This window comes from Gobius niger (genome assembly GCF_951799975.1).
Source record: "Gobius niger genome assembly, chromosome: 6".
NCBI classification, from domain to species: domain Eukaryota; kingdom Metazoa; phylum Chordata; class Actinopteri; order Gobiiformes; family Gobiidae; genus Gobius; species Gobius niger.
This window is the reverse complement of record NC_136857.1, coordinates 33,020,796-33,147,824: the sequence shown is the minus strand read 5'-3', so window position 1 is coordinate 33,147,824 and position 127,029 is coordinate 33,020,796. Positions and strand designations below refer to the sequence as shown.

Genomic DNA, 127,029 nt, shown 5'->3' with positions numbered 1-127,029 from the left:
TATTACCCACACGTCGACTCGTCTGCCAGTAGTAGCACAGCAGGTGCAATGAAAATGCATAGAAAGATGATAAACCACAAAGCAATAAATGTTGCTTCAGTAAACACTGGGTAGTTTAAGTAAAGTCGGATTAGGCTGATGAACAGGTCCCAAACTGTTCTTAGTTGTTGTTAAGTTAATGTTACATATGTTTGAACCGTCATATATCATACTTAGTGATGACACTGGCAACATATTCTTATATATTGTTAATGCAATGTTTCGATAAAATAATGTATAATGTATATTAATATAATAAGTACTAAAATTCCCAACAGTTTATCACAAACGTCCGTAGTCTCTAAAGTTAGTGAAATTTGTTAGTTGCATCAAGGCCTGATTTTAACCCTACCCCCTTTTGAAATCCCCTAAAACTCATAAATTAAAAAAGATATGCAGCTCAAATTGTATTCACAGAATATTTAGTATATCAACATCAACTGTGCCAAGTTTGAAGCAAATCCAAAAAGGTGAAGTTGAACTGTTGTCCTAAAAGCTGTAACTTCACCATGGAATGTTCCCACAGGCATATATGGACAAATGCATGAGAATTCCACAGCTCTGAGAGGGAACATGGAACACATGGAGGTACTGAGCTCATCTTGGGCTTAATGTGAAGCTAATGAGTTGGGGCAGTTTACTATTTACATTTGAAAAGGTAAAGATAAACACAAAAGACAATAATGCACTCATTTGTGAAGTGCTTTTCTTATCTATATGACATTTATTTAGCATTTCTGTAGATATATTGTTTAATATATGGAAAAAGAAAAAGCTAAAGCCCAAAACTGTCATATTCCTTTGTTCCTCATCATGTCAGCTTTCTTTGTTCTAAATTTCATTCATCTGTGACTCTGTATGTGACCACAGCACTACTTTGGAGAGAATCACAAAGTTCCGTCTGAAGCCTGTCCCGTTAAAGTGGTTTTTGGGGTCCCACAGCCGAACGGGGCCAAGTTGCAATGGGGGTCCCCACTGGTAATGACCCAAGATATACTCTATTGAAAGATATTAGTTTGGAAAAGATAGCAAAAATGTGCCTGAGGAGGGGGTCTGGCTCCCGGTCTATATGGCTTACAGTCCATTTTTAAAATATTCTAATTTTCTGAGATTTTTAATTTGGGGTTTTCAAAGGCTGAGCCATAAGAATCAAAATGATAACAAATAAAGTCTATACATGTGTCACTTTGCATGTAATGAGTCGATATCTTATATTAGTTTCACAGTTTAAGTTGAATAACAGAAGTAAATGCACATGATATTCTACTTGTATGACGAGCACCTGTATACATACAGTGCCTCTCGAAAGTATTCATACACCTTGAACTTTTGCACATCTTGTCATGTTTACAACCCTAAACATAAAGATTGTATTTCGATTTTTTTACTGAACGTTCACACGCAAGTAACAGACAACTGTGAAGTGAAAGCAAAATGATACATGATTCTGTTATTTTTCAAAAAATAGAAAAGTGAAAAGTGGGGCGTGCATAAGTATTCATACAGCATGAGTGAATACTTTGTGGAACCCCCTTTTACTGCAATAACAGCACAAGTCTTTTGGGGTTTAACTCTACAAGATTTGCACATGTAGAGACTGACATTTTAGCCCATCCATCTTTAAAAAACAACTCAAGCTCTGTCACATTAGAAGGAGAGCGTTTGTGAACAGCAGTTTTCACATTATTCCACAGATTTTCAATAGGATTTTGGTCAGGACTTTGACTGGGCCATTCTAACACATTAATATGTTTTTATTGAACCATTCCATTGTAGATTTAGCTTTGTGTTTAGGGTCATTGTCCTGCTGGAAGGTGAATCTCCGCCCCAGCCTCAGTTCTCTTGCTGACTCCAGCAGGTTTTCCTCCAAAATGTCCCTGTATTTGGCTCCATCCATCTTCACAACTATTCTTACAGTCTCCCCAGTCCCCGCTGAGGAAAAGCAGCCCCACAGCATGATCCTCCCCCCCCCCATATTTGACACTGGGGATGGTGCACACAGGACGATGAGCAGTGTCAGGTTTGCTCCATACATAACGTTTTGCATCTGGGCCAAAACGTTACATTTTTCTCTCATCTGACCAAAGCTCCTTCTTCCACATGGAGCTGTGTCCTCCATATGACTTCTAGCAAACTTCAAACGGGATTTCTTATGGCCTCCTTTCAATAATGGCTTTCTTCTTCCACTCGTCCATGAAGGCCAGATTTGTGTAGAGTAAGACTCATAGTTGTCCCATGTACAGATTCCCCCAGCTCAGCGGCAGGACTTCACAGCTCCTCCAGAGTTATCTTGGGGCACTTGGTTGTATTTCTCACCAGTGTCTCCTTGTTCAGTCTGTTAGTTTACGTGAACAGCCGTGTCTTGGTAAGTTGGCAGTGGTGCTATACTCTTTCCATTTCCAAACGATGGATTGAACAGTGCTCCGGGAGATGTTTAAATCTTGGGAAATCTTTGTATAACTTAATGCTGCTTTAAACTTCTCCACAGCTTTATCCCTGACCTCTCTGGTGCTCCTTGACCTTCATGATGTTGTTTAGTGACCAATACAGCTCTGAGGGCCTAAAAGAACAGCTGAAATTATACTGAGAGTAGATTACACACAGGTGGCCTCTATTTAACCGTTAGGCCAAGGAGTGAACATTCTGGAGTCATTAGTAATGTCTTAAAGGCAATTTAATGCACTCAGAAAATGCTGTATGAATACTTATGCAAACCCCACTTTTCACTTTTCTATTTTTTGAAAAATAACAGAATCATGTATCATTTAGCTTTCACTTCACAGTTGTCTGTTACTTGTGTGTGAACGTTCAGTAAAAAAATCTAAATAAAATCTTTATGTTTAGGGTTGTAAACATGACAAAATGTGCAAAAGCTCAAGGTGTATGAATACTTACGAGAGGCACAGTATATATATTATTATTTAATGACTACATTTAATTGTCCTTTGTATTGCATTAATTGATTTCCTCATTATGATTTGATAATTTTCTAAATGATGGAAAACTATAAACACATTTCACTTTTTGAGGATCTGTCTGGAGATGCACCTGACCTGTAGATTATAATGCTCCGTGCTGAGAGACGGAAACATGTGCTCACAAGCATGGCCGTATCTACCATTGAGGTCACCGAGGTCCGGACACCGGACAGCTTTACCCATTCACACCCACAGCCTTGTTTTCATTACATTTTCATTTCATATTTTAGTGTTTATTTAGGACAAGACATTCTTATTGCCTCTCACTCAGGCGAGCAAACATGTGTGGAAAACCTGCTTCTCAGTAATAATGGATGAAATAGATATTAAATAGATATTTTATTTTGTGATATTCATCATGTCAAAGTAGGGGGTACGTGACTCGCGCACGGCTGCACCCACTGCCCTTGGGCAGATTGATGGAAGCGAGGCCAGTCTGCACCACCTGCATGTCCGAACACCATCCACTCACTCACTACATTCACTCAGGCCTCCTGGCTTAAGGATGAGACAAAAGTGTTTTTGATCACTTAAAATACAGGAAATTACATCTGAATCTTTAAAAAATTCCTGGGGGAGGAGCCCCAGACCCCCGGTTTAAAGAATTATCAAGACCTCACTGTTTTGTACATCCTGGCTACGGCCCTGTTCACAAGGAAAAGTGAAAGTAACGAAATATTTCAAACGCTTCCCGAACGACTCAGTATGAAATAAACACGATAGACAGTCACCTAAACTGACATTTGTACTTTCGTTAATAAAAGTAATACAGGATCTACTCCTGACTTGTCTTACCTCCATCATTGCCCTGTTGGTAACATTGACACGTCCTGTTTAATGTCCCATCAACGATCCACGCGGTTAGGATGTGAGACAACGTCTGAAGACGTTTACTTTACTTTCCTGACTTCCAGAAATGACTGACACGACGGCAACCTGCAAAACCTTCTGCCAGCGTCTCCCGTCCGACCGAAGGCACGTCCGCACGCGCCCGTCTCCCGTCCGACCGGAGCAGCAGCATATTTATGACCGCAGAATTAAAGGAAGTGAAACTGTAGATACGTCACAAAAATAGCCGAACTACAGAAAGCTAACATCTTAAGCAAAATCTTAAATATATGTTTTTTGGATGCACATCCTGTACGACAACAGTATGACAGAGCCAGTCAATTTGATCAACTAATAAAAAAAAGTGACTTCCCTAAATGTTAAGGCAGATATACTTCTACTCTGCTCATTTTCTTTTAACTCGATTAAGTTAAAAAAGAAAGTCAGTCATGATAGAGTTATGATAGTCATGATAGAGTTATGATTGTCTTTATAGAGTTATGATAGAGTTATGATATATATGATAGAGTTATGATAGAGTTATGATAGAGTTATGATAGAGTCATGATAGAGTCATGATAGAGTTATGATTGTCTTTATAGAGTTCTGATAGAGTTATGATATATATGATAGAGTTATGATAGAGTTATGATAGAGTTATGATAGAGTCATGATAGAGTCATGATAGAGTCATGATAGAGTTATGATTGTCTTTATAGAGTTCTGATAGAGTTATGATATATATGATAGAGTTATGATAGAGTTATGATAGAGTTATGATAGAGTCATGATAGAGTCATGATAGAGTTATGATAGTCATGATAGAGTTATGATTGTCTTTATAGAGTTCTGATAGAGTTATGATATATATGATAGAGTTATGATAGAGTTATGATAGAGTTATGATAGAGTTATGATAGAGTTATGATAGAGTCATGATAGAGTCATGATAGAGTTATGATAGTCATGATAGAGTTATGATTGTCTTAATAGAGTTCTGATAGAGTTATGATATATATGATAGAGTTATGATAGAGTTATGATAGAGTCATGATCGACATATGATAGAGTTATGATAGTTATGATAAAGTTATGATAGAGTGATGATAGAGTCATGATGGAGTCATGATAGAGTCATGATAGAGTTATGATAGTCATGATAGAGTTATGATTGTCTTTATAGAGTTCTGATAGAGTTATGATATATATGATAGAGTTATGATAGAGTTATGATAGAGTCATGATCGACATATGATAGAGTTATGATAGTTATGATAAAGTTATGATAGAGTGATGATAGAGTCATGATGGAGTCATGATAGAGTCATGAAAGAGTTATGATAGTCTTTATAGAGTTATGATAGAGTTATGATAGAGTCATGATAGAGTCATGATAGAGTTATGATAGAGTTATGATAGTCTTTATAGAGTTATGATAGTCATGATAGAGTTATGATAGAGTCATGATAGAGTTATGATAGAGTTATGATAGTCTTTATAGAGTTATGATAGAGTTATGATAGAGCTATGATAGAGTCATGATAGAGTTATGATAGAGTTATGATTGTCTTTATAGAGTTATGATAGATATGATAGAGTTATGATAGTCTTTATAGAGTTATGATAGAGTTCTGATAGAGTCATGATAGAGTTATGACAGAGTTATGATAGTCTTTATAGAATTATGACAGTCATGATAGAGTTATGATAGAGTTATGATAGTCTTTATAGTTATGATAGAGTTATGATAGAGCTAAGATAGAGTCATGATAGAGTTATGATAGATATGATAGAGTTATGATAGAGCTATGATAGTCATGATAGAGTTATGATAGTCTTTATAGTTATGATAGAGTTATGATAGATATGATAGAGTTATGATAGAGCTATGATAGTCATGATAGAGTCATGATAGAGTCATGATAGAGTTATGATAGTCATGATAGAGTTATGATAGAGTTATGATAGACTTATGATAGACTTATGATAGAGTTATGATAGAGTCATGATAGAGTGATGATAGACTCATGATGGAGTCATGATAGAGTCATGAAAGAGTTATGATAGTCTTTATAGAGTTATGATAGAGTTATGATAGAGTCATGATAGAGTCATGATAGAGTTATGATAGAGTTATGATAGTCTTTATAGAGTTATGATAGAGTTATGATAGAGTTATGATAGAGCTATGATAGAGTCATGATAGAGTTATGATAGAGCTATGATAGAGTCATGATAGAGTTATGATAGAGTTATGATTGTCTTTATAGAGTTATGATAGATATGATAGAGTTATGATAGTCTTTATAGAGCTATGATAGAGTTCTGATAGAGTCATGATAGAGTCATGATAGAGTTATGATAGAGTTATGATAGTCTTTATAGAGTTATGATAGAGTTCTGATAGAGTCATGATAGAGTTATGACAGAGTTATGATAGTCTTTATAGAATTATGATAGTCATGATAGAGTTATGATAGAGTTATGATAGTCTTTATAGTTATGATAGAGTTATGATAGAGCTATGATAGAGTCATGATAGAGTTATGATGGATATGATAGAGTTATGATAGAGCTATGATAGTCATGATAGAGTTATGATAGTCATGATAGTTATGATAGTCTTTATAGAGTTCTGATAGAGTTTTGATAGTCATGATAGAGTTATGATAGAGTTATGTTAGAGTCATGATAGACTTATGATAGAGTTATGATAGTTATGATAAAGTTAGGATAGAGTGTTGATAGAGTTATGATAGAGTTATGATAGAGTCATGATAGAGTTATGATAGTCATGATAGAGTCATGAAAAAGTACTTTTACTTTTCACATATCCAATACATTTGAAAGTGGATACTTTTATACTTTTATTTAAAGCGCATATGACACTTTAGACACAATTTTGCTAATATGATTTTTGCACAATTATATTTACGATTTTGATAAAGATTGTCCCCAGCTTTCTTTAGTTTGACCATTTTTATGATGTTTATACTTCAATTACCGTATCGGACACCGACAGGAAGTGACATAGAGGCAAATCATTTTAAACAGTAGCCCTGCTGGCCATGTTCAGTCAGTGGGAAATGAGTCAAGCTCAATGGCCGTTGGCGGCTCCTCTTCTGACCATGACTGGGGCCGCCATTGCTGCTAGTCTTCCATTGGAAAGCATTGCACTTTAGACACGTTAAAATAACTTTAAAGCCTGGTTTCTAATTTTCCTAAACTTTCTACAGCTATTATTAGATGTACCATAATAGCTGTAGTTATTATGGTAAACGGGGAGCAGTGAGGAGGAGTTGTCTATTCTTTTTCACAACAGTCAAACTGTTTTGGAACTTTGCCTCTATCTATGTCACTTCCCATGTCAGCAGCATGAAAATAAAAATAACTGTTCTGCTCAATATTTCTTCATTAAAATCACTGCTTCACTGAAATAAAATGATAATATGCACTGATGTTATCCTTTTAAAAAAGTCATATTGTCAAAAGCACTAAGACCTGTCACTTTAAAGTCTGTACGTTTGCAACGTGAGGAGAGTGAAATTTTAAAGTAAACAATCAAATTCCTCTCCTCTTTAACCAAAAGCCCTTCTATGTTTTCAAAATGAGGAGAGCAGGAACAGAAAGTAATTGATCAAGCTCCTCCCCCTCCCTCCTGATTGGACCTGACAGGCTGGTTCACAGGAAAAGCTCGTCTCATTGGTCAACGCGACAGGATACTAGACTCTGCTTAGTTGCTGAGATCTGGGAAGGAGGGACTTCACTTACTTTACATCAAAATCAAGACCAGATTTAGCCCATTTTCTAAAATGTATAATACATTAAGACTTCCAGAATATCACTTTAAGTCGAATTTTAATCTGATACTTTTACTTTATCTTGCCTTACCTTTACCTGGTAAATGGTCTCAACTTCTAAAGCGCTTTTACAGCAGGGAACCAGTCACCCATTGGAAGGAGGGTGAAGCGTCTTGCCCAAGGACACAACAACAGTGTGCACCTTCAGGAAGCAGGATTCGAACCCCTGACCTTCAGATCATGAGACGACTAGAAACAATGAGGGGAAGTGAGAAAATGAAATGATTGTTTCCAAACTGGTGCTGTCAATCGATTCATTTTTGTCTTTGGATAATCTCACTTTTGAAATTCAATTTATCGTGGCTCATTTTTCTTCAATAATTATATTCATTATTAAAACTTGGCTGATATAAAACACTCACATGTAAAGCATCTGCTACACTTCTTCAAATATTCACAGTTTCATCATTCTACTGGAAACGCCCAACAGCTGATAACGGGGATCTCAAAGCCTTGGGCGAGTGAGAGCTGCTTTAACATTTCTACACACTTGATAATCACATTTTAGATACATTTTCTTTGGCGCTGAACATTTTCAACAGAATCTGCAAACTTTTGGGTTCATAAAGTTGGAGTTTAAGGACAACATTGAGATAGCATAATGCAACAAACCTCTTTGATGCATAAGTAGCTCTCTGTCACTTTTGTTACATAAAAGTGTGTCATCATGTAAACAGGCTGGAGACCCCAGGCTGGAGACCCCAGGCTTACAACATGTAGTGAGTTGTTTTGCAGGTCATGTGTGTGCTCAGATACAGCAGTGTGTTTGCAGTAGCAAGAGATACAAGGAGCCCCAAGAACGTCGGTAGGAGGAACTCACTTCCTTCCAGTCCAAGGCTTTGGTCCTGCCTTGGTCCAAAAAGAGCTGCTAATGGAAGCCGCGTCAGAGCTAAAGGAAGTGACGTCACAAAATATAAAAGGAAGTTATGTTTTATCCCGGGGGGGGGTCTGCTGAGGACAGGGGTTTCTGAAGGCTGGTGGAGTGAAAGTAATTCGAGATTGGGTGAGGAGCTCAGTTACCCGGGAGGAGCTCGGAGTAGAGTCGCTGCTCCTTCATGGCGAAAGGAGCCAGCTGAGGTGGCTCGGGCATCTGTTCCGGATGCCTCCTGGTCGCCCCACCGCGGGAGGTGTTCCAGGCATGTCCTAGTGGGACAAGGCCTCGTGGAAGACCCAGGACACGCTGGTGGGACAATGTCTCCGAGCTGGCCTGGTGTCGCCTCGGGGTCCCCCCAGAACAGCTGGAGGAGGTGTGTGTGGATCGGGAAGTTCGGGTATCTCTGCTGAGACTGCTGCCCCCGCGACCCGGCCCCGGATAAAGCGGAAGAAAATGGATGGATGGATGGATGGATATTTTTACCAACTACAAATAAATAATTAAAAGCAATCAGATGATGAAGCCTATCTGAAAATACAAAATAAAACTCAAACTCCCCCAGGAGATTTTTAATTAGATGTGTTTTCCTGCATTCTGCTTCATTTTAGGCAATGAATAAAAACTATTTTTGACTATTATGCTGCTATAATTTCTGGTTAATATACAGCTTTTTTAGTACAAACTAATGTATTAGTGGGAAACCCTGATGCTTTTTAATTGAACATGCTTAAAGTCATAAAAAAAAAAAAACAGCCTTCATCACCTCTTTCTATTAATGGATTTTCATATCTTTCATATATATTCAATTAAAGCAAAATAATAATAATAATAATAATAATTCAATTCAATTCAATTTTTTTTTAATTATATTTTTAGAATCTGCTGCGGGCCAATTAAAAGTGGGCCTGTAGTTGGACACCCCTGCTTTAAAGGCATGTGGCCTGAAACTTTTGATCAGCTGCAAAAAGAGACCACCATAATTGTTCATTTCAATAAAAGCTTTACTCCATTTTTCTCTTGTTTTCTTCTTCATATTGATGTTCTTCTTGGAACCTTGTTAAGATCCAACCATGCAAAATGTGAATTTTATTTGGCCATTTTTCAACTGGTGTTAAACTCTTGATCTAACTGTATTTCCCTCAGACCTGGAGGCACAGACATTTCAAACAAACCCTACCTTTAATAAGAATGAGACAAATGAGACAAGCACTGATACAAACATCAACATGTTTATTTCAGCATGAAATAACACATTGTTTTCACGTCGGATTGATCAAATTGTCATTGAACCCACAGACACTGGGCGCCGCCGTGGCTGATCCCCACGGGTCAGCTGGAGGCTCCACAGCGCACGCCTCCCTGATCACAGCTGATTGGTACATAAGTGGAATTACCTTTACCTGCCACATGTCTTTACTTAAGAACGACATCAGAGTTCAGCTCAGTGTCCCCTCACACGGAGGGGGAGTCCTCACTCAGTCCAGACTCCAGCGAGGGTGGAGTCGTCCTGCAGCATTCAACTAACCCCCCCCCCCCAACACCCAGGGCTACAGAGGGACAGGGGCTGCTGCCAACGGTCCCAAAGGGAGAGGCTAATGTCCGCCCAGGCTCCGGCCCTCTCCACCGCTCGTCCAGTCGATGCCGATGAAGGTCAGGCTCATGGTCATGAAGATGAAGCCCAGGGCAGCGAAGCAGGCGGCCTGGAACACAGTGAGCACACGCATGTGAAGAGGCACATAGATGGGACTTCAGCAGAGCCCCGCCCCCTCAGGGTGAGAACAGCTCTGTATTCTATTACAGCGCAGAAGTCTGACCTTTTCTCATTCTGGGATAAATATTTGAGCAATTTTATTTGGAATGGATAAAAATAAGAGCAACTTTATGATTATACCATCAGTCAAAGGTCATTATTGGGGGAACAGCTCCCTCTGGTGGCCCTTTGTTAATATTTAGCCTGATTAAACACACTCAGCATTTGGCCTAATTCATGATTCTCTTGGTCTTAAAACTAGGGAAGCAAAGGGGCGGAAAATTCACAATATATTTATGGAACTTTTCTGGGAACTTTCAATGGGAATATACGCTCTGAAATTCAGGGAATTTTCAAAAATCTTTTCTTTTTTTCTTTGTTGAAAAAACAATTAGTGAACTACTATTTATTATTTACTGATTCATTTTGATTTTGAGCTGAAAAAGAAAAAAGGCCGCACAACTAGGTAGCTCCCAGAAAAGTAATTTAATGATGACTTACACCGTGTAACGTTTCGGGCCTGAGCCCTTCCTCAGACATGAAGGTTTTGAACAAAATGCACACAGAATTTATACTTGGGTGCGTTTGATTACATCAGTCACGTGAGTGATCACATGGCGGGTCACATGTCTGAACAAGATAAATCTATATAAAAGCTCAAAAGGATATATATATATATATACAGAGAGGATCGTAAAAAAAAATAAAAAAAAATAAAAAAAATAAAAATTAACATTTGTTTTACTTATGTTGATCTTTGGGTACCCGTGATCTTTGAATAGACATTTTTTCTTAGTGTGCAAAGGGTGTCCTAAGTCAGTTCTAAGTGGGTGTAAGAAATGTTAGACGACCAACATGATATATGGAAGTAGATATAAAATAAAATAAAGGAACAACACTGCAGCGATGGTGTACAACAATAGAGAAACCACAGCACTTTGGTCCTGCACACTATTCAGACTGGATGTGCGTGTTTTTTCTTCTTTAACGTCATTTTGATTTTGAACCATAAAACATCCAGTCATGTGACACCCCAGAGTCATACAAGAGCGTGAGGACCATATCGCCGGGTCAAAACATCATTCTCTTAAAGGAATAGTTCACAGTTTTTCCATACCGAGATATGTTCTTACCTGAGCTTAGACGAGTTGATGTGTAACTGTCTGGTCTTTGTGCGTGCGCTCAGTCAAGCAAATGTTGTAATATTAGGAGCACTTCCACTTTACTGCGCGGACGTCAAAAAATCAATCATGACGCTTCATAGCACCTAAGGTGCTTAGAAAATGGACATGTTTAATTTTGTAACTAGACTTGGATCGTGTTACTCTTCACCTAACTGTATTTAAAGAGGGAAAACGTGGAACAGCTCGGTCACTTGTAACTTCACCCGTTTGGCACTATACCTATGCTGGGAGAGGCTAAATGACAACATTTGCGTGACTGAGTGCACGCACAAAAACCAGACAGGTACGCATCAACTCGTCTAAAATCTCAGTATGGAAAAACGGTGGCCTTTTCCTTTAAGAACACACTTAAACTTTTCATCTCTCCGTGATAGACATTTCAGTGCATCAGATTCTTTTGCTGCAGTTTATATCCGTCTGTAAAGAAGCAACCTTTAGTTGTTATTCCCGTTAATTCCCATAGAAAATTTCCAATGTTAAAGATTCCCGGAATTTTGCAACCCTACTTAAAGCGCAAATGGTTAGATACTAATATTTCGGTATTATCGGTATCGTAAACCAAGCATCGTTAAACTACTGATATTGAAAACATGTTAACAGTACCCAGCCCTAAACCGTTAGTCTTTAATATAACTTACCCTTTTAAAATGTAAATAAATGAACATTAGAGTTAATACCTAGTCCATGTCTCTGTCATTTCAAAGGAAAAAGACGTCTGAGCGGGCCGGGGCTACGTGTGAGAGAATGGCGTCTCACACAGGGACTCGGGATGTTTCTCACCTGGATCTTGGGTCTGGAGCAGAGCGGCTCCTGGTCAGTGGGGACGATGCGGATGTAGAAGAGCCCGGGCAGGATGAAGATCAGACTGGGGGCCGTGGTGGCTCCTGCACATTCACATTCACACATACATGATTACTAATATTTGGAGTCTCTGAGCAAACGTGTGTCATAGTTTCTGTCAGGGTTCAAAGAAATAATGTGAATTTAGTCCACAAATCTCTCCTACATTACTCAGTCCCTTACTCGGGACTGAACAGAGAGAGAGTCAATTCAAATGGTTTCAAAGTGATCTTGAACCTTCATTAATCATTGGATTTTAGTCATTGTTGAAAATATCTATAGGTTTCATCTGCAATAACAGCTTTTTATTTTGTTATTTTTAAAGGTGCACTATGCAGCTTTTGAAGTGAAAAAAACAATCTTCATATTTGTGTATATTTGACCCTGTAGTGACTCAGTGGCGTTATGGGTGCAGCGTGGAACCTTTGCTCTCCCTCACAGTGGCCTTTATGACACTCCAGGATCAGTTGTTTTTATGGGTTCGTACCAGAAACTGTCCAGAAACCCCAAACCACTTAACTCTGGAGCATCATAGAGGCCACTGTGAGGGAAAGCAAAGGTTCCACGCTGCACCCATAACGCCACTGAGTCACTACAAGGTCAAATAATATATTAAGATTTTTTTTCACTTCAAAAGTTGCATAGTGCCCCTTTAAGGTTTTCACTGCAGGCAAAACACACTTTTTTCAATGGTCAGGTTTTGGGCCAATTTGATCTCTTAACATATAAACCTTCACCTCAAAAGAAAAAAAACCTAATCTTCACAGTAACATGTTTAATAATTCACCGACTCAATGTTTCACAATAGATTTATTTGGGAAATTGTAATTTAAAGGCAACTTTACTGTGCATTTCGTACACAAGGCAACTCAATGCGCCTAAAACTAAGCAAGGCCCATTTGCTCCATTATTCAAATTTTGTCGAAAATCTGGGATATTTTGGGCATTTTATTATTTACAATTCATCATATTTATTATTTATTTTATATGAAAATATCAAATGACAGAAAACTTGCAATGTATTATTTTCTCATATCTATCTCACTAATCTACTGCAGAAGTTTCAAATTGATATCTGTACATTAAAAAAGTTTCCCTATCCACTTGCAGCGAGTCTGGCCTTAAGTTTGGTCATAAAAAACGATGGCAACTGCAGAGAGAAAGGTGAAGGAGGATGTGCATGTACCGGTGATGCCGAAGATGTCTCTGATGTTGGGCACGAAGATGACCAGCAGGTTGACGGCGGCCAGCAGACAGGCCGCGATGGCGATGTGCCGGAACCAGTGGAACGGCTTCTCAGGAAACAGCAGCTGAAGGAGCGCGCGGCGGATCTGAGGGACAACCCTTTGAGTCAGTCAGCCTTGATCAATGTTAATACACCTGTCCATGATGGTTGTCTTACGGGGAAGAGCACCACAGGCACAGTGAGGGTGACCGCCACCAGCACAGCCAGTCTCACACAGAGGATGAGCGTGTCCAGAGGGTCCACCAGGCTGTAGGTGTGCAGCAGCTCCGGCTCCGTGTTCCCTGGAAAACAAACACGCTGCTCAAAACACTTTCCACATTCAACAGGCCCGATGATGTGGATGAGGCAGAAATCACACTTTTTATATCGTCTATGGCAGTACACTACTTTAGAAAGTCATCTCTCGGAAAACAGATAAAAAAGAGGGAAAAAGCCTGCAGGCTCACAGTCAGGGGGCACCTATAGCAGAAGTCAGACACACGGCGGGCTCACCGTAGTACGTCAGGTATCCGAATATGGCCGTGAAGAAGTACATGGTGAACATGCCCAGGATGGACACGTTGCCGATGTTCTGCATCCTCCTCTTGGTTGGACTGAATGAACAAACATGAGCGAGACAAAGAAACACATTATTAAATACACTTTGGAAACTTACAGGTGCTCGTCATGTAATTAGATATCATGAAAAAGTTGATTTAAATGCAGTAATTCCATTCAAAAAGTGAAACTTGTATTTTATATCCATTCATTACACACAGACTGATGGTCTGTGGCCCTGCTCAGGTGTTATGACAGTGGCCTTCAGCTCTTCTGTATTGTTGTGTCTGGCGTATCACATCTTCTTCTTCACAATACACCATAGATTTACTATGGGGTCAAGAACAGGGATGGTCCTAATGCGACAGCTCATACGTCTGTGCGTGGTGGTCGTCTTTTAGACAGTCAAGTCAGCAGTCTTCCCACGATCATGTTCCTACAGAATTACTGAGAGACCATTTAAAGGCCTCTGCCAGTGTTTTGAGTCAATGATCAATGAAGAGAAGACTTTGGACTTTGTGACAGTTTTTGTTTCATGTGATTTGACCCTGAGATTATAGAGAAATTAGCAACAAACTAAGTCTAGAAATCTACATAAAGACTTTTACCATAGCTACAAGTATGTAATTAATATATACATATATATATATATACATATATATATTGGTAAAAACTGTATCATTTAAATGATAGAAATGGTTTATGGAGTGAAAGTGTCTCTTGTAAAGTGCTCTGTGACAATGTTGGTGAAAGGCTTTTGAGTCTGAAGTGAAAACCACAACTTCATGTTGTGTTGACAAGTCAGAGGTGGGTCTACATAAGCTCTCTGAACTTCAACCTACTCCTTTTCCTGCTGCAAATATTTGTTGTTTTAATGCTACTCAAATAAACTAAACTAAACTAAACTAAACTTGGTTATTCAAAAATAAACTGGACAATGAACAACTTTAGAGCTGACAGAAAACAGACAGAAGTCGTAGAGTCTTGTGTTTGCCTCTCACTTTCGGAGCTCAGTGTAGATGGGCAGCACCTCAGGGTGACACACAAACGCAAACGCCAGGATTGGGACTGTGTACGCCGTCTGAAACACAAAGATAGGTCCTCTGAGTAAAGGGCTCATTCCGGATCACTGGCTTTGGCACCTTCAGAAAAATCAGGTTAGAAATCTGGGACTAATGCGGACTCAGACCTGCATTTGAACAGCCAAAGCAAATGGATGTCATCAGCAGCTTTTGACTATTTAAAAACAAAGCCAGGATGAAAAGAAATTGTGTCGAAACCAGACTTAAAGAACATAATTCCAAAAGAGTTCCCAAACAAATGACCTTATCATCTGATTTCCATGTGCCTCTTACCGGGCAAAAAACACCTCATTTGAACATTTTTAAACTCCGTCTAGTCCCTTTAATCATATTCTATCTGCATCCTGAGTTGCTGAGGCACACTGGGTTACTGTTGTGTAAGAAAAGTGTCATATAGTTATTGAATCACAGGTTATAGACGAGCTGAATGTTGTTTAAAATCCTAATCCCACAGAGCTCCTTTCAAACCGTGCAGGAGCATTAACAGAATATATGAAAGAATCCCAAAGTCAAATTTAATACCTTTTAAACACTTTTTAAGACATCGCGGATGCCCTGATTAAAGCTGAAACATGAAGAACAGTAAACTGATGCAACAGCCCTCCTCCACCATGTGATTCAGATGGATTCTCCTGCCGCTGAGGACGGACTGACCTGCTGGTTGATGGTGAACAGTTTGGGAGTGCAGGCGTCCTCTGGGGCTACAGCGGTGGCAGAGTGGTTCCCAAACACCTCCAGGGGGCACGGGATGTTGAACTTTTTGTAGATCACCTGTGTTTCAGTGACACACGTTCACACACTGTTTATATATATATGAAATAAAATGAGAGGAAAACCACTGACCGCCGAGAGGAAGAAGACCATACAGGAGAGAGAGAAGCCGCTGGTGTAGCCCAGGTATCCTGCACACACAACCAGCACATCAAACATCATCAAAAGTCGTCTCTTGAAAAATGTACTTTTTGGTTGAAATGGTTACAGATTTCAATACATCAGACAAATATTGCTGGGGAATTGGTGGCACTTATGCGGAGCTGTTGGGGCTTCCAAGATACAGTTTCCCACTAGTGAAACGCGGAATCATGTGAAATGGGGTGACCGCAGTGTGGGACTCACCGAGGTGCTTCATCAGGGCCAGGGGCAGGATGATGCTCACGGTGACGATGATGATGAGGTAGTTCCCGTTCATGAACCAGTCACTGTAACACACAAGCACAGGCTGTCAACACTGCATGTACTACAGATGGGTTTCTTTGGACGCATTTGCCCTGGTATTTATGGTAGTAAGACATATACCTAAACTGCAATACATTATTATACTTAAGTTACAATTACTTTAACCATACTTGGCTACGAAACCCATACCTGAACAACACTGTTTTCCAATACATTATTTGTCACATGTAACCATAAAACAGATTCAGGTGCATTGAAGGAACAGAGTGAGGAGAGTGAAGGTGCAGGGTGAGGTGAGTGAAGGCGCAGAGTGAGGAGAGTGAAGGCGCAGAGCGAGGAGAGTGAAGGCGCAGAGTGAGGAGAGTGAAGGTGCAGAGTGAGGAGAGTGAAGGTGCAGGGTGAGGAGAGTGAAGGCGCAGATGAGGAGAGTGAAGGCGCAGAGTGAGGAGAGTGAAGGTGCAGAGTGAGGAGAGTGAAAGTGTAGAATGAGGAGAGTGAAGGAGGAGAATGAGGAGAGTGAAGGCGCAGAGTGAGGAGAGTGAAGGCGCAGACTGAGGAGAGTGAAGGCACAGACTGAGGAGAGTGAAGGTACAGAGTGAGGAGAGTGAAGGTGCAGAGTGAGGAGAGTGAAAGTGTAGAATGAGGAGAGTGAAGGCGCAGAGTGAGGAGAGTGAAGGCGCAGAGTGAGGAGAGTGAAGGCGCAGAGTGAGGAGAGTGAAGGCGCAGAGTGAGGAGAGTGAAAGTGTAGAATGTGGAGAGTGAAGGAGGAGAATGAGGAGAGTGAAGATGCAGAGTGAGGAGAGTGAAGGCGCAAAGTAAGGAGAGTGAAGGCGCAGAGTGAGGAGAGTGAAGGTGTAGAGTGAGGAGAGTGAAGGCGCAAAGCAAGGAGAGTGAAGGCGCAAAGTAAGGAGAGTGAAGGTGCAGAGTGAGGAGAGTGAAGGTGCAGAGTGAGGAGAGTGAAGGCGCAGAGTGAGGAGAGTGAAGGTACAGAGTGAGGAGAGTGAAGGTACAGAGTGAGGAGAGTGAAGGAGGAAAGTGAGGAGAGTGAAGGTGCAGAGTGAGGAGAGTGAAGGTGCAGAGTGAGGAGAGTGAAGGAGGAAAGTGAGGAGAGTGAAGGTGTAGAGTGAGGAGAGTGAAGGTGCAGAGTGAGGAGAGTGAAAGTGTAGAATGAGGAGAGTGAAGGAGGAGATTGAGGAGAGTGAAGGCGCAGAGTGAGGAGAGTGAAGGCGCAGACTGAGGAGAGTGAAGGCACAGACTGAGGAGAGTGAAGGTACAGAGTGAGGAGAGTGAAGGTGCAGAGTGAGGAGAGTGAAAGTGTAGAATGAGGAGAGTGAAGGCGCAGAGTGAGGAGAGTGAAGGCGCAGAGTGAGGAGAGTGAAAGTGTAGAATGTGGAGAGTGAAGGAGGAGAATGAGGAGAGTGAAGATGCAGAGTGAGGAGAGTGAAGGCGCAAAGTAAGGAGAGTGAAGGCGCAGAGTGAGGAGAGTGAAGGTACAGAGTGAGGAGAGTGAAGGTGTAGAGTGAGGAGAGTGAAGGCGCAAAGCAAGGAGAGTGAAGGCGCAAAGTAAGGAGAGTGAAGGTGCAGAGTGAGGAGAGTGAAGGTACAGAGTGAGGAGAGTGAAGGTGTAGAGTGAGGAGAGTGAAGGAGGAAAGTGAGGAGAGTGAAGGTGCAGAGTGAGGAGAGTGAAGGTGTAGAGTGAGGAGAGTGAAGGCGCAAAGCAAGGAGAGTGAAGGAGCAGAGCGAGGAGAGTGAAGGTGCAGAGTGAGGAGAGTGAAGGTGCAGAGTGAGGAGAGTGAAGGTGCAGAGTGAGGAGAGTGAAGGCGCAGAGTGAGGAGAGTGAAGGAGGAAAGTGAGGAGAGTGAAGAAGGAAAGTGAGGAGAGTGAAGGTGTAGAGTGAGGAGAGTGAAGGCACAGAGTGAGGAGAATGAAGGTGTAGAGTGAGGAGAGTGAAGACGCAGAGTGAGGAGAGTGAAGGTACAGAGTGAGGAGAGTGAAGGCACAGAGTGAGGAGAGTGAAGGTACAGAGTGAGGAGAGTGAAGGCGCAGAGTGAGGAGAGTGAAGGTACAGAGTGAGGAGAGTGAAGGCGCAGAGTGAGGAGAGTGAAGGTACAGAGTGAGGAGAGTGAAGGTACAGAGTGAGGAGAGTGAAGGCGCAAAGCAAGGAGAGTGAAGGCGCAGAGTGAGGAGAGTGAAGGTGTAGAGTGAGGAGAGTGAAGGTGTAGAGTGAGGAGAGTGAAGGCGCAGAGTGAGGAGAGTGAAGGTACAGAGTGAGGAGAGTGAAGGCGCAAAGCAAGGAGAGTGAAGGCGCAGAGTGAGGAGAGTGAAGGTGCAGAGTGAGGAGAGTGAAGGTGCAGGGTGAGGAGAGTGAAGGCGCAAAGCAAGGAGAGTGAAGGTGCAGAGTGAGGAGAGTGAAGGCGCAGAGTGAGGAGAGTGAAGGCGCAGAGTGAGGAGAGTGAAGAAGAAAAGTGAGGAGAGTGAAGGTGTAGAGTGAGGAGAGTGAAGGAGGAGAGCGAAGGTGCAGAGTGAGGAGAATGAAGGTGCAGATTGAGGAGAGTGAAGGAGGAGAGCGAAGGTGCAGAGTGAGGAGAATGAAGGTGCAGATTGAGGAGAGTGAAGGAGGAGAGTGAAGGTGCAGGGTGAGGAGAGTGAAGACGCAGAGGGAGGAGAGTGAATGTACAGAGTGAGGAGAGTGAAGGTGTAGAGTGACGAGAGTTAAGATGCAGAGTGAGGAGAGTGAAGATGCAGAGTGAGGAGATGACCTGAGTGCAGTGAAGCAGGGGCAGAGCAGAGGTTGGGAGGTACAAAACCCAGTGTCCCATTTACAGAGTTAAAATATAATGAGTTTTGTAGATTGCAACATCAATGCAAAGAGCTAGAACAATACATCTAACATGCAACAGAATGCTGGAAGTGGCATGTGATTAGTTTCAATGTTCCTGGAGGCCCCCAATTGGTATCTTAAAAAAAACATAACTTTTAATAAATATTATGAATGTATTTGTATTTTTACATATCAACAATAATATAATCTTTGTTTGTTGGGTTGTTTGAATGTTAAAACTTTTGCGGCTCTTTGAGACTTTCATTTGGTGTGAAATGGTCCCAAATGGCTCTTTGGATTTTGAAGGTTGCAGACCCCTGCTCTAGCCCATTCTTGTGCAGAGTTATGAATTTATAAAGAAATAACCAGAATGCTCATTCCAGCCACTAGGGGGCAACTTAAATAAAACATTTTTTTTAAAATTCCACACGTGTCCACCAGAGAGCACTGACATAAGAAGAGTACAGGAACAAATAATGACTACAGTGTAGCAGAAACTACAGGCTTGTAAAGTGCAATACAAGTGTAAGCTGTTTTTATAAGGTTACAGTCCTGTCAGGCTCATTATTATTCATTCATTGAAAAAAGTTTCCACAATAGCATTTTCCCAATTAAAACATTTTATTGGAGCTTTGGTTTATGGACCCCGGCAATACAGTCGTGATATATTTTGTCCCCCTGGGAAATGTGCTTAGACCTCTGACCTAGACTAGTATGGTTTAAAGGTACCAGTCCTAGTTATTAGTTCACTCCATCTCCCCTGTTAACCAGTGTTCGAAATGCTTTTCCCATATACATCTTTAACACAACAATGTTTATAGAAGGCTGTGATGAAGTGCAGTACTCACTCTGAGCCCGTGGTCTGCCCCAAAAAGGCCTGGATGACCAGAGGGAGCTCATACTTGACAATGAACAGATAACTGGACATGGCTGCACACACAAATACAACAGGTCAGGGATCCGTGGTCATAGAACAGTGCTTCTCAACTGGTGTGTGGGACGCGGAATCGTCTTTCCCACAAAACATTTCTTTTATTATCCATTTGCAATTAGCGTCTGGATTATATGGATTGTAAAGATGTAAAGGTGATTGTTGAATCTGGTCACCTCCGATGTTGTGGAGCGTTATAATGACGGCCGCCATGATCTTCCCCGGTTGTCCAAACGCTCGGAGGCCCAGCTGCTCGTACGCGCGGATCCCTGAACACACCGGGATTTAATCTCACACAGACACCCCCAATGGTCAACATACACATGATGCAGGACTCACGTACCCACGACCCCGGCGCTCCGCAGCAGCAGGTGCACGGAGTAACAGGACAGAAGGGCGATGCACGTGAGCAGGATTCTGGAGCACAGCACGAAACCGCCATTATTTTAGGGACAAACACTGTTCAGACGAGCCTTGTAGCATCCGAATGCTTTCATGTGAACAATAATAAGCCACATTTTTCTGAGCTGGGTGCTGACTTTCACCTAGACTCAATGCGTTCACGGTGAGTACTCACAGAAACAGGACGATCCCGGTGTTGGACATGGCGTAGGACAGGCCTAAGATTCCACTGCCCATGATGGCATTGCTCAGGTTAAACACGGACATCCCGAAGGAGGTCTTCCCCTCAAACTGCAACACACGGCACTTAGTTTACAGCAGAGGCGCCATTAACCGGAAATGATACTTTTAGCTTTGGTGGCTCTCTCTAAAGCGCAGCGGGGTTTCACTTTGCATTTCTCACGGAAACTAAATAGCCTTTTCCTGCTGCGATGGGTCCGACACACCGGAGCTGAGAGCGCTTTGACCTGGATAAATATGAACAACAGAGAGAGGAGCTAACTTATTTCAAACGTTCCTAACATATTTGTAGCATCCCAATTTTTCACAGGGCTGAGATAAAGAGTGCATTTCACAACTTATGGGGTCACTTTCACAGAAACGCTAAAAAACTCACCTGCAAGTTCATAAAATAGAAACAAATGCTTTGGAATTGCAGGCCACGGGCGGACTGGCCATATGTCCAGTCTGGAAGAGCACAGAAGGGCCACTGGCTCTAGGGCCACTGGTCTGGCCTCTCAATTATCTCCTCAACCTCTTACCCCCCCGCCTTAACCGAGCTTTACCCAAATCTAAAAGCTTAAAAGAAATGCATCAAAAAACAAGGATGCAAACGGAAGAAAAATGTGCCAGAAAAACAAACAAAAGCGCAATGAAAGCAATGAAAGCAATGAAAACACAACAAAAAAAGTTCACTTTTGTAGGTCTTAACTTTCAAATGAGGATTATGCTAGAACCATTCACCAGTCAGAACGCCCTGACCAAGACCCTGCCCCTGTGAGGCTTTAGACCCACATCAGTCATATAGTAACTTCAGCATGATAAAAGGATGAGTTTGAACTCTTACATCTGTGAACTGAGGTCTCTTAGAGCCGTCACTCTTGTGTGGCAGGAACTTCTCCTCCTCCGGCAGCATTCTGAAATAACAAATATAAATACATCAACAAAAAGATCGAAGGCACTGTTTGATGCACATAAGCACATCGACTCCCAAAGCATAAAGGTAAAAAAAGACTTCTCTGGCGTATGATTGTTGCTCAGTGTGTGTAAAACACGCATAAATATGAAATAAAAGGTGTTAATATTTGATCAGAGCTCATGCAGGAAGCAGGAAATCAAAACGAGTGCTTTTTTTATACTATTTGAATGCTCAGTTACTCAAACGCAAAACAAATCTACATGTACATCTGTTTACCACAACAGCTCCTGAACCTTGTTTGAAGCGAGCGTTAACACAGATGAATGGAGGCAGGCCCTATGTTAAAGTACGGTGAAGTGTGACATATCTGTTGATGACATTTACTCCATTTCTGTGGTTTCTTTATCATTAACAGATAAATGGAGCCAGTCCACTGGATGTCTATCTGACGCCTCATTTCCATATCCAACCAAGTTCAGCCAACATAGCCACGCCCCCATGAATTCTCATTGGATGACACTCCAAATGCAGCTTATTTTAGTTGGCTTTATAAAGCTAGTATTGTAGTTTTAGAAATGTTTAGGGTGAGGGAATAAGGTTCGGATAAAGGGTTAGGGACAGGGATATGGGTTAGGGTTGGGAAAAAGAGATTTGTTTAGGGTTAGAAGATTGTGGTGGGCGGGATCATGGCGATCTGGGTTGGAAGGAGGAAAGACATCACAAAACACATAAACTTAACTGAATCTGAGTTAGCATTCAGCTCAGAGCGCACTTTCATACGCCAATGTGTATCTAAAGTCAAATCTTCAGAGGTCTGTGCACTCATTAATCCTTTCTAACTCGACTTGGACCACACCTTTATGTGGTCGATGGTGGACAACAGCTGAAAACATCTGGATCGTTTATAATGTATGATGATGGATGGCTAATGCTAACGGCTATAGGAAAAATGCATTGAGCAGGTGAACGGACTCTGACTAGCCAGCTTGCTAACTGTCCGCATATCAAACAAAGCTTCTCCTTTTCCATTTCTACAGCTTCGAGCGCTAATCTCCTTCGCCCAGACACACCTCCGGTTACCCATAAGCCCCATACATACCAGCCCAGCCCCTTTGATGCTGTTTGAGTGGCGATTATTCTCATTGTCTAATCAAATATTGGTCACATTTTGCTTTGTGGCATGGTCCTTGCAAGTGAAATGATTTTTCTTTAAATATGAAATGGACATGGATGCAGAGAGACTGAAAAGAACAATCATTAAAAACACAGTTTAATAAAGCTAACCCCTAATACGATGAGCTCAATAAGAAACACGTTTAAAAAGTCGTGTGGAAGGCTGGACATACCCTCCTTCGGAGTCGTGGGGCTGGGTGCCGTTGGACAACTTCTGCATTTCCATCTTTATCCAGGATCGTGTTCCTTTTTACAAATGTATGACAGGGATGAGACCGCAATCTGCAAAAAAACAAAGAAAAAAAAACAAGCGTCAACAAGTAGCTAGTGTGCCTTCATTCGCAGTAAGAACAACTATAGCAACGAAACCATCTCTCATTATTGGTGCAATAGCAGTTGTTGACTCTAGTTTTTGTTTTTTTTATGTTTAATTCCGCTGTTATCTTCTCCTACCAGGCGCGTAATTATTTGGCTGATATTTTCGCCCCCCCTCCTTCTGCCATAATCAGCCAAAATGACTGTGGCAGTGGAGGTCAGTGGGCGGCCAAAAGTCCTACCCTGGAGAGTGAAAGTAAACATTACGAGGCTTTGACAAGTATTGTGATTCGTAGAAGGACAGCGGACGTTTGAGTTTGGGCACAGAGCGGACCAGAGACACAGGTGGGTTAAGACAGTATTCGTATCTCCCTATTCTTTACTGCTTTACTACTGTGTTATATGAATTCAAAATATAGAGACAGGTAAACATCGACTGCGGGATGATGTTGAAACTGGTGTTTGGAAGATAAGCCAATATCGAGTTTATCTTCAGTGTCAAGGAACGGCTGATATTGAATTAGGGAAACCTTAGGACAGCAGAGCAGGGCGATACGGGCTAAAATCTATATCATGATATAAAAAAGAAATATCCCGATAACAATATATTTGATGGTATAATTAATAACGGACAAAATCCCAGCCTTACGCCTATTGGGAAGATGAATTCAAAGATATTTTATTCTTTTTCAGCACCATGCCAGGTTCCTCACATATATGATCTACTCAAGCATCCTTCATGTGCCTTTACCCCTGTGTCCTGCACTGTCAGAGATTCTGCTGCTCTGTTGGAGCTGAGCCGAACATTAGCAGCAATCTCCGCCTCATCGTGATTTCACTTCAAATCAGCTGGAGCGCACATGCAAATGACAGTATATACAATAATATATAAAAAAATGACTACCATATCAGAATATTATAACAATATGTGATACAATATGACCCACCACTAGAAGACAGTGTTTTCCTTTCAAGTCAATTATCTTTTTCAGCGATGCCACAATGTACATGCATGTTTGCCAGCACATACAATAACAAGTAAATAAAACCCTTCTGACTGTCATTCTCTGTGGACAAGGGACTCGAGCTAAAAACAATATTTGCCAGGTGTCAGCAAAACACATGAGCAGGTGGGAGGCCAGTATTTGACGCTCTTTGAAGAAAACGGACTGAAAATGCTCAAACATTTACAACACGAGTCCGAGTTGGCATATTTGAGCTGAATGCACAGATTTTCACTGACAGGAAAAGGAGTGGGATCGGTCTGACCCGCCCGCTCTGATGCTGGACTTTCAGGAGAAAACTGCGGACAACAGTGATAAGAGCAGAGTAAACAGACAGGTGGATCAGTCACATGTTCACAGCACATGTGTGCAGACACCACCACACTATGCACATCCCTCATTTTGTCTAAATCATTCTTGCACTCTTAAATTACTCCATAAATTATATAAACTTTATTTCACTTCTCAAACACTGTGTTTGTCTCCTATAGGATATATTTAACAGAAATTTCTTATCCAGACAACCAATGATGGAATCATGGAACTTTTGCATACCACTGTATATATATACAGTATATATATATATATACTGTATCTGCTATGAGCCATGCCAGCCCTGTACACAATAAGGCCCCAGAGTATTTGGCCGAATTTCACTGAAATATGCAGTTTTCAATCAAAAACACATCAAATTCAATGTCACAAATGTAAAAAATATCCTCTAAAAATCATCCTGCGACCCCCACTTTGGGAACCGCTGCATTAGAGGATAAAAGAACAAATCAGCTGATTTCTGCAATCAGGTAGAAGTCGGGAAGACCAGGTGCAGCGTCTTTAAAAGTAGAGAACTGTATATAGGACGACTATAGGAACAGGACGTGCAGTATAGAGCCACAAGTTTGAGCGTGCAGAGAATAACAGACACCTGTGACGCCCACAGAGAGAAAAGCTGTGACGCACAGAGCGCACCAGAGACATTTGATGGTATGAGACACATTCAAAACACAACCGTAATTGGCTACGTTTTGTAACGCGTGGTGGTGATGGCGGAGGTATCCATGGACGCGTGCCCCTGGACAGCGAAAGGAGCAACAACTTGATTTATTTAGAATGTACAACAGGTTTGACAGCATTACCACTGGTTAAAGAAAAGCACAGCGGTCTGTGTACACGGCCGAGTCCATGACACGAGTATAAGAGAAGTACGAGGAGGAGGAGTGACCTACTGACCTGGGCAGATTACAGAGGCGCCACCTTGTGGTGTTTTAACACATTTAATCTCATGTCTTAGTCGACATCTGAGGAGAAGTGCTGCTCACAGCCATTTTATAGGTATTCAGTTAAATGTTCTGCAGTGTGGCTTTAAAAAGAATCAGTATTTTAATACGATGACGTACCACTTTTTAAAGATAACGGTATTTAATATATGTGGGAGGAACATTTACGGTGGTGTGCATAAGTATGGGCCCCCTTTAACTTTACATTTTGCCACATTATGGACCATAAACATGACTATATTTAATTGAAATTTTACGTGAAAGGCACACACTAAGGGACACACAATCAAGAAGTGAAATGAAATGTATACATGATTTAGATTTTTTTTATGAATAAAAAATGAAAAGTGATGATTTCTGAATGATCACATGTTGACCTAGTGACTAAATAATTACAAAAATAAGAATACAAATAAAAATAAAAATAATAATAATGCATTGCTACATAGCGCTTTTCTGGACACTCAAAGATGCTTTACATTCCACTATTCGTTCACTCCATACTCAGTGGTGGTAAGCTACTATTGTAGCCACAGCTGCCCTGGGGTAGACTGACGGACGCGAGGCAACCAGTCTGCGCCATCGGCCCCTCCAATCACTCACTACATTCGCTAGGCTTCCTGGTGTTCCCAAACGGTCTCCCGTCTAGGCCTGCCAGGCCCTTCCCTGCTGAGCTTCTCAGGTCTGACGAGATTGGGCATAGCAAAGGCCACATAGAGTCTACTTGTGTGCAATCTAATTGTTGTTGTTGTATTGTTGATCCTGTTATGTTTAGGACCCCCTTGTAAACGAGATGCAACATCTCAAGGGGCTTTTCCTACTAATAAATACAGTGCCTCTCGGAAGTATTCATACACCTTGAACTTTTGCACATTTTGTCATGTTTACAACCCTAAACATAAAGATTTTATTTTGAAAATTTTTACTGAACGTTCACACACAAGTAACAGACAACTGTGAAGTGAAAGCAAAATGATACATGATTCTGTTATTTTTCAAAAAATAGAAAAGTGAAAAGTGGGGCGTGCATAAGTATTCATACAGCATTTTCTGAGTGCATTAAAGGGGCTGGAAGCAAGTTCGTCATTTTATACTCACTACTGCCACCTCAGGCCATATGTGTAACTGCACCTTCTATGTTAAGCTCGTGCATGACGGCAATTCGGGCCGAAGTGACACACTTTTGAGTGATCGTACAGGATTTTAGAGGCAGTTGTGGTGAACAGGTCTGAGCTCATTCTACACATTAGGACATGGCTGGAACATGTGGGGGGAGGAAAATACTTAATTTTAACATTTTTAAACTCCTTATAGTCCCTTTAAATTGCCTTTAAAACATTCCTAATGACTCCAGAATGTTCACACCTTGGCCTAACGGTTAAATAGAAGCCACCTGTGTGTAATCTACTCTCAGTTTAATTTCAGCTGTTCTTTTAGGCCCTCAGAGCTGTGGTCGGAGTGTATTGGTCACTAAACAACATCATGAAGGCCAAGGAGCACCAGAGAGGTCAGGGATAACGTTCTGTAGAAGTGTAAAGTAGCATTAAGTTATACAAAGATTTCCTAAGATTTAAACATCTCCCAGAGCTCTGTTCAATCCATCATTCAGAAATGGAAAGAGTAAAGCACCACTGCAAACTTACCAAGACACGGTCGCCCACCTAAAATATTAGATCAAACAAGGAGAGCACTGGTAAAAAATACAACCAAGTGTCCCAAGATAACTCTGGAGGAGCTGTGAAGTCCTGCCGCTGAGCTGGGGCAATCTGTACATGGGACAACTATAAGTCGTACTCTAACAAATCTGGCCTTCATGGACGAGTGGAAGAAGAAAGCCATTATTGAAAGGAGGCCATAAGAAATCCCGTTTGAAGTTTGCTAGAAGTCATATGGAGGACACAGCTCCATGTGGAAGAAGGAGCTTTGGTCAGATGAGACAAAAATTGAACTTTTTGGCCCAGATGCAAAACGTTATGTATGGAGCAAACCTCACTGCTCATCGTCCTGAGTGCACCATCCCCAGTGTCAAATATACGGGGTGGGGGAGCATCATGCTGTGGGGCTGCTTTTCCTCAGCAGGGACTGGGGAGATTGTAAGAATAGTTGGGAAAATGGATGGAGCCAAATACAGAGACATTTTGGAGGAAAACCTGCTGGAGTCAGCAAGAGAACTGAGGCTGGGGCGGAGATTCACCTTCCAGCAGGACAATGACCCTAAATACAAAGATAAATCTACAATGGAATGGTTCAATAAAAACATATTAATGTGTTAGAATGGCCCAGTCAAAGTCCTGACCTAAATCCTATTGAAAATCTGTGGAATAATGTGAAAACTGCTGTTCACAAACGCTCTCTAATCTGACTGTTTTGTAAAGAGGAATGGGCTAAAATGTCAGTCTCTACATGTGCAAATCTTGTAGAGTCAAACCCAAAAAGACTTGCTGCTGTTATTGTAGCAAGAGGGGTCCCACAAAGTATTCATTCATGCTGTATGAATACTTATGCACGCCCCACTTTTCGGTTTTCTATTTTTTGAAAAATAACAGAATCATGTATCATTTTGCTTTCACTTCACAGTTGTCTGTTACTTGTGTGTGAACGTTCAGTAAAAAAAAAAAAAAAACATCTTTATGTTTAGGGTTGTAAACATGACAAAATGTGCAAAAGTTCAAGGTGTATGAATACTTTCGAGAGGCACTGTAAATACAAATACAAAAATAATGTCAGTTCAAGTACAGCTGCTCTGTGATGGTCTCAGAGGTCTGTTAGAGACTATTGTGGAGCAGAAGCATCATGAAGTCCAAGAACACACCAGACAGGTCCAGGATAAGGTTATTGAGAAAGCTGGGTTAGGTTATAAGAACATTTACAAAGCTTTGAACATCTCTCAAAGTACAGTTAAATACACCATCCAGGAAGGGAAAGAGTCTGACATCACTGCAAGCCTACCAAGACCCGGCCGTCCTCCTAAACTTACTGACCGAACAAGGACAGCACTGACCACAGCTGTTACCGAGAAGCCTATGATGACCCTGGATGAACTGCAGAGAGCTACAGCTCAGGTGGGCATTATTAAAACCATAAGAAATCCTGTTTGCCGTTTTGAAAATGAGACTTTTGATTTTGTTCTAGCCACTCTGCCACTGAGAAGGTTAACGCCCCCTGTGGGTGAAGCTCTCATCCATTGAAATCAGTCAACTAAAATATTTATTCTAGTCAAAGTAATTTTTTTGCAGACTAAAATCAGAGTTAAACTAAACTAAAAGTTGTTAATGAGGCTAAAACTGACTAAAATGTACAGATATTATAATAAAAATGAAAAGAAGAGACAAAAGTCATCCAAACTTCCACTGACAGTTTGAAAGAGCCTCAGCTCATTTAAATCCTCAGGAACAGCCCTGAGCTTTGTTCATGTGGGATAAACATGAAGCAGAGGTTCTTTATTACATCTGATTCTAAAAAACATTATCAATGCAAAGTTGACTAAAGGAAGTTTAGATTTAGTCAACCAAATTTCTTTCACTGACCCAACGGCTGTATAGGTGGTTAGCTTGGAGCCTTTACTTACCATCACTGGACCCATGATGGTCCTGGAGCGTCCTAGAGTCCTTTGGGATGGAACGTAAAGGCACTAAGCTAACGAGCTATGCAGCCGCTGGGTCACGGAAAGGTCAAATACTAAGACACTAAAAAAAACACTAAGATGAACTTTTCTTTTGCATCAAAGTTCTGTAATTCACCTTTAAAATGTTACCATGAGCTACCATTCTCCACTGGGGGGCGCCATCGCTGTCTTCATCTGCATCTGAACTTAGACCACTCTGATCCCCTCTGAGTTTACATGTTGGAATTACCACTTTGAGCGGTTCCAAATCATTTTTCCAAGTCGGAAGTGGGACATTACCAAATAAATACATTTATTCTGGCCCTTTTTCCCCAAAAAGATTTGCCCCAGTTTTTTTCCCCCAATTGTTTTTTTTTTTTTTCACATTTTTTCCTAATTTATTTTGCCACAATTTCTCCCCGAATTATTCCCACATTTCTTGACATTGGAGATGAACCCGACAATGTCAATTTTGCAGATCTCACACATTATTGTTCTGTTTTCTGGCCCTCGACCACAAATATTTTATATAGGTATCGCAAAAAAGTATCGTTCAGGCATCGGTATCGTAAACCAAGTATGGTTAAAGTATCGGTATAAAAAAAAAAGAGTTAAAGAGTTATACTATACAACTAGAACTGAGCCAAGCACATCGTCTCCAGCTTTAACCAAATCTAAAAGATTAAATGACGAGGCGAAAACGAGGGTGAAAAACATGATGAAAACATGGCAAAAAAGCAATGAAAAAGTGACAAAAATGTATTCAAAAAGGGACAAAAGAGCAACAAAAACGTGGCAAAAACGTGTCAAAAATGTGACCAAAACATGACAGCGTGACAAATAATTTACGCTCACTTTTGTAGATCTTAGATTTCAAATGAGGCATTACATTCCAGTCGAGACGCTTTTAGATTTGGGTAAAGCCCAACTGGAGAACATGCGCTCGGTTCAGGTGGGGGTTAATAATTGTATACAGCGCAAATTATGCCTGTTTATTCATTTTTACACAAATAGCTCAAATAAAGGAAAGAAATGAACTTCACCAGCATTAGGGTTAGTCCATCATCACGTCGTGAACTGGAACTAGACTAGGACGACACCACGGAGGCCATTGGACTGTGAGTGTGGGCAGCTGCGGCAGTCACACACACACGCACACGCACACGCACACACGCACACACACACACGCACACACACACACAGATAAGACACTCAAACACATGGCACCGTACACTGGTCACATGGACGCTGTTGGTAAACTCGGGGCCCCGCGCTGAGCAAACTGACCCCATCTAAGAACTCCCGCATGTCCACACTGCCATGACACACATACTGTACTTTCAGCCTATAGGTATAATCGTACCGACTGTGCCGGGCGGGCCGACAGAGGGGGATACGGGGTGTGCAGGAGGTTTGCCCCGGTGGCACGGCCCTGACCAGATAACAGTAGCCGTGCAAGCAGGTGATTCCACCCATCAGGGAGCTCCAATCACCTTGCAGAGCTCACCGCCCCCATGTGACGACGGGACAGCTGTCTAGGAAGCTCGCCCCTGTCTGCTTTGCACTGGAATAAATCAACTACACGCTTCGGGAACATGGGACAGACACGTGGACACCCGCACAGTACATACACGCACTTTTAGACACTCGGAATGGAAAGTTATTAGTACTTTCCATTCCATTTTTACACTTGGCATTATGCACAGGCTTGGAGGGATAATAGTAGTTTTGGTCCAACAGTTTCTGTAAAAGAATACCAGGGTTTCAGGATTTCTTCGCACTATATAATGTGAAATCGAAGACTTTTTTATACCCTTTTAAGACCTGGAATTACTAAACTTAGGACGAAGGGCCCCTAAAGGTGACACATCTCATATGTACATTCTAGACGCATTTATATTTGATGTTTAGGAGTGTTACACAAATAAAGTTGTTATTCGAGAGTAAATATGTGTTAATTATTGATTTCTACTGAGATTTGTCATATGGTGCCGCACATAACTTTCTCATTATTGACAATAAATAGAAATGAATCATTAATATTAAAGTTTCAGTGGGGCCTGAGTGCAAACGATGAGCACTGGTTTCAATAACGAGCTTTGGTGTGGATATTTTGACTTCACATTAATCAGAAGTGGTCGTTTGTGTGACATATTTATTATTATTTTTGGTACAAACCAATAAAACAGGGAGCAGCAAGTCGAATGTAATGCTTTTAAAAAAGTCAAATACTATATTTTTAAAGCCACAAATGCAAAAAAATAAAACAAATCCGTGCATATTCCATGTCGTAAGATTTCCCATCCCATGAAACCTAAGTAGAGCCAAATGTGATATCCAAAAGTAAAAAGGAAAACTAATATCATGGTCAACATTTAAGCCCCCCCCAAAAAAGGTTTAAAATTTCAGCCAAAACAGAGGTTGACTGCGTTCTGTATTTTGACAAACTCGTGCAGCTATCATTATTTCCAAGACATTTAGAATGAACTTGCTTTTTAATGATATTTAAGGCCTCAACTCTGCCTCTCAGCGAGAAAATGATAAAGCATTTTTATCTACACTGAAATAGGCGGTAAGTTGCTGTTGTTTACATTAGCGTGAATGGGGTTATCATATAATATAAACTCATCCTGTGAGGAACTGGAAAACAAACAAAAATCTGTCATAGGGCCTTTTAAAAGGGCTCCTGAAATGAGTGAATTTGTTTTTGTTTTGAGCAACTGATTTCAAGAAATCTGTAGGATTTTACACTTGATTCCGAAAAAACAATCTCATTTCAAGTAAATTAACATTTCGACTGCGATGAGATCTTTTTTCTTCATTTAAGTGTAAAAAAAAAGTTGCTTCACAAAACGACTTGTTTCTGGATGACTTTTTGCCGTGTAAATTGCCTCCACAGTTAAATGTCCCCGTGTCTCCATGGTGTCTTTATGCAGAAACCTGCAAATCCTTTTACTTTCAGAGCTCTCCAAACTCTCCAAATGAGTGACTCTTGTATTTGTTCAGTTCAGTTTGGGTTTGAAACATTGCAGAGTGAGATTTTGCCAAAGGGTTAAGTCTTCGTCCATGTGAATGTTGTGCTGCACATATGGAAAGTGCGCTCAGAGAACATATGCAGGGAGTTTAGGCCCTGCCCTCGTTTCTTGGAATGTGTAGGTTTGGAACTTATGTAATAACCAGGCGTGCTTATTTTCGGCTGCATCCTCTTACTGAAAACCAGGCTTCTCAGAAAAGTGCCTCTGCAAAACACATCCACACTCGTCCTATTCGTGTGTTTCGGAAAACAGAATCCCACGTTTACACATGGAAGTCCAGCATCCTGAACTAGCTCCAAACTTAAAGTGACCAGAATATGAGCTCAAAAAGCAGCATAAAGTGTACGTACCTGCAGGACTCGGCCAGGGCACAGCGGTGCGACGTGAACCCACAGGGGGTAAGACTGTGCAGGGTACAGCACGTGCAGGAGGTCCCGGACTGACTGGAGAGGGTCTGGGGCAGCAGAGCAGGAGGGGAGGGAGTAGAGAGAAGCGGATCCCACTGACGGCTTCAAATTTCTCTGATGTCACCACCAAAGCACTCCTCTTCCCTTCCAAAACAGAGGCGCGTTTCCTCCGCGGGCTAACGGCACCTACGGGATGCACGGAGGCCCCCTCGTCTGCAACAGCAATCAGTGCGTTACACAATGGAGAACTCTTAAATCAACGTGTGGGTGTGGTTTGTGAATACCTTTCCCACGACGGTTTAAAAAGCTCCAGCAAAGTGAAACCACATGTGGTCAAAGCTTTCAGAGTAGATATGGTGGCAGAGTGGTTAGTAGCTCTGCCTGTATGGAGTTTGCATGTGTTCTCAGTGTCTGGCTTCCTTTACCTCTAACATGTACAGTAAGGTTCCCTCCGGGGCAGTGGGACTTTCCTGCTTACACACAAATACAGTATGACATATGTACATCATATAAGGCTAGTTTTCTTTGTAGCATAGTCGGGCGTATGCGGTTAAAAGAAGAATTCCAACATGACAGGGTGATGTTTTATTAGAATTTTATTGATCCTTTTACAGAAATTGAAGTGAGAAATGTCACCATAAAAATGCAGTAGAGCTAAGAACATGACGGCCTCCACTCGCTCAGTGCAGGCTGATTATTGTTGCTCTGGGAGTCGCTTTGAGCGTGAACACAACAGTGAACAGAAGTCCAGACTGAGGTATGCATCTATGATGCCAACACTGAACACAACAAAGGAATGTAACAGAGTACTCAAAGTAAAAAACAGTACAAAATTTCAATTGCATGTTTGGCAGCTGCACAAACCGTACTGCCACATCCACCAACACCTAAAGACTAGACACCCTGCACAAAGGCACAGGGAGGGAGTGTTGGTCCGACGCCTCCGACAACACCGAGGCCGCTGTAGCACCCGTAAGTCTGACAGACGAGTCATCTGCACCAATACTGCACCAGAAACAAGGACAAACTGAAGCCTGTAGAGAGCATGAACAGGGCTGAGGAAGACTACAGTGGAGTGTGGGGTGTGAGACAGAGGCCGACCACAGGGGGGCAGCGTCAGCCTGACACCACTACACTGTCCGGGGGTTGTACTCTGGAAGCTTCTTCAGTTTGTCCTGCTCCTGCTCTGTGTCTTGTCTCGCTATCACCAGAGAATGGGAGTAGCCCATGGCCACCTGCAAACACACACAGTTAGTTATTAGTGTATATGTCCATCCATCCATCCATTTTCTTCCACTTGTCCGTTGCCGGGTCATGGAGGCCTCATGGTTCTAACAGGGCCTGTTGATCTCTCATAAGGGGCTTCTGAACCGCTCTTTGTCTGACCCGTTATCTAGGACCTGTTTGCCCTGGGAGACCCTACCAGGGACACGAAGCCCCCGACAACAGAGCTCCAGGATCATTCGGGCTCAAACCCTCCACCACGTTAAGGTGGCGGTTCCTGGAAGGGTAGTGTATATGTAGTAATCCCTATTGCTCCATCAAACATTTATGAGTGACAAAGTTGAGTCAATATGGCAGCGGGTCGATTAAGTCACGCGACTGGGCAAGTGTCCAAGAGTGTCAAAGAGTGCGCGCGTATGTCCTCTACCTGGAGTCATGGAGTCTTACCTGCTCCGCATAGACGCCGTCCAAGGTCTTGACCTCCTGAGCGCTGGTGGACGACTTGGCTTTGTTGTCTCCATAGCCCTGAAGAGACACACACATGCACAGTCAGGAGCAGAATTCACTGTTGGAGATAAGCTCCATGTGACAAAACTAAAGGTAACTAACGATACATCCCTGGTACGAGAGTGGCATCATTTCAGTTGGAGCAGGAGCCACAACTCAACAGGAGAGTTTGGAAAGGAATGTCCAAATGTTTCCCCTGATCATTAGTCGAAAGTGATTGGATTCACAAACCTGCCATTAATCTTAAAGGTACACTGCGTAGCATTTGGGACTAGATTTTGCCATCAGTACAAAACATGCCAGTTCGACACAAAAAATGCAATTGCTGCAGTGGATAATCAAAGAATGGATTTGGATGAGGGCCTAACCTTTTTAAATCTCAAATTCTGCTGACTTTACTTAACATCTCCATGGAGACGAGCTGGAGATGCACCCACTCCTGGTAAAGTTACAGTCATGTCTTAGTTGAGCTGAGCTGCTCACACAAAAGCTCATGTTTGTTTGGACATTTATGAGGTATTTAATAAATTAAATTAAAATCATAAAATAAATGCTTGGATTTCAATTAGATTTTTTGGGGAAAATTCGACGCGGTGTGCCTTTAATCATTCTGACGATTGTCTTCACTTTTGGACACCTTTACAAGACATGTGACCTTAGTTCATATGTGCTACTGTTCTGTGTTAAAGAAGATTAAACCATTACACCAGCCTTTGGGCGGGTCTGGCCTTGACCTTGGGACCTGGTACAAGAGAAGTTCAGGCAGTGAGTGGAAGTGTCACCTCACAGTCTTGGTCAACACTAAGATCCTTCACTCACACAGATGTGCCAAAGTGAACACTTTATTAGAACACTTTCAAAACAATGGTTGCTAATGCATAGCCTACGTAGTACATCAGAAACCAGGATACTGTGTTTACATGGAACTGAATGGTGGAAACTGTAGGAATGTCCCGGTCTCTCCTAACCTGGATATTGGCTTATCCAAGAAACACAAATCAGGAGACTGTGTTTACATAGACATAACTAGGATACTTCATATCTCGGTCAATGACCCGGATACCTCGAGGATAGGTTGCTTGCCAAGGATATGGTAGCCTACTGCCTAGTTTCACTCTTCGTCAATACTAACCGTTGAAAACACAATTGCGATAACACAATTACTTTCTCCCTCCCAAAAAACGTGCTTGGTCAATGTTGAGTCGAGTGGCGCATGTGTAAACAAGAGTGAGAGACAACTACAAAAACCTGAAGTATTTCCCAGCAGTATTATAACCCTCACACAGTGACAGACACATGCTATTTAAGTCCTATAGGCGTATAAAGCCCTGCCCAGCTCTGCTGGATTCATTTGAAAGGCTGAGTCACACCGGAGCACATGGCTACTTAATATGCAAAAAACAACTAAAAGGACTTAGTTCAGAGCTCCCAATTACAGCTGTTCTGATTATGATTCTGCTCTGAAGGCGACATGGAATAAGAGGTCTTTAACAATATTGATTATTTTAGCTGCGCAGAGCATCCACAATGAGAGGACTTACTAGACGCTGTGGACATTAGCACTAGCCGCGTTATTTCTTTATTATGAAATCAAGATCATTACTGTACTACAGAGATGGTATGGCCTTACAGCATGACTCAATATGATAAATTAAGATGGTGATTCCCCTGTCATGTCAAAAACATATTTCTACAGTTCTAGCTCATTTACAATGATGTTTGACAGATGTCTGTCCCGACCTCACATGTTTGAGGCGAGCTACGCATGCATAAGTGTCCTCCCATGTATAAGCCAAATGCCCATCTCGACTGCGTATGCGTGGGTCAATCAGGCTCTTAATTTCGGCCCAAACAAACCACTCAGCCATTGAAATGTGTGGGCGAGTCCAGGCAGCGGAGCCTGAACACTGAAGTACATTGAGCCATAACCGTGACCCATAAGGTACTGTAAGTCTCAACTGACATTTCTTGCAAATATTTATGTTGTCAATATCTTGAAAGCGAGGGAAAAGTCAGGACGGCGGCTCCGTAGGCAGGAGCGGACCATAGTGGACCACAGCGGACCATAGTGGACCACAGCGGACCATAGTGGACCATAGCGGACCATAGTGGACCACAGCGGACCATAGTGGACCATAGTGGACCACAGCGGACCATAGCGGACCATAGCGGACCATAGTGGACCACAGCGGACCATAGTGGACCACAGCGGACCATAGTGGACCATAGTGGACCACAGCGGACCATAGTGGACCATAGCGGACCACAGCGGACCATAGTGGACCATAGTGGACCACAGCGGACCATAGTGGACCACAACGGACCATAGTGGACCATAGTGGACCATAGTGGACCATAGTGGACCATAGTGGACCATAGTGGACCATAGTGGACCACAGCGGACCATAGTGGACCATAGCGGACCACAGCGGACCATAGTGGACCATAGTGGACCATAGTGGACCATAGTGGACCATAGTGGACCACAGCGGACCATAGTGGACCATAGCGGACCACAGCGGACCATAGTGGACCATAGTGGACCACAGCGGACCATAGTGGACCATAGTGGACCACAGCGGACCATAGTGGACCACAACGGACCATAGTGGACCATAGCGGACCACAACGGACCATAGTGGACCATAGTGGACCATAGTGGACCATAGTGGACCATAGTGGACCACAGCGGACCATAGTGGACCACAACGGACCATAGTGGACCATAGTGGACCATAGTGGACCATAGTGGACCATAGTCGACCACAGTGGACCATAGTGGACCATAGTGGACCACAGCGGACAGGGGGACGACAGGACCTGGGATCAGCCTGACACAGACATCGCCACTTTTGAAATCATTTAAATTCGTCTTGAAATCGCAGGAAAGGTTTCTAAACGGTGTTGATGTTAAATATAGTGGGTACATTTCCGTCTGTCACATTAGTGATCGATCAGCCATGTTGTTCCATCAGATCACTCGCAAAAAATACAAATAAAGTCATTTAGATGGCCTAGCCTATATGTGTACTTGGATCTCTCTGGTCACAATAATAATAATAAAAAAAAGATTTATTTTACTGTCCAACTCCTTATTGACAAAAAAAAGAACTCTACGTGTTTATTTCTCACTCCAGTTTAAATGTTCTAAATATCGGAGACTTGAGGCCACAGTTTCAGACCCTGGACTTCGTCCAACAGTCGCCTTCAAGGATCACAAATGTTGGGCGACCCGAGATGGGCATTCGGCTTATTACGGAAATGAGGAATTCCAAATAGAGAATTGACTATCTCATTTGATGATCTTTAACTTAAAGGGGCTAGATGCAAGTTAGCCATTTTATGCTCACTACTGCCACCTCAGGTTATATGTGTAACTGCACCTTCTATATTAGGCTTGTGCATGACGGCACTTCAGACCCAAATTAACACTATTTTGAGTGACAGAGCAGGATTTTAGAGGCAGATGTGGTTAATAAGTCTGGGCTCATTCTACACCTTAGGACATTGCTGGAACATGTAGGGGGAGGAAAATACATAATTTTGACATTTTTAAACTCCGTATAGTCTCTTTAAGTTAAGGTACGTCATCAGATACGATGATACGATTGGCTATGGCTACGTGCAGACACATATGACAGACATTCAGCCCAATAAACGGCTCTGGACGATTGTAAACCACACCTCTCCTACGAGAGAATGAATTGGTGGTCCCCAGACTAAATATAACTTGTGATATGAACTATTGCACAAAACTCTAATTTTTAGAGTTTCACCTGTACTACAACTAGATCATTATATCCTTGCTTGTTGTAAAGGCAGACAAATTGAGGGCTGTCCCATTTCTTAGGGAAGTCCTTCCCGCTCTAGCCCTCAGTTTTATGGCAAAGGGGAAAGGCTAAAGGGAAGCGGTAAAAAGAGACTAGGGATTATCCAACACATGTACATACAAAACTAGTAGGACTAAAATAGCACCACAGCACTGGTCCAGGACGTGCCTAGTTTCCTGGTCCTGTGTGAGGTCTTACCAGCTCTCCAAAAGTGGGCGAGGGCCCCCAGCTGATTGTGCTCTCGTCTGCGGCGATGATGATGCTGCTCTTCCTGGTCACACACACACAACAAACACAAGAGATTCAGCTACAAGTCATGAGCAAGACGAGACACTCGTCTATGAACGAGAAACAATTTCTTCTTCGAGATGAGCCCCAAGTTTGAACGTGTGAAAATGATGTCCAAATGAGTCAAGTTTGGATTTGGCATTGGCATGTAGCGGCCTCTCCAGTAAGCAGAAAAACTGAAAGTAAAATGGTTGAATTTGTAGCTAACAGCATGCTAACACTGAGTGGTGCAGTGATACACATGCTCTTTATGCACGCAGTTTACAACGTTTATAAAGACTTGTACTGTACTGAATTATACTAAATATTTTCATTAGAATCGATCCATCCTCATCTCAGTTTCATCATTCTTTTGACCATCATCGATCCCGCTTAGTTAGGCCACACATGCTGGATATGCACAGGAATGAAGATGGGAGTAACTAAAAACTAAAAAATGACTGATAAATATATTACACATACTTCTGTCACTAACTGTTTAAAAGATTTGGAACTGTTCAACAGCTTTTGCTTAGACACAGGAATGAAAGCAAATTTGGATAAATGCATCGAAAGTGGAAACATATTTTGAGAAAAAAATAGCTGAAAGTTCAAATTAAAGCCACATTTTATTTCATGAAACATAATTGCAATCGTAAAGTAGCCTGGCTAATGGCAGACTAAAACCACAAGTGATATTTAGTCTGGGGACACCAATTCATTTTCTCGTAGGAGAGGTGTGGTTTACGATCGTCCATAGTCGTTTATTGGACGCTACGAAGGTCTATCATCCGTCTGCACGAGGCCACAGCCAATCGTATCATCGTATCCGATGACGTATGACATACCCACTGTAAACTTTCGAGCTAAACTCTTTAGAACACGGCCTGAAGCTTGATCGAATAATAGCGTCGCGTCTGCTGCTTCATGTTTGATCCGTAAATTTAGCTTTTTTTTTTAAATCCGTAAATAAACTACAAGTTTCCGTATATCGAATAGCTCGTCATCTTTATCTTTATCGACTTGCCGTCCCTCCTCGTTCTGTGATTGGTCCCAAATCCATGCAAAAATTTCGGCCATGGTCCCCAGGCTGCTGTGCAGTTCCAAATGATTTGAGCGCTTTAATTTCATTAAAGATTTGTCTTTGAAAGGCGCTGTTCTGTTCCTCTTTGCTAACTACCATGTCCTATGGAGCTTTGACAATACACCCTAGGGCAGGGGTCACCAACCTTATTTCAGCTGAGGGCTACTTTAAGAGCATTAAGTTGTTCGAGGGCTACCAGTTAAAAACTAATCCTAAAGACTTAAACGTACACTGTTCACTTATAGGACATTGACCCCATATTATATTAAAATAGCTTTATTTTAAACTCATACCAAGTCACAAGAACCGAAATAACTGTAATTTTAAGAATTAGATTCAAGAAAATGAAGTGTTTTACACTTTAGAAAAAGTCCCAAGGGCTACTGGACATGCCCCAAAGGGCCCCTGGGTGCCCGCGGGCACCACGTTGGTGACCCCTGCCCTAGGGTCTCATCAGTATTTAAGCTGAAATCCAGCCCAAACGCTGGAACAGAGGGTGATTATTTGTGCCGTAGAGCTCAGCTTGTCACCAAAGGCTAGGCTAGCATTCTACGATCAGCTAGGGCCCATTGCTGATGAGAAGTGTGCAGTAAACTAATAATTCAACAAGTGCAGCTCAGTGTGTGATTACGTTAAAGGCTGCTTTATGTAAATGCTGGTTTTATTGACTTAATTAGCACTCCTTTCTAGTTTCCACATGATTGATCAGTGCTAGTAGCTGTAGCTTTTTCCAAAGGGAATCCTCTGCGCATCATCATTATTTCCCCACAAAAACCCTTTCTCTACAGTCTTTGTACTAGGTAAATATCTGTGACCCAGGCTCATGATTCTCCCCGGCAAAAGCAGCGTAACAAACTTCTCTGCTGAGGAGGACAAACACTCCACTCACCCACAGGCCAGACTGCGGACCTTCCAGCCGCACAGGTCCTGCACTATTTTGGGATACATGGTGCACTCTCTGCTGGTGTTGGTGACTCCCCAGAAGTACAGTCCTCCTGTGACACATACACTCATAAGACATGTTTTCTTAACACTGTTGGATTATTGAAATCAGTGCACGTGCTGCCCCCTCACCCATCTCGTTGACGGCAAAGGAGCACTGGTAACCGCTGAAGATGAGGGAAGCCCCACGGCCGGGGAAGTCAAAGAGCTTCACCAAACGTGGAACCATCTCGTCCTTCTGCTCTGTGTGTCCCAGGCGGCCATAACCGCCGAAGCCCCAGCTGAACACACGCTTCTGAGAGTCTAAAACAAGCTGCAAAAGCCCACACAATAAGCATTGTATTATTTCACTGGAGCAGCTTTCCTCAGAGCATTTGTGGAGCAACTTCGAACTCCAAAGGGTATTTTCTTACACTGATTTCTCTAGTCTTGAACTATATCTTTTTAATAAACTTTATCATTTTAAGAACAGCCTATTTTCCACTAAGACCAAGATGCTCGGTATTAAATCGTTCCCACAAGAGGTTCTCATGATGTTTAGAAGAATGCACTGACTGTGTGGTTGGCTCCACAGGCCACGTCCCGCACCACCACGTTAGGAACAGGCATGATCTGGCCGTCTTTAGACTTCTCGATGAAGAGGGCCACTCTCCGGGCGATGAGCTCACAGTCAAACTCGATTCTGTTCGACCGGGCGATGTACTTGCCATCGCTGTTGTGACCTACAAGAAAGATCAATGGATTCATGTACTGTTTAATTACAGTCTTCCATCCCAACTGACTCTTCTGACTTTAAGGTTCACAGGATTTTTGTCTGCGAACATACCCAGTTGTCCATAATCTGGACAGCCAAACGAGTAGAGGTTTCCTTTACAGTCGACCACCATGCTGAACTCTGCCCCACACGCCACTTTCACCAAAGGCTGCCCATTGTAGGAAATCTGAAAGAGACATCAATGGAAACGCAGCTTTAATAAAAGGTTCAAAACAATAGCTGCTAAACACTAGACCTGCTTTGTGGTTCTAGGTTTGTTTGTCATTAAAGGGGGGGGTTCTTGTGTAAAATCAGCTTGTTACCTTGTTACAATGTTGTTCTCATCAACAACAGATATAAAGCTGTTTTTACACAAAGTACAACACTCTTTTTAATCTAATCTGCCTGTGTGGATGAGGGAAAAGACTCACTGTAGCAGGGCTCAGGACGGCGTCCGTCTGGCTGCCTTGACCCAGCTGTCCCAGTTTGTTCTCTCCAAAGGAGTAGGCCGTGCCGTCCTCTGTGCAGACATAGCTTTATCAATGACTGTACAGACAGCTTGGTAACATTGGCGCATGTGACGGGAGCACTCACCGGTCAGAGCTAGAGTGTGGTTCCGTCCACAGGCTGCAGACACGACCACCTGATCAGCTAGAGCCTCAATGAGCTTTGGAGCGTCCAGGCGTTTGGTGTCCCCATGACCCAGCTGGCCTTTGTCATTCCGACCTAAAACCACACACATTTGTACAATATATGTCCACTATACTATAACCCAAATATTTCAGTCAGTGGGATATTTATGCAGAAACTAAAGCTAAACAAGAACTTGGAGTTTGAGAAACAAAAAACAACAATAAACAATTTAACCAAGTCAGTTAAATATTCATATTAGTCAATATATATGTCAAAGTAGAAAGTATGGAGAAGTTTGCGAGACACTGAAATGAGTTAGGGCTGCCTCAGTTAACAGTTAAAACTCCACAAACTTCTTCAGTCGCTGCTGAGGCACAGATGAAATCAGGAAGATGTGTTTCAAAGTAGTAATGATAGTAGTAGTCATCTGGACTGGGTTTGTCAGATCAAGGATGAAATTAAGCGTTTGAGCTGAGATTGGTCATTAAACTAGCCTGGTGCACTCTTTTTTTTGAAAACTTCTGCCTCAAACCACATAACTTAACATCCTTTGGATAATAGCTGAAAGGTCTTCGAAAGAATATTATTCATACAATTAAATAACACTTTTGAGTGGATAATCTTGTCTTCTAAATTCACAAACATTTACATAAATCTGACAAAAATACAAATTATACCTTAAAGGAAAAAGCCACCATTTATAAAATTAAAACATGTTGATTTTCTAAGCGGATAGAAAGGGGACCTATATTGCAAGGAGTAGTAACATCTTTACTGCACAGACGTCTGGTGTTATTACGCCTTCCAATATAGCTACCCCCTTTTATCTGCTTAGAAAATCAACATGTTTATTTTTGTGTGACTAGACTTGTGACTAGGCTTGTGTAAAGGCTCATGTAACCATATTTAAAAACATGGAAGAGCTTGGTCGATTCTAACTTCACTGAGGCTAAACTAACTAACTGCTCTATTTGCGTGACTGAGCACACGCACAAAGACCAGACAGGTACACATCAACTTGTCTAAGCTCTGGTAAGAACATATCTCAGTATTTGAAAATGGTGGCCTGTTCCTTTAAGTAATCTTGACTATTTTCGTCTGACTATGACTAAAACAAAATGACAGTTGATAAGACACAAAATGTCATTGACTGCTCCAAACTGATTAGACTCCAATCTCAAAAGCACCACTCAAAACAAAGGTTTCAAAACCTTACTCTGTCAGACACACGATTCAACGAGAACCCATCTTTATTTGCCAAATTAGCTTCACGTAAAACCCATTGAAAAACTTCTATTGCAGTGTGTAATATCCACTCTGTGCGCGCAGACAACAAAGTTCACATTTTAACAACAAAGCACTCTTTTAACCAAACAGCTCAGAACTTTATGAACACGGTCACGTCATGAGTGCGGCGGCACCGTGGGACTCACCCCAGCTCCACAGCTTGCCCTCGGTGGTGATGAGGAGGCTGAACGCGGCACAGGGGCCGGACACCACGCTGCTGACCTGCACGTCGCTCAGGCAGCCGTAACGGTGAGGGCCCCACAGGTTCTGACCCAGGTTTCTGAAGGCCGCTGGCGAACAGAGAGGTGGACACAACGTCAACCTTGGCTACATATGATTATTCTCTAAATAAGATGATGGATCAGTAGTAGGGAAAAGCAGGGGAAGCTACCCCTGTGGCACTGCCAAAGAAAACGACATACAGAGCTGAAATACACCAGCCCTTAAAAGTTACCAGTGGTTATAGGGGAAACAGGGCACTAGAACCGCACGTACCTTGCTGTTTGGGGACCTCTTTCCTGCTGATCAAGTCCCAGTTGGTTGCTCCAAAGATCAGCAACTGTCCTTTCACCTTGGGGCATTCCAGTTTCTATTTCAGGTGCAGAGAGAGAAGCGGAGTGGTTAAGTTGATGCTTATTCCCCCACGTAAAATAAAACGTAATAGTTTTGAAAGACTGCTGTATTGATTTTAAAAGCAACATACAAATTCAGCTTGGCAGTTGTTAAGCCAGTAGAAGGGTGATTTGTGTGTATGTCACTGGAGCGGACAGCGTGCTTTATATCCAGGGACTACAACCATTATCCTCACGGTCGGACAGCCGGTTATTTTGACACTCATTCACCCGGGACTGCGAAGGTGTGGGGGCAAAAGTCAGGCACAAATAAAAGCTTGGGCACGACTGCTGTAGACGCAATAATACTAAACCTCCGGGATAGTAACCAAACCGCGGTGTGTTGGAAAGTAAAATGAGGACACCAGCGCCTACACGGAGCTGTACTTGTAGGTTACTATCGACACAACACTTCTAACTACGCTAATCTTTAACAACAGCTACTAACAGCCACTAACTAATGCACTAAATTAACCTGAACATGAACTCTCGGGTTGACCTCATTGTTGCCGCTTTAGAAAAGAAAATGAACAGCTTTAGCCTCATGTTACAGAGCCAAAAGATGTCAAAAGACTTGAATAAGGGCATGTTTGTTAATTCATTCAATCAGTTTGGACTGGCAGTGGTCGGTGGTGGTTTGGTCTGCGGTTGTGTGTATTTTGAAGATATCTGCGTCGATTATTTCTGAGATGTTGATGACTGGAGCGAGACTGGTGCTGCTAAGAGAACTGCGTCACTTTACTTTAACTTCACTCCTATTTTTTTTTTTTAATTAATAAAGTTTGCTTAACCTCTAAGCCCCTGCCTTACCAAGCTTCATGACTGGAGAGTTCAGAGCCTACAAGTGGAACGCTTCATTTAAAAGCTAGCAAGATTGATATAAACCAAATCTTTATCCTCGCTTTGTTGATGTATTATTTGTTGCATTTTCACCACTTTGTCACTTTTTTGTTGCTTTTTCATCACATTTTTGTCGGTCTATTGTTGCATTTTTGTCACCTTTTCATCATTTTCTTGGTTGGGTTTCTGCACATGATAGTATCGTTTTGGTCTCTGGTTTAAAGGAACAGGCCACCGTTTTCCCATACTGAGATATGTTCGTACCTGAGCTTAGACGAGTTGATGTGTACCTGTCTGGTCTGTGTGCTCGTGGAAGAGCTTGGTCACTTCTAACTTCACCCCCGTTTGGAGCCATAGGAATATGCTGGGAGAGGCTCAATGCTAACAACATCCTTGGTCATTTTGCGTGACTGAGCGCATGCACAAAGACCAGACAGGTACGTATCAACTCGTCCAAGCTCAGGTAAGAATATTTCTCAGTATGGAAAAACGGTGGCCTGTTCCTTTAACGCAGGGGTAGGCAACGTCAGGCCCGCGGGCAAAATTCGGCCCTACAGCATAAAACCTTTGGCCCCGAAAAGAATTTTGAAGACACATTTATTCATAAATCAGAGACCAAATACATGAAAAGGACTCTAAAATGTGGATAATACTGTCAATATTTTCACAATTCCCAGCAAAAGACCCCATTAGGTCATATACCGAGAATATATTATAGCAAATCTTATATTTGCAGAGAAAAAGTGCTTTACTTTGGGCTAAAATTGTGAGTTTCGGCCCTTGGTGTTTTGGCAATGAAGAAAATCGGCCCTCCATGACACAAACTTGCCCACCCCTGCTTTAACGGTTTTTTCAAGAAGCTTTTAGATTTGGGCAAAGCCAAACTGGAGAAAATATGGTTTGGTTTAGGTAGAGGTTAAGAGGCTATAATGTGTCTTCAGGGGTTAGACACCGTCCTCAATGGTTGTGGAAGAGGCTGTGACTGATTTGCCTAACGGAAGCAGGCGAGTGTGTGTAAAGGACTTGGCTCGGAGTCCCGTCCACTGAGAGATACGTGCCATATCACCAAAACTATTCAAACTACTCCAAAGTGCTTTCAGTGAAACACTTGCTATCCCTGACGTACAATTTTCTCTTTGAGGTCGTCGGCCACGGTGACCGGCTGCAGCCCGGACTTGGCAGCTGGTCTCCCCGGCTTCTTATTGTTCTCCTGCTCAAAATCGAAGTCGTCGTCGCTGCTGAAGTCCCGCTCCTTCCTTTTACCGCTGGGCTTCTTCTTTTTCATCCCGCCGTTCCCAGTCACTTCTGTCACCTTCTTACGAGGCATCTTTCACAATGTCTGTCCTGTAAAAAAAACAAAAACAAAGAGTTCAACTATGCAAAGGAGTATAAAAGTACAGCGACACCGTTTACACACTTAATACAACTGTCTGTAACGATGGCTAACTCGCTTTTAATCATTACTAGCAAATAAAAAAGAAGAAGAAAAGAATTGTGTTTGTATTAGCAGTTGGAAATAAACCGTTGTAGCTTTAAGTGTGCCCATTCAAAGGCAGCAGACAAAGCCTAAGTGGCTGGAGTGCGTTTAGCATCGCGGCTAACATTAGCGTCATTAGGCTAAGCAGCTAAGTCGCTCTTTGTTCACTAAACGCATATTGGACTAGCTGGCACGCTAACAAACATGAAACTGTGGCACGGCTCTGCAAACGACGTGACCACGTTGTGCCGAAGCCCTTCACAAAGCCACGTAAATGCCTGGTCGGCTCGCTACATCATATTGTTTTAAATGCGCTAACGCGTTCTTTCGTCGTAAAGCTAACAGCGGTCTAAACACGGAACCCAAACAACAAAACGCTGCTAGTATACAAACTTTTTAGATGCTACATAGTTGTGTGGCGTTTTGTGGCAGCTACCGCGCTAGCCCCTGACTGGGATTTGTGATTTAGTGTCTAAAAAAGATCTGTCAAAACTAGGAATATTTCATGTACCAGTAATTTCCTGATTCAGCAGCTCTCAGTCCGTCTTCGTTTTGATTGATTTGAACAAAAGAAGCTGCAGTCTGCTTTTACACCACGTGGTTTGCGTTTACTATTCATACAGGAAACCGAGCCCTCCTCCCATCGCGGCTGCTCGCTGTGTCCACATCATGCCCAGCTGCAGCCACTGGAGGAGGAGGAGGAGCGCGATGCGGGGTCTGTCCTCCTGGACCGGGACAGCCCCGCGCATCACGACCGCACCTGCAAAAGTCCAGTCAGGAGCCAGGCCGCTTCTTCCACCCTGCTAATTATTAGAGCCATTATTATACATCAGTCTGACTGTGTTCAGTCATCAAACATAAACACAATGTAGTAGGAAAAGTGGATAAAGTTTCACATTTTGGCTCTACTCAAATCTAAAAGCTTCTCGATGCCTATGTCACGTTTTCATCACCTTTTAAGTCGTTCTTTTGTGGGTTTCATGTTGCTTTTTCATCACTTTATTCGTGTTTTTGTTGCTTTTTGGTTGCGTTTTGATCCTCATTTTCGTTGCTGTCTTGACGCTTTTTCCAAGAAGCTTTTAGATTTGGGTAACGCTGAACTGAAGAAAATGTGCTCGGTTCAGGTGGGGTTAAAGGAATAGTTCACCGTTTTTTCATACTGAGGTATGTTCTTACCTGAGCTTAGACGAGTTGATGCGTACCTGTCTGGTCTTTGTGCATACCCTCAGTCACGCAAAACGACCAAAGATGTTGTTAGCATTTGGCCTCTCCCAATGTTTTCCTATAGCTCCAAACGGGGCAGAAGTTGGAAGCTACCACGCTCCTCCTCGCACAAACACAAAGATCAGACAGGTACGTATCAACTCATCTAAGCTCAGGTAAGAATATATCTCAGTATGGAAAAACGGCAAACTATTCCTTTAAGAGGTTGAAGTGCAATTACCATTATGCGCGATACGTGCCCCATTTTCAACGTATTATGGGATTTTGTGACCCAAATTAAGAAATAATAATTTTAGCTTACTAATAAAATATTGAGCAGTTTGTCCTCTGTAATACATTGCTTTTTGTTGGCTGACAATCAGAGCAATGTATCAACTGCAAAGGCCCACGACCCACTTTTGAGTCCCGACCCAGCAGTTGAGAACCACTGCAATATATAGTCTACGCTCTGCATAACTTAATTCATGTGCAATATCTGCCAGGAGTAAACACACATCACAGTTCTGCTTATACATTTGTAAGCATGCCTGCGTCTCTCTGCTCAACTTCACTCTTGTACATTGTGCAATAACCTTCAAGAGACTATGTGCAATATCTAAGGATGTCACTTATTATTATAAAAAAATATTTAAAAATATTGCTGCTTCCACCAGAGTTTGAAATATGTACAGTTTGGTCTGGGTCTCGGTCGCTGATGTATTTGTGTGCAATAACCATTATGTGCAATATAGGGCAAGAATGTCACTTTTTAGCGCCACCACAATTGTAAATATGTAGCCTTTATAGTTTTCTTCTCTGCACAATTTTACTCATTTACTCACCGAAGATTATGTGCAACAAAATAATAATAGAAAACGCTTTAGTCTGGTTCTTTGCACAATGTATTTGTGTGCAATAACCAGGGCTGCACAATATTTAACAACAAACTTGGTGTGCAATATTACATGCATCTGCATTTGTTTTAGGCTGAGTTGGCAAAAAGTGTGTCAATCTCTGTCATATTGAAGAATTTAGTTAATGTGCAATATTGTGGCTTCTTGTGATACAATACAATGATAATTTTGGCAATATATTGTGCAGCCCTAATGTGCAATAACCTGTATGTGCATTGTAATACCCGCTGTAACACTTCTGATTCTGCACAGAGTCCTAGGAGGAGGAGTCTGAACCAGGGCAAACCTGGCTGTGAGTGTATTGGTGCTACTTCCATACTTTCAGTGTGCAATCAAACCCTGCCAGGCTGTCTACATGTCTAAGTGTTGCATCACATCTTTAATCTATAATCTATAATCAAATAAAATAAATTCAGTGTCCTTTTTCAACAGCCGTAGATGCCATGCGGGGCCTACTATTTGAAAGTCAAGAAAAAAACTTGGTCAAAATAATTGTATTAATTTAATCGCTCAAAATGTATGTGACAAATAAAACTTATTTTTGGGGTATTTTGTAGTTTCAGAAATTGGGGCTAGATTCTTTTAAACAGACACACATTTACAAAGTAATAACGAAAATAGAGGCTATATGAAACCACTTATAGGAATATAAGTGGTATTTATAGGAAGCCACCAAATTTTAATCCAAGCCTTAAAGAGGAAATGAAATACGCACCTCGGGGCCACTGTGAGAAAAGATACAAGTTGTGTCGACAGCCATCTAGTGGACACCTGCAGTAACTGCAGCCTGACGTAAACAAAGTTATGAAAAGATTCCGTCATTTCAATTTCCGGATTTATACAGACTTAGAAGTACTTTTCATTTTAGTTTCAGTTAGAGTCACCCACATATTTCATATTTAATATATTTTATTAATCTCTTTGACAAACAGTCTGTGGCTGCTTAAGAGCCTCTGTCCATGGTGCTGATCTTTTAACATGAGCCCAAAAAAATCATTATTGTCTATTCAGCCAAGACGATGCACATAACCTGTTAGTATTAAAATATGTTTATTTATTTAATTAAGGCACTCACAAACTAAATTGATGACTCTCAACACTGATGAGAGTCCTCCCCCTAAAGGTCACGGAGCAGCACAGTGCAGGCCACTGAATCACCTGCTGATTTTATTATAACAATCACTTACAACATGTAAGGACATCAGCTACTTCTGTAGATCCGAGGCAGGTAACTGATCCAATCAGTGTTGTCACATTAAGGCTGATTTAAATAATAGGATTGATTTGTTCTAGAAACAATGTCTGCGGTTACCCCTCATGAAGAACATACCTGGATTTGTGTTTTGTTTCATGCTGCATATTGTGCCTGACTCAAACCCCTGCTGATGTCCTGAGGTGATGCACTCTTTTTAAAGTCTCAAGTTACTGGTAGGTTTTCTCAGCTGATGGACCCTTTCACCAAAAAACTTCCTAAACAATAGATCCTGGCCCGTACAGCCACTGGGTCACAAAAATGGTAAATTGCACTAAATAAAACGTTTTTATTGTTTGTTTTATTTTTTCATAAAACACTCCATATTGCACCTTTAAGATCTCCCGGACAAAATGAGTGCCGCCTGCCTGTGCAATCATGGTAGTGTGATACAAAAAGAAACATTTAGTTTTTCCATGTCCATAATATTTATCCTGTCCCCACAGAACCCAGTCTAACCTGTAGCCTGACTTATACACAAACAGTCCCCAGACAAATGTGCTTTAGTGCTTTAATAAAGCAGTGTCTTTACACCATCTCTGGTCAGTGCTCTCAGAAACATTTCCAATACTCTATATAATACACAAAATAGTACTTATGAGCTCATTATACAGTATTTACACTGCTGTAGGGGATTTAGAAACTACAAATATTTACATTAGCGTCTGTTCATAAAATGGTTTTATAACAAATATTTGCTCTGTCATCAGAGACATCTTCACTTTGTACAAACACAGTCTATACACGCTTGCATATGTGCCTTTGCTTCATGTGCACCAGATACTCTTCCTTCCATGTGATTAGACTAAAACAGAAAACGGCTCAGGAGTCCAGCAGTAAACAGTCCTCGTTTTCAGAGGGAGGCAGCATCAGCTGCTGCTCGTAGTACAGACTCTTGGCATAGTTGATTTCTTGAGAGATTTTAACGGCCAGACTCTCACTCTTGACATGAACCTGTGGTAAACATGGAGAGTGTTAAAGAGTGCAGTTGTTAGTAAAGCTGCTCACAGTCTAAGGTCTCACCATAGGTTTCTGGTGGGAGGCTCCGGGAATAGCCACTCCGCTGCTGGTACTCTCCGCCTTCTTGGTGAGCTGCACATAGACCTTCCCGTGATCCTTGGAGACCAGGCAGTGGTACAGGTCATCATATTTGACCTCCAGGAAGATGGCCTCTCTGTCCACATACTCCCCCGGCTTCAGGAAGTACACCACTTTAGAGGAGATAAGCACGCAGTAGCTGTCGATGGGCTCCACAGCGATGAAGCTGCCAAAGGAACACAGGGTCAGACTGAAGCAGAGCAGAACAGGACCAGAGCTTAGAGAAGGAGACACCTACAACTCTGAGTGGATGTTGTCAGTCAGCTGGAAGAGCTGCTCCTGCCCATCTGCCTGTGTGGGGGAGTACCGGGGCAGCAGGCCCTGGGGCCCCTTACAGCAGCGAGGCTTCCTGACACGCAGCACGTTGAGCCTGGGATAAACAAAAGGCTCCGTCACACACTGGTGAAAGTACCTTTGTATCTCCATCACACAGAGGGACGCTTTCACCTGTGGTTACTGAGGCTGGCCATGTCCCGCACCGTCTGCGCCGTCTCCGAGGCAAAGTCCAGCGCTCCAGCCACAGGTTTAGTCACAGTCCCAACAAGGCCCTTCCCCAGCCCGGAGAAAAAGCCGCTGACCCCTCCCTCTGTCTTTACCCCTTCCACCGTGGACGTGATGATGCTGGTCATGCCTCCAATGATCCCTGAACACCAGAGGACACAGAGGACACAGAGGTCAAAGAGGTCACAGAGGTCACAGAGGACACAGAAGAAACAGAGGACACAGAGGTCACAGAGGACACAGAGGTCACAGAGGACACAGAGGTCACAGAAGAAACACAGAGGTCACAGAGGTCACAGAAGAAACACAGAGGACACAGAGGTCAAAGAGGTCACAGAGGTCACAGAGGACACAGAAGAAACACAGAGGACACAGAGGTCACAGAAGAAACACAGAGGACACAGAGGTCACAGAAGAAACACAGAGGACACAGAGGTCAAAGAGGTCACAGAAGAAACACAGAGGACAAAGAGGACACAGAGGACACAGAGGACAGTGAGGACTGAGCAAACGCCACACTGGGACAAAGAGCAGGGGTTAAATCTGACCTGAAAAAGCATAAAACATGTGGCAATAAAGCAATGAAAATGTGCTTAAAAACGCATAACAGACAAGTTTTGCAGGTCTTGGCTTTCAAATGTCCTCCTGTTTCAATTCGCCTCCTATCTGGCTCCCCTACTCTCTCTGCTCTACTCCTCTCCCCCTTTCCTCCTCCCTCTCTCCTCCTCTCTCTCCCCCTTCTCTGCTCTCCTCCTCCTCTCCTCAATTTTCTCCTCCTCTCTCCTTTCCTCTTCTCTTCCTCCCTGGTCTCCTTCTCGCTCTGCTCTCTCCTCCTCTCTCCCCACCTCTCTCTACCTCTCTCTCTGCTCTCCTCCTTACTCTGCTCTCCTCCTCTCTTCTCTCTCCTCTGCTCCGCTCTCTCCTCTCCTCCTCCTCTCTTCTCTCTCCTCCTCTCTTCTCTGTTCCGCTCTCTCCTCTCCTCATCTCCTCCTCTCTCTGCTCTCCTCCTCTCTTCTCTCTCCTCTGCTCCGCTCTCTCCTCTCCTCATCTATTCCTCTCCCTGCATCACCGCTGAGGGAGTGCGGCTTTGCCTCATGTGCAGTCCCGACAGTACTGCGACTGCACACTATTTCTACTGTTCCCTAATTGCACAAAATAGCGACGGAGAACTTGAAGCCCTGACCTAGAGCCGACCTACCATGAGCCAGGCCATGGATGCCCGCCACCAGGTGCTCTCCGCTGGTGGCCCCGTGGTACCGGATGTACTCCCGCTCGCTTTGATGCCGGTTGTCCATGGTCTTTCCCAGGCCGTCCGAGAGAGTGCCTGCAAACTGAGCACAGCACAGCAGTCCGACCGAGGATGAGCGCCTTTGGCAAATAATCATTCCTGTATTAAACGTTCAATCCACCTCACAGTTGCGAGGTTAAGCAGAGGGCACAGAGACCCCAGCTTAAATACTGAAATATCAACGCAAAGGTGACCCGAGGTATTCCCAAAGCCAGGATAAGGACAAACTTACTTTGGCGGCGGAGTTGGAGACGCCGTGGGTGACGTTGCGGATGAGCCCGCCCACATTGCCGTATTTGATGAGCTCAGACATGCCCTCGGTGACGTCATTGAGGAGGCCCATGGGGTTCCCCAGGAAGTCCACGGAGCCCAGGATCTGTGCAGCCTGGCTCAGCAGCTCCTGTCACACACACAGCAAAGAGGAAAGAGAGGTAGAGACAGATTTCAATCTTCTCTCAAATGGTAATGGTAAGATGTTATGCTTAAGCCTGAGGTGGCAGTGGTGAGGAAAAAACTTCCATCTAGACACTCGTGTAAAAATGCTGAAATATTTTTGGAGACGTTAATCTAGATAATGGTTAGGAAGGGAAGGACTTTTTTTGTAAAGCGCCTTTACACGGCACCATTCACCCCATACTTGGTGGTGGTTAACTACTACTAGCCATGCCACCACCAATACCATGTAAGCCACCTACCCACACACCATATATCTCAAATCAGACCATTGTCACATACTCAGAAAAATAACAATCCAAGGCTTTTGGAAACATCCCAGAATGTTCCTGAATGTTGGGGTCTGGTTTGTGGGGCCACAGCGGGCGTTACCTCTCGGAAGTGCTTGAGGATGTCGTTGATGATGATCTCCTGCGTCTCATAAGGGTGCACTCGGGTGAAGGGGTACATGTTGATGATGGCGTCTTCAAAGCGGATCAGGGGGAAGCCCAGAGTGCCTTTCAGAGCCTGCAACAGGATCATTTAAGTCAGTGCTTCTCAAATATTTTCTGTTATGTCCCTCCTCTGCACCTTCTATAGTGCACACTTCCCTCTCCGTGCATTAATCAGGCAAAACAATCATCAGCAAATATAAGCTCAGATGCCCTAGCAGAAAGTTGTTCTCTGGAGCCGGTCACAGCAGAGCGAGAAAGAAGGAAGAGAAAGAGAGAGAGAGAAAGAGAGAAAGAAAGAGAGAGAGACAGAGAGAGAGAGAGAGAGATAAGACACGTCTCTGCAGCAGATACATTTGCGTCTTTGGGTTAAAAATAATGCTCTGCAGTGAAACAGCCAGGTGTGCGCGACAAAGGTGCAGGCTGCGCAACTGTCCCTGTCCTGGAGGCAGTGACACCTGAATGATGCGGACTGTAGGGATAACAGACCTACCGGTGGTTTATTGGTGTTACCGTGCTCGCTGTGTGTCCGCCCGGGCGCCTCTTGCCCCTCATACCGCTCTGCTAGAGCCTTTCAGCAGTTATGCTCTCTATGAGCACTGTCATTCAACAGCAGCAGTTTGCCGTGAAAGTTTAGCTTTGTGTCTTCCACTGTCCGTGAGAGCGAGTACTGACACTTTACCTTCACAAAGCGGGATGATTGTTGGTGATATTCAGCACGTTTTTTTTATTTAAAAACTTGGTTGTAATGTATTCAAGTGACGCCTTCATTTATTTGGCTTCATGCTGTCTGCTGCCAACGTTTTAAGGCATAGTAAACACACCCGGTCACACGCACTGGATTGATTTAAGTACACAACTGAAAACAATACGGCACTCCAACGTCCTGTGGGGAAACCAGAACTAAACCTAAATGAACACTGCTTTCAATAAGGGTTGAGTTGGTTTACCTTGAGGTCTGGCGGCAGTTTGTGGGAGGTGAAGACGCTGAGTTTGATCTGTGGGAGGCTTATCTTCAGGTTCTCAAAGTAGTACCTCTTTGGCGGCCCAGCGTTCTCGTTGGGCTTCTCGTGGATGTTCTCGTCCAGCCTTTCCAGCTCTGCACAGACGGGAAGTTATTCATGATCCTACTGAACGTGTAGGAGTTGTTGGACATGCTCGTGCGACACTCACCGGCTTCGCTCTCCCCGTATCCGAAGAAGTGCAGCAGTTTGAGCAGCAGCTTCTCCTCCACGATCACAGTGAAGCGCCGTGTGCTCACCATGAGGTGCTGAAGACAGAGGAGACTGTTAGTGGACAATTTGGTTTTAGTGGGATAAAACATTAAGAATAGGCCACAGTTTTTACATACCGAGATATATTGTTACCTGAGCTTAGATGAGTTGATACGTACCTGTCTGGTCTGCAAATGTTTTTTGCATTTTGTCTCTCCCAGCATAGGCATAGTGCCAACTGGGGTGAAGTTAGAAGCGACCAATCTGTTCCACGTTTTCCTTATTTAAACTCAGTTACGTGAGCCTTTACATGATCCAAGTATAATTACACAAAATTCAACATTGTCGATATTCTGAGCGGATAAAAAGGGGTACTATATTGTGAGGCGTAATAACACCTGTTACTTGGAGTACTTGGACGATATTACTGCATGGACGTCGAAGTACTCCAGGTGTTATTACGCCTTACATATTATTATTATTACATATTATACATATATTTATTTTTGTGTAACTATACTTGGATCAGGTAAAGGCTCACGTAACTGTATTTGGAACAGATTGGTAGTTTCTAACTTCACCCTAGTTTGGAGCAATACCTTTGCTGGGAGAGGCTAAATGCTAACAACATTTGCGTGACTGAGCGCACGCACAAAGATCAGAAAGGGACACATCAACTCGTTTAAGCTCAGGTAAGAACATATCTCTGCATATAAAAACGGTGGCCTGTTCCTTTAAGGCGGGGTTAAGAGGTTACACCAACCAAAATGGCGTTTGGCTTGTTACATGTCAACTCTTGCCTGCATCACTTTAATCGTAATTGACATTAAAAAATGACACTAAAAATGAATTAATTTGAATTTCATGTACCGGTAATTCACACTAAGGGTTTTAGAATTATACCATTTCATATTTCTTTTTTGATTGACATTGTTTCGAATGACCCAGACTCTTTTACAGAGCGGCTGAAAACCACAAAATAAGCCACCTGTTTGCTTACAGTTAAAACGCTTTTTACCTCCACAGCAATGTACCCTCATGAGAATGTTCATTTCCTTTTCTATATGTTGAAATATTATTATTGAAATATTTGCTACTAACTGTTGGCGGTGTATTCCACTTAAGTCTCATCATCGTCCAAGTAAAGTCAGCATAAGTGCTTCTTTACCGTGTCTATTGCATTTTGTGGGTGGAATGTTAGTGTTTGGAGGTTAGGAGCATTGTGTGAGCACCTTGAAGAGCTGGGTGAGCTGCAGGGTGCTGGGCACTTTGACAGAGTTGACCTGGAGGGCGTCCCCGGTGTCTGCGGCGCTGCTGTCCCCAGAGCTGGGACTCACACACAGCATGACCGGGTGAGTGGTGCCCAGCAGCTGGTTATCCACCTGACGGACACACACACTTTATGTTGTTAGGAAGTTGCGCGCCCTCTGCAGGCAGCAGTGGACATGATCAACATTTAAAACATTATAGTTATAAGTATAGAATGAAAACCAGCTGGTCTTTTCATGGCTACAATCAAGAGACAGTCATTATGGGTTTTAACAGGCAGCACTACATGAACACAGAAGAACCTCATAACATGTCAGCAGCACGTTGGCATATTACTTGGTACTCATCATTTTGGACTCGAGACTAAGCTTTAAGAAACTCATCAAAAAGGTATGCCAGACATTTTATTTTTACATTTAAATCTATAAGAAATTAATTGATAATACAAGCAGCTAAAACCTACTTCAATGCTATAATATTATCTGTTCACGTCACATCAGACAAGGACTAGCGCGCTTTGGCCACAGCCAGAGGTCGGTCCAAGAACGTATACCTGGTCAGAACGGTTTGGCCCTGGCCTTTGTTATGGAAAAGCTCGACAACGTGGGTGAAACAGCCATTCGGCTATTTCAAACAAATAAACTGAAATTGGAGAGTTTAATGCACCTGTAGTCCTTATTGGCCCCCCTGGCACTGCTTTTAGCAGAGGGACCGGTGGTGGTCGTCTGGTAGATTTAGTGATCATCTTCTAACGCGATGATCATGGTTGTAAAATGTAGCGATCAATTAATTGCCGCATCTTTATGGCGATTAACGATATTGTTGTTGTTTATCGTCCCATCCCTACTTCTGAGTACTATCTCACAAGAACAAACTAAACAGAGAGTTAGGCCCACTTCCTGACCTCTGGGTCACTGTACCTGGATGCTCTGCACGCTGAGCTCGAGCACCTCGTTAGCGGCCGTCCTGGTGAAGTGCACGTTAATACCAGACAGCGTGGTGAAGATCAGCTCCTCTGGGACACGGTTCACAAGGGAAACCCCCACGCCTTCGTCCAAGTTCACCAGCACCTGTGTGCAGACACCGGCTGAGTGTGTGACAGGTACGGGGGAATCGGAGTCGCCGCCTTTGTCACACAAACACAATCAAATCTGAAAAGGAAGAGTTGTACCTCCAGCTCCTGCTCCGTCTCTTTGGTCTTCTGTTCCCTGTTGGGCTCCAGCTCAGAGGTGGGAGACCCTGACACGCTCCGGCGAAAGTTATCACTGATCTGCATGGGGGAAAAGTCACCAGAATGTTCAAGGCTGATGATGTGTTGGGGGATTTCACACTTTAGTATGGGCTTTTATATACAGTTGCATCATGTCTTTTAACTGAAAGCGAAACGCTGCAGGTGATTGGGGGAAAACTGTAGGCATCAATTTGAAACTTTTGCTGTTATTGATATAAATATTGCAAAAAAGTCTTGCAAGTTTTCTAAATTGCTCATATTTTCAGAGACAAAATCTAAATAAGGGTCAGAGTCAGGTCTAAATTTAAGTTTTCATTTTATGACCACTCATACAGCCACTGGGTCATGATAAATAACTTATTCTGTGTTAAGTCCAAGACTAGAAAGTTTGGAGTCAGTATGAGTCACTAAGGTGGAGACATTATTGTACCATTAAAGAAAAAAAGAAAAAAAAGAATGAAGTTTCTAAAGTTTTGTAATGTCTTTAGCTGCTGCTGTCTGCCAAAAATGAAATGACCACATTTGGGTTACAGCGTCTTTGATGTCGCCTTTTGTGCTACACATTAACACCAAATATGTCAGTATTTGTGCATGAATAAGTGTGGGAAAGATGAGGGAGCAAAATCTCCAACTCGATAACAAACAAAATAAATAACAATAAATAAAATATTATTCCGGAAGTTCGTGTGGGCACTGCCATGAATTGTGCCCACCCCTTTTCTCCTATCTGCTAACATGGGACTGGAGAAGTCCACATAAAATCAGTTACTACATGAAAAGCCGTTTTTCAGCCGTGCAGAGAAACGGTGCAGTGTTGACTTGTTGGTGCAAATGAACATTGGACATTTTACACAAATCAATCTACAAAACATCAGATTTGAGCAGAGAATATTATCCCTTGTTCTCCGTTTCAATGAACGGGCTTTGTCAGGACAACGGAAGTGCCGAGACAAAGCAAAAAGAGGCAAAAGTGGGCGGGGTGGAATAAGATGAATAAGAGTGTGGTCAGCCATTAAAATTAAAATAAAAAACTAAAATTAAAACAAAAACTAACATGAGCATTTCCCCTAAAAAAGGAAAAAAAACGAGCTAAAAATCCTGTGTGTTTAACCGTGTTTAAGCCGTGTCTTGCCTTTAAACTTGTCACAGTAGCTAAATGTTACTGTGACAGTTTTGCGTGTAGGGTGGTGTGTGAAAAGTCACCTGCAGGACTCGTGTGGGCCCGTCGGGCAGCACCTGCACAGACAGGACCCCAGAGCCAGGCCTCATCTTCTGGTTGATGAACTGCTGCTCGGGGCTAGGAGCCAGGAGTCCAGAGTCCGGGCCCAGAACCACCTCGGCTCCATCGTACAGGCCCGTCACGCCGCCTTTCACCTGCGGCAGCACAGTCTAGGCTTAGCTCGGCTCTTCCTCACAGTCACACACACACACAGGCATCAGTCAAGACTTAGCTCGGCTCTTCCTCACAGTCACACACACACAGGCATCAGTCAAGACTTAGCTCAGCTCTTCCTCACAGTCACACACACACACACACACACACACAGGCATCAGTCAAGACTTAGCTCGGCTCTTCCTCACAGTCACACACACACAGGCATCAGTCTAGGCTTAGCTCGGCTCTTCCTCACAATCACACACACACACAGGCATCAGTCTAGGCTTAGCTCGGCTCTTCCTCACAATCACACACACACACAGGCATCAGTCAAGGCTTAGCTCGGCTCTTCCTCACAGTCACACACAGGCATCAGTCTAGGCTTAGCTCGGCTCTTCCTCACAGTCACACACACACAGGCATCAGTCAAGGCTTAGCTCGGCTCTTCCTCACAGTCACACACACACAGGCATCAGTCAAGGCTAAGCTCGGCTCTTCCTCACAGTCACACACACACAGGCATCAGTCTAGGCTTAGCTCGGCTCTTCCTCACAGTCACACACACACAGGCATCAGTCAAGACTTAGCTCGGCTCTTCTTCACAGTCACACACACACAGGCATCAGTCTAGGCTTAGCTCGGCTCTTCCTCACAGTCACACACACACAGGCATCAGTCAAGACTTAGCTCGGCTCTTCTTCACAGTCACACACACACAGGCATCAGTCAAGACTTAGCTCGGCTCTTCCTCACAATCACACACACACACAGGCATCAGTCAAGACTTAGCTCGGCTCTTCCTCACAATCACACACACACACAGGCATCAGTCTAGGCTTAGCTCGGCTCTTCCTCACAGTCACACACACACAGGCATCAGTCAAGACTTAGCTCAGCTCTTCCTCACAGTCACACACACACACACACACACACACACAGGCATCAGTCAAGACTTAGCTCGGCTCTTCCTCACAATCACACACACACAGGCATCAGTCTAGGCTTAGCTCGGCTCTTCCTCACAATCACACACACACACAGGCATCAGTCTAGGCTTAGCTCGGCTCTTCCTCACAATCACACACACACACAGGCATCAGTCAAGGCTTAGCTCGGCTCTTCCTCACAGTCACACACACACAGGCATGAGTCTAGGCTTAGCTCGGCTCTTCCTCACAGTCACACACACACAGGCATCAGTCAAGACTTAGCTCGGCTCTTCTTCACAGTCACACACACACAGGCATCAGTCTAGGCTTAGCTCGGCTCTTCCTCACAGTCACACACACACAGGCATCAGTCAAGACTTAGCTCGGCTCTTCTTCACAGTCACACACACACACAGGCATCAGTCAAGACTTAGCTCGGCTCTTCCTCACAATCACACACACACACAGGCATCAGTCTAGGCTTAGCTCGGCTCTTCCTCACAGTCACACACACACAGGCATCAGTCAAGACTTAGCTCGGCTCTTCCTCACAGTCACACACACACAGGCATCAGTCTAGGCTTAGCTCGGCTCTTCCTCACAGTCACACACACACACAGGCATCAGTCAAGACTTAGCTCGGCTCTTCCTCACAATCACACACACACACAGGCATCAGTCAAGACTTAGCTCGGCTCTTCTTCACAATCACACACACACACACAGGCATCAGTCTAGGCTTAGCTCGGCTCTTCCTCACAGTCACACACACACAGGCATCAGTCAAGACTTAGCTCAGCTCTTCCTCACAGTCACACACACACACACACACACACACAGGCATCAGTCAAGACTTAGCTCGGCTCTTCCTCACAGTCACACACACACAGGCATCAGTCTAGGCTTAGCTCGGCTCTTCCTCACAATCACACACACACACAGGCATCAGTCTAGGCTTAGCTCGGCTCTTCCTCACAATCACACACACACACAGGCATCAGTCAAGGCTTAGCTCGGCTCTTCCTCACAGTCACACACACACAGGCATCAGTCTAGGCTTAGCTCGGCTCTTCCTCACAGTCACACACACACAGGCATCAGTCAAGACTTAGCTCGGCTCTTCTTCACAGTCACACACACACAGGCATCAGTCTAGGCTTAGCTCGGCTCTTCCTCACAGTCACACACACACAGGCATCAGTCTAGGCTTAGCTCGGCTCTTCCTCACAGTCACACACACACAGGCATCAGTCTAGGCTTAGCTCGGCTCTTCCTCACAGTCACACACACACAGGCATCAGTCAAGACTTAGCTCGGCTCTTCCTCACAATCACACACACACACAGGCATCAGTCTAGGCTTAGCTCGGCTCTTCCTCACAGTCACACACACACAGGCATCAGTCAAGACTTAGCTCGGCTCTTCCTCACAGTCACACACACACAGGCATCAGTCTAGGCTTAGCTCGGCTCTTCCTCACAATCACACACACACACAGGCATCAGTCAAGGCTTAGCTCGGCTCTTCCTCACAGTCACACACAGGCATCAGTCTAGGCTTAGCTCGGCTCTTCCTCACAGTCACACACACACAGGCATCAGTCAAGGCTTAGCTCGGCTCTTCCTCACAGTCACACACACACAGGCATCAGTCAAGGCTAAGCTCGGCTCTTCCTCACAGTCACACACACACAGGCATCAGTCTAGGCTTAGCTCGGCTCTTCCTCACAGTCACACACACACAGGCATCAGTCAAGACTTAGCTCGGCTCTTCTTCACAGTCACACACACACAGGCATCAGTCTAGGCTTAGCTCGGCTCTTCCTCACAGTCACACACACACAGGCATCAGTCAAGACTTAGCTCGGCTCTTCTTCACAGTCACACACACACAGGCATCAGTCAAGACTTAGCTCGGCTCTTCCTCACAATCACACACACACACAGGCATCAGTCAAGACTTAGCTCGGCTCTTCCTCACAATCACACACACACACAGGCATCAGTCTAGGCTTAGCTCGGCTCTTCCTCACAGTCACACACACACAGGCATCAGTCAAGACTTAGCTCAGCTCTTCCTCACAGTCACACACACACACACACACACACACAGGCATCAGTCAAGACTTAGCTCGGCTCTTCCTCACAATCACACACACACAGGCATCAGTCTAGGCTTAGCTCGGCTCTTCCTCACAATCACACACACACACAGGCATCAGTCTAGGCTTAGCTCGGCTCTTCCTCACAATCACACACACACACAGGCATCAGTCAAGGCTTAGCTCGGCTCTTCCTCACAGTCACACACACACAGGCATCAGTCTAGGCTTAGCTCGGCTCTTCCTCACAGTCACACACACACAGGCATCAGTCAAGACTTAGCTCGGCTCTTCTTCACAGTCACACACACACAGGCATCAGTCTAGGCTTAGCTCGGCTCTTCCTCACAGTCACACACACACAGGCATCAGTCAAGACTTAGCTCGGCTCTTCTTCACAGTCACACACACACACAGGCATCAGTCAAGACTTAGCTCGGCTCTTCCTCACAATCACACACACACACAGGCATCAGTCTAGGCTTAGCTCGGCTCTTCCTCACAGTCACACACACACAGGCATCAGTCAAGACTTAGCTCGGCTCTTCCTCACAGTCACACACACACAGGCATCAGTCTAGGCTTAGCTCGGCTCTTCCTCACAGTCACACACACACACAGGCATCAGTCAAGACTTAGCTCGGCTCTTCCTCACAATCACACACACACACAGGCATCAGTCAAGACTTAGCTCGGCTCTTCTTCACAATCACACACACACACACAGGCATCAGTCTAGGCTTAGCTCGGCTCTTCCTCACAGTCACACACACACAGGCATCAGTCAAGACTTAGCTCAGCTCTTCCTCACAGTCACACACACACACACACACACACACAGGCATCAGTCAAGACTTAGCTCGGCTCTTCCTCACAGTCACACACACACAGGCATCAGTCTAGGCTTAGCTCGGCTCTTCCTCACAATCACACACACACACAGGCATCAGTCTAGGCTTAGCTCGGCTCTTCCTCACAATCACACACACACACAGGCATCAGTCAAGGCTTAGCTCGGCTCTTCCTCACAGTCACACACACACAGGCATCAGTCTAGGCTTAGCTCGGCTCTTCCTCACAGTCACACACACACAGGCATCAGTCAAGACTTAGCTCGGCTCTTCTTCACAGTCACACACACACAGGCATCAGTCTAGGCTTAGCTCGGCTCTTCCTCACAGTCACACACACACAGGCATCAGTCTAGGCTTAGCTCGGCTCTTCCTCACAGTCACACACACACAGGCATCAGTCTAGGCTTAGCTCGGCTCTTCCTCACAGTCACACACACACAGGCATCAGTCAAGACTTAGCTCGGCTCTTCCTCACAATCACACACACACACAGGCATCAGTCTAGGCTTAGCTCGGCTCTTCCTCACAGTCACACACACACAGGCATCAGTCAAGACTTAGCTCGGCTCTTCCTCACAGTCACACACACACAGGCATCAGTCTAGGCTTAGCTCGGCTCTTCCTCACAGTCACACACACACACAGGCATCAGTCAAGACTTAGCTCGGCTCTTCCTCACAATCACACACACACACAGGCATCAGTCAAGACTTAGCTCGGCTCTTCTTCACAGTCACACACACACAGGCATCAGTCAAGGCTTAGCTCGGCTCTTCCTCACAGTCACACACACACAGGCATCAGTCAAGACTTAGCTCGGCTCTTCTTCACAGTCACACACACACAGGCATCAGTCAAGGCTTAGCTCGGCTCTTCCTCACAGTCACACACACACAGGCATCAGTCAAGGCTTAGCTCGGCTCTTCCTCACAGTCACACACACACAGGCATCAGTCTAGGCTTAGCTCGGCTCTTCCTCACAGTCACACACACACAGGCATCTTGTGTTAGGTACAATAACCGAAGATAATACTTTGGCCAAGAGTATTACTACTTTAATAAATAATAAAATACTTTGACCCAAGTAGAAGTAAAAAGTACAGTACGAGCACGTGCGCACCGTTTTTTGTGAGTCACGTGACAAAAATGTCACCCGCCGCCATATTGAGTACTTTTTTCCAATGCAAATAACGTCAGACTGAACTGAACTCGCTGAGCTACAAACACTTTTACTGTCACAGAGAGGTAACGGGAACCACTACAACCACGAGGCACTGCACAAGATGCGGCCACATCTTAAAGCATAAAAATAACTAGATCACAAAGCATTTTGCCAAAAACTCTAATAAATGACAGGTGCAACTTTATGCAATATAAAAAAGTCTCCTGGTGACTGAAAGAAACCGTGTAAAAGATTGAAAATATCCCAGTGTATGGAAGTGCTGATGGATAATTTAGTTTAATCAGTTACCTTGCAGCCTACTTAAAGCCCTTGGACTTGACTTTAGTTTGTGATGAAACTGAAAGAAAAGAAGATGATAGCCTGCCATTGTACTTTCCATGTCCACGTACGTCCCAGTTTGGACACTCACAACTACAAGGAAAGACTTGAACCTGTGGCTAGACTCTACAACAGAACATACAAGATCCACCACAGGCTCCTGGTTGGATCCACCATTGCACTGCACTATCACAGTCTGAGGCCTTGATTTTCCTGAACTCTGCTCTGAGCCGTGGGATTAAGCTATACTTCTATCTGCTCAACAACTACCCGTCATTCAATCAGATCCACCACAAACCAAATCTTACCCATACCTAACTACAGGAATACCTACGGACAAAACTCCTCTGGAACATAAGAACCATATAGTCACCTGGACTTTTTAAAAAGACTGTGGTGAAACATCTGGGGGACATCTCTCACTGTGACACCAGTGACAGACACTTTAGCCTCACATCAGTGTGTTTCTCCTTTTGTGTGTGTTAATGGTTTAAAGAGGCGGCGGCCTGAACAGCATCAATAACTTGAATTATTAATAGATCAGATATTTAATACCGACAGATTCCACTAACTCCTCGCTCTGTCCTTCTTTTGGTTGAACAGAGGAGGGGCACATGTAAAGTGGCTTGTGGGACACTGAAGATCAAAAATCAAAAGCGCTGTGACCCACCTGAACCACAAGCCGGGGCAGGCCGCAGGTGAGCATGCCTGAGCTGAAGTACCAGGTCTGGGTGGTGCTGCGGCGGGAGTCTGGTCTCCGCAACATCAGAGGCTCATAACTGCAGCACGTAAAGAGTGACATCAACCATACTGTTGACTAAAACTGTTTTTTGATTTAAAGTGACCTGTTGTCAGAAACCGCTGCCAGCCCGGCGATGTCCAGCACCAGAGAGGAGTCCAGGGGCCGAGGCTGGGCCGGTTTGCTCTGAGGAGGTGAGGAGCCTTCGTGACACAACATCCCTGCTCCAGTCATCCTCCACAGCTGAGAGCGCTTCCCTGGCTCCTGTCAGACAAACAATGATCCACAAGAACATGTTTACCATCTTGTATTACGATATGAAGGCTGACTTAGGGATTCAGACAAGTGTGAGTCTCAGTTAGGATTTTTAAAATAATGTCTCATCTATAATCCTGTGTGTGAAGCTTCTAAACGTGTCAGTGTTGAACTGTGACAGCAGAGGGCGCTGTATGAGGAGCATCGGGCTGATTTATTCAGGACAGTCCTGTATAGGTCTTCAGAGGCAGCTCTTTTTAAAGACAAAAAACGGTAAGTCTGTTTCCAAAATGATGCGCAAAAGTAAAATACCCTAACACTCAAATCATGTCCTGCATAACATATATAAACAGTAAATATCCAGTCAGGTTAAAAGTGCTTAGCTTTGGGCCTAATTTATGATCCCATTCATTTCAAAATACACTGCTTTTCAAATTATAAGGCAAATTGTATTTCAGTGCCATAAAGGTAAAAATAAATAAATAAATAAAATAAATAAATAAATAAATATAAAAAAAATAAAATAATAACTATTGGGAGCCTCAAGCAAAACATCTATGAGGGTGGGAGGCAGTTTTCATCCAAACAGCAGCTCTGGGAGGCTATTCTGACATCCTGCAAAGAAATCCAAGCAGAAACTCTCCAAAAACTCACAACAACTCACACTTTGTCCACACATTTTGTTTAAAGATTCATAGAAAGGAACTCCAGGCTGTACCTTCTTCTTCAGAATGACCCTCTGTGTCTTGGTGTCCACATCAAGCACAAGCTCAGCGCAGCTCACCAGACGCTTCTTCCTCCCCTCCACTTTCCTGTATCAGCAGGAAAGGCGTCAGAATGCAGAATCCCTATAATGACTGAGATCGAGTCACTTACTGTGAGAAGGTGTGCGTGGCAGCGATGTAGATGAAGTTTTCGTAGTAGAGCTTGTTGTATTCTCGGAAGAAGTTCATGTCGGCGGTGACCTCGGATGACCCCGCGCCCTTCACGGTCAGGCTGAGGTAGGGCGGCAGAGTGGGCTCGTCACAGGCGTAGTCCAGCAGGGCCCCTGCCTTCACCTCTGTGCGCAGCTGCATGTCGGCCACGCCGTGCTGCCAGAACTGGACGGGCACCTGCCGGGCTCAGGGAGCATCAGTTTGGGAGCTCAGCTCAGTTAAACATGGACAGTAAGAAGGTTTACCTCGGAGATGTTCTGGACTCTGAAGGGCGGGGGCAGCTGGTCCGTGTCACTGAAGGAAATCTGATATGTGGCTCCCTTTAGGCTGATCTCTGTCCGCAGGAAGAAGCAGCTCCCCATGATGTCTCTGTACACGGACAACACATAGTCACATTAGCACACTGCCGTCAGGACGTGTGTGTGGAGTTCACAGCAGTCGGACCTCATGTTGATGTGGAAGGACTTGTTCTTGTTGATCTCGAAACCACCAGACCAGGTGCAGTTGGGTGTGTCCATGCGGCGCACACACAGGAGCTGGTCATAGTCATTACGGGGCCAGTGGAAGACCACACTGGAGCCGGGCAGAGTGGAGATGTAGCCCTCTGGGTTCACTGTGCCCTGAGAAAACAGCAATAACATACAGTACTCTCAAAGCTCTTCTGCATGTGATCTGTGCAGGGAGCGCATACCGGCTCTGCACTTGCAGCCTGATAAGTGCGGTGCACTATTGTACTATAGACAGAGACCAGCAACAGGATCCTTCAGGATGGAGAGGGTGCGGGCGGTTGGGTCCTGACGACACATTTCCCAAACTTGTGCACAGCAGTGAGGCTGCTTAATGATGGCCCTTTCCCCTCTCTCCTCCTGTCCCTTCATCCTCTCTTCCCTCCTCCTCTCTCCCCTCTTTCACTTCTCTTCACTCTTCCCTGCTCTCTCCCGCATGTACAGAAAACCATACCCCAATCTGCAATAATTGAACTGGACTTTGCATTGCTGCAGTCGTTACATCTATATCCAATTCTGACCATATTCTCTGTTTTTGATGCTTTTTATCTCTTTCTGTATTGCCCCTTTGCTGCTGCCAAGAAAGAATGTATTTTGTGCCTGACCAACGATGTATTCCTGATGTACCGCGTTTAAACAGTGGGTATTTATCAATGGGATCTGCACCATTTATTTATGCACTTTCATACCATACTGTTGTAATGCGCCAACGAAATACAGTTTTTTTATAAAATGACAATGACAATAAAACATTGATTGAGTCTAACTCGAAGTGGCTAATCCTGAGTCTGACCCAAACCAGAGCAAGGTCGGCTAGCCGAGAGCAGAGGAGGAAGGCCAAGTGGACAACCATTTTCTCAAAAACTGTCCAAAATCCGCGCAGGCTGAGGATTTCTTATAAATTAGACTATATATTCAGCGCAGACTGTGTGCGCTGTCAGCCCCCGTCTGAGAAAATGACTGTCCCAATGCTGCGTGGAGGCAGACAAGGAAACTAAAAGTAGTGGATACGAGGGTGTGATATAAGAGAGAGCTAACATCATACCAAATCCAAAGTTTCGGGGCTCCAAAATGAATTATTCTGTTGCCGTACTGAACGATACTAAATCATATAACACATATAACAGTTTGTCTTTGTCTTGTCATCTTGTGTCTTTGTGCATAATGCTACTGCTAGAACATCAGTTTGACAGTTTTCTCACCTTTCCCCTCGCAAACTCTCTCTGAGCAAAGGCCAGTTTGTAAGAGGAGCAGTTGTCCAGCAGGTAGCGCGGTGCAAAAGTCACGATGTGAGTGTCCCTGTAGCGTCCTTTCCCCTTCCTCACGTTTATACCTGCAAAGAGACGCCGATGTTCACGAAGCAAAACCAAAAAAAAACCCCGCTGACTTCACTGTGACAGCATGGCATGCAGCTGCTCACCTATATTATAGATGAGGCCAGGTCTGTTCCCATGCTGAATGACCTTGACGGCCCTCACACCACTCCCTCCATCCAGAGAGAAGCCCTGGCACCAGCCGGGAACTCCGTCTGGGTGGATGCCCTTACCGATGCGCATGGTGCACCTGGGAAAGAAAGGAGTATTCTCAGAGGAATACAAGCTGCTATCAAAGCCGCAAATCCAATATAATATAATGTCCATCACAGAGAATTTACCATCTCTGTATCTATATGAGATGATGTTGAACATAAAACCTGGCAAAACACTCGTTTTGACTCTTTAAACCATGTTCTGAAATACGTGATCTGTGGATTATTTTAGCCGTTCAGAATCCTTTACCAATGATAATAGCGTGTGGTTTAGCACCAGCCCATTAAAGATTGTAACGCTGCATGTTGGGCAGATTGTGTGGACATTTCCTCGTTCACACGACCTGGTCATTTGTTTTTGATCTGATGCTGAGAACTCATCCAACACTTCTAATACTGGCTCTCCTTATTTGATGGGAAAATGCTTCAGAAGTGGCTTTAAAGACCAAACAGTCTATATAGTTGTTGCTCTGTGATAAAGGAGCAAAATCTAAGGACCTTGGTTATACTTCACTGTGTTATTAATTAGCTCTTTAAAGCCTAGAGTGCTTGTAAAATAAATTACATTAAACCCTCTCACATCTTTGGACCTGCTTTTGTCTGACACCAATGACACGTCCCAACGTCTTACATGTGTTTGGCATTTTTACCAAATACCTGCCAAAAGCATAAAACCCACTCTGTAAACATTCACTATGTGAGCTGTTTAGTCTTGGAGAAAAAACGGCACAACTTGTAAACATAGTATAGCGCAAGTTTGTAAGTGTAATCATCTCTTCTTAGACGTATGCTGAGGAGAAAAGGTCTATACACACATTGCTGGCTGCTCCTTGTCAGTGTAGCAGAACAGCACTGGACTGAGACTTCGAGCCAACTCGTGTTCTTCAAACTGACCCGCGGCGTCCATTTTCCCATTGTCCTGACGGAATATCAACGGCAGACCTGGAAATTAAGGTTGTTTAGTAATATATACGACACGTATGGTACAGACAGAAGTCAACAGTGCAGGCTGTTCACCAGTTTTGTTGATGAGCCAGTAGGGGGCAGAGATGAGGATCTTGAGCGCCCCCTGTGCCCGCAGGATGATGCGGATGGTGAGGCAGAGCAGGCGCTTGTTGCTGTCGTACAACCTCATGCGCACCACGTAGTTCTGAGTGCCCGGGGGGATGAGGAGTTCTTTGCACACGGCGAAGTTTTCCAGCAGAACACCTAACATTGAGAGAAAAAAGTGCTTTAGGTGCTTAGCAGTGGTCACTGGTTACACCATGCCCAGAATCAGGACCAAACATGGTGAGGCTCAACTCTGACACTGTTTAAATCCAGGCCTACTTTCATTCCTGTTCTGTAAAGTACTTTGAATTACTTCTGTGTACGAATTGTGTTCTCCAAATAAGCTAGCCTTGCCTTACCAGTGGTCCCCAATCCTGCCACAAAGAAATAGTACACTATATATAGCCTGCTGCCTCCCTTTCGCATGCTCCCTCAGCTTGTGCTAATTTATCCAAAACTCCATCACGCTGCATTTACACTTGCATCTACAACCTTTCACGCTCTCACAGGATAAGACTGTAAATTGAAGAGTTCTGAGGGAAAAGCCAATGTGCCACTGTAGCGATCAAAGGGCTACGCTCCATGCTTTCGAAATGTGACCCATGGTCCATGTGCTCATAACTCCTCCCCCCCTTAATTTTCATCCTTAGATAGACTAAAACTTCATTCACACAATCATTTCCATAAAACTTCAAACTCAAATATCCATATGCCAGTTTTTTTCCTACACCCCATGGCACTGACCTAGCTCCATGTTCTGGGAGGTGTCTGAGGCGTGCAGCACGGCCTCCTTCCCAGGCTTCAAACAGCCCTTGATGGAGGTGGCCTTGATGTAGAAGTTGAGGTCACAGGGCAGCAGGTTGACCAGCACCATGGTGGGCAGCAGGTAGATGGTGTGCCCGGGCTGCCTGTAGATCTGCTGAGGTCCTCCGCTCACTCTCTTGGCCGGTTGCTGGTCGGGGTAGTTCTCTTTCTTGATGACCACACAGAATCTGTCATAGAGGAAGAAAGAGTCCAAGCTTTGTGTTTAGGAGTAAAGTCCTCTCGCGTGCGGGTGAAGGAGTACCTGAAGTTGCGCTTCTCTGTGTCGTCAAAGTCTGCGCTCTGGCAGTCCCGGCGGCTGCTGCTCAGTTCTCCGGGCCGCTCCACGCTGGTCCAGTGGATGGGCACCTTGCAGAAGAACAGCCCCATGCCTTTGGGCCGGGCCTGCAGGCGCCACGAGGTCAGGTGAAGAGGCACCGCCAAGGCCTCGCTGGGCAGGATGGGAGGCAGGACCACTGGCTCTGAGACAAACAAAAACATTATCAGACATGATTCCACTCACTCCCACAGTCAGACGGAGAGCAGAGGAGCAGATTACTGTCTGGGGCTGAGGGGCTGTCCAGGCGCACTTCCATGGGCACATCCAGGCGGTTCTTCACCATCAGAGCAGAGCGCACAGTTATGACCTTCCTCGCACTGCCTTCCATGGTGATGGCAAACACCACTCGCACCGGGGGCAGGGCGGAAAACTGTGGAGGGGCACAGAGCCACAGTCTTCACTTTAGAGCCTTCTTTTAATTCATTGTGCTTCATCAAGACCGGACAATGGTGTGTGGAGGTGAAAGACGCTACAGAGAACACTTACATAGACATGTGGATGGATGATGTTGGTTCTGCTCACTGGGCTGCCCACCTGTGGACACGAGGCACACTTAGTTTCATGTGAAAATGGAATCGACACACCTTGGATGGATGAGGAGAGACTGTTGGGCCCAATCTAAACTCTAGTGTTTACAGACGACATGGAAAAACACGTGTAAACGTGTAAAAGACTCTGCTGACCGTGTTGGAGGCGCTGGTTCTGTCTGGAGCGGCGTATCTGAAGAACACTCCCACTTTGTCCACAGACACAGGTTTGATCTGCTCCCACCCACACACTCGCACCAGCAGCTGATGGAGCTTCAGCTCATGAGTGTGTCTGCACGGGACAGAAAGGACCATAAACACTGACAAATCTTCAAGTTAGGGCAGTAATTATTCAAGTAAGATAGTGTCTAAGGGTGTAACAGCATATGTTTTGGTTCAATCCACTTATTACAGTTTGTTGTCAACTCTCAAAATAAATGCACATCGTATTGTTATTAGTTCATATTTCACTCTTCTGCCGTTAATGCAAGTTTAAAATGGGCCAATGATCTGAATCTTGACTCTAAAACATAAACTGCCGTTGAGCGGGGCCCACCTGTGACGGAGTTTCTCCCTGGCCTCGAACTCAAAGGGCAGCTCGGCCCCTGGCAGCACCTCCCTCCACTGGCTCACACTGTGGGGGTCGTCTGCTCCCGGGCCATGCACCTCTGAGATGGAGTCTGCACTGCTGCTGTGGGACAAGGCCACCCTGGAGCACAGCGAGGTCCACATGGGTTATTATAGTCTCATAATTGTCTACCACAGTTTCTTATGGATTGGAATAAAAATCACCTCGTAGGGCTCGTAGTGAGCGTGGCAAACCACAACGTGCATCCAGTGTGGTTTCTCAGCGCGTAAGGCACAAAGGGTTGTCTCCTCTTGGACAGTTTCACATCTGATGAAAACATGGGACGTCAGGACAACAGAACAACAGGAGTCCTCCTCCAGAAGCTGCTACAGGCATTTCCAAACGCCTTATCATTTCTATTTCTTTGGTTTAGTGCTAATGTAAACGTGAGGGGTGTTCACAATGGAACGGTTTAAGCAAAAGTTTTTTCAGATTTTGCCAGATGCAATTTGCCTTGTTCTTATCGCCATCTTAACATTTCTACCAAAAATTAAACCTAAGAATTTTCTTTCACAGGAAACTTGAACGATACCGATAAGTTGGTCATTAATAATCTCTGCCAGTCTCCTGTACATTTGTAAGAACATCAGAACAGCACTATATTCCATGTGTGATGACTTTGTGACAGACAGGGTCACAGAGCGCTTTACATTGTGTGTAAGAAGACCAATGCCTCTCTCTCTCGTTGATGACCTTCAAGGAATGTACTTTTTGTTGCAGATTCATGATCGATACGACAGGCCTAAGTCGTATCGTTAACAATGTCAAAATTTTGGTACTGAAGCTTAGACATCTAATTGGAACATAGCAAAAAGCTATCTAGTTAATTTTGTGAACCACCCTAGTATACGTACATGTAAGGAAAAGTAACACTGAGAAGTGGAGAAGCTAGAGACTAAAAGCAATACCGGCTACAAGCCTGAAATATCAAGAAATGAATCAAAGAGAGCTGAAAAGACTCAAAAGGATAAGTGTATATGGACTGTAAAACACACAGGGGTACCTCCTGCATAACCAATGCACAGACCTTTGGAAGATAATGTTTTATGCACCGGAAAAAGAAGTTGGCCTAAATATTTGAGACAGTCATGGCTCAAAGCTCTAAAAAAAAGTCACTTTAACAGCTATTATAGGGCTGTGTCTCATCTCTGGATGTGTTGGTTAAAAATGTGCTTTGACGTAGCCGTTAGCATGGTTATCAGAGGAAAAGTGTTGCCAACCAGGGCATTATGGGGAATATCCAAACAAGAAAAGACAAAGACGGTAAGTAAGACATTACAAGCCGCTGTGTGAGGAAAAGAAAACAAGTGCTACTCTTGCTTACTGATCCACAACTATTTTCACAAATGCTCAATTATGGAATCTTTTTCTACCAAATATTGAGATAAGGAGTGCTGCTTTTTCACTCTGCTAAAATATTTCGTAAGAACCCGGTTTGGACTGGACTCTACGACTGACTTGGCGACTTAATGAAGCTGTACCTGTGTGCTGCTCGAGGCACGTCAGGCTGGCTGTGCTCCTAGTTCTAAGGTGTGCAAGAGGAGCAGCTGAGAGAGAGAGAGAGAGAGACATGCAGGAGAAAGACAGGAGGTTAGTCAGACGGACACATACAACAGCACCACAGACGGAGCTACAGACTGGGGAGTGGGGACAGGCAGAGAATAAGGGAGTCAGGTGAAAACAGCAGTTAGGGCTGCAATCTATTTGGAATGATCACAAAGGCTGCCATTACTTCTTTTAATATAATGTACTCCATAAACAACATTAAGCCCAGAGCATCTCATGTCCAAGTCTTATTATGCTCAAAAGCTACATATGTGTAACGTTTTTCACCAGTAAATATTTCAGTCTAGGAATGTGTAATATAAACCAAGGAGTTAAAGGAGTCAAAGAATTTATATTTATAAGTGATGCTATTTTTGCTGTTAAAACGCTTCATGTTTGAACACATAAACAGGGTCTGACACCTGGCCTTATTGTAGTACTTCTAGTACTTGTAGTGCTTCTCTAAAACACAAGGTTCAAAGGTCACCTGCAAGAGCCACATTGATCCTCCAGTGCCAATAACATCGGCACTGATATCAATGTGGGGTCGCTCCCGTTTAAATAGTTTGAGGAAAGGATCCAGTGTGCCTTGTTTTAGCCAAAACAGCCAAGTCTCAGAACAACAAACCACAAACCCATGATATATTCAGTTTGGAAAAGTTATGTGTGTTTGTTAGTCTGTAGCTGGACTGGACCGGAAAACCAGAGACAGACCAGGAGACCGAGCATTCCCCATTGTCGGCCCCAAGCTGTGGAACGCTCTGCCCCTCCTCGTCCAAGCAGCCCCTAGAGTGGAGTCACTCATTTATTTAGGTTTTAGTGATTTTATTACTATACTTAGTACTATTGTTTTTTAGTCTATTAAAACTATTTTAAAGCATATTTTTTATTTCTTTATTTTTTATTGTGTCTATTGGCTTTTAAATGCTTTATTGATTCAAATTATTTATTGCTTCTGGTTTAGTAATATTGTATTTTTTTGTGCAGCACTTTGGAAACTCTTGTTTATAATATCTGTCAGCACCTTGTTATTAGTACTGACAAACCTGCAAACACTGAGGATTCAGCTGCAGACGAGGTTAGTCCTATGGAACGTTCAGACCAAAGGGGCAGTGTCACAAAGTGAACAGTTTGGCCACTCCAATGCTCAGCATGTCTTTGACCTACTCTTGTCGAAGCAGGGCGGGTCCACAGAGGAGCCCACCCAGGGCAGAGGCAATGGGCTCTGGGGACTCTGCTCCTCTTCTTTGCAGTAGTCAGCCATCCAAGAGCTCTTGGTGGTGTTGTATTGCTCTGAAAAACAACAGCAGCAATGTGACACATATCTGATCTCTTATGCTGCCTTCATGAGCTCTGGTAAAGATGATCCTTTCCAGTTGTGAAGTGCCTTTGTGTCGTAGTAAAGTTAAACGTAAAAAAACACTACAATAATACACACAATAAAACCGCTGAATTACTGCTAATTTGTATCTGCTTTGATTGACAAAACATATAAATATTGGCTTTATGTTTACAACACGAGGAGTGGGAAAAGAGACAATATAACATGTGAGTAGCTAAAGAGCTGTGTGTTAAAAGGTCAAAGGTTATCTCATCTCGGACACTCTGGCATCAAATGACCTCCCAGTTTCCCAGTGGAAAATACGAGGTGAGGTGGTGTCATGTGCAAGTGGTATTTACCATAATTACGACAAAGTCATGAGAGCAAGCCCTCACCATAGATATAAAGTGGGCCCTCATGCATGAGTGGACTGTCTTACCCATGAGCACAGAGGTGATGTTGAGATCCAGCCTCTGTTTGGCGCGGACGGCCATCTTGAGTCGTGGAGGGTGGAGGCGGCCTGCGGCCTGCTGCTGCCAGGACAGGAAGCACGGCCAGGGCTCGATGAAAGGCTCCCAACCTGCAGTCCAATAATAGTGTCTTTCAGTACTTTCAGCATGAAAGAAGTGGTGTGGTTCTCCTACGGTTCTCCCAGAGAAACTGTCTTTAGAACTGTTTCTGACTGAATAGTCATTGTCATTGCACTTTTCTATTACATAAAATCGTTATCTTTGAGTAATCTTTCAATCGTCACTCCCAAAAAGCTCTTTCTAAGGTTCTATGTAGGAAATACCTTGATCTACTATAAAAAAAAAAAAACTGCCATATCTTCACTACCGCCACATAGCAAAACAGTTCTATTTCATATTTCATCCCTCCTGACCGCCAGAGGCGGTGCTGTAAGCACTGCCACTGGCGGTTATCCGGGATTCATAGAACCGTAGTTACATACGTAACGTTCGTTTTTCCTTTTTTGGGGGTTTTCTCTTTATTCAAAGGGGAGCAAAAGGATTTTCTGAAAATCAGGAAGTGAACCTATTGTATAACTTTGTTTCAGCCGTCTTGTGAAATGTACATGATATGGCCAGTAAAAATCTGATAACATGTAATTGTTTGGATGGTATTAGTTAAAGCAGACACGGTTTATTCATTCTTATGATTTTGTCAAAGCTCAGACCATATTTTATGACCCATTTAGGCAGAAATGTGAGAAATTCCAAAGGGTTAGCATACCGTTTCCTCCCACTGTATATGAAATAGAATAGACATTGAAACAAAAATTGCATAACAAATAAAAAAAAAATCCCATACATTTCAGATTGTCCCACAGTAGACAACTTTTGAATAAATTCCTGATTTAACTTTTTTTTAGGATTTTGGATAGAAAGATTTAAAACTCCGTGAATTGCTACCTTAACGTGGTGGGGTTGTTTGAGGGCCCGAATGATCCTAGGAGCTATGTTGTCTGGGGCATTACGCCCCGGCAGGGTCTCCCATGGCAAACAGGTCTTAGGGGACGTCGCCCGGTATGGTGCTGCCGGGGCCCCACCCTGGAGCCAGGCTGGGGGTTGAATGCGAGGGTCAGGTGGACGGGCCTCTCCCCACGGGGCCTGGCCGGGCTCAGCCTGGAAAGGACAACGTGGTCCTGCCCTCCTGTGGACCCACCACCCGCAGAGCGATCCGTAGGGGTCGGGTGCAGAGAGGACTGGGTGGCAGTCAGAGGCAGGTGCCTCGATGGACCCAGTCTGCATGCGCAGCTTCTGGTGTTCAGGACATGGAACATCACCTCACTGGTGGGGACTGAGCCTGAGCTTGTGCGGGAGGTCGAAAGGTACCGGTTAGATATAGTCGGGCTCGCCTCCATGCACAGTTTGGGTTCTGGATCCCAACTGGAGAGAGGCTGGATGCTCCATTTGCTTCCATTGCCAGCGGGGAGAGACGGCGGGCAGGGGTGGATTTGCTCATAGCCCCCCAGCTCAGCCATCACATGTTAGAGTTCACCCCAGTGAACGAGAGGGTCACGTCCCTACGCCTTCGGGTTGGGGACAGGTCTCCCACCGTTGTCTCGGCCTACGGGCCAAACATCGGTGCAGAGTACTTGGCCTTCTTGGAGTCCCTGGGAGGGGTACTAGACGGTGCTCCGACTGGGGACTCTGTTCTACTGGGGGACTTCATTGCCCACGTGGGTAACGACAGTGAGACCTGGACGGGGGTGATTGGGAAGAACGGCCTCCCCAATCTGAACCCGAGTGGTGTTCTGTTATTGGACTTCTGTGCTAGTCACGGTTTGTCCATAACGAACACCATGTTCGAGCACAAGGGTGTCCATAAGTGCACGTGGCACCAGGACACCCTAGGAAGGAGGTCGATGATCGACTTTGTAGTAGTGTCATCTGATCTCCGGCCGCATGTCTCGGACACTCGGGTGAAGAGAGGGGCTGAGCTTCAAATGATCACCGCCTGGTGGTGAGCTGGATCCGCTGAAGACACACCAGTGGAGAACCACTGATTTAATAACTACAGTTTTTGAAATTTACCTGACAGCTCTCTGTTGTAGTAGTCTCCGGACAGAGCGAAGCTGGCCGTGCCTTCCTGAGTGGAGCCAATGCGCTGCAGCACGTACAGCCCTGCCACAAACACAGTCAGTCTCACACAGCTCACTGGTGGGCACCACTGCAGGCCGTGCAGTACTCACTGGAGAAGGTAACCTCTGCCAGAGGGATGTCACAGTCCAGGCAGTCGTCGATGAAGCAGATACACACACTGTCCGCCTTCACCTCCAGCCCAGACAGAGGTGCACCATGGCCTGAGCCCGAGTCCGCCCTGGCTCGGCCACCCATGGCCTCTGCGTTCTCCAGCAGCCAGGTGGCCGCCTGGTCCAGTTGGCCTGAGGAGGAGAGGATCACATACTATAGTTTCAGCACATTACAGCTTCAATGCCTCATGTTGGGGGAACTTGCCTTTACAAAGCATCAGAGCCTTTTTGCAGTCTTCTTTTCTAAAGCCTAGGTCCTGTAGATGGTTGAGCTGAGAGGCTGTTCAGACAGAGTATTAGTACAATAATGAAACATGAAAGCAGAAGAATGTATCGCTGAATAGAATGTACCAATGAGGGCCTCCGTTTTCCGTCCAAAGCTGTCTTTGGGGGGAGTCGACTCTGGAGCCGGGGGGTTCTGCCCCTCAGTCTCCTGTGTCCCCCATGAAGGCAGGGACTTAGCAATGTCCAAAAACAGCTGGATGTCATTGTAGGAGAGGCGTATGGCCAAAGCAGGAAACTGGATCTGCAGATCAAGTATCACAGTCTGTGCGTCAGGAACTATTAACAGCCGTCTGAACCAAGCACATTTTCTCCAGTTTGGCTTTAACCAAATCTAAAAACTACTCAATTCCTATTCACCTTATTCCAGCCCGCCCACTTTTGCCTCATTTTGCTTCGTCTCTGCACTTCCGTTGCATTAACACTTCCGGTCGAGCGCGAAGCCTGATCATTTAAACAAAAAACGAGGGAAAATGTTCGCCACCAAAATCTGATGTTTAGTCGATTGATTTGTGTAAAATGTCCAATGTTCATCTGCACCAACAAGTCAACACTGCACAGTTTCTCTGCACGCGCGGCCTGAAATCGACTGTTTTTGCGTAGCAACTGATTTCATGCTAGATTTCTTCAGTTTTATGTTAACTGAGAGAAGGGGCGGGCACAATTCATGCCGGCGGCCACGTGAACTTCCGGAATAAGGTGAATAGGTCAGTGTAACGCCTCATTTGAAAACTAAGATCTTTTTGTCATGTCGCTGCTTTTTTAATCACATTTTTGTTGCGTTTTCTTGCTTTTTTGTCGTGTTTTTCTTGCTTTTGCATCGCTTTTTGTTGTTGCTTTTTTGTCACATTTCAGTCACTTTTTAGTCACTCTTTTGTGGCTTTTATGCTGCTTTTTCATCAGTTTTTAGTCACGTTTTTGTTGCTCTTTTGCCAAAATTGAGACCTATTCAATTTTGAAGCTTTTTTCAAGAAGCTTTAAAGACATAGGCCACCGTTTTTACATACTGAGATATGTTCTTACCTTAGCTTTGACGAGTTCTTTAGGACCTGTCTGATCTTCACCCGTGCCTTCAGTCACGTAAACACAGCGCAGACGGCGTTAGAGACTTGCTTTGGAGCTATAGTGGAGAGGGGGAGAGGCTAAATGCTAACGCCGTCTGCGCTGTGTTTACGTGATTGAAGGCACGGTTGAAGATCAGACCGGTCCTATAGAACTCGTCAAAGCTAAGGTAAGAACATATCTCAGTATGTAAAAACGGTGGCCTATTCCTTTAAGATTTGAGTAATACCAAACTGGAGAAAATCTGCTTGATTCAGATGGGGGCTTAGAGGTTAATCACTAACAGACAATTATTTTGCGGCATTGAAACTGCTTCACTTTCATTTCTGCTCATAGATGTTACAAAGGAAGAAATCACAATATGAAGGTTATAAAAAGAATGCGAGTATTGTGATGCTGCTGTGACTGACCTCCAGCAGAGGGGGGATGTCCTCCACGTTGAAGGCGTCCAGCAGCCCTGAGCTGCTCTGGTATGTGGGGCTTCCACACAGCTCCACTTGGACATTCACAGGGTCAATGATGGACAGTGCAGTCTTCTGCTCACTGCCCAGGCGACAGGAGAAGACCTGGACACAGGAAGCACTGGTCAGGAGCTATGCCAGATGCTTTTTTACCATATAATAATGAATTCAGGTGAAATACTTCAATCCCAGCGAGGCTGCCGGAAAAGGGCCTGTCCACCAGCCGGGGTTTGTAGGTGAGGACTGTGGTGCCCTTCAGAATGATGGCGTTTGTATCCAAACACGAAGAGTCCTCTACCACTACAAACTCTGTGCCTACACAAAAACAATGAAGGGCAGGGATTCAGTGACAGGGTTAAACGGTCACAGCTTTCTTAAGCTATGTTCAGACTGAGGCTGAAGTGACCCTGTTCCAATTTTTTTGCCCCTTTGCTCCTGTATCTGATCTGATCATGACACACGTCATCCATGCGCTACAAACACCATTCATTCTGCAGTAAAGTAGAGGTGAGCGGACAGGGAAATAAAACGTGCATTTGTTAAGAATGAAGTTCCACGGCTGGACTTCACAGAGACACGTTTCTGTTAAAGACATCGCTGCCTCTGCTCCACAAAAGTCCATAGTCTAAAAAACTGTCTCTCTCCCTTCTTAAAATGATTATTGATGTATTGGTTCCGTTAGGTTTCCACAACTTTAACATAGCCAGACCCGCAGCGCTGTGTTTCAATCCATGTTTACTTCCTCAAACTGCAGAGCGCAGTGCCGTCTACTGTGTCACATTCAAGCCGCATCCCTTTCAGATGGAGATTACAGACAGGTCGCATTTGAGAGTAATATGAACGACCTTGGAAAAAAAAGAAAAGAAAAATTGGAATTGAGCATTAAGACCTGCAGTCTGGATGTAGTCTTAAGCCCTATACGCACGGGATAAGCATTATCTAGGGACCACATATAATAAAACAATCACCCCCCGACGTCTGCTTTTATGTGGCGCATTCGCACGGGATAACTGAAGCCTGAGATTGAAATTGACAGACATCTCCTGGACATGACGTCAAAGCGCTCCTTTGTGAGTTCATTTGTAAAATTAACTTTCACCTGAATGAATTTGTGAAGCCTGCTTTAGTCTCTTACCATGGACAATTCTCTGTAAAATGTGTTTAACCGTTGTTGGTTGTAAATGTGTAGTTGGAGTGACATAAACTCTGGCTCTCTAAAGCGCACCAACATGCAGAACAACGCGTGGTTTCTCTTTGCATTTCGCCTTTAAAACAGCCTTTTACTGAAGCTAAAAGGCCAACATGATGCAGCAAACGTCGTAGCTGAGAGCGCATGGACTTTGGATAAAATACACGAAGCCCAGAGTGAGGAGAGAGAGGAGAGAGAGTGAGGAGAGAGAGGAGAGTGAGGAGAGAGAGGAGGGAGAGAGAGGAGGGAGAGCGGAGGGAGAGGAGAGAAAGAAGAGAGGGAGAGGAGGAAGAGGAGGGAGAGAGAGGAGGGAGAGGAGGGAGAGAGAGGAGAGAGAGGAGGGAGAGCGGAGGGAGAGGAGAGAAAGGGGGAAGAGGAGGGAGAGGAGAAAAAGGAGGAAGAGGAGGGAGAGTGGGGGGAGAGGCGAAGGTAAGCCACCGACTCGGGAGCATCAATGACGCTGGAACCACTAAAAATCGCTCCGTTGGCCCTCTGCATTTCCTCATTTTCAACTTAATGTTTAAGAAACACAAATAATAAGCTCCATTATTTCTAATATTGAAATCTGAGGCTTAATATCGATGAGCAGAGGAGGCTCTGAGTAACTCGTCCTTTGAGACTTTTACACACGAGTTGCAAAATTCGTGTGTTATGATTGCGTTCTGAAATTTGGTTTTGTTTATCTCAATTTATTCTGCAATCTCTGGTTATTCCTAATTCAAATAACTAAATCTCAACAAAAACGAATGTAATGAGAGTTGAATTAATGACGGATAAAAACAGCTCAGTGCGGGTTTTTTTTTTTTACGACACTGTTTGTCAAAATAACGGAGTAAAATTATGCCTAAATAAACCACTGGTTTAAACTCTTTTGCTGCCTCCATTCTTTATCAAAAGTTCACCCCTCCTGGAACCGCCACCTTAACGATGTGGAGGGTTTGAGCACCCGAATGATCCTGGGAGCTCTGTTATCGGGGGCTTCGTACCCCTGGTAGGGTCTCCCATGGCAAACAGGTCCTTGGTGACGGGTCAGACAAAGAGCAGTTCAGAAGCCCCTTATGAGAGACCAACAGGCCGGAGAACCACAAGGCCGTCTTTCTGTGGACCCACCACCTGCAGGAGGAGCCATAGGGGCTGGTGCAATGTGATTTGGGAAGCTCCAACAACTGCCCCCACGACCCGGAAACGGAAAAGTGGAAGAAAATGGATGGATGGAAAACAGTTCAGCAGTGAAAACCTAATAAACAAGTGATCCTGGGGCGTCCTACAGGCGCTATGCTAACCACCCAAGCATCCACTGAGTCACTGAAAGGTCGTACGTATTATTAAAAAGTGCACCTTTCATTTGCTGCTTCACTGAAATAAAAATATTACTATTAATTACAATAATGTTATCCATCTGAATAAGTCACATTTAGAAAAGCATTGCAGAAACCTGAGTTCCACTTGAAGAAACCCAAGTACCACAGTTTGAGAACCACTGAACTCAGGGACTTTCACCACACACAGAAAATGAACTCATATTTTACAACATTCACCTACAACTTCTTTGACCAGGACAAAGGGGCTTTAAAAATTGCATGCTTTAGTGTAGAAAGCTATTTGGAAAGTGCTGAGGAGCTACAGGATGGACTTACCCGTGACATTGACCTTGACCTCCAGGTAGCGGTCCTGGCTCACCGGCACAGTGGACCTCTTGGTGACCACTCCGGTCTTGACTGTTTTGGGCATGGTGACAGAGGAAACAGAGGAGCCGGAGTCCGTGCTGTTGTTACTGGGCCAGCGCTGCCTGGTCGGAGGGGTCTTCTCAGCGGGCATGCGCAGAAAGTCCTGGACCAGCAGGAGCCAGTCGAAGATAAGGAAGACCCGCAGGTTGTTGAGGACCACAGTGAAGGAGGACAAGTCTCTGGTGGATCTGCAGGGACGGCACAGAGTCTGTCAGCGTCGGGGAAAGGGCCGACTTCTATGGATTTTTGGGGTCTGATAGCGGATATATAGGCCGATATTTTCAGAAATTTAAATTGATGCCTTTTTTTTAATCATCTATTATTATAGTAAAGGTTTCAATCATAGAAATATATAGAAATGTATTTAATAGAGGTTGACCGATGTGGGTTTTTCTAAGGCCGATGCCGATTATTGGGGATTTTGATTGGCCGATGCTGATATGCTCCTCAATGTTTTTGAGCTGCATTAAGGTCCCAAGCAAAAATAAACATGTTGGCTGAATGGTTGACAACACACCTTGTCTTACACACAAGTTTAAAAAGGTCAGAATGAGTACAGCAAAGATATGGACAACAAATGAAACGATGTGCTAGCACCCTCCCACACCGACCTGTAGTGCAGCTCCAGCTGCAGCGAGGCGCGGTTGGAGCCCGTCTTGGAGGGCTGGAGGATACAGTCGAACACGTTGGGCTTGGAACCTTCTCTCCCACTGCTGTTAGCACCTGTGCCTCGAGTGTCGAACGCCAGCAGAGAGTGAGACACCAGGTTCACAGACTTCGACCCATTGGAGAAACTCTCAAAGAGCAGCTTGGATTTCATGAAGTCAAACCTGAGCAACAGATCAGCCAGTGGTTATGGATTCCTAGCCGATATTGATTAAGAAAGGTATAAAGGAATAGGGTGACTGGTACCTTGCAAGCGAACGCTGGTCTTCACTGGGCTTAGGGCAGTCCAGAATTTCCAGACTCACATCCATCATGTCCACCAGGAAAGAGAAGGTGGTGAACACATCTCCACTTAACACCGTCTGTTAAGGACAGCAATGGAACGATCAGCTCGTTCTCACCATCAGGTTTGAAAACTGACGATGGGTCAATCTAGCGGGGGATTTTCTACATTGTAGGTGTGTGTCAGCGTGTGTGGGTGTGAGAGCATGAGAAACCACTCACGCTCTGTGTCTGTAGTGGGACTGCTGAATACTGGGGAAAGTTTAGAGCTTTGTTATAGTGGTGTGATATTGAATTTGCAGTGTTCATTTATTTGTAACTACAGACTGCTGATGGAAAGTAGTTATTTAGCCCTAATGTGGTGCAGTAAATCTGTTATCTAGGATCTGTCCCTTAACCTCTTAACCCCCGCCTGAACCGAGCACATTTTCTTTGTTTTACCCAAATCTAAAAGCTTCTTGAAAAAAGCCTCAAAATAGCACAAAAACAATTAAGACGCGACAAAAATGTGACAAAAGTGCAATAAAAACATGCCCAAAAAGCAACAATACAACAAAAAAGTGACTCAAGGGTGACAAACATGTGATGAAAACTCAACAAAAAAGCTTTCAAATGAGGCGTTACACTGTTGCTCTCCAGTCGAGAAGCTTTTAGATTGAGCTACAAGGTTAAATATGGATTAAAGTAAGGTATTTCTCAAAAAAATAAAAATTAAGGTAAGAGATTCTATTATCAAGAAAGTGTAAAAAAAAAAAAAAAAAAAGGTATTTTTTAAAAGTGCATTATGCAACTTTTATGCAAAATAAAAAAGTTGATATTTGTGCGCATTTGTCCTTGTAGTGACCCAGTGCCTGTATGAGTGGTTGTCATGGTCCCTTTACTTTCCATCACAGTGGTCTCTGTGCTGCTCCAGGATCAATTGTTTTGTAGGTTTTCTGGTGAGAAGCTGGAGCACTACAAGGTCAAATACGAACAAATATCAACTCTTTTTTTTCCCTTTAAGTAGCTTTGCTTAGCCTTGTCTTTTATATTCTGAGAACCCCCCAAAATGGTAAATGGTCACATTTATGTAGGGCTGTTCTACCTAGATTAGGCACTCAAAGTGCTCTACATGCCCTTTACATGCTGTGAACTATTTAGAAAGTGATAAACTCCACTCCTATTTTCGGCACTGTGTTGTGTTGTGCTAAAAAAGCCTTCAAACACACAGCTTTGTTATGAAAATCAAATCCAATCAGTATTCAGTTTGAGTAGTTTCTCAGAGCTTGTCTACCCCAGGGTCCACTGACCCCCAGTTGTACAGGACTGCCCTCTAGTGACCATACAGCACCATTATGAATCCATCAAAGATCAGTGAAGACCATCTGCTAGAGTTGAATAAATTCTGCTCTAAAAGGTGACTAAGATGGTAGAAAGCAGAGAAAATAACCTCCTACCCGCTCGCTCGTTGTAATGTTAAATAAAGCTGTAACTAAATATCAGTTCCTGTGGGTGAGTCCAGTGTGAGGTCTCACGTAGGAGCTGGGGTCCTGCAGGTTGTACGGCCGAAGGAACTCCTCCACGGGTTCCCCCAGGTTGTTCTCCAACAGCCCGCGGATCAGCCTGTAGTGCTCCTGGTTCAGGGAGCAGTGCACTGACGACAGGCTGCCATGGATGGACAGGTCCGGCACAGCGTGGCTCAGCTCCCTGTGACACACCGGCAAAGTCAACACTCCACAGTATTTCAAATGGAGGGCAAGGACTTATATGACACACTAGACACATTTTTTGCAAATATATAGTTGACAATATTATATTTAAGATTTTTTGTGATTTTATTGGCCCCATCTAAAACGCGAAGATTGGTAAGAGGTACCTTGATTTAAGTACTTGCCAATACTGAATACCGATACAAGTACAAGGCATTTTCTTCAACACACTTTTTGAAGTGAAGAGACGGTTTACAGACTGATTTTGTCACAGCAGATTGGTTAGTTATTAGCTCAGTTACATTTCCTTGAGTAAAGTAGACTACAGTCTTAAGAGAAGTTAAATCAGAATTGAACAGATGCCATTTTATTTTTGGTTTTATATTTTTTGTTCAATATTATTTTTTATAATATTAATTGTTATTGCACTGTCCATTGACAGAACAGCTCATGTCCAAAAACTCCTCAATGCCTGTGCTTTATTCATTTATCTATTTTTATTTCACAAATTTGCCTTTATAATAATAATAATAATAATAATAATAATAATGCATTGGTTTTATATAGCGCTTTTCTGGACACTCAAAGACGCTTTACATTGCACTATTCATTCACTCCATACCCGGTGGTGGTAAGCTACTATTGTAGCCACAGCTGCCCTGGGGTAGACTGACGGAAGCGAGGCAATCAGTCTGCGCCATCGGCCCCTCCGACCACCACCACTCACTCACTCACGCATTACACTTTATTGCAGCTCCGGGTAGATTTTCTTGTGTGTTTATAGCAACTTAGCCAGTAGCTACAGCATTTTGATTGCTTTGCTGCAGCTCATTTTCACTCAACGTATGTCTTCATTTTGGACATTAGTACTTTGGTTAAATCCAGCACAGACTCTGATTTAGGGAGTGTAGTCTGTTATAAAATCAGCTCTATGTGGAATATTGGATTTCCACGAAAGAATTCTCCAGTTTGTTGCTCTTTTCTCTCCTCAGCGGAGTAGGAGCGCCGGCCACACATCCAGTGGTATCGGTTTCTGGTATCAGGACCTGATGCATGAGTACGAGTATGAGTACAAGCGTGTGGTATCGGCCCAATACCACATACTACGATACTGGTATCTGTATCGGTTCATCCCTAAAAGCTATAAGGGTTTCGGATGGAGCCAAAGTTTTACCTCCTTATTGGACACTGACAGAAAGTGACATAGAAGAAAGAAACAATTTCAAACTGTTAATGTGCGTTAAAGTGGTTAAGTCGATAGCAAATTAGTCAACCTGCTATGGAATGCTACCTTCTTCTATGTCACTTCCCGTCAACAGCTTAAAAATTCAAATCCTGCCTACCATTTCTTGTAATAAAATGATAATTATTCAACTGATACTATACTGATATAATGTATATTTTTACAAGCATTAAAACCTGTCACGTGAACTTTAAACATAACTCTATGGGCTAGTATTGAAAGAAATGCCAAACAGGAAATCTACAATCGGAGGCTTAAGGACATCACTTTCTAATACTCTACTCCTGAGAAGAGAGTATGTTTCTTATGGAAAGACTCCTTCATGCTGCTTTCATGCTCCTCATAGCTTTGAAATTACTGAGCCTATCCACTCAAAAAACATAAAGGCAAAAATAAATATGACTGTGTGGACCTATGATTGGGTTTAACAAATGCTGATATTTGAGTGCAAAATAACGGGAGGCAGTGCAAACTCATGTCATGTTGTCGGCATTTAGACCAGTTTGCTCCTAACATATAAACTTTGACCTGGAAACAAATAAATTGCCTACAATTCACATTAAGATAAAGTGCATTCCAAAAAAGGTGTAATTAGTTGTAAGGTGTAAAACCATTCTAGGTCTCACTTGTCCAGGTTGCGTTCGACTTTGAGCTTGAGGCGGCAGCAGTCCTTGAGCATGTTGGCTCCGGTGCGGCGGACCAGGTAGGACGGGAAGAGCAGGTCGGAGGGCTCGGACGCTTTGGCGCCGCTCTCCAAAGGCACTCGGGCTGCGGCAAAGATGTCCATTTCCTGAAGGTCCAGGGAGATGCAGTCCAGCAGGCACACATGCTCCTCTGTGGGGGAGAGGCATTCTGCTCAGATATTTCAGTTTGAGGAATATTTCAACAATCTAGATATATCAGTCAAAAAATATCTAGAAATAGAAACCATTTGAACGCCACTTGAATTCATTGTACAGTAAATTTTATAAACAAAACTAGTTCATAAACTTAACATTAACAGATTTTTTTTTTCAATACCAGTAGTGCCTCAACTTTTTATACATGCTTTTTAGTCATGTGACTTTTGTTGTTATGGCGGCCATTTTTATTACCAAATTAGAATTAAGGTTGGATTATACTTAAAGGAATAGGCCACCGTTTTTACATACTAAGATATGTTCTTACCTCACTTTAGACGTGTTAATATATCCCCGTCTGGTCTTTGTCCGTGCGCTCTGTCACGCAAACGGAGCACATACACAGCCTCTCCCACATGTCACATAGCTCCGAAAAAGCTCACGATAGAAGCTACCAAGCTCTTCCACGTGTTCCCTATTTAAATAAAGTTACGTGAAGTGTTTTCATGCGAAGTATATTTACACAGAAATGTAGCATGTCGATTTTATAAGCAAATAAAAAGGGGGACTATATTGTGAGGCGTAATGATACGAGGAGTAAAACGTCCGCGCAGTAACTCCTAAAGGTTATTGACGGAAGTGAGCGGGGGAAGTCTTTAGGAGTTACTACGCGGACGCTGTGCTCCTCGTATCATTACGCCTCACAATATAGTCCCCCTTTTTATTTGCTTATAAAATCGACATGCTACATTTCTGGGTAAATATACTTCACATGAAAACACTTCACGTAACTTTATTTAAATAGGGAACACGTGGAAGAGCTTGGTAGCTTCTATCGTGAGCTTTTTCGGAGCTATGTGACATGTGGGAGAGGCTGCGTATGTGCTCCGTTTGCGTGACAGAGCGCGCGGACAAAGACCAGACGGGGATATATTAACTCGACTAAAGTGAGCTAAGAACATATCTTAGTATGTAAAAACGGTGGCCTATTCCTTTAACACGTGCACGAGATCTGTGTGGAAAAATGGTGTCTTTTTTTTTCTTCTCAGACATAACCTTTCGTGCGGCCTCTGTGCGGCTCCGTTTTCCGCATCGCGGTCCTTTTCTAACTACGTGGACGGTCCGTGCGGTAAACAATGTTGGAGGACAACGAGAATACCTACTTAAACCGTGCAGACAGTCCACAGCTGCCAAAGAGGAAGTATAAGGAGACCTTTATACAGTACTACAATATGCAACAATATCTCTATCTGTATATAAATGAAAGACAACTGATTGAAAGTGCCACTTTTATGTAATTTTAATAATAATTTTAATTTTAATGTAATGTAAATTGCTCAAGGAGAAAACAGTAAAAACACGGCCCCAGAGTGAAGAGTAGTTGTATAGTTGGCGGTTGCTAACCGGTAGCATGCTAACGTCTTGAGCAGCTTAAACACTGACTCAGACTGAGATTCTGTTGACATGACAAACTGTAAAAATCCCAGAGAAAGGTTTTCGGTTTCCTCTTTGATGTGTTCATGTAGTCTGAGGAGTGAAGCAGATCTTTAGCTCGACAGACAGAGCTGCCACATGTGCTGGTTTCTTCACATGCGTCTCTGGGGCCGTGTTTTAACTCTTATCTTCTTGAGCAGTGATTACGAGTTCATAAAAATGCCACTGTCAATCAGTTGTCTTTCATTTTCATCCTGAGTAGAGATGTTGTTACATGTTGTAGTACTGTATAATTCTACATGGGTATTCAAAATGGCCGCCGGAACTATGCGTGATGTCATTGGAAACGCATGTGTGGCAGGCATATTGGAGACAGGAAGAGAATCGGAGCTAGCGAACGCTGGAGAATCGGGGCTACGGTGTTTAGCGCATGCGCAGGCCTCACATGTTTACGGCAGCTCTTTGATAGATACTTTATTGATCTCACAGATGGAGAAAGTGTTAATTAGGCAATGTGTAAATTATGTCGGCTATATTTATGTAAAATACATTGAAATAAATAATTGTAATGATGATGATAGAAATGATAATAACGATTATGAAAGATTGGACAAAGCAACAGAACAACAAGTTGTCAATTGTGTATATTTATAGAAAATACAAATAAACAAAATAATGATGATGTTGATGATGATATAAATTATAATAATTATAAACGATCAGATTTAACTAAACAACAACACAACAATTGGCTATTTACAAAATTTACAATCAATGATAATATTTATAGGCCTATATATTTACACACAAGGCAGCCAAATATAAGATTTAAATAGGTTAGGTCTTCATAAAGCCATTCTTTTCAGCGAAAAAACGCGAAAGAAAACAACCTCTTGGGTAGTTTGCACTCTATATGACTGGAATTAACAGAAAAACAATTAAAATTATAAGTAGATATGGTTTAAACACATAAGTTGTGCCGATCATAAAAATATTAATACATTTTAAAGCCGGTCGAACTTCGCGCCTGTAAGACGCATGCGCAGAAGTACTAAATATATTGTGCTGAGTTAAAACAAACTTCTTTCAAAACAGTACTTTTGATTTTTATTAAAATTATGTTATACAAAGCATTATGTCTGTATCAAGCTATTTTTTTTATTCGACTCGAACATATTAATCACTGTCTTCTAACTGTCCCCGATATGCCTGCCACAACTGTTTTCTAACTGTCGTAAACATAAATTGGCCATGCGAAGCTTGCGCATGCGCTAAACACCTGTGTCCAATTCTCTTCCTGTCCCCGATATGCCTGCCACAGCATGTATACCATACTGGTATTGTTTAATAGTACCCAGCCATAGGTTTGGAGAACCCTGATCTGGAGCAAGATCCAGTCACATTGGTCTTACCTGGGGTTTCCTCCGAGCCCGGCCAGGCGCAGGGAGCCTGTGGTCTCCCCAGGCTGAACCCAGAGGGGGCGCTGATGACACTCCTGACCCGCTCCTCATCACTGCCTCTGTCTGCGGCCTTCTGAACCCGCTCCTACACAGCAAAGCCAGGACACGTCAGCATCACATGAGCAGACTGCAGAGGGCGTTTGCACAAGATCAAGCACAAAACAAGGGGGAAAAACAGACTTGTGTGGGCGAATGATTCAAGATTGTCTTTGATATTTTAGGTGTTTTGGAGCTCCGTTCCATCGTCAGTTCAGGGACATTGGCCTGAATAATGTGGAGGATGGGATGGGATGGGATGGGATGGGATGGGATGGGATGGGATGGGATGGGATGGGATGGGATGGGATGGGATGGGATGGGATGGGATGGGATGGGATGGGATGGGATGGGATGGGATGGGATGGGATGGGATGGGATGGGATGGGATGGGATGGGATGGGATGGGATGGGATGGATGGATGGATGGATGGATGGATGGATGGATGGATGGATGGATGGATGGATGGATGGATGGATGGATGGATGGATGGATGGATGGATGGATGGATGGATGGATGGATGGATGGATGGATGGATGGATGGATGGATGGATGGATGGATGCCCCACGGGACTTCTTCTAGACTTTTCCGTGGTCGCTAGTCTTCTGCTTTTGTTATCTTCCTACGAGGGATTGGGGAGGGAATGAATAGCTCAAGATCACAGAGCAGACAGCGAGTTACTGACAGGATGTGACAGGCAGCACTTTAAATGTTCAAATAATAATAATATAATATTCAAATAATATTTTGGATGTAAAGACTCCACTGGAGGAAAAACAGGGAATACTCAGCACTGCAAACATATCCCAAGTGAAAAGTTTACCATGTACCATTGAAACAGTCCAAATGTGGTCAAGTAGAAAAAAATGCAGCTACATGCATCACTCTCACACTCAATAGAAAACACCCACTGCTTTCCCATAATGCCCCTGTGCGCCAGTACCTTATAATGGGAGGGGTCCTTGTAGGAGTTTACATGCAGTATTAAGTTCTTCGGAGAGACAAAAGGTCATCAAGAGGCAATACTCAAAGTATTAGTTTCAATACCACAAGCGTAACACATCTGTGCATTTTTTCACTTCTTAAGATAAGGAAATACAATAATGAGCTGATATTTCAATATTCAAAAGGCCTTTCCAAGCAAAAACCAGTGCACAATTTCAGCTAAAACTGCAGCTGAATGTGATTCGGACCATCCTTTGTATCTTTTATGAACTTATGTTTAGACACGTGACATGAAATCCAATTTAATGCTTTTAAATGATATCCAAGGACTTAATTTGGAGACAATTCATTCAAATAGGTTGCAGCTGGTACCGTATTTCTCGCACCATTAGACGCACTTCATTATAAGGCGCATTAACAATGATAATGTTCATTTTCATAAATAAGGCGCGCCGGAATACAAGGCGTATTAATTAATGCTGGTTTACCTGTAAACCAACTAGGTGTGTAAACACAGCCAGAAATTGATACATAGGGCGCACTGGGATATAAGGTGCACTGTTAAAATTAAAGGCTTTTATAGTGCGCCTTATAGTGCGGAAAATACGGTATATTCATTGACCTCAAAAAGGCATTTGATACCATCAATCATAATATTCTATTTAGTAAACTCGAAAGATATGGTCTCAGAGGAATTAGTCTAGATTGGATAAAGAGTTATTTAGGGCTGTGGTTCTCAACCTGGGGGTCGGGACCCCCAAGGGGGTCGCAAGACAAATTTGCGGGGTCGCCAGATCATTTAGATAAAATATACATATTTTCATTAGCATATTATCTAATGTTTTATGGTAGCCTGTGTTTGCTATTTTACCAGAGTGCCATTATTAGTGCCGCAGCCTGTGAGCGCATCCACAGTACCGTGACCCAGACCCAGATGCGTCATCCCCGCGCCCTGCTGCTCATCACCGGTGACTTTAATCACGCCTCTCTTTCCGCCACTATCTCCACACTCACGCAGTATGTTAAGTGCCACACAAGGAAAAATAAGACCCTGGACCTTCTGTATGCTAATGTGAAGGGCGCTTACACCTCTGCCCCCCTCCCCCCGCTCGGACGCTCAGACCACAATCTCGTCCTACTGCGGACGGATTACACACCCAAGGTGCGAAGGGAGCCAGCCCAGAAGAGGTCTGTGAAAGTGTGGAGTGAAGAGGCTGAAGAGAGACTTAGGGACTGTTTGCAGACCACAGACTGGAACATGATCTGCAGCTCTCATGGAGATGACATCGACGGCCTGACCCATTGCATCACAGACTACATCAACTTCTGTGTGGAAAACACTGTACCAACCCAGAAGGTACGGTGTTTCTCCAACAACCACCCCTGGGTGACCCCTGAACTTAAAGCCCTGACTTAAGAACATCTCCGGTTTTGGACAGAGTGCCAGAGGGACAGCTGATGGAGACCAGCGCGGGGCGGATGAATTCAACCAACATTTCAACCGGTTTGATTCTCCCCCCACTCCCTCCTCTTCACACGTCTCCAGCCCAGTGGACACTGCCCCCCTCCCCCGACCACCTTCACCTGCCTCCAGCCCCCCTGCACCCACGTCTCCAGCCCCCACCATACGTACTTCCTCTAGCACCTGTCCCACCCCCGGCAGGCCACCCCCACACCAGTCCCCCCCTCACTCCCCCCTCTCCATCACACCGGACCAGGTGAGGAGCTGAGGCGACTGAAGTGGGGGAAAGCTGCAGGACCAGATGGCATCAGTCCCAGGCTGCTGAGGACCTGCGCAGACCAGCTCTCCGAGGTCCTCTGCCGCATCTACAACCTGAGCCTCAGCCTGGAGAAGGTCCCCGTCCTGTGGAAGACCTCCTGTCTGATTCCAGTTCCTAAAACAGCGCACGCCAGGGAACCGGCCCACTACAGACCAGTCGCCCTGACCTCCCACCTGATGAAGACGATGGAGCGGCTCATCCTATAGTGTTATAATATAAAATAGTGTTTTTCTGTGACTGTCTCTGATGGATGTTTGGTGAACCTTCGCCAAGTGGATTAACTTTTATAACCAACGTGAGTCCCATAATGTAAACAGCGATGGACCAGAGCGTTTAGAGAATGAGAGTCTATCAAAACGCGCGTTAGCGTGTGTTAGCATGTGTGTTAGCCTGTGTGTGTTAGCCATTTCTGAAGCTGTGTTGCAGATGACAACTCCTTATAACTGCATCGTGAAGTAGCTTCACTCATTTGCTGTTTATTTATATTACGGTAAAGTTGTATGTGAGGAGAGAGGGGGCGGAGTTAACTGAATCGAAGCGTTGTGGCTTCTGGGTTTGAAAAATACCTCCAGAAAACACTTTTACTTATCACAAAAATGAGTGCTCCATAGTGGTAGAGGTACAATATATCATATAAATGCCTATACTTAACTTTGGAATGGCTAAAATAGCAGGATACAGATCCTTTAATTGTGGTAGTGTAGTAGGCCTATATGCCATCTATGTTGGCAGTATTTTGCTCTGGTCTACCACGTTTGCCTTCGCCCTCGAGATCTGATGGGTTAATCGGGGGGTCGGACCCCCCCGCACCCCCCTATATTTCGCACACCGTTTCTGGGTGTCATTGTTGACAGCAGAATCTGCAGGAAGCCACACATTAACTATATAAAAAAATCGCTAAAAGTGTTGGAATTTTAAGTCAGTTGTCTCATGTAAAGCGCTTTGTGACTATGTCTGTGAAAGGCGCTATATAAATAAAGATCTTCTTCTTCTTAAGTCAAGCAACAAGTACACTGGATCAAAGAACTCTGCATACCTTATATAATACACTGATTCTTCCATATCTGACTTATTGTTGTGAGATTTGGGGAAACACATATAAATATATACCTTTATTTATCTAACAAAAAAAGGCGCTAACCACAAGGTTGGTTATAGAGAGCAAACAAATGAGGGACAGATTGTGGAAACAAAGGTTATTAAGATCCATGACAGGATCATAAGCTGCAAAACGCTGCGTGTTTAATAAAAATCCGACCCCTTTTTCCGTCAGGACACCTGCTGTGAAGATGATGCACTTAAGACACGGCTCAATAGAATGATGCAATCATTTTTGACCCGCCCCAACCTGTTCGGCGATACACTGATTATTTCATGACCCAACGAGCGCCGTACTCGCCGGATGGCATCACCACAGTGCAGTCCAAACAAACATAGAGAAATGGCTATAAATAAGTGCAGACTACTGTAGTAAGCTTACTAGAATGAAATGTATGTATTCAATATCAGATTCAAATAGCGTGAGCTTCAGGTGGTAGTGTCTTTTCCACCTCCGTAACATTGCTCGCCTCCACCCCACCCTCTCCACATCTGCTGCTGAAACTCTGATCCATGCATTTATCACATCCAGACCCGACTACTGCAATAGCCTCCTGTACAGTCTCCCCTCCTCTGATTTACAAAAACTGCAATATGTTCAAAACTCTCCCGCCCGCCTCCTCACCCACACCCGCTCCAGAGACCACATCACCCCCGTCCTCCAACAGCTTCACTGGCTCCCCGTACAACAGCGCATCCATTACAAAGTTCTGCTCATCACCTACAAAGCCCTCAACAACCTGGCCCCCCATACCTCACAGACCTCCTACAACGCCACCGCCCATCCCGTCACCTCCGCTCTGCCAACTTAAACCTTCTCAAACCCATCACCAAATCAAAGCACCGAACCTTGGGGGACCGACCCTTCGCCATCGCCGCCCCCACCCTCTGGAACTCACTCCCCATCCACACCAGAAACTCAGACTCACTGGCCACCTACAAAAAACTGCTCAAAACCCACCTGTTTCAGCTCACCTACAACCAACAATAGCCAACAATGCCATCTTTGTTTGTTCGTCTCATCTGTAAAGCGTCTTTGTGTCCCCCAAAAAGCGCTATATAAAACGTATTTATTATTATTATTATTATTATTATTATTATTATTATTATTAGTGAACACGCGCGTTAGTCTGCAGCATGCTCACAGACACGTGCAGCACGTGTGGCATATGCAGACTCACCAGACAGCGCAGAAAGGTATGAGCCATGGTCAGTTTCTCTACCTTGTCCCTCAGAGAGAAGGTGCCGTGCCCTCCGGCGGGCAGGAAGCTGTTGTGCACTCTGAGCTGTCCCAGGTTCAGCACGATGCCTCTGGGGGAGCGGGAACTCTCCGGGATCACAATGACAGGAGCACCGGCCTCGATGTCAAGGAGGACTCTGGAGGCCCGCTGAGGGTGGTCCCGGACCTGAGGAGAAACACAGGGCACTGAGTACATACTAGTGTGTATACACTAGGAGAAAGTATTTATTTAAGCTTTTATTTATTATGCAAGTTAATGTATGTATTAATCTACGCATTTTAACAGTTTCATTCATGTATCACTCAACTATTGTATACAATTGCCCAGCTGAGGGGGAGGCTCGGATACATTTGAAGCAATCACCAGCAAATTCTTGTCTTCTGGAGCATTTCAATTACCTTCTTGGAGCTATAAAGATCCAATTCTGCTCAAATAACTCTCCCAAATAATTTGCACAGCAGCGCATTTGATGTGAGGCTTGTGTTTGGGATGTTCGTGGACATTACAATTGGACTTTATTGGAAACAAAGCTTTTGAGGCGGATTATGACCAAGATTGGATCTTACGCATTTTTCTGGCGCACTGGATCTTCACTCGTGCAGCCAGGTTGTCTGCAGGACTTGGAGAAACCTTTACAAAGCCACGCAGATGTGTTTTTGGATGGTGTAACAATACAGGTGTGGAGAGTCTACAGCCTTCCCTTTAGCGGTAAGTGATGATGACACGCATGTACTCGGTGCGCGCATACACATATGACTGGCACCACCAAGCTTAAATATTAAGAAACCGTTATCAATATTCAACCTAAATGTAAGATGATATGAGTTTTGGTCCATATCGCCCAGCCCTAAGACCTGCTAAAGGCGGTCTAAGCCGGGTGTACACTGCACCATTTTGGCCGTCTAAGACAAATGATCTCTTATCAGGGGGAAATCTTATGTACATCGAGACCAGGATAAAGATTCTTATAATCATTGTCGAGCTGTGAAAGATATCGAGCAGTGTCTGAAATTTGGGATCGCTTGTCATAGAGTGAGCCTCCCATCGCAGCAGCATTGGTCTCTGCCAGATGTATCATCAACAAAATGCAGTCCGGAGCTTTAATGAAACAAGACCAGTGCACGCTCTCGATTTCACACTTCAATGTGACATCTAAAAATCTCTGTTGATAAACATTGTTTAGTGTACACGGGGTAAGACACTGCAGGTGAATAGGGGGAAATGAATATTTACAGATATCAATGTGAAACTTATGCTGAACATTGCAAGTTTTCTGCCATTTTATGTTTTGCATATAAAATAAGGGATTTTGTGGATAAAAATGGCCAAAAATTCCTGTTTTCAGCGATAAAATATAAATAATGGATAGACCCAGATTTAAATGTATGTTTTTATTTTGTGAAATATTAGCAGCAAATGTTTTTTTTAGAGAAATTTTAGATGTGGTTTAGTTTAATAAGCTACTCATAAGTGAAAAAATATCTGCAAAAACTCCAATTTTGCTTTGTTTATTTTTCAGTTCATCGGGTCCGAAGTGCCGTCATGCACGAGCTTAATATAGAACCTGCAGTTACGCGTAAGACCTGAGGTGGCAGTAGTGAGTATAAAAACGACCAACTTGCATCTAGTCTCTTTAAGGGAGAAATCTAGCAAAAAAATCTCCATATTGCCCACTGCATGAAAAATCTCTGTTTTCACCTGCCATGTCTTGCCTTAATGGCCAGATGAGAGCTAACGAGGGCCCGTTTCTCACTGTACTCACAGCCTGCCCCTCCATGGCGGCCCTCTGTCTGCCCAGGACGTCCTGTAGCTGGAGGAAGTGCTGGATGAAGGCCACCACCTCAGCCTGAAAGCGCTGCGTGTGAACGTACTGCACAGACGCCATCTGCAGACACACACGCACATCACAGTCCCGCTCCAGGCCGGGGTCCGGCTGCCCGTACCTGCGCCACAGGGCAATCGCTACTGTCAGACATCACATACTGGTCAAGTCTATGAACTAGATCGATAAATGATCATACTTATGGATGTTAAAAACCAGCGCTTCAGCTCCTCTCGTAGTGAAGCGCTCCCGATACAGATCCCCGTGTGGCGTTAGGTCGCTCAGGGACAGACTTCCCAAACTGCCTTGCAAAGCTAAGTCACCATCTGTTTAGCAGAGACAAAATTACCATCAAGGACAACGCTGGCAGCACTTTATGGAAATGAGGACGAGCTTTCACGTTGAATCGTACCCAGCATGTCCAGATGAGCGGAGAGCTTGGAGACACTGGCTCGAGCAAGTTCATTGGACTTTTTGTTCAGAATAAGACACAACGAGTGCACCTGAGAACACGGCAAAGAGGAGATGAAAAAATAGTCAGACAGAAAAACACATACAGTACAGTAATTTGAATATAATTAAATATTAGTGCTTTCGAGCTGAATTATTTTGGAAAACAATATTGTTGCAAAGTACTGCGATTCAATTTGCTTTTTTTTTTAGAAAAAATAAGGATTTAGTGCACAGCTGAATTTCCAATTTCGACTATCCACGGATTTTGTTTTCCATGAAAAAACATATCTGACTTATTCCTTAAAGGAATAGGCCACCGTTTTTACATACTGAGATATGTTCTTACCTTAGCTTTGACGAGTTCTTTAGGACCTGTCTGGTCTTCACCCGTGCCTTCAGTCACGTAAACACAGCGCAGACGGTGTTAGCATTTAGCCTCTCCCTCTCTCCTCTATTGCTCCAAAACTGGTCAAGATAGAAGCTACCAAGCCCTTCCACGTTTTCCCTATTTAAATATGGTTATGTGAAGTGTTACACTATAAAGTATAATTACACAAAATGAAACAATGTGGATTTTCTAAGCGGATAAAAGGGGGGACTATATTGTAAGGCGTAATAATACCAGGAGTAGTTCGAAATCCGCGCAGTAATCTCTCTCACTTTACTGTGCGGATGCCAAACTACTCCTGGTATTATTACGCCTTACAATATAGTTCCTCTTTTATCCGCTTAGAAAATCCACATTGTTTAATTTTGTGTAATTATACTTTGTAGTGGAACACTTCACGTAACCATATTTAAATAGGGAAAACGTGGAAGAGCTTGGTAGCTTCTATCTTGACCAGTTTTGGAGCTATAGTGGAGAGGGGGAGAGGCTAAATGCTAACGCCGTCTGCTCTGTGTTTATGTGACTGAAGGCACGGGTGAAGACCAGACAGGTCCTAAAGAACTCGTCAAAGCTAAGGTGAGAACATATCTCAGTATGTAAAAACGGTGGCCTATTCCTTTAATAAACATCACTAATTCTAAATGACAAAACCTCAAATCCAAGGCCAAAGAGCTTGTCTTCAGTTAGAGAGAGAGGAAAGGGGCAGTGGCTCTGTAAACTACTAAAATACAACAGAAATTCCATCTGCATCGTACATTCATCATGAGTTTTGGCAACTTTTAAGCAGGTTTGCCCACTGACACTAGTGTTGTTTGTGGCAGCCCTCTAAGTTTGTCTTAGTATTTTGGATGAAACTGCTTTTAGTTTTAGTCACATTTGAGTAATTTCTGAATGTGATAGGTCTAGTCTAGTTTTAGTCGACGGAAACTCAATAAGGTTTTAGTCAAGTTTTAGTCAATTTCATTATAGAAAGTAATTAAGTAGTAATTAATTTTGAAAAGTAGTCAAAATAAATAGTCAAAAGTGTCACTGTGAGCATGACTTTTCCCGGATTTTGTTATTATTTCATCATGCTTTAGTCGCCAAAGAGCTATTTTTAGCTCGGAACGTAATCGTCCTTAAAAAGGTGCGTCAACACCTTTTTTCCAGTCAACATCCAGTGGCATTAATGTTTGAGAAGAGACTGAAATACGAATGGCTAAACTAATACTCTGAATTTGAGAACTTCCAAACTGAACGCATTTTAAAAGGATATTAACAACCTTTATTATTGCAGTTGCAATCCAATTTGGATTCATTTTGCAGAGTATTCTTTCAAAAACTAAATAAAAAGGAACTACCTTCAGATCTACTTTGGTGTTCACACTCAGCACTTCCTGGTCCAGAGAGAAGTGCTCGCACACCGGCTGTGGGGACATGGCGCTGACCCTCACCGCGTGATTATTGGCCGTGGACCCAATCCCAAAGAAGTCCAGAATCACAACCCAAGTTTGCAGCGTGATCAGGACATCCAGGCAGTTGAAGTCCACGTCGATGCTGCGGCCCACGCCCCCGTAGCGCGTTCTGAATTCCGGGTGCGCCTGGTCCACCAGCAGAATATTAATGTGCACCAGCGAATCGTCGAAGTCTGCTGGTTGCTGCGTCTTGTGGGTAGGGGAGGGCGGCGGTGTGCTCGGGCAGCCGGCCTCCTCTTTGGTTTTGCTGCGGCTGGCAGCGGAGGGGGTGCTGGGGTGCCTTTGGTAGAACTGGAAAACATTTTGGGCTGCTTCCATGTGCGCGGGCAGGGAGCGCGGCATGTCGGGGTACTGTGCGTTGGACGCTGATGGGCAGCTTTGGGACAGATACTCCCTGGTGCTGAAAGTGGAAGGTTTCGGAGCGCCCCTGGACACCATGAGATGTTTGTACTTGGAGTCTGGGTTGTGCTCCAGAAGGTCCTCCATCAGCACGGAACGCAAAGCTAGTTGTACTGCGAGGAGCTGGGGGTGGTCTTTGGAAATGTCTCCTTCCAAATCATGAAAGCACAAGCTGACCAGTCCTTGGGATCCTTGTGTGAGATCCGTGTTGAGCTGCACCTGGAGCTCGGGCACGTGAAGGGTGACTTTGAGCTGGGTGAAGGAAAAGGTGTCCGGGCTCGGCTCCTGGGCCTGCAAAGCTAGCGGGGAGGAGAAGCTAATGTGTGGAGGGTCTCGTGCAAACAGACCCCCGGGCGACACGTTGGGGAAGCGGTGCGGCCGAGCAGAGGACGGCGTGGGCGGAGGAGGGGTCGGAGGCTGGCTGGGGGTGAAGCGTTGGTCCTCCATCAGGGACAGGCTGTCGAGAGTCTCCATGAGCTGCTCATATACTGGTTTGCAGAGGAACACCTGAGGGTGGAGGCAGGTGAACAGCTTGATATCTTTCAAATGGACATTCGGTTTAAAGTACTCATATTGACCACATACAAGAGGGGGAAAAAAACATCTGACAGGGCACTGAAGTACGAAGTACGATCTCTTTTGCCAGTAGTTACTTTTACCACGCAGATGTGAAATGACAACAAAACTAACTGAACTGAATACTGTGTTGCCGAAAGTGTCTCCTTTGGAGAGTATGATTACCTGAACAGGGTTGATGAATTTCCCCTGGATTTTCAGTAACCCTGAACTCATGCAAGGCTCCTCTGTGCTCAAGAAGGTCACGTGACTGTTTTCATCCGCTGGAATCTTCTCCATGGTGAACTGAATCGTTGTGTCTTTGAGAATATGGTAAGCTGAAATACGTAGAACAAATTCGTACATGATTAATAAAATGGACAAACTGTTAAAAAATATGCATATGGTTGTTCAAATACCATAACTGTTTGGGATTTTATGCCAACTCCACAGATTTTTAAAAGTATCGGCATTGGCAAATACTAAAACTGATTCACCAATCCGATATCAGACAGTATTCATCAAGAGGTAGTAGTTATTTAAAGTGTGTAATAAAAACACCTCTTTAATCCCTTAATTTAATCTTGAGAGTTGTAGCTGAACCTTGGAGAGACTGGAGCAATGTGCCTCATTACCCATGTGCTCTGGTTCTTAGCAAGGTTTTGCTATTGTTTTGTATCACACTATGAAAGTAACGGACCACTACATTGCTCCGTTTCTTGGTATCAGCAGCTTCACGGATTAGATTGAAAAAGATGCTATCGGAACAACCCTAAAACATATGTCATCTAAAAAATAGAACCACCTTTTCCACAGCTGAGCGATTCAAAGAAGTCCTGGCGTGTGAATTGGGCACTGCTATGGTTGATGCCCTCAGTGAATGCTTCCTTGTCCCTATTTTTCAAATCCAAATGACTGAGATTGAGTGAATATAGTCGAATGTCTCTCACCAAAACCTGCAGCTGCTCTTCTTCACAACCTGCGCCTGTGACAAAATTCTGAATGGAAATTCTCCCTAGATGTCCAACCAGTAGCTCTGAATGCCCTGGTCTGCGAGGAACAGAAACGACTGGGGAGTCGATCTCAATGTTCAAAGTCAGCTTCACTAGGAATGTATCTATACTGCTTTGGGACTCCTCTAGGAGGTCCTCCTCTGCTTCGTCAAAAGGAAAAGCCCATGATTGACTCTGGGTCCGAACTCTGCGTGAAGGCGTCTCAAACAGCGACACCATCCCGCTGTACTCTGCTGTTTTCGTCGCCAGGACTGTAGACACTTTTGAGGCTGCGCTTTTCAACATGGAGCGGAAATTATCCTCTACCTCATTGGCAGAGAGCGTCAACTCTTTCAGGAACTTCGGCGAGTGGTTGTAGTGCAGTGACGCCATTTCAAGCTGCAGGAAGCATTCGCCGTGGGATTTTTCCAAAAAGTGAAAATTCAATGCCTCGAATGGAGCACCAGCCGTCTCGGGAAGAAACGCTAGCCCGTCCAGATTTGCGCGATCTTCCACATTTCCAATGCTGACCACAAACTGGCTTCGTTCGCTGTCGTGCGGAAGGTCCACGAGTTGCAGAGAGCCTAAGGAACCATTGACATCCATGCGACTGCCCATGGATACGTTGACTTTGGTGCCAGTGATGCTAGCCGTTGCTATCTTCAAACACTTCTTCTCCGCTCCCAGCACACAACCCGTGGACACAGTTCGAAGAAGTAGCACATTCAGCCGCTGGATCTCAACTGTTAGCTCTTTGTTCTGGTCGTAAGTGGCCTGGTAAGTTCCATCCTCCTCGTTATCCTCTGTGGCCTGGTGTGTAGAAGATGCTAAATCAGCCTCTTCTTTAGGAAAGGACTTCTGAAGAAACTTAAGGAGTTCCACTATGGTTTCAGGGTTCAGAATGATGTCCAAGTTGTTGACCTGCATGGTGGTGACTTGCAAGGAGCTGTCCAGATTCATAGAGGGGCAATCTGAGCTGACAAACTGATACTCTAGCTTTATCAGCGCATTCTGGTCTTGAAAGGACCTATCCATGACCACGGCTGTTGACAAATCCTTCTCCAGGTCTTGAGTTTCTTGTGATTTCTCATTGACAGAAACTGGGGAGGAAGGTTGGCTCTCTCTTAAACTTCCTGTGGGGATATCGAAGCTAAGATGCTTATGAGAGGCCACCAGCAGGTCAAAGTCTGAGCCGTAGGTTTGTAAGGTGTCCACAAGCAGAAGACCGTGGACAGTCAGAGAAACTTCAGTATCATAAGGTCTTTTGACAAAATGAGCATTCGTGCCAAAGACTTTAAGCACGGAGATGTAGCGTCCGTCGCTTTCTACCCCCAGCTGCATGTAGTTGATGTTGAATTCGGCCAAAAGCAGACGGGACTCTACTAAGACCTCCCGCGTGTGCTGCTCTAAAGTCATGACACTCTGTGTAAGATTCTTAGCTGACCCATGCAGCTTCCATGAGCTGTTGTCCCTCTTGAAGATATTTTGATGTCTGAAGGGGTCGGGAGGCTTTATGTTTGCATTTTTCTCCTTGCCAGTGTTCCCCTGATCAGTTGAGCCACTGAGTCTGGTCAAACAGTTCCTCAGTGCTGTCATCTTTTCAAAGTTGATGTGGACTTTGAGATCGGGCAGGGTTCCTGAAAGAACGGCGCCAGGGAGCTGAGGGTCAGAGGTGTAGCGAAGGCGCTGCTCCAACTGGAGAAGCACGTTAAACTTCTCCACGACATGTGTAGGCCCGACCTCACTTTCCTGAAGGTGCTTCCAGTTGTCTTTGCAGTGACCAACCATTATCTGCAGATCTTTAAATGACAGCGAGTATTTTTCGTAGAGTTTTTTCCGACAGGCCAGAGACCCTTCAGGAGAGCGAAGGCTGGGCAGTTCTGGACTCTTCGGGGGATCTTTTGAAGGCACAAGGAGCTCTGCAGGTGGGGACTCAGACGGTGTGGCCAAAGGGGTCTGAAAGTCATCATCGCTCATGTCCTCTAGTTCACAATGATCATCTTTTGAGTGAGTCTTGCTTTCATCTGTGAAGAGAGAAACAGCGAGTTAGACGTACTGTGAAATCCACGTTTGATCAGCCCGTTTGATCGGCGCATTTACCAATCACCGATCACACAAATTAGGCCATGATCGGATCAGTGCGCCTTTAATTTTGAGTGTACCGTATTTTCCGGACTATAAGTCGCACTTTCTTTCATAGTTTGGCTGGGGGTGTGTCTTATACTCCGGAGCGGCTAATATGTGATTTTTTTTATTTAAAATATAAAAGTTATAAGAGTGAGTGAGAAACTTGTGAGGGACTGGCGAAAAGCTCTTACTGCAATGAACATTTTTTTTAAAAAGCCATTCACTAAAAGCTAGATGGCCATAGCTAGAGGAACGAGTTTGTAAATGAGAGCTTGAAAAACGTGCTGTTGTTGGAGAAGCTTGTCAACAGTGAAGTTACGCCTCTGTGCCTAGGTAGGTGCCAAGGCGATTGTTCTGAATTGACACAGAGGATGAAGATTTCAATGGATTTAGTGATTTGGAGTGAGATGGAGAGTTTGGTATGTTCTTTATGCTATCAAACACGAGTCCCAAAAGGGACTTGAAATCTAAGCGGTCAGGCTACGGAGGGTGTTCTGTTTGGGAGGTTACACCAGTCTGCATGAAAAATAACATTATTTATTCTGATTTATTTCAAATTTATCGCAACCCAGTCAGACACGTTTTGTGTGGGAGAGATGTGTTTGCCCCAAGCAGCACTGTGTAAGAAACGCTTAGAGGCGCGCTCTTGGGACAGAATACATCTGACATACTGCTGCGCTTCATCTCACACCAAACTGACCACCTAAAAATGTAAAAATGTAAATAACATATTAAATCAAAAGTTGGTCCAATGCACATGATGCCACAAAAAAGACTCTCAAAATCATTATCTAAACAAATGCCAATGACATTGGATAAAAAGAAAACGGATTTGTATTTTTGGATGGGATTTTCATTTTTTTGACCTTCAACATCTAGCAAAGGAGCAACCAATGAAAACTAGAATCAGCTACATTTACCTTGTGTAATACTGATTTCAGCTCAGTAGCCCTTTTCATATAAAATAAACAATTAAACATTGGCACACTGATCAAATGCAAAATGGAAATGGGTCCATTTTGCCTGCACTTTAGAAAAAAATAACACGGTTGCTTTTACCTTGAGAGTTTGTGAGCAAAATTCTTCCCAAATCCACCACAACGAGCATGGGATCCTCCGACTGGAAGTTGTCGGGAAAAATGACCTGTGGTGCACTGATGTCCAGCTTCATGGTCCAGCGTTTGCTGTTCTCCTGGAAACACAAGCATCAATCTTTGGTGATATGACGGCATATGTGAAATGTTAAGGAAGGTTCACTGTAGAAGAAACTTTCGAAATGAAGGAGCTTTCACTTACAATAAACTCCCCCACGAGCAGCTGGTCGATGGTCTGTCTGATCTCTGCTTTGGTCTGCATCTTCAGTTTGTTGTACTGTCTCCGGGCGGCTTCAGCCACTCGTAGCTCCAGCTCCGACTGATATCCAAAACCTGTGTGAGGAGAACACACACAGATGCTGCTGTTTTACTCTCTATATATTACAGCTGTAGTTTGTTGCAGTCATCAGATCGGCCTAATGTCCACATGCTGACCTGAGGTGTGGACGCGGCCCTTGTAAAAGAACTCGGTGACCTTCTTGATGGCCTGTGGGTTGTAGATGATGTTCAGTGGACTCGTGTGGACCTCCAGCCGTCGCTCGAACTTACTCCTCACTGGGTTCCGCTCATAAATCATCTCAAAGACTGGAGAAGAGGAGCTAGGAGTGCTGCCTCCTGCGACAGGAGAAAAAAGAAAACGAAAATAACTAAACATACATTTACAGCGGGGACAAAGGCCTTAATTTCACATCAAAGCGCTCTAAATTATACAAATTGTATGTCCCAGGGAACAATTCTTGAAGCCATGCAATATGAATATATTATCGTTTGTAAGACGGACTAAATGCATTACAGGTATATTTAGCCCTAAACTACTCCACTAAACAAAGCATTTGAATTAAAAGTAAATAACATTTTCATCAAAAGCTGCTCACCAAGTTAAAATCTGTGAAAAAGAGCACTGGTCAGCATTTACTCACATATGACAATGAAGAGGCTAATTGTGAGTGTATAGCCAGAAACAGAAGTGTCCAAACATTTTTCATTGTGGGCCACAAATTGAAGAGTGTATAGCATGGAGGGCCACAGATCAGTGTTCAGTTCCGTCAAGCATTCAAATGGTTGCATTTAAGAGCAATTTAATTTATTAAAGCAAGGAACCATCTGGTCAGCTCTGTCTCACCATAAAATGCTAGTTTTTGAGGTTTTAAACATTTTAAAAATTACTAAACTTGCAGCAAACTTGTCTACATCGCCCTTCTGGTGATGTTTACAAGAAGCCTGAGGACCACCAAAAATTTAAAAATTGCAAAGATTAAGTTGGGTACAAATAGCCAACTATTCTTTACGGTAGTGGTTCTCAACTGGGATGTACTGAGAAGACACCACCCAAATAAGAATATAATCTTTTATATCTTTTTATCTTTTCCCCCACCAATTAATCTATAAAGCTGAAATTATGAACAAAACAACAAGATCATGGACAAAACAATTTAGATGTTTCTTTATGTTCATTGAAGATACATATAGAAAGAATATATTCTGGGAAAGGTGCCCATTTTAAATGGTTCTCCGACCCACTTTTAGGTCCCGACCTATCAGTTGAGAACCACTGCTTTACAGCAAAAGCTTTGAACTCTGATCACCATCATAAAGACCGACAGAGAGACCATTGGTGCAGATGTGACAGCGCTTCTGTCAGTCTCCCCCAGGATAAACCGAAGCTTACCCCCACCGAGGATGGAGTGAAATGTAAATTGACTCATGTAAAGTGCTTTGTGACATGTCTGAGAAAGGTGTTGTACAAATAAACTCCTTTTCCTTTCTCCTCCTCATATTGATTGGACCAATATTGACAGACCCCATGTTATTACTGCACTGTAAAGTAAATCGAAACATATGTAAAATTATCTTAAGTTTGCAATGATCCAACCAGTGTTTTCTGTCATATTTAGATAATTATTTAAAACACATTGTAACAGAGATGATGGTCTGACCTGTGCTGCTGCCCGTCTGTCCAGGTGACTGATTCAGAGACACAACCACTTTGTCCTGAAAGGCGTCAGCGTTAGTTTAATGCAAGAGGATACTAGGTGTGAGAAGAAAGAGCAAAAAAACGTACAGTTTTGGGAGAGACAAGGACAGGGAAGATGGTTCCCTGAGTGCTCAGGTCTCTGAGGAACAGTCCCCCGAGCTTCACTGAGAGCAGCGAGGATTCGGAGCGGGGCAGGGACTCCAGAATCACCTTCACCTCTGAGGAGAGAGAGGGGAAAGGGTGTAACCGGGGCCCCACACTTAGAGAAAGGGTTCCGTCTTACCTGAAAGCTCCAGCTGAATGACCCCACTCTCCTGTAGTGAGTTTGGGTTAGGTGTCTCCCTCTCCCTCGTCTCTTTCTCTCTCTCCTCATGGTACAGGGTCACCGAACCCTTCTCCAGCAAGAACTCCAGCCGTGCAAACAGGTTGTCCCGCCTGGTGAAGGTGTTGAGGGTGTGGGAGTCCTCCATGGGGTCGAACAGGTCCTCTGTCTCTGCTGCACAACACGACAGAAGTCAGAACATGCCGTTAGTTATCCAGTTCTTGGATAAGAAGGATATATGCTACAGTATGAGCCTGGACAAATATACTATAGGTCAGTGGTTCCCAATCTGTGGTATCTGGGATTCTTCAATATTGAAAAAAAAATTGAAATATCAGTTTCAATCAAACTTTATCAAACTGATACTAAACATCACTGATGTAAATATTAGGAAAAATGTGTTCAATAAAAAAAAATGCCTAAAAATGACCAAAATTGCCTACATTACCAACCTGGACTTTCATAATAAAGGCGTTTTAGTTGGTTTTAAAGGATGTAAAAAAGTTATAACAGATATACCAAAGAAACATTAAGGCGGAATTTATTTTTGGTACAATTTTTTATAAAAAAGGTCAAAAACATATATGACAAAATTTCTGGACATTTGAAACATGTTTCCAGGGCCCCTGTAGGGATCACCCAATATTTTGATATTTTTACCGGGGAAAAGTGTCATGAAATAGCGTTTGTTTACTTACAAACTCGTTTTCCTCCGCCGTAAACCAAACAAATGCCTTTAGCACCTCAAGATGAATCATTCCACAACACAGGAAGTTGTATGTGATGGCACAAAACGGAAAGGAACTATCTTTGCAGAGCGCGTAATCTTTGAGGGAAAATCCCTGCCACCCCGCTGTGAGCTAGCTACAGCTAGCCCACCATGTGACAGAAGGGGGCGCTACTATTGATTAACTTGATGATGTCACCACGCTGCGTACAGGGATATCCCGGATATCATCGTGTAGCTATGACTCTCGTCTTTTCGAAGAAAAAAACTCATCTCTATCAATTATAGATCGGAAGATATCCGTGGGTAAGTAAAACTTTCTCTCTGGTGTCGTTCACGGTTCACGTTCTGACGGTTAAGTTACCGTAGGTGTTTTACTGGTGTAGACCATCGTTAGCTCACATTTTACATTTAAATCATGCTAAATTTGGTTTCTTTACTTAACATTTACACATGGATTAACATGTGCCTAAAGACATCCACACTGGGACAATGAACACAGAAGACACCGTACCCAGGAGGTCCCAGGAAGACGGGCTCGGCAGCAGGTGCTCAGACTCTGGGTCTTGGGTCACTCCGTACCAGCCTCCCCAGCCCGGGAACCAGGACTGGAGGTACTGGACCATCCCCGAGCTGCCGCTTTTGGGAATGGACGAGGTGGACTCACAGGGCTGCAGGTCTGTGCTGGGCTCTCGCACATTCTGAGGAAAGAAGACACGAACAGGTCAGTCTGCTAAGGGCGCACAGACAATAGACAGTGGACTACATTGTGTGATTGGGCTGAAAACTGCTTTTATTCAGCCAATAGCCAAACAAATCTTAGCACAGTTCAAACGCCATCAGCAAAACTAGTCGTGTTGTACCTCTGCAATCTCTTCTTGTTTTCTGAACCAGTCGTGCACCACTTCTCGGAGGATCTGCAGCTCCTCCACCGTCTGCTCCTCTTCCACTCGCTCCAGCTCACTCTGCAAGAGCAGGTGGGTTAGAATTCGGAGAGCGAAGCTGTATCTGTATCTGTATGTGTATTTGTGTTGATTCCAGCACCTCCTCCTGAGGGCTGAGGGCCACTCCCTTCAGCTTCCTGAAGTACAGGCTGGTGTAGGTCTGAGCGTCGCGCGCCCTCTGCAGGGCAAAGTCCCAATTGCAGCGCTGCCTCTGCTCCCTGATCTCGTGCAGGTTGGCCTGGATGGCGAAGGTCCACCACGCTCTACAACTGCACAACAGAGGAAAGATATTGAGGCTAGAGTGGGGCAATTAGTAGAATTTTCGAGCAGCATGCGAATGAATTTAACAATAAAATCAGCTCCAAACACGTGCCTCTGCAGCAGGACAGAGTTAGCCGCACTTTCAAGTCCAACTGCTTTTTTAAAAATTATAATGAATTTCCAAAAGATTTAGGAGCTTTGTCACGACCCCCTGCTGACATAATGTTTAGTTCACTGCAAGGACATTAAAGTACAAAAATAACTCCTGCATGTTTTCTGCTGATTTAAACAGTTCTTACTTGTTGGTGATGGGGATTTTGGGCCTCCACCTCCGGTAGCGCAGCTCTCGTTCCCGTCGGTCCAGCTCTTTGAGAAACAGCATCATCTGCTGGTACTGGACCTTCAACACAAAGGTGAATATTGTAGCCTTTCTACAGTGACTAAAATACCTGAGTATTGGACGTATTTCTAAATGTTTTACCAGATATTAATGGTAACAGGAAGTATTTCACAAATGTAAAGGAATCGACCTATAAATGATCTTTTGTGGAATAATCCTGAATGAATTGGGAAAAGTATGGCACAGGTTTACAGAAATTCATTTGACTCTTACATTTTTGTTGGTTGTACATTTTTCGATTTCTTCGTACATTGTTTTTGGCAATTAGACACTTCTTTCCAGTGACTTCATTGACTTGATAGCTCCTTGCAGGAGCTATGTTTCTTTCTCTGAAACCAATTTTAGAGCTTCCTTGGCTGTGTGTTTAAGAACAGCCCCACACTATGAGTCCAACCCTCCCAACTTCACTGTCGGCCTGATGGTGTTGGGGTGATGTGCAGTGCCATACAGAGATCGACTCTGGTTTTATCTCCTACTATTTCACCGTGCAGACAGTGCAGTGTATGATGCACATGCATTCTGCTCCTTGGTCAACTCCTTGGGGACAACTGACTCTGTTCATTTCTATGGTTTCTATGGCATGTAACCAATTCCACAAAGAAGCTTTAAAAAAAAGTAACTATTTGTCTGTTTGTCCCTGCTGTGAGCACCTGCGAAAGGCGCAGCGACATGGGCTCCAGCTGGATCAGGCCCTCGATGCGAGGAGTGTGTCTGGACCTCAGCGGCTCCTTGGTGGTGTTCCTCCGGAGCAGGACAGAGGCCCACACAGGCTCGAACATGTACTGGTGCTCCCGGCTCTGCATGCAGGCCGTCATGGCCTCCTGGATCTGGTTGACGGGGAGCTGTCCCAGCATTGTGCTCTGGGAGTCCCAGTACACACTGAAATCCTCGATCTCCAGCTGCTTCTGCCGCAGCAGCTTCTTCCCCTGCTCAGGGACAAACGGTGTTAACAGAGGGTCCAACAGTCGCCATGTCAGTAAGACACAGCACAGCTTACCATCTCTTTGGAAGGGTTCTGTGCGTACACGTTATTGATGCACACCCCGAAGGAGAAGGGCTTGTTTGGGTCAGAGAAGTCATCCTCAAACCTCAGATGCACATCCTGGATCTTCAGCTAGAGCAAAATAAAATACACACTTAAGCTCACAGTTGTCGCGGAGGTTGCTTACTCTTTTTAACATTATGAATGTGTAGCTTTTAGTGCATTGCCATGGATTTCCTTTTTAGAAACATTTTTCTTTGACTGTTCCACTGATCAAGATAAGCATGATCATGTTGTACAGGCTTTTCAGGTCAAGAGCAGGCAGAACATTGTCATAAGCAACTTTGAGCAGTTTATGTTGAAACGCAGCCAAGTGTATACGCAAGCTTGAGTTGTGCTTGCTGTCATTCATTCATTCATTCATTCATGCATGTTTGAGAGCTTTAAACCAGCGGCAGGAAAAATTACAATATCTGAAAACGGTGTTGAATGTTGCAATAACAATATAATTTTGATATTTAACATGATAAAATGTAGTAATCACAGTTTATTTTCTTTTTATCAAATTGTGCCAAAACAAAGCAAACATCAAACCGAAGAAGGAAAATAACTAAAACTACGCATTTCCAGCTGAAAAAGTGTAAAAATGTCAATCTCGGTCAGGTGGAAGACCTCATGCAACACTTTACAGCCCTAGTTCCATGTGTAGGTACAGGGAACAAGAAGCAATTACACATGCAAGTACACATTACAGTGCCATGTGTAATAAAGATGTACAAAATGTTAGGGCTGCTCGATAATAGAAAAAAATAATAATCAATTATTTTAGTAATTTGTTGCATTTAAAAAAGAAACTTCATTTATTTTTATTTTTTTTATAGTACTCTAAATATCTTCTTTGGACAATTAAAAAAGCAGAATTATATTAAATATGCTCATGTTTCTAAACAGATCTCGTCACACATGCCCCCTGCTGCTCAGCCCTCACACCTGCCTAAGCAAACCAAGCTGCGCGGCCTGATGACATCATCACACAGTGCTGTTTGTTTATGTCGGACCAAAGCATGAGCCATTAGCACGTAAAATGCGAAAGAAACAAAGCTTTGAGCTCCGTTGGATCTGCTCCTGAAGAAGAGTTTTTGACTCTTCTACACAAAACCAGCACCTGGGCAAAGGATATAGAGCAGAGGTGTCAAACTCATTTTGGGTCGTGGGCCGAAATTCAGCTCCTACATCGGGTCGCGGGCCGCATATAATAGAGAAAATGCTTCCAATAAATGAATAAGAAGAAGTTGTGATTTGGTCAAAGCCCCAACTTGACTGTAGCTTCATTAATAACAACGGCTTTCACTTCTATTGCACTTTACAAGCCTGTGTCACAAGTTCCTCAAAGTACTACATAGTAGTCATTATTCATTAACTCCACACTCGGTGGTGGTAAGCTGTTATTGAAGCCACAGCCGCCCTGGGGCAGACTGTCAGTGCCCTCTGCTGGTGATTTTTTTCAACACGTGTCGAAAAAAATTGTAGTGGGCAGGGCCCCACATACAAACACACCCCAGCATTAAAGAAAAGTAGAAAAAATAATTCTGTCTCAGTCAGAGCAGAACAGCACAAAATGTCAGTTAATATACATGTATTTCAATCTTGGTGAGGAGTAAAACCATTAAATCTAACACAATTATTGAAGAAAAAGCCGAGGCATAAAGTTATAGTTTATTGTGATTAAATATAATGGTCACATTCTATTTAGGGCTGCATGATTATGAAATAGCAGACAGCTATTATATTGTAATTGCATTTCGATGTTAATATTTTATGTATATATAAGTATGTTTTAAAGCTGCAGATAAACTTCTAAAACTGCTTTTAAACATCACGGTGCTCAATTATTACACATATCAGCTTCATCAGCAAAAGATACGCACGTACACCGAGGTGATCAGCTTTTATTGGCCATCTCAACCCGCTCCGTGAACAAATTATGTTTCCGTGACACAAGTCGACATTCGACTCGCAAAACACTCGTTTGTTTTACGAGCAGTGAGAATAGAATAAATTTCCCCCATGAGGGACAATAAAGTTTAATTCATTCATTTGATTCCGATTCGATAAAGCTTCATTGTGTAGCTCTAACACGGCAACAGGCTGCAATCTAAAGTGAGCCTTTATTACGTACCCCAGTGTTTTTCAACCTTTTTTGAGCCAAGGCACATTTTTTTCCATTGAAAAAATTACGAGGCACACCACCAGCAGAAAATGTAAAAAAAAAATTACTCTGTAGCCTATATTCACAATATAAAGTCATTCTCATCAAAGTGTTTTGAATAGGAACACCATATAGTCTTGCCAGCCACAATGCCTCTGTCACACCTGTCGCATCCATGCATCACTAATTCTCTTGTCTCAAAGAAATGAGCTACCTGCGGCCATAACATATAACACGGTTACTCTGTCGATCACTAGACAGCTCAGAGACTCAATAACAGCACATTATTTGAAGATGATCATTAATTTGTCTAGTGCACAGTGGTTGAAAAACACTGACGTACCCCTTTGCTACACGTGCCCCTACAAACATGTTATACACCTTCATTACACCTTTATTACACCTTTTATATCTTCCTTAAACCTTGCACTGTAATGTAAAATTACCTGTACTTGTTTCCTGTACCTACACATGGAACAATTAAAGCCTCTCCCAGTAATTAGGCGATACTGTATATTGTGCTGCGCAAACCTAGAAACCACCTTGACATTAGAGGGTCCAGAGCTCACCTCGATGTTCTCCACGATCCTGGTGACCACAGACGCAGTGACCGAGTACCAGTAGGACTCTCCTCTCTGCTCACACTCGCTCTGTGCAAACATGAATTATCATTATCAAACATTATCAGTGATAACTGATAAAAAAAAACCTGTTAATGAAACGAATGCTAGCATTTTCCTCTGTTCGTTTAGTGAAATGTTACACAGTGTGGTGTCAATGACCGAAATATAAACTAAATGAATAAGGATCCTACCTTAAACTTCTCCTCCAGAGCCTGGAGCAGGCGTCTCTTGCGCTCGCTCTCCTCGTCCGCCTCTGCCTGGGCGTCATACTCCTGCAGAGGGCTGGGGCCGATGATAAGGTTGAGCTGGGACATGGAGATGACCCATGGCTCACTGTGCGGCTTGTAGAAGGGGATCTGCAGCGTGATTTTCCCAATAAAGCCTGATAAGAAAACAGCAGCAGATAGCAGGAGATGAGCGATAGCATTCAAGGACACGCACTGCTGTTATTTGTCCTTGAATACAGGATATGCTTCAATATTTGACATGTTGTTATAGACGCTGTTCCTTTCTGATATAAGGGCTAAAGAATACAACTGACCACAGACAGAGCGGCACAGTGGCATAAGGGCTTCACATAGAAAGGCCCCATTACAATTTTCTGATGCCAACAGGTCGTGCTCCTCTGTGTCCAGACCACTTCCCCACAGCCGTTCTGCTCATTTCAGTGAACACACTGGCCCTGATTTATCAACATTGCGTACAAAAACGGTGTATGTGTAGGTGTATTTGCGATATACGCCAGGGTGCGCGTGGCATTTATGAACCCGTGCTTTACGCTCAGATCTTTCCGTACGCAGAAGCATCTGATGGTAAATGCCACGGAGAAATCCCAGCGTCATTTGAATGAAACGCCCCAAAATATTCATAATCAGGAGACCTCACCCACGGGTTATACGGCTCGCTCGCACAAAACAGGGCAAAAAAAGAACATTTCTTCAACCAGGAAACGATAAAGAGTTGTTTTTAACACAACAAATATGATATTTGTGCGCAAAATTAAAGAATCTGTCCTATCTGTAACCTAAAACCAACCCAAGATCACATTAACAAAATAAAAAAAAGAGGGGAAAAGGAAATAGGTTAATAATAAAAAAGTGTTTATTAAATAAGCTGTAGGCCTAAATAGAGTATACAAAGAGGTATACAATTAGACCACATTAAAAAAATGCTTGTGGTAAAAGAAGAAAGTGTGGATATATCGCTGCAGAGACTCTGGACCATGATCAGAACCAGCAAAAAGCTGAACCAGCACGCGCCACTCCCGGACCTTACAAACCCGTCCGGACCGAATACGGTCCACAGACTTGACACTCAAACCAGCCAGAACACGGAGCAGGGCCTCGCGAAGACCCAGGTGACCCCCACAAAGTTTGGGCAGCAGCGGTCTTTTGTGACAAAAGAAATTTTTTTTTTTTTCAAAACACCATGGGCCCGATCTTGTGCATCAAAACGAAGACAATAGCGTGACATTTTGCGCTCAGTAGGAGCTCACTTTGTGATCTTGCCACTCCAGACTTAGCGCATTTAAGTGGGTGGAGACACAGATTTTCCTCCAACCAGATCGCGTCCAGGAGAGTGGTTGAACATGTGCTTTTGTTTTGCTTCACGTTCACGCCAAGCGCGGGCCGATCCGCGCCACAGCGGACGCTGTAGCTCTTTTTCTCTCGAGACGTGAACATCGTTTAGCTCACGATGGGGTAAATAAAGTTTTAGTTTGACCTGTGAGAGCCTAAGGCTTAAGAAAGAATGCAAGACAGCGCAATGTAAACGAGGAAGTGAATGTCAGCCGTGTTTCCATCGTGTTTTGCAGTCACCTCCTCTTGTGACGCCCCCTCACAGGTGGCGGAGGCGAATGGCACATATAGCGCCGCCACTCGGAAAATAATTCGCCAAGAGCCTGCACCGCCCCGTGCGCCGCCACAAGATCTGGCCCCATGAGTGACTCTATGGCCCGTTGTCCAGGTTCTAGTGTCTCTGGTCCGGGCTGAGCCTCTGGGCTCGGCCCGGCATGGAGGAGCATGTTGATGCAGCGCAACATTGAATCAAGTCTGCCCATAAACATTAACGCTGTAGCCTTGCTTCATGTTAAAAAATCATCAATGTGGATTATATGCGGCGTGGCAATGCAATTCATGCTGTTAAAAACTGTTCTCCAGCGCTGTTTCGTGCTTAGTTAAAATTGGTGTATAATGTACACCACCTCCTGACTTGGTGTAGGATTTTCCCGCAACCCTTGAACGCCTCGGCCTCTCCTCTGGTGCTGCTTTGCTTTGTGAGGAAAAAAAGGAGGAGCAGCCCCACCACAGCCGGCTACATATACACATAATATACTACAACATGTGAAAAACGTATCCATAATGATAGCTACTCCACAAACATTAGCATTCAATAAGTACACGAATCTTCCTCCTGGAATCTCTCATTTGAGCAGCGAAGAATTTGTAGCTCTATGTAGTGAAACTAATGTGACCCGCTTTACAATGTGTCAAGCAAATCATTTCTTGCTCCTATTAATTAGCACGTGACCGGAAGTGAATTACTCATTTAGTAGAATGCATAAATCGTTGGCGCATAACCCCTATTTAAGTCTAGTTTTGGTCGGCTAATATTGCATGTACATTTAGTTGACTAAATTTAGGACTAATAGTTAGTCAACTTTACATTTATAATATTTATTACAATCATATTTAATCAAGGTCTACTGCTTTTATTTTAGTCAGTTTTAATCTCATAAAAAAAACTTTTTAAAGTTTAAAAATATGACTTTTTGTCTAAAATGATGATGTGAACAGTGCTGTGATGCTCGGTGGGACATGGATGATTCATGTGCTGGTGGGATGTCCTCTGTCAAAGCGGACAAGATGACACGCGTCAATTCGAAACAATCAAGATGGGCCAGGGCTTTGTTTACTCTGTCCTTTTCTCTGAGTAAACAAAGAGACCAAATCTTGTCTGTGTGTTACTGTGTGAACTAATACAGACTACTAATGAATCGTGAGTTGAGGATTCTGAGGACAACCCAACAGTGGCTCACCTGCTTTGACTTCAAACGGCAGGTCAAACTCTCGGAGAGCATCCTTCCTTAGCGGGAGGTTCTCCAACTCCACCGCTCCTGAAAACAGCACACACAACAAATGAGTCTCCAGAGCGAGCTCCTGTTAGTCATATCCCTCGTACCTTTGAGCAGGGCGATGGAGAGCTGGTCTGTGTTTAGGTTACTGACATATTTCCCCAGGTACGTGTTCAGGACCCAAGCCACCAGGCCTTCGAGCATCTTCCTGGCTCAGGTGGATACAGGAGGCTGTCCCTGCACAAACCACAGGTCACCACACCATTCTTTTATGACTTTTCCGTTATCCATGAGACTTTATCCAAAATGTTGTCTTTAAAGGGCGGATATGGTGATGTTCTCTACTCACATAACAGGGCTCATTTCAATGAAAAGCTCCAATGGTAGCAGGTTTCACAATCACCATTTCACATCATTTAATATCATTTAAGGAACTGCAATACTTTACCCTAAATTACCTGAAAGGGAAACTTGAACACAGAACAAGTTTCCAAACATTTTGAACGGAGCAAAGACACAGGGATGTCTCTTTTGTTTAGACCAATCTGCCCCAAAGCTGGTGTTTATACTGATAAACAAAAAAAAGTGCACATGTGACAAATTTAAATTAAAATTCCATTTTAGAAATATCTATCATAGTGTTTGGACTTATCACTATAGTTCTGCTCTGATATTGCAAATGAAATATCGCCCTAAAATCCAGACTTTGTGACTTCTACTATTGTGATCCTACTGATGGTATGACAGCATTCAGTGAACCTACAGTGCAAATGAATGTATAAAACAGATACAGACCAGGTGGCATCTTAATCTGCGTTTTTGTGCTGTGTCTGACTCTGGATCAACACAGCAGGATATGGACTAGTGCTGCACGATTCCTCATGATCAAACTGAAACCTCTTATGACTCTTATATCAGCTCATCAGTTCATATTTCAGTTTTCTCTCTCAAATGTGAATGCTCCTGGATGGGTTTAAAATGTGCACAGTGAAATGAATCTGCATTTTAAAAAACATGAATTGCAAATCGGATCCCAGTACTAGAAACAATAATAATAATTTCAACAGTTGTTTATTTTGAATGGATTTTATCCATTCCACAAAACTGATAAATAAAGTATTATTTCAGATGGGGTAAGTTGGCCATTACGGTAACAACAAGTATGCCATTTTGATAATACATACCAGGGCTGGGACAATAAAACGTTTTGCAATAAATCACAATAGGCCTTTGTCACAATACCAAGCTTTGATTATCGATGCGTTCAATACTTTTAAAATGTAAAGTTTCTCCAGGAACAGTTAGGCCGCACTTCATGTTATGCTGAACTACATGATTTTTCCTGTTCAAAGTGTTTTGGCCAAAACTTGTTTCTAGCTCTCCCAATACCCTCTCCTGCACACCCAAATTGATCAAGCAAATTAATTATATGCACATTTCGTGCCCATGTTCAGCTTTGATCGGTGGCGAAGTAAAGCAGAGGAGACCAACCCCAAGGCAAATTACACTCATTTAGATTCTACGTCAATCATCCATCACTCAGTAAAATGGTAGGTGCTGTTTTTGCTGTGTTTACAACATACTCTGATGGCAAAAAATACATTTATTCTACAACAACAACAAAATCAGGTACCCCAGCTTTGACACTTCAAAAAAGCCAAGTGGCATTTGGTTTATAACCTTCGGACACATCACATTTCTTTTTCACAAGTTTCAGTATCGTGACCCAAGAGGAGTCCCTCATAACAATGTCTCAGGATTGAAGCGGGTGTGTGGTCTTTCTGTGTCGACTGCGCATTCTCGGTCTGTGTAAGTTACCTCCAAGTGCTCCAGCTTTCCCTTCAACTAAAACATGTACAATAGGGCCAGGACTCTCCTGGAGTAGATAGTCTAAACTCTCAGTGGGTCATTCCTGGTTAAAGTCATAACATTTCACCTGAATTAATCCTTTCATTATGAGCAGCAAGTGTCCTGACAGTGGGCGCCTCTCCTCAGACCTGTCTCGTAACTTTGCTGGGAGCAGGACAACACCAGCTCACGCACGTCTCATGGATGTATTGCTGCTTTATCTCGTCCCCTTCCAAATGCTTTATTTTGATAACTCACTACAGAAATAGTGGAGCAGTTGCCATGCCTTTGTCACCTAACGTTAGCTACGTGTAACCTGAAATGCTCCGCAGTGTGGCTTTAAATGAAGCACAGTAAACACGTAAGACAGTCTCCAGCACTCAGTCACAGACAGAGGGACGTGAACACATTCCACAAACCGGAAATATCCCCTCTGACAAACCCAAAGTGGACAGTGACACAGACCACGCATCATGACTGACTGTTAGCATGCACTGTGTCCTAGTTCTCACCGTGTTAGTGCCTCAGACCCGCAGATCCCATGACACTCTGTCCTGGGCTCGTCTCTCTCTCAGGACAGAGCCTCCAAACTCTCCAGCTCTTCCAGACAGCTTCACCTGACCCGGGGAACGCCACAGTGCAAGGTTGTGAGCATGTTAGCTAACACGTAGCACGGTTCATATAGCGTCAAAGTGCGCAGCAATCGCGAACAAGCCGAAAATAAGTCGAATAATTCCCCGGTGGGTTCAAACGTGGACACTTTACGGAGCTGTAGGTCTGTTACGGTCGCTGAAAGCACCAAAAGTACAGTTTGGGACAAAAAGGAGCCGAGTGTCACTTTCGTAAATAAAGCCACTTCCTACAGTGCCCGCGACTCCCAGCACGTACTTCCGCTCACGTGACCAAAACAAGCCTTTGTGGTTTATTTATTCATTCATTTTTTTAAATTAGTACAAGTTGTAGAAGAATACATGCAAAATACATTACACAGCTGTGCTAGGAGGAGGAAAATGACGTAATGTCAATAAATGATAACGATAAAGTAAATGGAAAAGACTGGCGGAGATACGACCACGTGGTGTGCGCGCTCCCACAGGCGTCAGTCCATCAGTACACAGTGTACAGTGACATTAGGCTCACTGCTTTTAGGGCTGTTACATTTTTTTCCGATACCTGTACTTTATCCTCTTAACGCCCGCCTTAAAGGAATAGTTCACAGTTTTTCCATACTTTAGATACGTTCTTACCTGAGCTTAGACGAGTTGGCGCAAAAAGACCAAAGATGTTGTTAGCATTTGGCCTCTCCCAGTATAATCCTATAGCTCCGAAAGGGGTGAAGTTAGAAGCGACCCAGCTCTTCCACGGGCACAGAGACCAGACAGGTACGTATCAACTCGTCTAAGCTCAGGCAAGAACATATCACAGTATGGAAAAACGGTGGGTGACGAAGTGAGTTTACGCTTCCATACACTTGTCCCTTAGTTTTCACACATAATAATATAGTCTAATAAGCTACACATGCATATCCCGGGTTTTGTTTGTGTTTGCCTTATTAGTTCAATTCTTATCATTCCACATATCAACCTACTGTACAGTAAAACACAACGGTTTATCTAAGTTAAGTGTATTCTTTGTGTCACTTACCTTTTCCTTTGTTTCCACTTGGGATGTGTTTGGGGAGGGGCCACCCAGACATCTCCTCCATTTATGGTTTCCAGTGGTGATGTCTGGAACTGTACCATTTTGAAATGTATGTTAAAATGTATGTTAAGTAGGTATTGTGACTTATCCGGTTATTGTTTTGAATTTGTTAAGTAATGTTAAGTTGCCTATTACTGTTTGTGCAGTTGTGACTCATGGCCAGAAGTGAGGTGGAATGGGCCAACTGATTGGCCATTGTTTTAGGCAGGTGTGTGCTGTGTTTGGGGGGCTCGAGGGGATGTGAGACCTGTACAAAGTCTGGGGCCACTGTAAATAAATTGCCTTTGAACTTTGAACTTGAATGAACTTTGTCTTCTGACGTTTCCTTTAAAAGCCACATTTTGGCCACTGACCATTACACTACCCTACACGGTGGCCTGTTCCTTTAACTGCGCACATTTTCTCCAGCTCAGCTTTACCAGTGTAACGCCTCATTTGAAAGATACAAAATGTATCAGAACAAATTTTTTTCATTGTTGCCGTGTTGCTGTTGTGTTATTTGTCACAATTATGTCTTTTTTTTGTTGCTTTTTTGTCGGTCTGTTACTTTTCCATCACTTTTTTAGTAGCATTTTGTTTGTGTTTTTGTTACTTTTTTAGATGCTTTTTTCAAGAAGCTTTAAGATTTGGGTAATGACAAACTGGAGAAAATATGGTTGTGTGGTGGATAAGAGGTTAACAATACTTGTTTTTTGATACCGATGCCTGAACAATTTTTTCGATACCTATGCCAAATTATAAATTATTTGTATAATTTTTTTTCCATCTTTTTTTGTCCAATTTGAACACTCCAGAAGGACAGAAGGGGCCACACACAAATTCGCTCAGTTTAGGAATCCAATCGCACCTGCTTGCTGTGAGTCAATCGCACTAAGCACTCTGCCCCTGTGCATAAAGATACCCCCTCACCAAAGTACACACATACAGTGCAGAGAAAAGGTATGTAGCTACACCATCTTAGCCTGGTTTTACCATACCCTCATACTCATTGCGTTTCGTATAAGTGTCTGTACCTTCACAATTGAGCTCCGTTATTAGGTGGTAGGGGTGAACTCCTTTGAAACCATTGGAACTGATTTTTGCTAGCGTTTGGTCCCAGTGAAGCTGCTATCATAACTCTATCATAGCTCTATCATGACTCTATCATGACTCTATCATAGCTCTATCATAGCTCTATCATAACTCTATAAAGACTCTATCATAACTCTGTCATAACTCTATCATGACTCTATCATAGCTCTATCATAACTCTACCATAACTCTACCATGACTCTATCATGACTCTATCATAACTCTACCATAACTCTATCATAGCTCTATCATAGCTCTATCATAGCTCTATCATGACTATCATGACTCTATCATGACTCTATCATAGCTCTATCATAGCTCTATCATAACTCTATCATAGCTCTATCATAACTCTATCATAACTCTATCATAGCTCTATCATAACTCTATAAAGACTCTACCATAACTCTATCATAGCTCTATCATAGCTCTATAATAGCTCTATCATGACTCTATCATGACTCTATCATGACTCTATCATGACTCTATCATAACTCTATCATAGCTCTACCATAACTCTATCATAGCTCTATCACAACTCTATCATAACTCTATCATAGCTCTCTCATAGCTCTATAATAGCTCTATCATGACTCTATCATGACTCTATCATGACTCTATCATGACTCTATCATGACTCTATCATAGCTCTATCATAGCTCTATCATAACTCTATAAAGACTCTATCATAGCTCTATCATAACTCTACCATAACTCTACCATAACTCTATCATGACTCTATCATAACTCTACCATAACTCTATCATAACTCTACCATAACTCTACCATAGCTCTATCATAACTCTATCATAACTCTATCATAGCTCTATCATAGCTCTATCATGACTCTATCATGACTCTATCATGGCTCTATCATGACTCTATCATGACTCTATCATGACTCTATCATGACTCTATCATAGCTCTATCATAGCTCTATCATAACTCTATAAAGACTCTATCATAACTCTGTCATAACTCTATCATGACTCTATCATAGCTCTATCATAACTCTACCATAACTCTACCATGACTCTATCATGACTCTATCATAACTCTACCATAACTCTATCATAGCTCTATCATAACTCTATCATAGCTCTATCATAGCTCTATCATAGCTCTATCATAGCTCTATCATGACTCTATCATGACTCTATCATAACTCTATCATAGCTCTATCATAGCTCTATCATAACTCTATCATAGCTCTATCATAACTCTATAAAGACTCTACCATAACTCTATCATGACTCTATCATAACTCTACCATAACTCTACCATAACTCTATCATAGCTCTATCATAACTCTATAATAGCTCTATCATGACTCTATCATGACTCTATCATGACTCTATCATAGCTCTATCATAGCTCTACCATAACTCTATCATAGCTCTATCACAACTCTATCATAACTCTATCATAGCTCTATCATAGCTCTATAATAGCTCTATCATGACTCTATCATGACTCTGTCATGACTCTATCATGACTCTATCATAACTCTATCATAACTCTATCATAGCTCTATCATAACTCTATAATAGCTCTATCATAACTCTATCATGACTCTATCATGACTCTATCATGACTCTATCATGACTCTATCATGACTCTATCATAGCTCTATCATAGCTCTATCATAACTCTATCATAGCTCTATCATAGCTCTATCATAACTCTATCATAGCTCTATCATAACTCTATAAAGACTCTACCATAACTCTATCATGACTCTATCATAACTCTACCATAACTCTATCATAGCTCTATCATAGCTCTATAATAGCTCTATCATGACTCTATCATGACTCTATCATGACTCTATCATGACTCTATCATAGCTCTATCATAGCTCTACCATAACTCTATCATAGCTCTATCACAACTCTATCATAACTCTATCATAGCTCTATCATAGCTCTATAATAGCTCTATCATGACTCTATCATGACTCTATCATGACTCTATCATGACTCTATCATGACTCTATCATAGCTCTATCATAGCTCTATCATAACTCTATAAAGACTCTATCATAACTCTGTCATAACTCTATCATGACTCTATCATAGCTCTATCATAACTCTACCATAACTCTACCATAACTCTATCATGACTCTATCATAACTCTACCATAACTCTACCATAGCTCTATCATAACTCTATCATAACTCTATCATAGCTCTATCATAGCTCTATCATAGCTCTATCATGACTCTATCATGACTCTATCATGACTCTATCGTGACTCTATCATGACTCTATCATGACTCTATCATAGCTCTATCATAGCTCTATCATAACTCTATAAAGACTCTATCATAACTCTGTCATAACTCTATCATGACTCTATAGCTCTATCATAACTCTACCATAACTCTACCATGACTCTATCATGACTCTATCATAACTCTACCATAACTCTATCATAGCTCTATCATAACTCTATCATAGCTCTATCATAGCTCTATCATAGCTCTATCATAGCTCTATCATGACTCTATCATGACTCTATCATAACTCTATCATAGCTCTATCATAACTCTATAAAGACTCTACCATAACTCTATCATGACTCTATCATAACTCTACCATAACTCTATCATAGCTCTATCATAACTCTATAATAGCTCAATCATGACTCTATCATGACTCTATCATGACTCTATCATAGCTCTATCATAGCTCTACCATAACTCTATCATAGCTCTATCACAACTCTATCATAACTCTATCATAGCTCTATCATAGCTCTATAATAGCTCTATCATGACTCTATCATGACTCTGTCATGACTCTATCATAGCTCTATCATGACTCTATCATGACTCTATCATAACTCTATCATAACTCTATCATAGCTCTATCATAACTCTATAATAGCTCTATCATAACTCTATCATGACTCTATCATGACTCTATCATGACTCTATCATGACTCTATCATGACTCTATCATGACTCTATCATGACTCTATCATGACTCTATCATAGCTCTATCATGACTCTATCATGACTCTATCATGACTCTATCATGACTCTATCATAGCTCTATCATAACACTATCATAGCTCTATCATAACTCTATCATAACTCTATCATGACTCTTGGGAGCATTCCTTGTGCATTCCAAGGCTTCAGTTCAATTTCTGGATATTTGGGAGCCGAGCCAGAACGGATTAAAGAGCTTCCATTACTTTCGTATCCGCCGTCATTGCCAAACTACAACCGGCGTAAATGCTTGACTTCATCTACAAGCCCCGCCTCCCCCGCTCACTGAATGGTAGGTTTAAATTCAACCGATATAACGCAGCCACTGAGATCAGACCCAGACGTACATGTAGGGAATGTATTTTTATTGGCCACAACATGTAAACATTCACAATAATAAGCGTGGAATTAGTAAGTACACCACCTAATTCTCATTGAACTGCAGCAGTTTTGTAAAGAGGAGTGAGCATCTAATCTGCTACTAGAGGAGAGCCATTATTGCTGCAAAAGAAGGATCAGCAGATATTTAATACAGGGGTGTAATTACTTATTCCATGCATGTTGTGAATGTCTCAGATTTTTCTGCAAAATATTGTAATAAACTTGTGAATTAATTTTTCTATTGGTGATTGCACGTTGTCAGGCCCTGAGGCTATAAATAAATAAATATTGGGACATTGACTAAATTCTCATCTTTTTGGCTCTATAAACCAACACAAAATATTTAAAATCAAACAACCAAGATGTGCTTAAACTGCAGACTTTAATGTGAGGTTATTTACATCCAAATCAGATGAACGGTGTAGGAATGACAACCGTTTGTATGTGAGCCTCCCACTTTTTAAGGGACTAAAAGTAATGGGACAAAGTCTGGGAAAGTCCGGAGGTCCTTCTCCTTTAGGGCCCCCTTTGACTGGAATCATCTGCCTGCCACTGAGGCCTTCATCAACCTTTGGTCCCTTCAAAATGTCTCTTTTTGTTGATCTAAAAACTGAATGCCACTGCTTGTAGTGCACTCTTGGTTGGAATAACATTATTTTCTTTATTTTTTACTGCTTTATTTGTTTTTCTATTGAAAAGATATTGTAAAATCTGAGATTGTCGTGTTAGCTGGAGAGGTATCTGAGCAAAACTGTCTGTCAGTAACTGTTTGTTGTGTAGCTCGTCCTGTATTGTACTGTACTGTGTTCAATGTTTATATGTTTTGGTCCCCCTTGAAAACAAGATGCTGCATCTCAAGGGGTTTTCCATTAATACATTCAAATTCAAATGCAGCTCAATTGGATTCATGTCAGGTGATTGACTTGGCCATTGAATGACATTTCACTTCTTTCCCCTAAAAAGCTATTTGGTGGCTTTGGCAGTAGCTTCGGGTCATTGTCCATCTGCACTGTGTTTTTGGGGCTCACCAGTGGTTTACCTCTTGTTGTTAATGGTCTGTATTCTCTCTGGTGATGTTTTCTCTTGATTGTTGACTTTGACACACATACACCACCTTCTGGAGAGTGTTTAGATCTGACCTATTGTTGTGAAGGGTTTTCTTCACCAGTGAAAGAATTCTTTGTTCATCCACCATTTGTCATCCGTGGTCCTCTGGGTCGTTTGGTGTTGTTGAGCTCTTAATGTTCCAAACTGTTGATTTGGCCACGCCTAATGCTATGTTTGCTATCTCTCTGATGGGTTTGTTTTGATTTTTTAGCCTAATAATGGCTTGCTTCATTGGTAGCAGTTTAAGCACATCTTGAGTCAATGTCCCATTATTTATGGACCTGACTGTCTCAAACTTCACAGTCCATCAACAGTACCTGACTAACTGATTTACTTATGAATAGTAATGTAACAGGGGAGTTCTGTTCCCAGAGGGAACTCTATTGTACATCGTTTTAGTGCTTGTGGAAACTGGAGCAGTCGGCGTAAACATAGGGAAGCTCCACACAAGGGCCCGACCTGGACAGTAATTGAACCTCGGATTGACTTGAAGCTAGTTTACTGACTGCCAAACAGTCATACTGTATTGCAGTAGTGTATAATGCAGTTCAGTAATAATGTTGTCGTCCTCCTGATCCATGCTCACTGCACGACATTATTCTGGTGAAAACGCTTGTTTTGGGGATGTTTGGCCCTGTCTGCACCGACACCACCTCAGGTCTGGACATGTTTAGTATAGTATCTAAGTCACATCATTCTCATATTTAGGTACATTTGAAGATAAACTTTTATTGCATACTGCAGATTGCATGAATTTGGTTTGAATGTCTCTTTTTAGATTGTTTATTGATAGATTTGCTTTAGTTCTTGGGCATGTTTACCCAAATTTAAAAGTATTACCCAAGAACAAGTGAACTCCAAAGTTAACAAATTTATATGAGATGAATTCCAATGGAGACGTATTGTTTCGTTGTTTTTAGAGTACATTTTACAACCTACATAACTGCAGATTTGCTCACGGTGACCCTTAAAATCTTTTAGAAAGATTTTGATTTGATTCATTGTGCAGCCGTATTAACCAGTCAGTGTCAAAGTAACCAGGCGACCACACCGGCTCTCAGCATGGCACCAGCTTGTTTATTGAACATGTACTGAACCAGGACCTGAGATTAGCCATCTCAATTCCACAGAAACATACAGAGTGCATAGTGTGAGAGCAGGGACGGGCTGTTCAGAGTGACGGGAGGCTGACAGTGTCCTAAGGGAAGTACAAAAAGTAGTTTAAGAAGTCCCCTCTACAAAGGGCAAATCATTTACAAACACTCTCCCTGTGTCAGACAAGTCTTGGTAGAAACACAGGAGGTCATACCACATGAACATATCAAAGATTGTCGTTAGATCGCGGGGGTGTGCGTTGGGGAGGAAGGGGGTGCCGGCTCGTAGGACCATTTTCAGGAGAAACAGTGTCCGGCCACAGGAGTCACTACAAAAGGTCAGTGTCCACAGTCCTCCCTGTGAGAACGATTGTAAAAAACAAAACAAAAAGAAACCAACACTTTTATAAAAGTTACATCTGTAGAAAAACGTCCACATGGGGTTCATAGGTCCAGCAGTCATCTGCTCGGAACGCCGCGAGGTCCGGAGGCTCCGCTATTCTACACTCCTGCAGTTCGTATCCACCCGTGTGCAACGTTGAATTTGTGCAAAATTGACAAAGCTTTAAAAAACACACACAATTTTCTTTACCAAAAGTACAGTTACAATGGCTTTATGGACATGGGTCTTTGTAGGGTCAGCTGGCTACATCCACAGTAGACCTAATCACGTTCATTTCTATCGGAACTAGGATCTCTTTAAAAATGCGTTGTATGTGGTCTTAAGTGTTTATTTTGTTGAAAAAAATATTTTGTCATAATTTTAATCAGAGTAATAGTTTAAATAAAACTGGGCCAAACTTAAATTAAAAGTAATTAAAATGCCCAAATATTTAGTCGACTAATACAGCCTAAATGAAATGAAAAAATGGACTCAAACCTTACAATGGGCCTCATATCATTGAAGTTTGGTCAAAATGAACACTGGAGCTTAAATGTGTTCCTGCGTTTTGTTTTAGACATAGACTGACTTTAGTCCGTTTTTATTTTATAGTTTAATCAGAGCCTCCTTCACCCTGAAGCCCTAAAGCAGGGGGTCTCCAACCATTTTCACCTGGTGAGCTACTTTAATGTCACCAAAATGTCAGAGAGCTACTGATGGTTCAGACATGTATAACTATGTGACTAAGGAGTTCATCAGGAGAGTTAGTCGCCAAGATGATGTTTCAAATAAAATGACCCAAAAGTTTGCAGATTGTGTTCAGCATGTTCAGAACTGAAAGAAATGCATCTGAAATGTGAATCATCAATCCTATCTGTAAATGTAGAAAATGGGCTGGAGAGCGACTGGTTGGAGATCCCTGCTCTGGCTCCAGAAGTTCCTTGCTCTAATGGACTTTCCATTGGAGCCTTTCTGCCCCGTTATTGAACACAGGCGTCTCAGTCTGACCTGATCTTTGTCCAACTCTAAATAATGGAGCTGGCTGCAAAAACTCCGCCAAACTGCTAGCATGAACGAGCTTCAGATAGCCTGCTCTGAACGTGGGAAGTCTTGCTCTTTCAGCTCATTTTTAATTTACAGTCTATGGTTTTAAACTAAAAAGGGTTCACAAAACAAGTCACTTATGAACTCCACTGTAGCCAGAACGAAATAATATGGCGGTACATTTAAATTGTGCTTTACAAGTTTGACAAGCTTCTCAAAACTGTACACTGTGGTCATTATTATATTCTTTTTCACACTCCACACATACTGTGGTAATCTACATACAGTATGTAGCCACAGTTGCCCTAAACAAGACCTGCCCATGGTGTTCCTGTTCATTCCGCAGGTAGAAAACTGCCCACGTGTTTGGGCTCATTTCTCATTAACGTAAACTCTTTGTGGGATATGTATACGTTTTTAATAACTAATTCATGAACATGACCTCTCTGTGACCCCTGATCTACGCTCAAACCTATTATTGATTTTACTTCTAATTATAACATTTTAATGTATTCACGTTTATTAAAACATTTCTCAGGTTATAAAGTTGATTTGGTTTTGTTTTTGGCTCTCAAGACAATTACCCAATCAGAAAGCAGAAAGACTACCATATTATGGGTTGCCAGATCCAATGACTAACTGATTCCAAATGCTGTCCCCAATC

The 127,029-nt window shown here is 43.5% G+C and overlaps 3 protein-coding genes across 3 annotated transcripts; all 3 read right to left on the bottom strand.

Moving 5' to 3' along the window:
* Positions 1–9,833: 9,833 nt before the first annotated feature.
* LOC306964055 (sodium-coupled neutral amino acid transporter 3-like) lies at positions 9,834–32,481 on the bottom strand. Its single transcript, XM_079557898.1, has 16 exons — positions 32,445–32,481; positions 23,033–23,141; positions 21,615–21,684; positions 20,724–20,839; positions 20,490–20,563; positions 20,323–20,415; positions 20,064–20,145; positions 16,335–16,417; positions 16,062–16,120; positions 15,873–15,989; positions 15,138–15,217; positions 14,092–14,192; positions 13,756–13,880; positions 13,540–13,684; positions 12,294–12,397; positions 9,834–10,279 (listed from the first exon to the last, which is right to left on the bottom strand). The coding sequence occupies exons 2-16, from the start codon at positions 23,083–23,085 to the stop codon at positions 10,172–10,174; spliced, it is 1,410 nt and encodes a 469-aa protein (XP_079414024.1). The 5' UTR covers positions 23,086–23,141; positions 32,445–32,481; the 3' UTR covers positions 9,834–10,171.
* Positions 32,482–33,085: 604 nt separating this feature from the next.
* Positions 33,086–46,593, bottom strand: rcc2 (regulator of chromosome condensation 2). Its single transcript, XM_079558254.1, has 13 exons — positions 46,469–46,593; positions 45,607–45,824; positions 43,525–43,618; positions 43,176–43,319; positions 41,704–41,835; positions 41,541–41,629; positions 41,182–41,296; positions 40,911–41,077; positions 40,488–40,668; positions 40,303–40,408; positions 38,261–38,333; positions 34,173–34,250; positions 33,086–33,736 (listed from the first exon to the last, which is right to left on the bottom strand). Exons 2-13 carry the CDS (start codon positions 45,805–45,807, stop codon positions 33,632–33,634), a joined length of 1,485 nt encoding a protein of 494 aa, XP_079414380.1. The 5' UTR covers positions 45,808–45,824; positions 46,469–46,593; the 3' UTR covers positions 33,086–33,631.
* Positions 46,594–50,071: 3,478 nt separating this feature from the next.
* On the bottom strand, positions 50,072–117,467 carry vps13d (vacuolar protein sorting 13 homolog D). The gene is made up of 69 exons (XM_079558124.1): positions 117,102–117,467; positions 114,849–114,978; positions 114,706–114,783; positions 111,860–112,050; positions 111,615–111,695; positions 108,852–108,968; positions 108,505–108,780; positions 107,754–107,854; positions 107,294–107,462; positions 107,113–107,214; positions 106,764–106,950; positions 105,484–105,696; positions 105,288–105,418; positions 105,163–105,217; positions 103,661–103,840; positions 103,428–103,558; positions 103,191–103,323; positions 99,818–102,028; positions 99,199–99,350; positions 97,945–98,964; positions 96,176–96,266; positions 95,963–96,089; positions 95,704–95,884; positions 93,924–94,106; positions 88,790–88,922; positions 85,731–85,938; positions 83,688–83,859; positions 82,138–82,253; positions 81,837–82,055; positions 81,136–81,413; positions 78,491–78,624; positions 78,259–78,414; positions 76,856–77,030; positions 76,710–76,784; positions 76,445–76,636; positions 76,287–76,376; positions 74,189–74,329; positions 73,596–73,721; positions 72,365–72,430; positions 71,048–71,150; positions 70,812–70,964; positions 70,412–70,547; positions 70,215–70,262; positions 69,948–70,098; positions 69,654–69,870; positions 69,332–69,579; positions 68,555–68,746; positions 68,353–68,479; positions 67,430–67,572; positions 67,212–67,342; positions 65,948–66,123; positions 65,749–65,872; positions 65,445–65,680; positions 65,287–65,380; positions 64,420–64,577; positions 64,245–64,353; positions 58,015–58,185; positions 56,752–56,850; positions 56,501–56,650; positions 55,544–55,693; positions 54,271–54,367; positions 54,048–54,196; positions 53,039–53,173; positions 52,446–52,613; positions 52,124–52,256; positions 50,872–51,067; positions 50,663–50,794; positions 50,350–50,590; positions 50,072–50,280 (listed from the first exon to the last, which is right to left on the bottom strand). Exons 2-69 carry the CDS (start codon positions 114,943–114,945, stop codon positions 50,149–50,151), a joined length of 12,987 nt encoding a protein of 4,328 aa, XP_079414250.1. The 5' UTR covers positions 114,946–114,978; positions 117,102–117,467; the 3' UTR covers positions 50,072–50,148.
* Between the last annotated feature and the right edge of the window lie 9,562 nt (positions 117,468–127,029).

Bases quoted from the DNA above. Each gene is read 5' to 3' on its own strand.
- vps13d (XM_079558124.1), bottom strand. From the start codon at position 114,945: ATGCTCGAAGGCCTGGTGGCTTGGGTCCTGAACACGTACCTGGGGAAA. The intron at 76,637-76,709 runs GCAAGTTCCCCC...TCTCCTCCTCAG, and splicing joins GGCTCTGATGCTTTGTAAAG to GCCAACTGGACCAGGCGGCC. The intron at 69,871-69,947 runs GTAATCTGCTCC...TGTTTGTCTCAG, and splicing joins CAGCCCCTCAGCCCCAGACA to AGCCAGTGGTCCTGCCTCCC.
- LOC306964055 (XM_079557898.1), bottom strand. From the start codon at position 23,085: ATGGAAATGCAGAAGTTGTCCAACGGCACCCAGCCCCACGACTCCGAA. The intron at 15,990-16,061 runs GTCAGTGGTTTT...ACTGAAACACAG, and splicing joins TGGTCTTCTTCCTCTCGGCG to GTGATCTACAAAAAGTTCAA. The intron at 12,398-13,539 runs GTACATGCACAT...GTGAATGTGCAG, and splicing joins AGACATCTTCGGCATCACCG to GAGCCACCACGGCCCCCAGT.
- rcc2 (XM_079558254.1), bottom strand. From the start codon at position 45,807: ATGCCTCGTAAGAAGGTGACAGAAGTGACTGGGAACGGCGGGATGAAA. The intron at 41,836-43,175 runs GTGAGTCCCACG...GTGTGGTTTTAG, and splicing joins GGGCAAGCTGTGGAGCTGGG to GTCGGAATGACAAAGGCCAG. The intron at 41,630-41,703 runs GTGAGTGCTCCC...ATGTCTGCACAG, and splicing joins CCACACTCTAGCTCTGACCG to AGGACGGCACGGCCTACTCC.